The 121,888-nt window shown below is 44.6% G+C and overlaps 2 protein-coding genes across 5 annotated transcripts; one reads left to right on the top strand and one right to left on the bottom strand.

Moving 5' to 3' along the window:
• Positions 1-34,784: 34,784 nt before the first annotated feature.
• On the top strand, positions 34,785-76,719 carry MMD (monocyte to macrophage differentiation associated). 4 transcript variants are annotated; one of them, XM_019290737.3, is made up of 8 exons: positions 34,785-35,174; positions 65,489-65,570; positions 68,834-68,878; positions 71,859-72,019; positions 72,731-72,805; positions 73,213-73,314; positions 73,701-73,770; positions 74,514-76,719. In XM_019290737.3, exons 1-8 carry the CDS (start codon positions 35,134-35,136, stop codon positions 74,712-74,714), a joined length of 777 nt encoding a protein of 258 aa, XP_019146282.1. In that variant the 5' UTR covers positions 34,785-35,133; the 3' UTR covers positions 74,715-76,719. The 4 variants fall into 4 exon arrangements, with proteins under 4 accessions (XP_019146282.1, XP_039418197.1, XP_039418198.1 ...); XM_039562262.1 differs by lacking the exon at positions 34,785-35,174 and adding an exon at positions 59,292-59,408; XM_039562263.1 differs by lacking the exon at positions 68,834-68,878 and having other exon boundaries at positions 34,791-35,174.
• A 7,927-nt stretch (positions 76,720-84,646) lies between these two features.
• HLF (HLF transcription factor, PAR bZIP family member) lies at positions 84,647-121,192 on the bottom strand. The gene is made up of 4 exons (XM_039562182.1): positions 120,920-121,192; positions 119,367-119,702; positions 91,721-91,941; positions 84,647-88,824 (listed from the first exon to the last, which is right to left on the bottom strand). Exons 1-4 carry the CDS (start codon positions 121,023-121,025, stop codon positions 88,609-88,611), a joined length of 879 nt encoding a protein of 292 aa, XP_039418116.1. The 5' UTR covers positions 121,026-121,192; the 3' UTR covers positions 84,647-88,608.
• Positions 121,193-121,888: the final 696 nt, after the last annotated feature.

Raw genomic sequence — 121,888 nt, 5'->3', positions numbered from 1 at the left:
TGTACCCTGTAATACAAGCAGCTTCAGATGGAAAAACTAAAAATCCCACCAAAAGTCCAACAGAGGATTTTCAGAAGGGTTCTCATGTTAGAAAAAGGAGAGGGAACTGTTCAGGCTTCAGGCTGGTAGAAATCCTTTATTTGTCAAAAGAATAAGAGAAGCTGTTGCTCCCTTTTGAGAGTCCTCTGTACCTGGTGACTGCTGCAGGCTCAAAGCTTCCCCTGCTACTGTACTTGCATCACTGCCCCATAACAGCTCACCTAGGGTGGGGGTTTGGTCCCAGCAGCTCTCAGCTGGGAGCAGATTTCCTCAGTCCTCCCCATATCTGTGTGGCTTTCAGAAAACTTCATTTGAATGGGCATCTTCTCCCAAGGAACAAGCACTGCTTTGCTTCTGTTGGCCCTTCTTCTTGGAGGAATGGTGTTAAAAATGTACTTTTTCTGTTCAGAAAGATTTTTCCTTCTTCCTTCCTCTCTCAGCCTCCCATGTGATGCCCTGAATGCAGCAGTGCATGCTTGGCATGTAGTGCCTGGTCTTCAAATCCTTAATGCACTGGGCAGTCAAATTCCTATGGGATGCAGCATTCATGCTGAGTTTTGCACCTGGAAGATGTGGAAGACAATTGAAAATCAAACCCAGTAAGGGGAAAGTGTCTGTGCTCCCTGCTGTGCCACCCATATATGATGAGATGATTTCTTGGCAGCTCCTGTGTCCCCAGGGATGCCTTCCACAGCTTCCTCGGGAACAAAACAAAGATCTGGGGACCAAAACCAGAACTGAGGTCAGAGCTGTTTCTGCCTACAGCAAACATGGGCCATGGGGTCTCCAGGAACTCAGACTTTCCTGCTGGGCAGGCTCCTGTGTGAAGGGAGTGGCCAAGGCCATGGTGTGTGTGACTCCTGACCCTGGTACCTGCAGGTACCCTGGTACCTGTGCTGCTGCCACACTTCAGCAAAGTGGCTTTAACCTGTGATCTGGGTGACTTTTACTGTCTAGATTGGGGAGTAGGTGCTATATATTCTTGTCTCTTGAGGTATTACCGTCTCCTGGGGCAGGTATGTCCCCTCTTAATGTCTGTGCTCACATCCAGAGCCTCGAACTTTCTCGCTTGCCTCCCCCAGCCCCTCCAGAGTCCAGCCTGCTTCTATATAATAAATAAATCTGTTTTCTTTTGCCTTGAAAGGAAAAGGGCTGAGGGCTTCCTAAACCAAATTGGGTAAATTGTTTATTGTGTGAATTTCAATAAGGGTTTTGAAAAGGAAGTGGTCTGTAAGCCCTGATAAACATTGTGCAGTAGATAGCAGTGGGGAAGGGTTGTGGTTCCATCTGGATGTACACACAGCCCTGGCCCTCTCCTGAGTCTGTGAGAACAATGAATTATATATATCATGTGCTACAGGGCTGGCTCCTGGGCTGCTGACATCAAATCCCACAGCCACTGGTACCAGTGGCTGTTGGGGATGGGTTCTGGGCTGGCAGAACCTGTGTCTGACCTGGGACAAGGATGGCACTTCTGTTGGTCAGGGAATACACTCAGTGGTGCTGTGGCTGGCTCTCCACCAGACTCCTTAACTGTGTGAAAAAAGGTGAGCATTGAATGGGGAATAAATACAGCCAAATATTGCCACTCCAGTCCAAGTTGGGTGTGCATTTCTTGCCCTGTTGCCTGTGTAGGCTCCCTCCTCACACAGCCACAGGAGATTTGGGGTCTTGGCTCACAGCTGACAAATCCTGAACACAATTTTTTTTTTTTTTTTTTTTGGCCTGGCCAAGAACTATTTACATAATTATGTGCTTGAAGAGTTCAGTTTCAAATAAAGACATGATTTCAGATATAAACACGCATTACCTTCAGAGCATTAAAAACTCCCACAAAGTAAATTTCTAACTCTAATAGCTCGAGTTACTGTGTGTTTAGAGAATTAAAATTTAGCGGAGGCAAGATGGAACAAGTGAGGTTACAGCAGGAAAAGTTCAATATTAAAATTACATATAAAAAAATGTTTTCAACAAAAGATTGCCCTTTTTTTGTCTTGTTAAGAATGATCATGGTACTTAGCCTAGTGGTTATATTCTAGGACTTGTAGATGTTTATTTCAGCAATTGGTTTTCTACCAAAATTATTTGTATCTCATTAAAATGTAGGTAATCCCTTGCTTTAACTAGTATCTTAAAAGGAAAAAAAACAACACTGAAACAAAAAAAAACCCAAAACTGGAACTGGTGTGGCCAGAGCAGAATCTCTTTTGGAAGATACATGAGAACCTCATAGGATGTTGACTTGTATTGGCTCTGAAGTCCTTTATGCAATAGTTTCACTCTTGTATTGAAAATTATACATCATCTGTATTCCAGGGGTTTTTTCCAAGCATTTCTGGAAATCCCTGGATATTGGCCAAGTTCTCTTGACAGATGAAGAGAAAATATTTGGTGTGCTAAGATCTTGCTGGGATGGCTTAAACCATTAAGTGCTTGTTCCTGTTAACCCATATTAAAGTACTGCCCTTCACTGTGTGCAGCCCCACTAATTCTGGTGATAAAGAATGAGCAGAAATTACTTCTGTGAGTAAAGCTGGAGTTGGGCACAAGGAGTGCTTTTAGAGGAGGCTGAAGGTGTGTCTGATGCAGCTGCAGAGGGTCACAGTGCGGATCACAATGAGCTAATAGGAAGCTCTGTAGTTTCTCTTGGTCCACATGAGAAGTGTTTTTTTAGGAGTGTCCTCTCCAGAGCTGAGGAGCTGCGGAGGCAGAACGCTTAACTTGCATTTTGAGATAGAGCTACAGCTCTCCTGGGGTAGGGGTGGGAGCACTGCAATCAAGACTCCTGCCCTCAGCGTGATAGGAGAGGTGGAGGGGAAATGATTTTCCGAGTCACTCCTAGGAGCTCTGTATTTCCATGTGAGAAAGGCAGGCTTGGCAGATCATGCTGCCAGAACATGGGCTGGAATAGAAACCCCTCCTTAGCCTGTTTTGCAGACAGGAGGTACTGGGTGGCTGCAGGAGTTGCTTCAGGGTATGACATTTTCTGCTTCATAAACCCAGTGTTCTGAGGCTGCATTTGTGTATCAGGACACTTCAGTGGAACCCCACAGAAGCAGTTATAGTCCAGAGATGGGGCAGCACAAGAACCCAGCCAACACAGTGAGCAATACCCTGGTAAATGTGAGCATGAACGTCCTCTTGTTCAAGGAGCTCACAGGAAAGGTTGGAAAGGTTGGGGAGGAGGTTTTACTGTCACAAATATACTCATGTAAAAACAGGACTGAGAGACTGAACAACTTACTGGGATCAAAGGAAATTATGGCAAAGTGGTGGTTTCCATGTCACCTGAGTCCCAGCCCAGCACCGTGGCCATGAGGCAGCAGTAGAAGAGAGCAAAGCTCTGCCACCTCCCTCCCGCTCCCTGAACGCTGCCAGAATCACGTCCTAAACCCCGAGGGGTGGCTGCAAGCCCCGGACAGTGTTTGTTGTTGGGTTGCTACTGGAGTCTGTGGTCTAAGGGAGTTTCTCAGGCATGTTGGTGAGTCATCTGATACAGGAGGAGCCTGAGACAGGAGCTCCACGTTGCCCCCTTGCCCAGCAGCCGATCCTGGCCAGTGGCTGCTATTTAAATCTACAGCAGAAGTGTCAATGTATCTGTGACATTTTTTTCAAGATGGCTGAGGAGACCAGGAGCTGACAAATGATTCTTCCACTTCTCTTGGCTAATTTTGGATTAGCTGCATTTACAAACAGGTGTGGACACATCCACAGGTCCCAAAATTCGTCAGTGTGTCTCTTTAGCGTTTCCAACACCCAAACCTGGGGAGGACAGAGCATTGAGCTCAGGTGTGTTGGTGTTCCATCCTTTGCACACCTATCATTGGGTGTGTTTTTTTGGCTGATCTTTAGAAGGAAGCAAAGCACCTTCTGCCCTTTGTTGCTGGTGTGAACTGTGGATTTTGCTCAGTTTTGGCCTGGTGCTTTATGTGGAGGTGCCAAATCTACCCTGGGTTTGACCCAGCAGGGAATTGTGATGGCCACAGCAACACAGCTCCCAGGAGAGCCTGTGGGGACAGAGGAAATGACCCTTGATACAGCCTGTGTCGAGTTAGGGGGAAGCTTGGTATGGTGAAATGAATTTTACCATGATGAGGCATGTCCAGGAGCAGGGAATCTTCTGGTACAGACTCACAAGAGCCTGTTGCTCCCTATTTGCTGCCAGGAGAGAGGAGGCCAGCACCCACTGAGAGGTTGGATGCCCCATCAGATGAAGACTGAGAGGCTTTGCCCCAAAATGGAGCAGGAGCAGAACAGTGCTTAGGGACATTTAGCTGCTCCCTCAGCCCTCTGCTGAGGTGTGTGTGGAAGATGCCATATCTGCAGCACTTTCTGAGAGCCAGTTTATCTCTGAGGCATTTCCAAAGAAAGTACTTGATTTCCCCAGCTTTGTGCTGGCACAACTTCTGTGGAAGGGAAAATTAAAAACAAACAGAGCTCCTTTTCAGAGGGCTTGGTGCAGACCACAGCAGTGTCCTATGCTGCTCACATGGCTGTCACTGCTGATAGGGACCAGGCAGCACTTACTGAATGGTTGCAATTTAACTTGGTTTTTTTGCCGCACTAACTCTCTGCTAGTCCTTTCAGTCCATACCTACTTGAGGGAAGAGGCAGTCAGGCTTCTTGGATATCCCTGAACCTCATCTCAAATCACTGAGAAGAAACATCATTTCCTCAGGGCCAACCAGTCTGATGATATTTCATCTTTTATCATGATTCCCATGGACCCACTTTTTTCCTTATTTTTCAAGATTTTAATTTTAAGTCCCTATGGATCCACAGCACCCCCAGCCTCTGCAGGTTTGTGAGCCCTTTCTCATCAGGGTAGGAGATGGCATCTCTCCCCCAGCATCCTCGCTGGGCTCCTGGTGCTCTTCTGTCCCTCAGCACACAGCATGAATTCAGTCCCTGAGTGAATGTCACCAATATAAATGGCAGGGAAATGATCTGTCAGTGGTTTTTCTAAAGAAATGTAATCTGCAAAATGAGACACTGTGAGGATGCAAATAGAGGGTTTATGCTCGACAGCTCGTGGTGCTGAAGAATGTCTGTTAGTCTGACTTCCGGCAGTTTTACCTCAGCTGTACAGATGTGTTTGGTGTAAGGTGAAAAGTACAAAATACTTTGCAATCAGCTCTATCCTCAAGTACAGATTTAATGTTAAAGGTGAGGATGTCAATAAGAATTCAGAATTTTGGGGAGAATACAATGCCTTTGACTAGCTTGTTTTCTATTCTCCTTTACTGGGTATTGATTGAAGGAGTCTGAAGAAAAGCAGTGCCTTAAATCAACATGCTGTCAAGTAACAACACTATGAGAACAGAGCTCCTCAGAGCTGCTGCAGGCCTGAGCTGCCCTGGGAACTGTACAAGCCTAAGAAGTCAAAAGTATTGACCTGAATAAGAATGAGACCATTTTTGGCAGCTGAAATTTAATGTGGAGCCTGGATAAAAGACCTTCCAGTTCACTGGGCGTAAATGTGAATAACTCGCTGTTTCTTGGCTGAAATCACGGTGTTAAGAGCAGGCAGCAGCATTACACAGCACACTTTTCAGTGCTGATTTCAATTTCGATACAGTCCCAGTGGGACTATAGAAAACTCTGCCCCATTATGTTTCAGAACAATGGGATCACTGCAAAAGAAAGACACCAAGAGTGAATGTGCCAAACTGACTGCTTTCCAACCTCAGCTTGAGCAAAAACATTCAGGAGCAAACATCCACAGAACTTGAGGTGGGCAGAACCAATATTCAGATCTGTGTGGTGTGACTTTTTTTTGGCCTTTCTCGATGTTTGTAACCTAATTTTTGCAAGGATGACACATCACTTTCTGGTCTTCTGAAATGCCACATCTGCCAGAGCCCTGAGCTGCTGTGTGAGCACTGAGTATCTGCAGCACACTGGGGAGGTGTTGTGGGCTGGGATACTGATCCATCAGGTCCTGTCTGCAGTCATGGTCACTGCTGTGAAGGTATAAATTGGCTTTTAACGATATTTGGATGAAGATGTGCATTTATATGCCTATCTCCATGGACTCTTTCTGTGCCCTGACTTCCAATAGCTGAAGAGTCACTAAATGGTAGCCTTGTGATTAAAAGTCAGATTCCTCTTCCTGTATCCATTTTCAAAGAAGTTAACAGTGAACAAACAGGACATTATAGGAAAATGTTCAAAAACTCTTTCTAATCTGTGAGTTGATCCAGTTGTTGCCACACTGTCACCTTGGGGTGAGTCACCAGGGGCAGTGGCCCCTGGGACAGGTACTTACAGTCTCTGACAGCAAGAGAGAAACCAATGGGAAAGATGTAAAAGCTTTCTGAGTACATGCCATCCTCACTGGACAGTATCAGGAAGATTATAAATGCTTTGGAGGGGTAAAGCACCAGGGAGGAAGAACTATTTAAACAGGGCAACGTTGGCACAAGAACAAATTAGTATAGACGGGCCATAAATATTCTTGGTGAAATATTCTTGGAAGAAGGTCTGTCTAGCCATCAGAGAGTATTCTTTCATTCAAGGACTGTGGGAAAGAAACTGTTTACTAGGTTTATATGAACAATTACATGTCTGCAGTGCCGAGGACCCCTTCCTGAGCTGTGCTCCTATTTCAAAGGATAAAGGCAGATTTTTGCCAGTTAATTTTTATAAAGAACCCCCTGTGCAGTTCCTTGAAATCTCAAGTGATAGTAATTCCAGCTTTGGACAAAAGTCTTTAGGTTTCCAATGACTTTTTGAGTCTATTCAGAAGAACTGAGAGCAGCAGCCAGAGAGTGATGTACAGCACATCTAGCAGAGTTCACTGGCACCATTCTGCACTTTGCTTTTCCAGTGCTAAAACCAGCAAGTCATTGGAAACTGGAATTTGCAAAGAAAACCATATCAATAGATAATAAATTGTGGAGAGAAGGTAGTAAATCTCTCATGTCTCATCTTTATAAACCAAATTATTAAATCCTCATCAGAGGGCAGCATGGGTGGTTAATACTCAGAGCTGGTATGGCTCTTGGTTTTTTGAAATGTGAGGTTTCATCCTGCAACAGGACACAACTCACAGGTGTGTCCGTGTACTCCTGTTGTACTGGAATGACTCCAAGGAGGCACACAAGAAACAGCTGTCTCTGCTTGCTATTCTCTTCTCCTCAGTGTTTGCAGTAGCTTCTTCCCTCAGCATCATCCAGGAGCTCCTTTCCTCACAGGAAAACCAAACTCAGCAGACACATCTCAGAAGTTCATGACTATCTCTAGGTCACCCTGTGCTTCACATCCTCCTAGTTCAGGTGCAGGGACATGTCCACATCTCCCTGTGGACTAGCCACTTTCTTTCCTGGCTCTTTGCAACCCACAATTAACTTCCAGGTTTTTGGCAGAGTAGTTGCTAAAGGTTCCCTCTGTGCCTTGCCGTGACTGCCCAGATAACAGTCCAGACATGGCTTGCACTTGTTTTTTCCTCAAAAGATTCCTTTGGACTTAGGCTAGAACAGGCCAGGACTTTGACAAAACTAGCCTTTCATGAGGAGGGGAAAAGTTTTCCACTTGCTGTAGCTGAACTTCTGTGCAGGAAAATGCTGTTTCCAACTAAACTTTCACTGTAGCTCTTTCTGGACAAAATTAAAGTTCACGTCAGGCCAGTTCTTTTGTTTCCTTTCCTCAAGATGTTTGGCTCCTTTGAACCCTTTGTTGCACCGTAGAGGCACAACTGTGCCTGTGGATCTCTCCTTCAGTCTGCTCTCAGCTGCTTTTTCCCTTTCTTTGGCTGGCAGTTCTCACTCCTCTCATTGGGATGAGCTTCCCTTCATCTTAAATTTTCTTCATACTCTAATTCTTCTAATCTCAGCTTTAGGAAGTACCTGCTTTAAGACAGGGTGAACAAATGGTCTGGAACAGAGGATGTGGAAACTAAAAGGTTGTGAGGTGTCTCAGTTTGAAAGACAGGTGTCTGCCAAGGAAGGCAGGAGCCTCCCTTGAAATGAAAAATGCAACCCCCTTCCCTCCGAATTATTATAATTTTGAGATTAAGGGGCTTCCAGGCAAAGATATGGGAAATAGGAATAACAGTTCCTTACTATTATATATCTATATGGGTATAACCAGTCAAACAAACAGCAATAACCATGGCAGTAACAGCAAACAATCACAAACCCAGTCCCAGCCTTTCGGCTGTCAGGCCCTTTCCCCTCGGGTGCAGTTCCGCTCGCAGCCGGCAGGGGCGCTGGCGGCTCCCAGTGAGCAGGGCAGGTGCGATGGTTCCCCCGCGGCTGCAGGGGCGCTCCGGAGCGAGCTCGGGGAGCACGCGGCTCTGGTGCCCTGGGATCCCGGGGAGGGATGGAACAAAGGCTTCACAAACGCCTGGGCAGCTGATCCCGGTGTCCGGCCGGACCCTCGGGAACAGCAGGCTGGAACAGCAGGGGCGAGCACAAATCCCGGGTGGCAGATGAGATGTATCGAACTGCGGAGCTGCAGTGGGAACCCCGGGATGTCTCAGCAGGCAGGACGTGCGGGGCCACAGTGTAGCGAAGGCTCGAAGCAGCAACAGGGGCAGGGCGGCCACAGCCCAGCTCCCAGCGGGGCAGGGAAAGGCGGGCTTGGGAATCCCGGGGTTTCTCCCTGAGGCACCCGAGCAGATGGTGAACAGGGCCCTCTTTTAGTAAGGTGGGGTGTTAGGGTCCCGGTGCAACAGCCGCTCCAGTGAGCAGGCTCCACTCACTGTAGAAGGAAGGCAGTTGAAAGCAGAAGCCCGCAGCAGACGAAATCCCTCCACAACGATGGATGGCAGCCTCTCGCAGCCTCTCTCTCCATCCCAATGCCAAGAACAACAGCCCACGAGCCCAGGTGAAAGAGAGTAGCCCCTGGACCCCTCCTTCTATGGCTAGGTCTTTTGTTTCTCCCAAACACCCAGCAATTTGTTGCCCCAGCAACACATATGGGAAAAATTCCTCAAGAGAAAAAAGAAAACAGAAGGGGAACTCCCAAAACCCCGACTTAGGTAAAATCATTGATTGCAGACTTCCACCCCAAATACCTCTCTGCTCCATCCTAAACAACTGAGGTTCAGTAGGTTTTCTTTCTCTTTATCTCAGTAACATATTTGAAATTCCTATTAAAGTTTATAATTTCTCTGAATGTACTCTAGCAGCATAACTATATCAATGTCACACAACTATCTAAATGAATAATATCAGAAGTACACAAAGAATTGTAAACAGTCAGGTATAAATTAACTTAAGCAGTCTCTGCTCCAGAGAACTGAACATACAAACCATTGCAAGCATTTAGGAAGGCTAATACATCGGAAGATATTTTGGTGTGCCTTTACAATCAGATTTCTTCCCACAATGTAACCGATTTTACTTCAACTCCTGTCTCTTTGTATAATTTCTTGTAATGATAAATGACCCAGCCTTGGAGATGTTTATAGTTCTCTGTTCACTGAGGGTGGAACAGATGGCAGTGCTCACATCTTCCAGTTGTTCTGAAAATGCTGTTACTGGCCATGGGGATATGTTGTCAGGAGGTGATCTGTGCTAATAAATATTTGTAGGAGCCCCTGAGATGGATTTTAACAAATTTTTGTAGCCAGGTTCCCTCTCCCTCTCTCCTTTTATTTTCTTGTTTCTTTTTAAAGTTTTTTTTCCGAATGTGCTGAAAGAATAGACAAAAAAGCACTATATGAGCTATAAGCACACAAGGAAATGAGCCAGAAAGTGATAGGGTAAGTCTGAGTTATTAAAATCAGATCATACCCTGAAGGAGATTACAGCAAGATGAGCCAGCATAAATATATGCTATTCTTCTGTCATATGTCTTTGTTACCCTGGGTGGCCTGCAGTCAACTAACGGGGCAAGAGGAGAGAAGTAGAATAGATGAGTGTTACAGGACCCTAATCCAGCTGGTTGGAATCCAGTTCTTATTAACCAACTAATTTATATTCCTTCTCTGAACCAGAGGTTGATGTTAGTCTGCTGTAATATCTGGAGGAACAACTATAATTCTGTGTTCTACTGAATTCAAGTCCCACTGCTATCAGCTCCTTCTCCTCCTCTCTTGTTGAATGGTCCTAATCCCCTAAATAACAAATGGAGCCTTTCAGTGAAACAAGACTGCCTAGTGATAAGAAAAGCCATGCTAAATTAAATGCAAATCTTGCACAGCCAGTATATTTTATGGATTTTCAGACCTTGATCCCTGGCTAACCTATAAAGGAAGGCTTACAAGGGTTTTGGAGGAAGACACACAATGCTGGAAGACATTAATATATTGGCCACGAGTACAGAGAGTGTTATCTCTTAAGATGTAGAGCCAAATTCTGGTTTTCATTAAACTGGTGAAAATATGGAAAACACTGCTTGCAGTGCCATCACTCAAGATTTGCTATTGATGTAATAAGAAACAGAATTGGTTCAAACATTAAACTATCAGCCCACACGGAGTTAAGCTCTATTGTCAGTCTGAGTTTAGGAAGTTGATTTTTGCTTGGGGCAAAAATAAGGGCTGAACATGAGCTCCTCTGTGTTAAAAATCCCAAAGACATTGCCCCTAATGTGACACCTTTTAGCATCCTGTGGGAAGCATGGCCCCAGGAGGTTTGCTCCAGCACAGGCATAAACCAGGGATGCATCATCCTCTGCAAGGTTGTGTTCAGCAGCAGCTCAAGGCCAGGCTCTGTGGAATGGCACCACTCATCTGGGGATGGCTGCCAGACCTTCTCTGGGAGGGACGTGTTGCTTGTCCCACGGTAGCTCAAATTCAGGAGGGACTTCTCAGTTCAGGGGATTTAAGAGTTTGATGCCTGAGAGCAGCCTGGGGTGAGCATGTCCTGCAAGGGGGTTTAGATGCTGACACAAACCAGGGCTAAAAGGGAGCAAAGTCTGGCTTCCCAGAGGGGGGAAATGCCCTGCAAATGGGGGTATTTTATCTCAGCTTGTAAGTGCTGTGTGGGATGGGGCTGGGAGCTGCAGCGTGCAGGGCACTTGAAAGTACAGGAAATTACAGCTGTGATAAGAGGTGAAGGCTTGTTTTATCCTCTGTTGCGAATGCCCACATGTTGGCACCACAGCCTCCTGTTTGAATCCTGGCAGATCTGGGAAAAGCTGTTTTAATGAGCCCAGTGAAGGCTGGGAGTTTGGGGCCACAACAAGCCTCATGCACAAGGTGCAGCTCTGTTCTCCCAGGGAATTTTCCCTGCTGCTGCCAGCACTGATGGCTGGCTCTAGATAGCAGCAGGATAGTGGGCAAGTGGAGGCTCTGCACTCATCCTGTGGCTGTAAAAATAAACAAACACATAGGGCTGGGGGAGAAGCCTCCAAAAACTTCGCTCCCTTGTTTTGCTTTGCCTATTGCAAATCTAAACACAATATTTTCTCATTCTTGGGCCCATATGAATTTCTGACAGTACAATTGGGGGCCGGAGCACATTGTCTGGAGGAGCTTACCAAGGAAATCGAGAGTTTGGTCAGCAATTGTAAATATCCTCCCCTAATCGAGTTTGTTTGTTCTGCAGCGCCCGCCGGCGTCACGCACTGTGGGACACCCTGGCACCAGGTTACTGGTGGGAAAGATCCGCTGCTCAGATAAGGATGGGAATAAACTCCACCCACAGAAATGCCACAGAAAAATCCCTGATTTATCCATTAATTGCTTTAGGGGGTGGTGAGTGTGAGTACAACAATGGGGTATTGACAATAATGTGCCTCGTTGGCAGGAAAAGGGCTTTCCCCTTGCTCTGAGGCTTTAATGTGCTTGTTCTTGGAATTATGAAATGTTTGCAAATCCTGTCCTGGCTCAGGGATGCAGAATGAAAGACAAGTACCCAGCAAAGAAAGCAAATGTTGGGATGACTGTTTCCTCCTTGGAATGAAGCAAAAGGCTTTTCTTGCCGTGAAATGCACCCAGCAGCACAGGCTGGGAGTCTGTTTGTCATGGAGTCAGTCACCAGGGATTATTTAGGGGGTTTTAACATTCTTTTTGTGACCTGCTTCTTATTTGTGATTCACAGTGCAGATAGCACCCTGGGTACTCAGCATATAGAAAGAAATCAGTTTGTGGGAGAAGAATCGTTTTCAAAACCCAGACATTTTCTAAAAGATTGCACATAAAGAGTAGCAGAAACTGAGTTTCAGACAGCAAGGGCTGTGCGGAGAGTGGGTCTGGCTGCTCCCCCTTGGGGTGCCAAGGGAATGGAGAAACAGTTGGGAACACCTGAGACACAGTGGCTGCTGGGGCTCAAACAAGAACAAGTGCTAAAAAAATTGCCTGAGCGCCTTTTAAGTCTTTTGAGACATGTTCCTCAGCCACAGGGATTTCACTCCATTCTGTGCACACACACTGACATGATGCTGTACACTGTCTGCTGCAGAGGCTGGGAAACTGGGGTATGGTTCAAGATGACAAAGATCCCAAAGGATCAAAATCCTCAGCAATGGCCAGGGCTTGGGATATAAGTGATTGTGGGCCAGTTAGTGATGTGTTGCTGAAATCCAGGCTGAGTGCCCCTCCCTGGACATTCCCAGCAGCACCTCCCGCTTGTGCTGGCAACATGGGATTGCTTTGCCTGTGGGAGAAAAGGAGCTTTTTTCTGTGCACTTTGTCTTCAGGTGCTTGTGAAAGATGTGGATGCTGCAGGGCAGGGCATGCCAGGGGACACTGGCAGCCAGCAAGGAGTCACCTGGCCCCACACATGGCCAACCCATGGTAACAAACCCCTCTGTAAAGGGTTTTCTTCCCAAAATCCTGTACAAACAGTGTCCACTCTGATGAATACATAAACAAATAAAACTCAGCTTCAGTGGAGTTACTAGGGAGGAACTAGATATGATGCACCACAAGAAATATCCTTGGGGCTCTTGGAGCTAGTGCTGTGCCATCCCTTTGGGCCCATCTGGGTGCTCGTGCTTCCAGGGAAAGGATCTCAGGGCTTTGCATTAAGTCTGAAATGGCTTTTAAAGAGACTTTCTCTGTTTCACTGTCGAGCAGAAGACAAACTTTTCAGTGCTACAGAAGTTGCCCTTTGCATGCAGTGGGCATCGGGCTGAAGTTCAGTGCTAAGTCACACTGCTTCCACAGCCAGGCCAAGAAAAAATTGTGCTCAAGAGAAGTTTACCAATTGGGAGCTTAATTTCAATATATGTTTCCTTGCTAATGAGTCAGAGTTTCAAGTCCGTTCCCTATTACATAGCATGAACCTAGAAAGCACACCAGATGCTGCTCTCCATTAAATCAGGTTATGCTGTGAAAGTGAAGTTGTTCCAAATGGGCCAAATTTATATAATTGAGAGCAGAATAGGGCCTGGCAGCTGAGCTGGCAGCAACTGGCTGCCAGGAACAAGGAGACTGTGAGCAACTGGCTGGGTGTTTTACCCTGGACCACTGGAAATGTTCTGCACCTGGTGCACAAGGGGACCGGAAGGTACTTCAGTCCTCAGGTTCATTTAAAGCCCTCATGTGAGACTTTGGTATGATGTTATGGACATGCGCTTGATCCCAAAGCAGAGATGGGAACCTATGGAAGTGGAGTTGCAGAAGGTCCTGTAGCCGTTGCCATGGGTGGGACTGGCTGGTGAGTTTGCTGTGCCATTGAACGCTGGGAGCTCAGAGAGCAAACATGGAGATACCTGAGCTCTCAAAACCTGCAGCATCCACAGGGTGGGCAGAGATGGAGGACAGAGCCTGCTCCGCTCCCTGTAGCACTGGTGGGACTCTCTCATGAACAGCAGGAAATAGATGCTGATGTAGATCTGATACCATGGTGCTGTGCTGAGAGCAGATAGCTGAGGGCTGGGGGAGAAGAGGCTGGGCACACTGTGTATCCACGGTTCCAAAGACAGGGCTCTATTGTTCTGTGCTGTGCAGAGGCTGTTCCCTGGAGGATATCCTGTCTGGACGACCCAGTGCCAGTGTGCTCTATGGCTGTGGAGGGGCTGGATGGTCAGCCTGCAAAGAACTCAATAATGCCTTGTAAAAGCAGTGATTGATCTGCAGGGCTGCAGTGAGTGAGCAATGTCTGAGATTTTGCCCCTCTTACTGGATTTTTATCAGTGTGCCCATTATCCCTCTCATTGGGACATCCCTACAGGCTGCCAGGCACTCATGGTGCCAGTGTCAGTGTTTATCCCCAGTGTCTCCTGTGGGGAACGCAGCCACAGAGGGAAGCACCCAACTGCAGCAGCGTGAGGAAACCCAGCCCAGGGTCTCCCTGTGTTCTGGTGCAATTTGGAAAATGCTCTGGGAAGAGCTGTTTATTCCAATGGACTGACTTGTGAATACCCTAGCTCTGATTTACCTAGTCTGCCTTGCTGGATATGAAAACAACCAAGAACATTTAATCTATCATTTAAGCTAAATAACACACCCAGTTGTTTTGGACATGGAATTCGCCGAAGACAGGATGGCTTTGCTTCTGCTGGCTGCTTCCAACAGTGGTTTCAAGGATGTGCTCTGCTGTGAGCCAACATTGTCCTCAGAGAGAGCAGCTGGTGAGACTCTGGGCAATTTGAGCTCCTTGCTGATCCTCTAACTCATCCCTTTGATTCTGGTGCTGCCATTTGCACCAGCAGAGCTGTGCATGAAAGGATCTGGGTGCTCCCAGTTTGGAGGGGATGGCTGGGAGGGGATGGGACAGGAACAGGCCCTTGTGGAGTAGCAGCAACCAGTCTCTTCCCATCAGCTCTCTGTAAACACAGACAAAAGTTTCTCATGCATCTTTTTCCAGTGAAAATTACAGATTTGCAGACATCAGGATGTTTTCTGAGCCTATGTTGTATTTTGCTGAAGCTTTTGTTTAGATTTTTAGGTTTTCCTCTAAAAATAACTTCAATGTCCTCTTCTAACATTCTCAAAATTAGGGTGGTGCCCCATCTTAGAACAGAGGTGGAAATAGTTTCAGCATTTCCTCCAAATGAGAAATAAACTTAAAAAAAAGGAAAAATGGAGACCTCAAAAATGTGAAAAAAAAATTTGGATTTTTGAGCTATGTTTTCAGTCAATCAAAAATAAAATTTCAATCTTGCCTCTTCTTTTCAAGTGGAGGTGATGAAACTGCCAGGATGGAGCTGCTGTGGCTGTTGGTCCCATCGATGCCTCTGGGATGGGGAAGAGAGGGATGAGCCCTTCCATTTGCAGTTTAAGCCTCATCTTATGAGCCAGGTCATCAGGACAGGGCACAGTCCATTGCTCCATCCCAACTGGCAGCTGTAGAGCTGCAGCCTGCAGGGATTTAGCTTGGACAAAGGGCAGCAATTTATCTGCCTTTCCTCACCTTCCCAAGTCAGTTGTCATTAAACCCAAGTGACCTGAGCCTGCTCTGTGAGCTGGACTCTGGTTCCTGAGCACCGCCAGGGCAGTTGGAGAGGATCTGTTGTATTTACAGTTATAAATCACAGCCCAGAGCTGAGCTGCCGCACCAGAACTTTCCCTGTGGCTCCTTCCCTCTCCCATCCAGAAAAACAGATGGTCACGGTCCTCCCCTGCGCCTGCAGAGCCACATCACAAATTACACGGGGGTGTGAGTGGGGAAGTCAGGCTTGTTCAGCTTCCAGATTTTACGAGAATCATCAAGAATTCAGCTTAGACTTTCCACAGAAGGGGAAAAAATCCATTATTTGCTGCAGTTTGGCAAAAGTGAGAGGGGAATGGGCACACAGGCCAGGGCTGTGATCTTCCCCTGGGGCTGCAGCAGCAAGGATGTTGCTCCCACAGAAGTTTTAAAAGAAATGGCTTGTTTCAACACTTCATTTGGCTTCAAGTTCCTTTGGAATTGGCTTCTCTGGCTTTTAATGAGCTGAGAAGACTTGAGGTCTTCTTCACCCAGGCTTGATATTCACCAGAAGCTCAGATCTTATTTGTTATAAGTGTCCATGGACAAACTAAAGACATGAACAAGGCAAGAATTTAAGTTCCCTGTTGGGGAGTTTGATGGTGCAGAGCTGGAGGTCCCACAGGGGACAATGCTTGGGACGGGCTGCTGCTGTGGTCTGAGGAGCAAGGGGACATGTGGGGCTCACCTCCTTCCACCTGGCATGGACAGGGTACCACAGGTCTCAGGACTGTGATGAGGTTGCTGCAAGTGCTGACTCATTTGGCAGCTGGACACAGCCCGTGAGTCACCGTGAGTCACATCCGCTGCATCTTGGGGTGCATCACTGCTCGTGGAGTCTTTGATGTGAGCTATATGTATGATTCCTTGGAAACAGCTTCCCCTAATTAAATCAAAGGAAAAGCATCACTGCACTTCAGAGCCTCAGTTAGCAGGAAAAGCAGACTCCCAGCATAAGAATATCAATGCATTTCTGGAGAGACACAGCAAGCTCCGCTTCATGAAACCAGACCTTTCCAAATGGGACTGAGTGTGGGAAGTGACAGGAGAAAACCCATCCCAAAAATTACCTCAGTATAGCTTAGAGATGACCAGAGAGGAGCAGCCAAGCTCAGCTTCTTCTCATGCAGCAGCTCCTCAGGGCACGACTGCCACAGCCAGAGGTGTGATCAGGGAGGGTAACCTGGGACCTGTGCTCTGTCCCAGGGGCCATTGAAGGCGTTCATCAAAATGCCAGGGCTTCCAATTGGCTTTTGAAGAGATTGCAGACAAGTAAATATGCTAATTCACTAATTCAGCACTTAAGCACATACTTGAAGCTAGACAGCTTTTTAAGTGCCTTTATGAGTGGGAGCCAAGACAACGAGGGAACACAGTAGATCAGATCATTCTTCCCTGGCCTAAAATCAGCAGTGACTTCAGCACGTCCAAGACAACAGCCATCTTCAAATTCCTGCTCTTCCTTCCCCTCCCATGTGAGCCAGGGAGCCAGAGCCACCAAATTCGCTGCACTTGTCACTTCCATGCTGGTGCTAGTGGCACCTTCCTGCCAGCCTGACTCTGTCACCCTACTTTTATCCATGCTATTGAATGAATGCATTCATGAATACAAAAAGGAGGGAGTGCCACATCTCAGTGAGAAGACGAAAAGAACATTTTCCTTTTGGATATTTAATTAGCAATTATTAATTTCATTAAGAAGATCCTGCACTTCTTCTCTCTCAGGCTCTTGACTCAGTGATTTTTTGTTTTGGGTGATGGTTTATTTTGCACAGCAGCTGCTGGGAAGCAGCAAAGCTGTAAACCCTGCCATAAATCCAGACTGTCAGTCCATGGTGCCCAGTTGTGAAAACGGGAAAAAACCCCAATTCATATGCTGTCTGCTTCATTGGCTCCACTTTCCTTCACTTGAGGCAATTTCCTTTTGCGGTTGAGTGAAGCCTTCCAGAGAGATGGTTGCTGCAAGAGGAGCTGTGCATTAACTGAGATCAGCTCAGATCCTGACACTTTGCGTATTACAGGGTATTGCTTTTAGTACCTTTTTAATCAGGGAGGAAAAGTCCATTTTACTGGCAAAGGCTAATTGGTCTCCAAAAAACACACACCAGGTGATAGTGAATTATCTCCTCCAGCCCATGTGTCAGACCATGCCACAGCTGATTTCTGAAGAGGAGTTTCTTTGGGATGGAGGTCTTGATAAAGGATTTTCTTCAGAAAGGGAATCCAGAATTCCCTTTTAGCTTCTTGTCCGTAGGTCATGTGTTGATTTTGCATGGCCTGGTTTTTGGTAGTGGGGGTGCCACAGAGGTGGCTTCTGTGAGAAGCTGCTGGAAGTTTCCACCATGTCCGGCAGAGCCAATCTCTGATGGCTCTGAAGATGGACATGATGCTGGCCAAACCTGGGCCAGTGAGAGAGGTTGGTAACACCTCTGTGATGACATATTTAAGAAGAAAATCAAAACAAAGTGAACACAGTTTTTTCCTAGTCAGAGAAGAGGAGGAGGTGAGAACATGTGAGGGAAACACCATGGTGACACCAAGGTCAGTGAAGAAGGAGGGGGAGGAGGTGCTCCAGGCACCGGAGCTGAGATGCCCCTGCAGCCCCTGGGGATCCCCGGGGGATGCAGAGATCCACCCGCAGCCCCTGGGGATCCCCGGGGGATGCAGAGATCCACCCGCAGCCCTGGGGATCCATAGGGGGATGCAGAGATCCACCCGCAGCCCCTGGGGATCCATAGGGGGATGCAGAGATCCACCCGCAGCCCTGGGGATCCATAGGGGGATGCAGAGATCCACCCGCAGCCCCTGGGGATCCATAGGGGGATGCAGAGATCCACCCGCAGCCCTGGGGATCCCCGGGGGATGCAGAGATCCACCCGCAGCCCTGGGGATCCATAGGGGGATGCAGAGATCCACCCGCAGCCCCTGGGGATCCATAGGGGGATGCAGAGATCCACCCGCAGCCCTGGGGATCCATAGGGGGATGCAGAGATCCACCCGCAGCCCTGGGGATCCCCGGGGGATGCAGAGATCCACCCGCAGCCCTGGGGATCCATAGGGGGATGCAGAGATCCACCCGCAGCCCTGGGGATCCCCGGGGGATGCAGAGATCCACCCGCAGACCTGGGGATCCATAGGGGGATGCAGAGATCCACCCGCAGCCCCTGGGGATCCATAGGGGGATGCAGAGATCCACCCGCAGCCCTGGGGATCCATAGGGGGATGCAGAGATCCACCCGCAGCCCTGGGGATCCCCGGGGGATGCAGAGATCCACCCGCAGCCCCTGGGGATCCATAGGGGGATGCAGAGATCCACCCGCAGCCCTGGGGATCCATAGGGGGATGCAGAGATCCACCCGCAGCCCTGCGGGAGGTGCCCGTGCCGGAGCGGGTGGGTGCCTGCAGGAGGCTGGGATCCAGGGCAGTCCCGGTGCAGAGAGGGCCCTGCTCCCAGGCTGGAGCAGCCTGGCCTTGGAGCGCTGCACCCTGTGGCAGACAGAGCCCGGCGCAGCAGTTTTGGGGGGCTGTGTGCCCGAGGGAGGGGCTCACGCTGCAGCAGGGGCGGTGGGGCTGCTGCTCCTGAGAGCGGACCCACGCCGGGGAAGTTCAGGAGAGCTGTCTCCCGTGGGAGGGAGCCCACGGCCTCACAGGGGAAGATTCCTCTCCCGGAGCAGCGAAGGAAATCTCGGTGATGGACTGAGCAAACCCCCGTGCCCTGTCCCCCTGCGCTGTCGGGGGGAAGGAGGGAGGGGCTGGGGGGAAAAGGTGTTTTTGAGGGGTTATTTTATTTCTCAGTATCCTCCTCTGATTCTGTTAGCAATAAATTCACTTTGTACCTCTAAGCTGAACCTGTTTTGCCCTTGGAGTGTTTTCTCCCGGTCCTTATCTCAACTCATGAAGCCTTCGTTAATTATTTCTCTCCTCTGCCCAGCTGTGGCAGGGGAGGGCGAGTGAGTGACTTTCGTGGGTGCGTGGCATTTGTCCAGCGTCAAACCACGACAAATCCATACACAGCAAGTACTGACAAGATGCATCAGTCCTTTTACCCTCCCTGGGGAGAAGTGCTGGTGGAAAAGTCATGTGTAGGCAGGCAGGAGGTGGGAAAGCCTGGACAGTTCAGGGTCCAGGCATCTTCCAAGCATGGTTGCAACCCTCAGGCGTGGAATGTGGGGCTGAAAGTGGGGTTGAAGAAGTGTCTCTAAAAAGCTGCTTGCCCCATGTCAGCTTTGGTGTGTGCTCCCAAGAGCCCAGACAGTCTTTTGCCACTCCTGTTGCAACAGATGAGCAAACAAAAAAACCACAACATAAAGTGTTTGGTGAGCAAGAGAAGTAGAACAATTCATTGCCAGTAAGTAAAGGAAAATAAAATTAAATGGGCTTAAGGAGAAAAACAACCCTCCACATGCTTCTTCCAGAGAGACAGAGATGTCGTAGGACACTGTGGCATGTGAGTCCTGCCAGAGCTGGTGTGGGTTGTGTGGCTGTCTCCTGGCTGGCTGTAAAAGTCACTTCCAATATGTCTGTCTGTGAGGATGGGTATATTAAAGCAGGGAAGACAGCCTCATCCCATTCTCAGCCCTGATTCAAATGAAAATGATGTTATTTCCTACTCTGCTGGAATCCCTCTCATTGCCACTGGTAAAATACTCTTAACTGTTGATGCTCAGGCTGTATCTTGTGTGTGAATCTGGGAACTCAGAGGAGCCCCTCCATCTACCTTGGGGCTGAGAGGGGCCCTACCTGCTGTTTTTATCAGATTGCAATTACATGAACATCTTGATGGCTGGATTTAGGAATTCCTGCTAATAAAAGTGTGGTGATGTTAATGGGCTGGTGGCTGGGAGATGGGGTCTGATTTACTGTATACTTCCCACTTCTTTTTGCATGTTCTGGGAAAATAACCCCAGGCTGGTGGTGCTGTGGGGCAGTCACTGCTGACATGGGCAGTGCTGCAGGGACATCATGTTTTGTCCTGTGTCCCTTGAAGGGGAGGGCTCGTCCTTCATGAGCATCTCTTCATCCTCTGGCCACCCCAGGCAGGAGGAAGATTTCCTTTGCAATGAGATGGTCTGAGAAGCAGATGTGACTTTCAAAAACATAATCAACACCTGAGACTCAACCTACACATGGATATTGTTTGGGATTACAGCAGGGTCTGTGCTTGAGGCAGGGCAGCTGGACTGGATTTTGTCCTGGGTTCAGGAGAACCCTGGACCCACTTTGATTAAATCCACTGAACCTTGTTGCAGGATCAATGTCAAAGTGAAACACGAGCAAGTCTGAGGTTGCCATGCTAACAGCCACCGTCATCTGCTCAAGGACAAATGTTTGGCCACAGAATACATAATTTTTATGTGTGTGCATGGAATTACTGAAAACAAACCATCCATTTTTCTTTTTTAACATTTCCAAATGTTTTTGCTGCCTAATCTGCTGCAAAGTGCTGGTGCTGCAAGTTTGGTCTCTCCTGGGTTAAAAGGAATGAGTGCCTTGCACAGGCTTTCGTACTCTCCTTCACTCAGTTTTTGGTTGTTGAGTTCAGCATTTTTGGTGTATGCATTTTAAAGGGTGATTCACTCATTTTTGCTCAGGGCAAGCTCAGTTTCAGCCAGGAGCAGGCCAAGGAGGATATGAGTACGGTTTTGCAAAACCTCTTCTGTGACTTGTAATTTGCTAATCCAAACCCAGAACTAAAGGGTGGCTGGGGTCCAGCTTCCAATTTATCTAAAATGATTGAAAAACAAAGCTGAGGTTTGGGAATGTGGATCTTCTTTTAACCCCTTCTTGCTCCAGCATTTTATCTTCTCTTTGCAAAAAGAATGAGCAGGAGACTTTCTAAATGAGCATCAAACACCAAAAAACTTTTGATGGCACCTTTTTGATGACATGCCCGTTTCCTGATGATTTATTCCAGCTGGCTTCACTCTCGCAGAGCTCAGGGAGGTTTAACTTCTGAGGGGTCTCAGCCTAGAGCAGAGTTGCATCCAGAGCAATGCGGGGTTGCTGGGTCTGTGGTGCTGGTACTGCTTTTTTTGCCCAAGGAAGAGCCTGGGCTGTCTCAGGGGACAGGAGGGAGCACTCCTAATCCAAGCCCTGCAGCCTCTCCCCAGCCCAGCCCAGCCCTGCCCCTGATAAACACAGGATGTAATTGGGCAAAGGCACATTGTCCTGTTTTATGCCTGGGAAACAAGGCTGAGAGGCAGGAACAGAGTGCCCAAGGGGTCATGGCAGAGCCAAATCCCCAATTCAGGCTTTCTGGCTCTTTTTTTGGTCTCAGGGCCGCAGTTTGGAGGGGTTGGAAGGGAAGACTGTGATTTCATCCCTGTCCAGTGGTAGGGGAGCAGCACTGTATCCTTCACACTCCCACACCGGCGGCGAAGCACAATATGATCCTTCTGGCTGTTTTCCCCTTCTCTCCTGGGCACACTCCTGCTGAGCAGAGCCCTCCGTGAGCTCATCCCTGTGGTGGGGAGCAGCTCAAACAAAAGGTTTCGTGTCAGAGGGTTTTATTTCAACTTCAGTATTTCAGCTTTCTGAGAGCCTCCCAAACACAGAGCTGCAGTGTCTGCGAGGGAGCAGGAATTGAACATCTGGTAAAGGTTAGGGTCAAACGTATAAATGGGGGAAGCACAGAACATTTCATTAAAATACTCAATCTGTGACGTCAATTAAACTGATCAAGCCCTTCTGCCTTGCAGTTAGGGAACCATTAACTTTATCCAGTGGAGAGTGTTTATATGGAAAATATGAGGCCAGGAAGTCTCTCCTGATTGTGATATTGAGGCTATCAAAGGAGCTCGCTCTCCCTTTTTTATTTTTAATCTCTACATGTTGCTTTTCCACCCTGTTACGGTAACAGCAGCCTCTTGCCTGGCCCCTGTGGGGTGACATTCACCATCTCCTCGCCAGCCAAGCTGCTGTTGTTGCCTTCGGCTTCTCCTGGCCTTAGATGTCACAGGAACCTGTGGAGCCACTCTCCGTTGTCCCGTTTTGCACAGAGCTGTGCGAGGCAGCTTCCTACCACACGTGAACAGCTTGGCCACTGTCCAAAGTACACTTGGAAGTATTAAGATTAGGTTTAGGAGTGTAATAAAAAAATAGCTTCCATGGGAACAAAATTTCTGTTCTTGCAGTTGTTTAAAATGCAGGACACTATGTCTGCATGGGCATAAAATGTCAGGGATCTATGTATGACACCCCAATGTGCTCACACAACACTTGGAGTTGTGGGGTTTGCGTGTATAAAATGGAAGAGTTTATGTTTTTCTCCAGTAATTCTGGTTCATTCAAAGCTTGTTCAGTTCCTGCCAGGCAAGTGGAAATCTTGATTTCTGTGCTCCAGGAATGAAAAGAAGCTGCCATTGAATTACTTCATGACAGTGTCTGGTTCTTGGAAATCTGACCAAGAGTAAAACTGGCAGCATTTGTTATGTGCCCAGGGAAACCTGCCCCTCTCAGCTCCTCAACATTGCCCTGCAGCCCTGCTGTGCTGTGGATTGGGCTGTCCTGGTACCCTGCAGTCAGGCTGGGATTTAACCCTCACAGGGACTGAGTTCAGTCACCCATCCAGTTCATGGCTGTGGTAGGAACTGAGCTTCTCTGTTCTGGATCCATCCATTTGAGTTTTTGATCTTCTTTTAGCCAGTCCCTTATGTCCTCCTTGTTTCTTCTGACGGCTGCCAATCAGGAAGGAGATTTTATCCCTTGTCTTAAATCCTGGGTATTTATTTCCGTTGCTGAAGTCTGTTCCTGAAATTCTCTTTCCTTACAGAGATAGTCAGATCTCACCCACCTCACACACCTTGGCAATGCTAGTAATGGGTCTAGTCAGCCTTGGATTTCTTGCAGAAAAGCCTCCAAATCAAACTCTTCCTCATTGGAGAAGGGGTCTCCCTGCAAGTGGTTTTTTTTTCTTCTTTCTTCTTTTTAAGCTTGAAAGAGCTTTTGTTTAACTTCTGAGCAAGCCCTTTGCTTTCTCTGACCTGATCTCAGGAAAACCAGCTGGGAAAACACAAGGGCTGTAAAAGCTGCAAAACAGCAAAAGTATGGACAAAACCATGAGAAAAAAATGGGTTTCTTGCCATGCAGCTGGGTGGTCCACTTGGAGCCTGGGGATTGAGCTGAGTCTTGTGAAACTTTACACACCTCTGAGCACAAATATCTTCTCTGCAGGATCAGGCACCTAATTTACCTCCTGTTACACCCCAAGATTTTTCTAAAGCCATATGGTGCTGCTTTAAAACTCTGCCCTTTGTGAAGCTGAAGGACAAATACTGGAGGAGGGATACCAGTGTCCACCTGAGCCATGACAATTGGTGTCTTAGGAAATTTGAGCATTGGATCTGAAAAACACACTTTGGTGTGAATCGAGCCCAAAAGGATGGCTTTGTTCTGTCAGTCCCTGATGGCAGCACCTGTGAACATAGCCATGGAAGACTCAGGGCTGTAACACCCTTTAAATCCTTGCACTTCCAGACACACTCACACAAGTGAGCCATTCCCTTCCTCCCTGAGGAACCGTCTATGTCTGCTGTGGAGTTTCTTGTACACACCTTTGTGCTCCAGGGTCAGGGAGTCAGGACTGCTGTTAGGCCTGGAATAACACACATGGGTCACTCTAGACCTCTGTGTGTCTTCCTTGAAACATCAAGGGCAGATGGGAAGCTCCTCTCCCATCACTGCAGCATGAACATCCATTTGACAGGGCAAGACACAAACCTCATTTTCAAAAACAAGTATGTGAAGTTCTTGAGGTTGTGATCTGGGATGGGTCAGCCAATGTGCTGTTTAAAAAGCATTACGGTATTCAAAATGAAATCATTTTTCTCCTTTGAATCACAGCAGTCAACTGAAGTGCTTCCAGACCAGAGCCAACTGTTTGTAATTGGATATTTAATTTGTTTTATGTAGTTTAGCACTGAGTCTCCATGTTGTCTGAGCAAGAAAAACCAAAATAAATTTTAAAATCTTTCAAAGTCAAAAGGATTTGCCAAGCCTGAGAATATTATTTTGTACTCTAATTAGCTGATTTGTCAGAATAAGAATGAAAACAACTCATGGCTGCACTCGGTTTATTGAGGTGCTGCCCAAACCAGGACAGTGCTGATGGTGGGGTTCACACTGGTGACTGTCAGGAGGCTCAGCCATCACTGCCCAGATGTAGCCCTCCTGTGAACTGAAGTGTGGGCAGTGAAGAGGAGGTTGGCATGGCCCGGTCTCATATGACACAAAGCTTTCTTTTTTTTGTGGGTTGCAGCTGCTGGGCTGCGGGAAAATGTCACTGGCTCACAGCCAGAGATGGCACAGTGCTGACAGTCTGACCAGAACACCTCTGTCCCAAGGGATTATCAATCATCTGAGCATAATTGTGACCAAGAACTGCTGAACATTTGACAAAACACAGGTTTGTTATATTAAACTGAAAATAGATGTCCCTTTACAGTGAGGCACTCAGCCCAAGAGCATAAATTCTTGTATCACCCTCCTTCTTCACAGGGTGATGCAAATGGTGGATTAAAGCTTAAACTTTTAAAATTTTCTCTTTGGCCACTTTTGCTGCATGAAGGTTGCTGAGCAACTTCTAAAAGTTCTCAGAATATCATGTATTTGTGTCAATTTTGCTTCTGATTTGTCTCCAGTGAATGACCCAAGGTACAGTTAAATGCTTACCAGATAGGTAATTACTTACCTGAAAGCATATGAAGTAATTTTATTCCCATGTGCATCAAGTTGGACATCTGCTTGGAGACTGGCAAACCAGAACCTCAGCAATCACGTGGAGACAGGAAACCTGTGATTTTTCAGCAAATCGTTTAAAACTCTAAGCAGTGCCTGCTTTCATAACAGAACTGTATTTTGGCAAGAGTTCACACAGGTCTGTAGAGCATCTTAGGGGTTTTGGCCAGCTGGGCTTAGCTCAGTTCACCTTGTGCTTGTGAACATTTTCATGGGCACCTTCACACCATCCTGCCTTCCCCTTCAGCTCCGGGCTTTTTGGATACACTGGACTTGAGTTCAGCTGAGATTTTGCTCAGAGAGGTTGAAATACATGGAATGCGTTGACAAGAACAGAGAGAAACCAGGATGCTGAGACAAGTAATAACGAGATGTCTAATAAATGATATCAAAACTTGACTGAAGCTAAGCCTGCAGTGATACACACAGAGCCAGCAGACAGATGGGAACCACAGAGGAAGCCAAGAGGCAACAATGAAGAGATGATAAGACAGTGGCCAGGAAAGAACAATGCAAAAATGATTTGGACTAAGTTTACATCAGAAAACTCTGTCTGGTGCCAGGAGAGAAACCTGAGGAACATGGCAGGACTGACTGCAGTGCAACCACTGGGTCTAGACAAGAGGGAGAGCCCAAGTGTCAGAAGGAGGAAATCAGAGGCCTAAATGTCTCAACAGCAGGGAAACATAGTTCCTTCTTTGTCAGAGAGGAAAAGCTCCCAGGAAAGCCCCTTGCTGCAGACTGGAGTCCTGCTGCTGTCTGAGGGAATACGAAGCAACTGGCAGGTGTGGAAGAAGCAGAGACAAAACAAAAAATCCTGGTGGTAAACAGAGTGGAAGTGGGTGAGGCAGGATTCTGTTTGGAGTGACATCAATTATTTATGACTGTTTGTACCCCATATCTTGTATCTCAAAAGGAAGGCAGAGGCTTGGTCCTCAGGGGCCGGTTATCCACGCCCGAGAGCGGCAGGGCTTCCGTGACAGGGACCATGTCCCTGGGATGGAGCTGGAGCCAGGATGACCCCGTGCAGGGACAGGGATGGCAGCTCGGGGTGCTGGGATAGGGACAGTCTGCTGTCACATCCAACCTTTCCCTGTGGGCAAATGAACCAACTCGCAGAAATGTGTGTTGCTGTGAAGGAGGGAGAACAGAGGTGACAGTGAGGATTAGGTTTGAGCATAGTGGGGATGGAGCAGTTCAAGGAGTCCATGTCCATCCAACAAAACACTTTGGGATGTGCCCACTTTGGCATCAAACAAGTCCTGCTGCCTTGACTAAGGGTTAGGTATAAGCTTTTTCTGTATTTCTGAATTAAGCCAATGCTGTAAAAACTTTGTGAACTTGAAATCAGGGAGAGCAAAGCCAGTCTTGCTCTATTTTTCATATTTGTTCCGAGGGGCTTGTTGGCAAAATTGTGTTCTGTACTCTTACAAAAGAAATCTGGGACAGAATTATTTGAATAGAGAGCTATAAGTGATAAAATCTGTTTACACCACGACATCTCCAGCCAAATGATTGACGTATATATTTCTGTCCTTCCATTGATGTAACTTTTCAATTTCCTGTTGATGTCTAAGCTTGATTTATTTTTCCATTTATTTGGGTTTTACAAAGAGCACTAAAGAGCTTGGCACTTGGGGCTCTTTTTTTTTTGCAGTTCAACCCTCTTAGTCCTCGATCCCTTCATTGTTTCTGCAAACAATGAAAAAGAGAGATGGAAAGAACAGCTGTGAACAGCTGGTTTGCTCACCAGGTGTCTGACTGGTATTCAAGTATCCTCTTTTGAGGGAGGCCTGTATTCTCTGAAAACAAAACAAAAAAATTAATTCAGAGTTCACTTTATTTGCTGCCTTCACACATGATGTGACACAGATTTGCAGATCTGAAAGAAGCCTGAAAAAGCAAAACAAACAAGAAAAGCTGCTCCAGGAAATCTCAGGGTTTTTTCTCTCTGGTTGCACCCCAGCTGAATCGAGCAAAGAACTCTGCAGGGCCTCTTTAGGCAGTTCCTGCCAAGTTAATTTTAGAGACTCCTTTCTCTTCTCATCATCTAACTCCCCTCTGCCTCCCTCACCCAACATCATATTCAAAGCAGCGGTCAGGAGCCAGGCCTGGAGACCTCTGGTTTTGAGGAAATGACTCCTATGATTTATTCTGCCAGCAAACCTGCTCACTTGGGCAAGACCCACTATCCATTCCCAGCTCACAGAAGTCCTCTGGTTCCTAGAAAAGCAGCTACATGTTGCCAGTCATCCCAAGGTAGCAGAGTCTTGAATGCAAATTGAGAAAAAGCAGACTGAATTCAGGAGCAAAACTGATTTATTGCCCACAGATTGGTAACACGATCACAGCAGCGCTCCAACATGCCCCAGGAATAGTGATGTAGTCCTGACATCCTGCCCCACGGAGGTTTATTCAAGGCAAACAGAGAGAGGCAAACACACACATATCACCCTGAGGGAGGACACACAGATTTACTGGCAAACAGAACCAGGGACTCTTCAGCAGCTCTGTCTGCAATGGCAGAAATTGGTGAGTAGCACTGCCCAAAACTGGAGTCTTCAGTTCCCCTCTTGCTCCTGGGTACAGCAGCTTCTCCTGGATGTCTGTAGCCTCTGACTTTTTGGGAGGGTGCCAGCACCTATTTTTCCTCTTACAGGCCACAGCTGTGTTGGTGGGGAGGTCACCCAGCAACACCCCAGATCTGGTCACACCAAGTGCTTCTTGCTACCACACCAGCTGAGCCAGACCAGAAAAATCTTCATTTACTAGGAATGAGGAGAGAAAGAGTCTAACTCTTAATCTTCACAAGCAATAAAACAAGAAGCTGTAGCTCTTGCTTTGTGATTTCTCAGATTAAATGCTTTGCTACCTACAATAATAATTTGATTTCTGGCAGTGACAATTAGTTCATAGCCCCCGTTCAGCTAAACACACACACCTGAGCAGAACACTGTGTGCACCTAAACCCATCCCAGCTCAGCAAAGCACTGTCAGCATGGACTTCAGGGCCAGGGAAAGAAGGGAAGTGAATCCTTAAAGTTATTTGTGCAGCACCAAGTCAGAGCAATAGAAAGGATAGGTTAGTTTATATGGAGCAATTTTGAATTTGATAGAAAACTCAGATGGGGTAAGCAAAAGGAGTTTAACTGAATTTGGTGCAAGTATAGCTATATCACTAATTTTATATCTGCATCATCTTGATTAACTCTTGAGTTATGGGACAGAAGACAAATCAGGTAAGCAGCCCAGCTACAGCATAACTGAAACCCATTTGAGTCAGCTTTACCCATTCCAGGACACCTGCATTCAATATCAAGAATGTAATGTTTTTTCCTCCTGTTTTTAAGTTATTTCACCATTAATAATGAGAAGGAATCCACAATTTCATGGATAAGGACAAGCAGACTGACTAAATATCTCACAGCGCATCAAAATAGATTTGCCACAGTTTGGGGTAACTGAGCTTTCCTTGGAAAGTTACTTAGAGATGAAAAATAAGGATATTTCCTTCTTCCAGGTATTAATCTTCTATTGCTTTTCACCCTGCAGAGTAGCACTGACTGAAGTTCACCCATGATCTGTTGATATCAGCCCCGTACTGTTGATAAAGTTATAAGGATTTATCTGACATGAAGATTCAGACCACTGTTCTGAATCAAGTAATGAGTTTTATCTTTCACATCAAATTTGTCTTTCTGGTTAACAAAAAAAAAGTCAGTTAAATGTTAAGCTATTTTATATGAGCATTCAACATCATTTCAGTTACATCCTACTGGAGATCATGGAGAGGATTCCTGCCTGACTGTCACACCTTGTGACCCTACTGGTGTGGGTCAAACCTCTAATCCATCCTCTGTCATGCAGCATCCTGAACTCATGCACACACTCCAAATTAAAATTGAGGGGTTTTTTGCCTGCAAAGTCCTTATCCAAAGCAAAAATATCATGGGCCAAAATCAGCTCCTTTAGGGGTTTGCTCCTTGTAGTATTGAACAGAGCCAGTTCTGGTGGCAGCAGAGCCCTCCAGAAGGGAGCTGGGATAGAAGCAAACACCAGCACCCCATTCTGCTTGATACATCTCAGCTGGGCAGGGGTTTGAGGGACACATCTCACCTGGAGCCTGAGACAAAGAAAAAGCAATCAGGGAAATAGCTGATCAGTGTCTGCCACCTCATGGCAACTGCTTTAATTTTCTTGAGGATCAGATCCTCTCCAGCTGAGACTTTTCTAGTAAGTTAATGTGTGATAAAGGAAATTGGATATAAGTTCATATGTTTCCCTGCTGGGTATTAGGGGTTGTAAGTGGGAAGTGTTTTCATGGATGTGATAGCAATGGTGTCTGAGCTTCTGGGGAGAGGAGTAGAGATCTGCAGGCAAGGTTTGTGAGCTTAATCTGATAAGACCTAGTCTTTGTTTTGAGCTTCTTTTATTCGGGATACGCTTAACCTCGAGTGCCAGCTGTCTCGCTCACCTCTGTAGGACTATTCATAGTCTCAGACACTTCCCTGACTGATGTGTGTGGGGGGTTGGGGTTCCAGGAGGGCACTGAGTACAAATAACTAATCAAACCCATTCTGTATCCTAAGAGCTGTTTTCTAGTTTACCTTTTAATTTTCGTTCTTGAATTTCTATTCCTTTCTCAAAAGCAGCATTTTCACAGCTGTTTTCTGCTGCTGTAGAGACGAAACTCAGAACAAATGCACCTGTAAAGCAGGAAAGAGTTTAACCGCTGTGGTAACACTTTCCGAGGGCGAGCATCGTGTGAGCCATGAGCAGCGACCGCGGGAACTCCTGCCACTCTCTCCGGGTGCTGGCAAAGGCTTGACACCCTTGACCAGAAGAGGTTAAAAAGCAGAGGTTTCCTTTTTGACAGGCGCTGCTGGATCTCGCAGCGGGGTCAGCCCGCGGCTCCCCGGGGCCGCCTGCCGGGCCCGGCTCCCTCCGGGATGCTCCATAAGGAAAGCAACAGCTCCTACGTGTGGCCGGCCGGGATCAGACCTGGGAAACGCTGTGGTAGCTTAAAAAACCCGAGCTGGAAGAGGCCTGCAGGGAAAAACACCAAACCCAGATGTAAGTCGCGCTGTCACCTTGTACATTTTGGGTTCTGTGAGTTCAGGTCTCTGGTGCTGCCGGCTTCTGTCTGTGCCTCACCTCCCGTTATTTTTTGTGGTGCTGGTGAATTCCAGCTCCAGCTCACCAAAGTTCTCAGATCTATTGCATTATTCTTGCACTTGGGAAATACATAGGCAATAGGAGACTAGGAGGAGTAGGGGAAGGGGTCAGGCCCTTCCATACCCTGGCAGAGCTTGTGCTAAGGGAAGGCACGACCTCAAAAGCCATAAGCTACATACACACTCGTGTATGGCCCCTCTCAAACACCATGCACTGTTCAAACAGGCATTTGGGCACCCCAGAGGGGCTCAGTGGCTGTGGTTCTGCCCTTGGTGTCCGCACATGAGCGTGTAACACATCTGCTTTCCCTGGATTTGCTCTGGGCACTCGGTTTGGACTGTAGGTACTGGAGTAACTATGGCTCCTGATCATACCAGGTTTTTCCCTGTGGTCCCGAAATATCTGCAATTTCCTTCTTAAATTGACTTGTATGAGGAAGGCAATGGGCTGAGGTAGCTGCCTGCAACCTCTAAGTGTTCGCCTTCCCTGTCCTGGGCAGCAGGGACATGGCAGGATAAGGTGTTATGCTGCTGTTGTCCTTGCTGACACTCCGTCTCAGCCTGTTCCCTCTTCTGTTGGAATATGCTGGTATTGCTGTGGTCCCTATTCCTCTCTCACTGCAGCTGCATTGAAATGATCTCTTTCTGTGGAGTTGTTTTTAGAGATGACACCATGGTTAAGCCAATCAGGCCTGGCAGCGATGGCTGTCCCTCGGTTCAGCTCCAAGGTGCAGCCAGCTGGAATGGGGTCAACCATGCCAGTGCTTCCCACAGCACACGAGGCTCTGCTGACACCTCAGGCTTCAGCTGGGGAGCACCAGGAAGGGAAATGATCTTGGCTTCCATGTGTCTGAGTCCTGTAGAGCCTGAATATTTTGCTCTGTGCATCTGTCTGATGCCTCATTTGCTGGGTCACCCTTCTGAGCTGCTGCCTTGGGTCTGCCAGACAATAATGTCCTGTGAGCAGCCCTAACCTGCTCTGAAGGAGGTGGCGCAGCAGGGACTTCGTGTGAACTCCTGTATGGGGTGAGACAATGTAGTTTCTTGCAGACTGATTTCTCTTCTTTGGCAGCTGCCTTCAGTTCCTTTGCAACTTCTGCTGTTGCTGCTCTCAGAACAGAGCTTTTATAGCTCCCTCCTACCAGAACCCTTTTTTTAAAATCTTTTTTTCTTTCTGATTGTAGGGAGGTTCTTTGCTGTTTCACTAACATCTGAACTTTTATACTGAGAAATTCACTGTGCAATGTCTTCAAGCAAAAATACAGAAAATACCTAGTTCTCTCTTGCATGCATCTTTTTCCCTTGTCTCTCATCCCAGCTGAGCTGGGTGTTTGCAGAAGAAAAGATGCATTCTGTCCAGAAGTGTCTATAAACTGAGGTGGACAAAATAAGAGGAAAAAAACTGAAGGAAGGACTGACTGCACCAATGGCAGCTGCTTGCCTTGGATCTCCAACCCGGGGCTTTTGCCCTTGGAAGGCTTTTTGTCAAACATTAAACAATGTTTTACAAACATTACTTTTGTATACTGGAAAAAATAAATAAATAACGTGGTCCGGCTAATCCCCTTTGAGATGTTAGAGGGAGGTTTTGTGCAACCCACCATCCCTGCACCCTGGCACAGCTGGTGTCAGAGCTGGTCTGGCCTTTGAAGCAACTGTAGCACAGATGATTTTTGGAGATCCAAGGAAAATGTGTCTTCCAGGTGCTGTCTCACCAGTCACTGCAGAGCCTGCTTGAGGCAGCGCTTTGCCCTGACAACCTCCTGCCTCTGGTTGCCTGGGGAAGCACACACACAATATTCTGAGCTTTTTCCCAATCCTACAAAGCTCCGAACACTCTGTGTCTTGGGAAATGTGTTCCTGCTCCCTGCAGAGCCAGGGCAGCTCTCAGTACTCCATCAGTGCACGTGCAAACAGGAATTTGAGCAACTTTTCTATAGAAAAGGGGTGCAGGCACGAACAGCCTGAGGAGGGTGAGATGCCAAAGGCTGGTGAGGGATGGTCAGTGATGGAGTTGAGGTTGCTGGATGGGTAGGAGGGAGCAGTGCTGGGCAGGGGAGGACTCCAGGACACTGATCCTGGGAGCAGGGCCAGCCTGTTGGTGTGAGGCTCCTCTATAAAAAGCTCCAGTCTGTGTGCAGATGAGGTTCCTGTAGTGCTTCTTCTCCTGCAACAGGGCTTCTGGCAGATGGGATTAGACCCTGGCAATCCTTGGGCACAGGAATATCAAATGGTGAACATCTGTGATTTGCCCTGGACATGGGCTGAGAGGAGGAAATAAATGGTATTGCAGCAAAATCCCTTCCAGGACTTCAGTTTTCAGCACACTGACTTGGACTAAGGCTGCTGGGAGCTGCTCAGGCTGAAGGACAGGAATCCTGGTAATACAAGCGTAAGTATGAGATTTTGCTGCAAACTAGGCCCTGGGAGGAGGGTTCTTGAAAGTATAATCTATTTTCTCCCTTAAGAGCATGTTTTGAGATGCTGTGAAGATGTAGAAACAAGGAGTCTTTTTTCTCTCCAGGAGAGCACGTCTGAAGCAACACAGGAGGTGCTGTGGCAACGTAGTACCAGATTTTACATTTTGAAAAGTCCCTCTAAAAGCTGGCATGATGCCTATCTAAATTAAACACTTTATGGCATGTATCTCCCTGCTGCAATGTTAGACTAATCTGAAACAAAGCTATTCATGTGGAGGACCTTGGAGGAGACAATTCAGGTTTGGAAATCCCATAAACTTTTTTTTTTTCTTAGCACAGTGCTAAGTTCAGAACCCAGTCTGCCATTTGAGGACCAGTTTAAAAGACTTAATGTAAAATCCCATCTCTGTCTCAGCATGGAAACTATATAATATTTATTACTCTGATATTGATCTTTTGTAGCACAACATGATTGAAATTTAAGGCCATGAACCCTATTGCCCTTCAAATGTGCTGGTGCTTCTGAGAATTTTGGAGGGATTTCCAGAAGACTTTCAGTTTCCCAACAAGCACTGAAACTAAATCCCAGCTCCCATCACCCCATTGCTTTGGAAGGGAAGTGCGTAATTAAGGGCTTGTCTTGAAAAAAGAATCTCAGCCTCATCTAAACCCCATTTGACAGCCAAATGCTGTGCTTCAGACAGAGCATGTGGTGTGTGACAGGCACAGAAGAGCAGGGACACACAAATGTGCATTCCAGGTGCCGTGGGGTTCCCTCCTGCTGCCAAACGTGCCACTGGCAGTGCCAGCCTTAGGATTACTCCTGACACAAACTTCTCCTCAGCTAAAGAGCTGTGAGGGCAGCTGGTGGGTGGGGGACGCAGCTGATGTTGACCTTAAAACGAGTGGCATGTGTTGTGTTGAGGTCGAGGTGGCAGGATACCCCCATGACATATTTCTTACAGCTTAGACGCGCCAGATCGGATTCCTGTTGACACGTAAAGCCCTTTTCCGCAGCTCTGGCAGTGCTAAGAGCTGGGACAGCCTAATCTCTTCCTAAGAGCCTCCTGTGCAGTAACCAAAACCCTGGGGTTTTGCATGGAGAGGTGAGTGTGCTGATGTAGGGTCTGTGGTGCTCCTTGGCACCATCCCCTGTGCTTTGTGTCTGCCTCCCTGGTGTCCTGGACACATCTGTCTTCAAGCAACCAGGGTGGTCTCTCTCCAAGCACTGTGTGGGTGACACGTGGCAGCTCTGTGTGTCCCTACTCCCTCATCAGCTTCAGAGATGTAGGTCTGGAAGGTGCAAAAGGCACTTGAAGAGTGTGTGCTCAGGAGCCTGGCCCTGCTGCCAGGCAGGGCACAGCAAATGTCACCCTCTTTTCAGCAAACAGAGGCTCCACTCAGGAAAAAGAAATTAGCAGTGCCCAGGCTACAGAAGCGCTGCAGTTTTGTTGTACCTTCTCACACGTGGGAGATTCAAATAAGACAGAGCAGCCTGTGGGAAGCAGGATCCTACAGAGGAATTTGTGCAAGGACTCGCTGGGCAATGTGTGACAGCAGTGTGATGTGTCCTTGTAATCCTGATAGGGACCTGGGCAATAAACATCTTTAATTCACTTTAAAACACTTCTGTAGCACTAGCCCAGGGCAGAAAGGTCTTAATCAAAATCAGGATCAGGCTTGTGAGATTTTGAGAAAAGTTACCTTGCGAATGACTTTCTAATTATTTCTGTATTCATTTACTAATTGCACAGCTCAGTTTTTTTCAGCCCACGAGTCCAAATCCACCTGAGGAAGGGAGGCTCTGCAAAATGCCTTTAGAGAAAACCCAGTTTGCTACCTGCCCACCAAGGAAAGAGATGGTCCCTGGGCAAGGGGGATGTTTTCCTGTCAATATAGCAATCAAATTTAGCTTCTGCCACTGTAGGCAATGCGGCATTAAAAGAAAGAGCTTAAGTTATTAAACTGAGCTGCTTTAATCGTCCCGTTCGGGGAAATCCATTGCTACAGGAGACCTGGGGATTAGTGTATTTTTACCGCAAAGCCAATACATCTATTCTGATCAGTTAGCACTTGCTCATTCGTGCATATGAAACTTCATTCTCTGGGTTTGCACTCACTAGTATGGGACCAAATGGAGTTTTATTTGGAGATTGACCCTGTTACCTTGAATCTCATCATTCTGGTAGCTAGCTATGTTATTTTGCTTCTGGTTTTCCTGATCTCCTGCGTGCTCTATGACTGCAGAGGGAAGGATCCCAGCAAGGAATATGCTCCTGAGGTCCCTGCAGACACCCAGCCCCCGATCCGGCTGGTGGTGATGCAGCAGAGCGCTCCTGGTACTCGCTGGGCAAAGGGGCTCATCTCTGCCTATGAGAACCCTGCTGATCTGCCTGGGAAAAGGACTACAGTTGTGTGAGGGACCCTGTCTGGAGCTCCAGTTCCTGCCTCTCTGCTATGTTTACTCCCCGTTTGCAGAAGGATAATGTGATCCCCAGGTAAGTTTAGACGCTGATTTATTTGATGTGGTGCCATCATTCTGGGGGTCATTTGATGTTGAGCTGTGCTCTGCATTGATATGAGCTCGCAGTTCTGTCTGCCAGCCATAAAGAGACTAATTTCCATTCCTGCTGCTGCCTCGCAGGCCACTGGCAGCCGGCAGCAGTGACGCTGTTATCCACTCAGGCACTGATGAGGGGCCTTGGTTTAATCTCGAGTTGTGCCTGGTGCAGTTATTTTGTCAGGGACACAGTGTTGTCCAGGGCATCCTACCCCAGTGGGCTGAGCTATGCTGCCCCACAGCCTTGGCACATCTTCCTCAGTCATGCAAATGACCTTGGGAGGCTGTTCCCACCTCCCTAGGGAGAAAAGAAACACTAAAGATTTTCAAAGGATAGATAATGCCTTTCAGATAGAAGCCAGCTGCTGCTCCCATCAGAATTTAATACTTTCCATGTTGTCTGCGAGCTCCCCTGAGGGCAGTGCCAAGCCTGTCTTGGCACTTATTTTCTGTAGGTAGAACGCAAGCTCTGCTCTTATGGGGCAGAGCACCCCTTTCCCTGCACAGATCCCCTGACAGGATACAATATGCTTCCTGGGAAAGCTGGGTACAATGCCTCCTGCCCAAAGGAAAGCAGGAACTGAGGTGAATTTGCCAGTAACGTGAAACATGTGAGTCACCACAATCCACTAGAACAGGAATTTCTGACCCCACGTCCTGGATTTCAGCGTCCATCTCCACGTGTCTGACCCTGCCTCTCACCCTGAGCCTTCCTTCAGCTGTATCATGTTCCTGCTGGGCCACAGGAAGGCTGTATTGTATCTCCAGTAAATTTAATGCTATCTGCATCAGGTTCTGCTGTTCCCATAATTTCAGAGCTATAAAGCTATAGGCCTTTTTGGTTAGCAAGTTTCTTCTGCATCTTGCTGGTTTTCTTCCTCCGAGTGCTCAATGGGATGTTTAACACCAGGTTATTTTGTCCCTCTAAATAGTGCTCAAGTTCCTATATGTGATATTATTTAAGTTGGACTTTAGCTGGTTATTAAGGGAAAATTAGCACTGGACCCAGACTGTTGCAGGTGCCTGTCCCATAGGCTATTTTACATCATGGTCATGTGAAGTTCCACAGAGTCCTACAGAAAGCTTTAGTAAATACTGTGAGATTTATTACCTGTGTCAGGATGACTCACTGGATGCAGTGGTCCTAATGCCTTCAGGACGGGTATTTTAAATACTTCCAGAAATAAACTGCAGTGAATTCAAAGCACAGTTGAACAAAGCTGTTGGCTGGATTGCGTGGTTTGTACTCCAGCTGGGTAGGAACAGTCTGCCTGTGCTACAGCCCCAGATGTGCTAGTTTATGAATCAGCCACAGAGCATCCTGGCACTGGCAAAGAAATCTTGAGAGTAACTTTTTATTTAACTGTACTTTAAGAAAAGGAGCCAAAATGGTTAGTGGTTTTTCTTTTGGTTTCTAAACTCTTGTGAGTGAACTCAGGGTTTTTTTCCGAGCTATCCTTTGCACCCTGGGAGTTATGAATATGCCTGGTTTGGGAAGGAAGCCTGAATTGGAAGGAAGGTTCCTGATGGGTGGGTGCTGGAGTAAAACCCTTGATGTGATGAAACTGGTAAATCAGAAGTTGGCACCATGATCCTCTTCCATGTATCATGTTGAAATAACTATGTTTAATGTCTTCTTTTGGTTATTTAGCACTGAAAAAGTGCAGTTAGTTGTAGCTGCTCTGGCAAGATGTAGCAGTGACTGAGCTGCTCATATGTTATGGCTGCTGTCACCCACTCAGGCTGGGTTATCTCTCCTTGGGCTCTCCCATCTGCATTCCCTTCAGCCTGTAAGGTCTTTAAAGTTTTTTGTGTGTTCATGTATCGTTTAACATCCTAGGAGCCTTCTTGGTGGTACGGGATCCCTGGCATTAAAGAACAGGAATAATAACCTTTGTTAATAAGACCTTGGGGGGGGGACTAAAAAGAGCTCAAAAATATCACAAAGAGCATGTCACAGCTCGTGTCACACCAAATGCCACAGTGCCAGCAGAGAAGCTGTGGTTCTTTGCTGAAGGTCATGCAAATAATGTAACGACACCGTGTCACGTCACCATATCGTTGCCACTGTGTTTGTTTCTGTATGTAAAACAGACTTGCAAGGCTGTGTTAATAAATACTTTTAGATAGCTGAAATTCTCCAGATACGTAGTTTTGTGTGCATGAACCACAGATCCCTGGCTCCTTGAAGGTCAATGGCAAAGCTGCTGATTTTGGCAGGGTAAGTTTTCTTGCTTAAGCTTTAGAAGTTGTGCCAGGGGAGGCTGCAGGCACAGGAGCAGTTTCCCTTGTTCACTCATGAAGAAGTTTATCAGTTGTGATAGTTGGTGGACTCTGCTCCAAAATGTGGAGGTAAAAGCAGCAAACGATACTTTCCTTCTGATAGCAGGAAGGTAAATGGAGGTTAAATCCTTTCTGGAAAATGAGAAACTAAAGTGCAGGGGGACTTTTCCTTCCCAAGAGGAATAAAATGGCTTTCTCAGCTTTGTCTATACTAAACCAATATTGGAATATTGTTTATACTAGACCAGGATTGGAGTATTATTATTGGAGAGAGCCCTTGAGTATGCACTGAGAATTCCAAGTAATCAAGTACTTGTGAGTGAAATTACTGCTTTGGGGAGGTCTATGCTGCCACAATTTACCTAATGGCTGTGTCAAGATTAATGCATGCAAATGGGCTTTTATCAGGCCAAGCTTGCCAGAAATCAGCCTTGAAGCTGTGTTCCTTTGAGTGCTTGCAGTCCTCTGCCACGCCATTTGCATCGTTGTGAAAAAACAGGGAGGAATACTCCCACAGCAGCTTTGTTGTTTCCCTAAGCTGTGTGTAAGATGTGAATCCCTTGCTGGAACTCATACGGTACAAAACATCCTGAACCAGGCTTTGCTGCTATCTATCCCAAACTGAGCCATGCAGAGGAGCCCCACAGAGACTGAGCTATCCCTTTGGGACACCTGCAGCATCTCCCAAGCTCCATCCCACATGGGGAATCACCAGGATGTGGCTGTGGGGATCCATGGATTCCAGGGAAAGAGCTGTCATGCAGCTCTTTGCACATCCTCTGAATGTGACTCTTCCATCCCTGTTCAGTCGAGGATGGGTTTGTGTAATCCTACCCGTGCCCATGGAGACATGTGCTTTGCCCAGAGGATTAGGCAGGATTTTCAGGCCAGGATATCCAGCACAGAAATACTGTCCTGCAGCAGGTGCCCTTTGCAAATGAGTGAGATGTGGGTAAAATTGTATTAACATTTATCCAGAAACAATATGAGTTAAAGGACGTTGGATGGACTGACAGAGATTTAGGAAATATGCTCTGTTCCCAGTTCTGCCCTTGGCTTATGGGGCATCCTTGGACAGCTCCTGTCCCCTCTGTGCTTTGCTCCACGTGTCTCTGGTTAATTTTCTCTGCTCTTCTGCCCCCTGCACTGAGATTTCTCTCTTAGTCATTTATGCCATTCATAAGGGGGTTATTATTACAAAACTGGCACACAGGGGCTGCACTTGAATTTCAGTCCATGGACTAACCCCAGTAGGATCAAAGAGAACAAAATAAAATATTCTCCCGCAAACAACGCCTGGAGCAGGTGGATCAGAGAAGTCGATGAACAAGCCACAATAAATCTGGGCAAACCCTGGGCACAGCCTTGCAACACCTGCTTTGGGTGAGCTGTGCTCACCATGGAACTCAGGGGTGCTGGGAGGATTTATTGCTGTTCTGCAGGAAGCAGGAATTCAGTCTGCACTGGCTCACTTACAGTTGGCTTAGTGCCCTTTTAAAGTCACAAATTACTGCTTCTGTAAAGGCTTTATTAAAGAGTTTTACAGAAACAACAGGAAAAAAGATTTCTAGATTTCTCCAATATTAATTCAAGTCAAGCATGTCATTAAATTCACTGAAAATCCATCTTTCTTGTGAGGCTATTCCACTGTAAACATACTGTCTAAGCCTTCAGATTTCTTTTTCAAATCCCTAATAAGCCACTACATATGAGTAGAGGATTAGTCCAGACAGACTAACCAATATTTGCCAGGGAGAATTCCTTCCCCATGCAGTGATTGTTTTGAATTTGAAAAGGGGTTAATCTTGTCTCATTTTTTTTATCAGCACATTATTTCATCCTCTGATGAGGATGTACTGAGTATAGAAGCACAGTGACATGTCCAAGTCAAAACCCTTGGCTGTAAGAAGAACTTAAGAATGATTTTTGCTGCCTAGAACTGTATCACCTTGAGTTATCAGTCATTCAGCTTGTGTGATGTTGGTGCTTTGGCAGGAATGCCAAGAAGTAAGAATTGCTATTGGGAGTTTAATTGGAAATACTGTTCTTCCAGCCATGAGCCAATGCTGCTTTGGGGAGCCCTACAGCCCAGTTGTTGTCTTTTAGACAGATCAAACCCCACAAGCCCAAGTCTCTTGAGCTACCTGTGTACCTTTTATATGGCAAAGCACTGACCTGGGTCTCCTGGCCCTGCTCCAGCCCAAATGACTTTGTGGCTCTCCCAAGTGCTTGACTCCCTGTGTGGGATCTGTTCTGTCAGGTGGGCTCCAGGGGTTGAAACTGAATCCATGTGTCCTGCTGGGGTCCCTGAGTGGCTCCTGGATGAAATGACAGCTGGAGCCTCAGCAAGGATATGCATGTGGGGAGGATGGGGGGCATAGGGGTACGTGTGCTGGCGTCTCCTGGTGACTGCTGCCCAGGAGGAAAGCAGGTGGACTCGTGGGGCAGCTGTCAGAGCTCTGAGGTGAAGGTCTGGCTCTTCATGCTTGAGTGATGGAAAGCTAAATTAATTGTTTATAAATAAATTGCTCTGACATCCACAGCAGAAAGCTATCTGACTTAACAAGAGAAAATCATAGCAGAATGATAAAAAACAGGAAATTGGAACAGCTGCCTGCTCAAGCTTCTGTTCTGCTCCTGCTTTAGTTTCCTTACTTCCTCCTCCTCACGTATGCTGGTTTCCTTGGAGACACAGCTCCTTGGTTTTCCTGTCTAACACCGACAGTGTTTGACAATAATGTTTCAAAGAGGCATTTCCACCCTAATGTGACAAATCAGGAGCAGTTTTTGGAGGCAGATCCTTGTCACAAGGCATCCAAATCCAGCATCTGATGGCTCAGCCCCGGCTGCGGATGGGTCAGTCTCATCCCAGATCTGCAGCAGATGCTCTGTGTGGGCAATGAAGTTGTGCCCTAGTTTCTCCATCTGTTAATGTCAGTAATAATTGTTACACAAGTGGGGTGTAGGGTTGATTTAATTAGTATTTATGAAGGAACATGAGATCCTTTCACGGGTGGTGCTGTGGAGAAATTGTTAATTATGAATGATTATATATTTGTGTCTCTTCCTGAATGCCTAGAAGACTTGGACATATTGTTTAAGCACTCTCATTTTGCACTCCTTCAGTATTGAAGCTGATTGCACCCATGGTATAGCTCTTTATTACTCTAAAAATACCCTGAATTTAACTGCTATTGACTTCTGCATGAGCAAGGAATATAGGCTTAGCATCCACCTTTATTTGTAAAAATTATATTGCCTAAATAATCAATATGTTATCACTTCATTAGGTAATATTTTTCATGTTCTATTTTTATCTCAGCCACTTCTTTCATGTAAAATAAACGTACAAATTCAGGCCAATTCTAGGGCTAAACCTTTCAAGAAAGAGGAGGGGAGGCAGGGATTGGGCATATCCACCTTTACCTTTTTCAAATGATAAACCCTCTGAAATTCTGAGGGATTAATGGGAGTTGCCTTAAGTTTATTGCTGGAAACTGGACACACATAAAAGGAACATAGTGAGCATAAAAGGTGTATTGAAAAAATCCATGAGTAGCAGCAGATGATTAAATGTCTGCAGGTGCCCTGTCCATTTGGTACAGCCACTGCACCTCATACCCTTCCCAACAACAACCAAAAAAAGACAATACTTGATGGAGGCATATTAGTAGTGCTTATTACAGGTGATTTCTTTCCCATTCTCTGCATTTCTCCTCTCTCAGGAGCATCTTAATCACAGATTTGACATAAGTCACGCACTTGTTTCCTCAAAAAGAGGAAACCTACTTGTTTTCCTTCCAAAAGAAGAGCAGACAGCAGCAGCCTGGGCTTGCTGGAGGACAAACACTCCACCTGTCCTGAGCTTGAAGGACATGTCCCTTAGTGAGACAGAATCTACCCAGATTTCAGCTGTCCCCTGCGGGGAGCAGTGCAGGGCTGTGGTTTGCTCTCTGCAGGGCTCACTGCAACGCTTCCTTTAAATCATTTCTCATCAGCCACCAGCAGCTCTGCAATTTCCAGCCCTCTAGGCAAAGCCGGCAGGTCACCAGGGCAGGGGAGGTGTTATGAGCCCAGGGACACTGGAGGGAAAGAAAAGCTTTTTACTGAGATGGGAATGGTATTTTATCACTTTTCAGGGTGTTTTAGACCAGGTTTACACTGGAACCAGAGGGGTTTGATAATGGGTGGGTGTTTTTATTTCTAGCAAAAATTCTGATGCTGACATGATTACACCAGCAAAAATTAATTTGACAATAAGCCTTATTTTCCTTGCTGAAGTGATGTGTACTAACTTGGCAGATAATCTCATTAATTAATTGAAGCATTATTTACAGTTAATGGAGAGAGACAGCTTGTTAGGGACACGCCATCCAGTCTTTTCTAGTGCAGACAAGGCTCTGTAAAGCTGCATTTTTATTTATATACATATGCTGGATTGAAAATTGGAGCATTGCTTGTAAAGCCAAGTGTTCTATCCCTGGAGAAATGAATAGAAGGCAAATCTTTGGCATCAGGAGGCTCCGTGTTTGTTTTGGGAAGGAGAGCTGGCAGGGATCCCGATGCTAACTCTGAACATCTGAGGAAAAGGCTGCTGGAAAGAATTATGTTGTGACGCAGACAGAGGAAAGCCAGGAAATTTGAAGCCAGGACAGAGACTCCTACCTTAACTCGTTCTGGCATGGAAAGAATCATTGTGAAGTATTAACACCACATCCTTGGGATGCATATTTACAAAACATGCTGGTGTTTTGAGTTCCCTGGCAGGAGGGAGGTTTTCACCAATTCTTGGTGGTAGAGAGTAGAGAACTGCTGGGACAGGTGGGAGTGCTAAGCCATGGCTGGAGGAGAAGATAGGGCTCATCATTGCCACATCGTGTGTTTTTGTAACTGCCTTGGCAGGGTTATTGGGCCTGGGAGGGGACATGCTGCTCCCCATTATTGCCTCTGGAGACCTGAAGGGACAAAGGGCCCTTTTCTTTTTCCCCTCCAACCAACTCTGTATGCCATCAGATCCCGAGGCTCCCCTCCTCTTGGGAATTTGTGTTCTCGGTATTACAAAAGTCCATCTGTTTGTTGGGGTGACAGTTAAACTGCCATTGGGAGAGTGTAAGATATTATCATGGGCTGGTAATGGGAAACTGGTTTGCAGATGGACTTGCTGCTCTTCCCCTTTTGCAAACAGAAAATGCTTTGCCTTCTTCAGTTGCTGAAGGTGAATGTGTGGTTTTATTTTGTTGCCTGTTTGCTCTTCATGTGCAGTGAAAGAGAGGATGCCCCAACCTGGGGTAGAGCTCCCAGGGGAGAGGGCAGTCATGTTTGAGGCAAGAAGGCAAAGAAAAGTCCCCTCACCAGTAGGGAGGTGGGTGAACTGTGCTGTTAAAACTTCCCCAAGGGTGGCCAAAGCCTGGCCCACAGGGCAGAACTTCAAAGCACGGTCATACTGTAGGGCCGCCTTTTCCTATTTCATTTAACAGCTGCTAGGGAGGAGATGACCATGTTTTCTCTGTGCCCTCTCTGCTGGGAAGCATTCAGGGTGATCTGGAGTCACAGATGTTACAGAAGCTGGATCATTTCCTTTTTTGTTATTTCAGCAGAAGAAGCCAAGGCATACTTACTGGATGAAATGGATGAAGGCAAAAGGCTTAAGCCCAGGCTGTGCTCTCATCACACGAGGGTGAAGCACCTCTCTTTGTTTCTACACATAGCAAAATCTTGCCCTTACCTGGACTGGAGCAGGTCCAGCCTTTTGCTATGAGTTCTTTCCAGGCAGGTGTGCAGCAGCACTCACCTGCCTGCAGTGCGCAGGGCACCCTTAGATGTCCAGGTACTTCCTATCCTGTGCAGACAGCTGGAAGTGAAGGCTAGGTCTCAGCAGCCCCCTGCCCATCCTCAGAGGCCAGTTCCCCCAGAATGAGCACCAGGACCTGGCTGGATGGCAGGAATGCACATCCCTGAGCAGGACCAGGCGAGATGTGTGTTACCAGTGTGTAATAGTGCTGTGAGTGTGGGCAGCTCCTGTCACTGCATCTTGTCAGTGCAGAGCTTGAGAGCATCCTCTTGGGACAGAAGCATCTTGCCACTCTCGTTGGATTGAAGTACCACCCTGCCAGATTAGCTCTACTCCTGCAAGGTACCAACTTTTCTGTCCTAGCAGATAAACCTCTGCTGGCCAGATCACGGCATCGCACACTCCCAGTATAACCTGCCAGCAGGCACCAAGGGCTCAGATCAGCTCTGAGTTCAAAGGGGCACTTTGGGCTTAGCACTCACAGTGAGCCTGATCATGACTTCATCCTGGGAGTGCAAGTGCCCCAGATGACCAGAGCAGGGCAAGTCTGCAGAGAGAGAACTGGGTTTGTAGGTGCAGCCCTGGCTGCTGGCACAGCGCAGGCTCCTCTTGCATGTGGTGCAGTCAGAAAATGCTTTAATGTTTGGATTTTAAAAAATGAAACCATCATAATGCATGTCTCCTAATAAAAGATAATACAGAATGCAATAATTAACCAACCCTATCAGCTTCCCTGGTTGTTAGCCCCATATTAATGTATAATGCATGCATACAGCTCCACACGCTGAGACCTGTCTTTGTGCACATAATTACAGGTTCTTGCATAAAGGCTGCAGGTGCTTCTATTTTAACCCTGTATTACAGTGCCTTAAATTCAATACAGAAGTCACCCCAGCTTCATTCTCATTCTTCACCTCATCTTGGGTCACCCCTTTTCTCCAGAAGCTCAAGGGACAGGGCAGATAATTTGACATTGACAAGCAACTGCTGCCCTAAGTATCAACTTTCCAAAAAGCACATTCTGGGATACAGGTACAGCACATGACATGCACTTGCTGTCTGCCCACAAACCATTGGTCTTTCCGTGCTCCAGTTTTTGGATTTGCAGGGCCCAGATTCTGTTGCTCAGGAGTGGGGTGTGACCCTGGACCAGGTCTGAAGCCCATGTGCTGTGCTCTGTTCTCCCTGTCCCTGCTGCAGGCAGGAGGTTACTCAAGGTAATTGAACAGGATTTCAGTGGAAATACCCAGAGGTGACACGAGTGCAACTGCAGTGCAGGAGAGGGGCCCAAATTTGCATGGGTACAACCACGATTTCCATTTGGCTGCCACACTTCAGAGCCTCTGTCAAGCCACAGTTTGGCTGCTGGATGTGCTGCCCCAGCTTTCTGCTATCCCTCCCTGCTTTCAGATCCAGCTGCTCTCTTACTGTTGGTTTTCATACTCATTTTGTCACTCTTTGTACAACATGACCACTAATTGGTGCAGCTAATTAACTGTTAAAAGACAGTGTCTTGGTCTTCAGATCCAACCTATGGATCAGAAAGGCTTTCCTGAGAGACAAAGGCAGCTACAGCTCTGAACACCCTAAACTCATGTCATTAGAGCTGCACCTGGGAGACTCAGCTCCTCACTTTGTTTTCCCTTTGAGGGCCTCGAGCAATGTTTTTTTCTTAGTCAGAAGTTGGATGCCTTGTAGTGGACAGATGGCATTTTTCAAGTGAAGGTGGGATGAATAAAATCAAATATTTGTTTCCATTTGAACAAAAGTAATTTGTCTAATCAGACTGTCTTCCTCTGGCGTCTATCCATGGAAATACAAACCACAAAGTAGCAAGCAACAGCTCTGGATTTGACACTGGAGTCCCTCCCTAAGAAACTGAGTGTCCTGTTCAGTACAGATCTCACTGGGTTCCCAGGGCTTCCTTTCTTTGAGGTTTGGTGCAACAGCAAAAACTGCTGCTTTGTTTCTTTTGAAGATGTTATGAACATTCTCTGAGTAACTCTGCATCTTCAGAACTGGGGTTCTATGAATGTACCCCCACAAAACCTCCTGTGCAGAGGGAATGTGTAACACCACTGATACAGCAGCTCTGGCTGCTGTGTGCCCAGCCAGGGCCAGCTGCTGGTAACCAGACCCTTGTTTTGTCAGCCCAGGATCCCATTTCAGGCAGACCTGTACACAAGCTATAAATCATCAGGTCTTTTCTTTCACTTCCTTTTGCATATAAGGTAATGGCAGTCCTACTTTCCTGTGACAGTGCAGTAATTTATAATTTGACAGTGGTTTAATGAAAGTCCTGCTGATCTTCTCCCTGGAATTTGAGAATAGACATTACAAAGAAGTCCTTCCTTGACCTTTCCCTGATGGCCACTCCTGGAAATTAGAGTGTCTTCATTTTAATGAGCTCAGAGGATTGGGGAGTTGCAAGAAAAGAAAAATCGACTTCAAAAATACCTAACCTCCTCTTGTGAATATGTCAGGACATGTTTTTAGATGCAGAGCTCTTACCTGAACAGGCTTGTTCTCTCCTCATTCTGTGGCTTCTCCAGCTGAGCTCTTTCTTGGCTCCAGCCTGTGCTTTATGATGCAAGGCCATGTTGACTTTGCATGAGGTTTGTTGCGACATATGGGGAAGATTTGTGAATCAGCCTAGCCTTTGCTCCCCTCTCTGTCACTTCTGCAGTCCAGTCTAGGTGGCAAACCAAGTGTGACCTGCCTCTGTGTGTGTATATAAATACATACAAACACACACAGAGAATATAAGAACAATTCTATTCTTATAGAATATATAATGATATAAGATGCAATATAAAAACATCTCTGCAAGGCTTCCGGGAGCTGTGTCTAACCTGGCAGGGCCAGCCTAGAAATGAAGTGGAAGAAAATGAAGTAAATAGAAACGACTGAGAATGGAATGAGATCAGGAGATGCTGGGTTTGGGGCTCTCCTCTGCTGGATTCCCTCCCTGTGGGTCCCCTTCTTGGCCATATGGGTCTGAACTGTGCTCAGTGCAGGTTTGAAATTTGGGTGATGTGGAGACAGAGCCCAGCAGCTGCAGTGCTCACCCTGGATGGGACAGGACTTCTGCCTCAGAGCCAGAGTGATGCTGCTCTAGGAGTGATGGTACCCACAGTTGTAGGAGTTTGTAAATGAAAATAAAATATTTGTCAGAAGTTGATAAAACTCAGCTGGATTTTTTTGATTTTTACCAAAAAGCTTCAAAACTGGCCAGGCATCTTGTTATCTTTCAGGGTATTGAAAAATCTCCTTATTTTACCCTTTTTGTTGGGTGAGATGATTTCTTCAGGAACTAGTGTTACGGTGTCAAACAGACTTCAAGCCCAAGCTCATGGCTGTGGAATTGTTCCTCTTTTCCCAACCTGAGTGCCTCATTAGAAATTCAGTCTGCTTTCACAGCCAAAGGAGAGGGTTGGGTACCTCCAGAGGAAATTCAGATCTCAGGTGGATTTTGTTCCCTCTGAGGTGACAAGACACTTCATTTGGGTTCAGTGAGAAAAACACTGGTTTGGTCTCTGCTGTGCATTTTGGGTTTCTGGTCCTGGAGGTGGTGGAAGCACAGCTGTGGAAGATCCTCTGCAGCTCCATGCCTTAGAACAAGTTTTCTGTGTGAAAAATTAGAATTTGTCTAGGTTTGAAAGCTGTATAAATAATAGTGGTTTTTTAGTACTATACCAGTGCTATCTTGCATGCATATTTATTTAGTAGTAAGACTGAAAGCTTGGAAGAGAACTGTGTTTGCAAAGGGCAGTGATGGCAAAGGTTTCCTTCTCGTGTCCGTGTGCAGCACATAATGGAAGCAGATATATAATGGAAAATATGTAGGAAAGGTAATTTATTCTATCAATGTCAAATACCCACACAAACCAGTCTGGCTCTATATTTATATTTACAGAGTTCATTAGCACAAAATAAAAAATAAACCATAGTGAACATAAAATAAACCACGCTGGAATATGGGATGAGTGTCACCAAGGCTGTTCTTGCTGCTGCTTCAGTGCATTTATCCAACACTAGTGCTGAGCACTCCCAAACCAGCACTGAACAGTTTGGCTTCGAGGTGAGTCAAGGAGGAAAAGACAGGGGTTGTTGGTTGTGAAATCGGGGTAAAATCCGGAGCAGCAATACATAAACATGGCATGGTTACATGAAGGATGAATATGCAAATACAAAATACCCTCAGGCCTTAAATCACAAGAGTCTTGCAGTGATGCTGCCCCGGGCCAGGATTGCTCTGCAGGGCAGGGCCTGCCATCAGCCAAGGGCTTCTTTGATTAAGGATGCCTTTAGCCTACGTGGGTTTTAGCCCATTTTTAATAACAAAAAAGATGAGTTCCACTGCCTCACCTGCAGGACAACAGAAGACAGAAGCAGAAGACTTCTTCAATGCTGCCTCAAGTCCCAGTGTAAGAAAAGCGTTTGCAATTTCCTTGATCCCATTAAAAAGTGTTTGCTATAGCTGATGGTTTCTCACTGTGGCCTCTCTAGGGAGCTGGGTGGTATTTTTCCAAGTGGAATGGTTAGTGGATACCAGCTTTGCCACTACAAAAATGAGGAAAATATCTGTAGTTTTTGCAGTCAGGTAAATACTGAGCCTGAGCACAGTCATGCCCGAGTAGGGACCTGGTGCTGTGTTCACCTGGCTGTGGCACAGTACAAATTAGACATGCCTCGTCTCCCCAGGGATTTTAGAGCTATGGAGCTGAGGCACATTACTTATTCTGCCATCAAAACAAACCTTTCTTCTGCGCTGAGGACAAAGCCGCTGCTCGGAGCTGGACTCAGAGCTGGAATAACAGGGGCTGTGTGAGGTCAGGGTGGAGGTGAGCTGGCAGAGCTCCCCAGGCAGGCATGCAGAGTGCCTGCCCACATTCCCATGGGCTTAGCTCAGGCTGTGGCCCCTGCTAGCATACCCATTTTTGACAACAAATACAAGCAGCTTTGCCACCTCCTCTGTATGGTTGTTGACAGAAGGATGGGCATTGTCCCATTCCCCTCCAAGCTGGGAACGGTGCAGAAATTTCCACCTGGAGTAGACACACCTTCATGATGCAGTTCTCCATCCCTCCTCCAGCAAACCCTTGCTGCAGTGGGTAAATTGAGACCAAAGCAGAGACTCTGAGCTGCTTGGCTTGGGTTTTCACATTTCAGGGTAAAAAGCAGGATTTGGAATGTAAAGCTGTGCAGCTAACCAGCTGAAATAAAGGGCCAGAGAGCAGCCCTGGCTGCACTGGAGTCACAGCTCCCAAGAGAGGCTGAGGATCTGCCCTCCAAGCCAGGCAGAATAGCTGGGTCATTCTTGCCAGGCCATGTTCAGTGTGGAGGGCAGGACTGCTTTTGGAGGCAGCCCCATTCATCACCCACAGCAAAATCTAATGAACAGCCAACCTTTTTTGGCAGCTTTTTATTGCAGGGAGGGCAGAGGGTTTATGTGAACTGGATTTGTGAAGGCAGTTGTACAAATATTTGTTCTCTGCTCCATAGCAGCAAAGGGATGAGTACAAACAACATCCCCATTTAAGGTCCCACTCACTTGTTACAAAAGATTGACCCAATTTTGGTTGTGTTATGGGCCTCCAGCTTGGTTTCCAGGTTGTATAAGGTGTAGCTCAGCCCCTCTCCATAGCCTGGGACAGAGGCAAAGTCATGACAGAGCAATGCTGCAAGGATGGAAATCCTCCTGCACAGGGGATTTGGCCAGGAAAGTGGCTGTAAAAAGCACACCTTTGGGATCTCCAGTCACTGCTACAATTCCATCTATACCTCAAGTTATCTCAAGCGTCCATCTGCTCCCTGGGAAGGCGGGATCAAGCCACAAGCATCCAGGTGATTATTTACTCAGTGAGCCAGTTCCCTCCTGCAGGCACTGCATCAGGTGATTTGTTCTTACTGTAGGAAAGAAAATTCTAAAGACAAAAAAGTTCACAGGGAAGTTTTAGCATGTGGATTCAGTGCACAGGTTAGATTAGGGCTGCTCTGTAAATGACCCAGGATCAGATCAGATTATCAAGACTGCAGTGTGTAAGACCTCTCCCTCCCACCTTGGATTAAACCCTATGCCACATATCGAAAAATGAAATATTGAATAGCTGCTCCCAAAGTGAACATAGTCCATTCAGTTTTGTGATTTTTCCCACAGGAAAATATTGCTTGATTATGGCATTAAATAGTGTGCAATATTAGACAGATACAGACAGGCTAATACAGAATTGACTTGAATTTTGGTGCTCCTTAAGGTCTTTGATTTTGCAACTTCAGTACTACGCTTTTATAGGTGGAGAGATTTTGTGCTTTAAAGTGTTTATGTTTAAACCCCTCCTCATGCAGTGGAGAACAGGTCTCTGCTGTGACCATAGAAAAACTGTGAGAAAAAGAGCAGTTTGAGCAAACTACCTTGGATGATTCCAAAACCATTTAGCCTTGATTCCCTTTAGGGATCTCATACTGCACTTTTATCATCACTGTAATTTGATATTAATATTTTTTAAATGAAGTGCAAGAACATTTCGGCAGTTGCTTTTGGTAGGTTCCCCATCAACATCCACTTAACTGGAGACAGAAAGAGTCAAGCACACATTTAATTATGGAGATGTTTGCATGACAGTATAAAATCTCAATTGATAAAGAAACATTTTTAATATGAATAATCAGCAGACTTAAAAGTCTTGGTCATCTTTAAATAGCAATATATTGATGACTAAAAGCAGCACTAATGTGTCGTGCACTATACAGCCTGTAGGTAGTTTAACAACCATTTATTTTAACCTTTCATGTTGCAGGAATGCAAGTAGGGGTCTTCCCTCAGTTTGTGTGGGATTAATGTTGCCATCCAAAAGTTGGGCCTCTGCCCCCCAAAACTCCAGAACAAAAGGGAAGAAATTAATTCCTCTAGAGTATCACCTCTCCTCTGCTAAGGGGCATCTTTCCTCCAAGGATGCATTCTCCTTTTTGTTGCTAAGGGCACCAAGGAGCTTTTTAAATCGTTAATGTTAGTGCAAATGTACCCAGCACAACTCTACTGCCAAAATATGGGAATTTGGACTTCCACAGAAAAACTGAAAATGCCTTCATAAATTTTGGATAGAGACTTTTGTCATTTTGACTAAACCTCCACAGAGGTTTTTCCAGTGCCAGGTTGCTAATAGCTTTGGGGTTGTTTTCTAGAATTTAAGTAAAATGCTATTACAAGACTCCTGTGAAGTTCCAAAGAATTGGAGGTAGTTCAGAAACCACCATTCCTATTTATATCAGACGTGAGGCTGTTTGAAATGAGCCTTGGGCAGTTGGTGGGAGCAGGACAGGGCACAGCTGCCCAGTGGGGTCAGCCGAGGGCAGATGTCTCCATGGTGGTTTGTTTGGGACACGAAGAGCACAGTGCCCTCTCCATCCCCACTCTCACACCAGGGTTGTATCTTGCCCTGTAATTTATAAAATTGATCCTGCTAAAACCAAACAGAAAGGAGGAGAGTGGTGTGACCTCAGGAAGAACAGTCTGAGCACAGCACAGCAATTCCTGGGCTTTGATCCGCTGCCAGCGCCGTGGCCCCAACACTGGGGAAGCTACCAAGGAAGCAGAGTTTGAAAGCATAGCCTTCCTCCAAGGCTCTGGGTTCTGTTCCCAAAAATGTGGCCTTGCAATTTAGCACCCACAAGGTACAGATAAGAAGGTCGTAATGCCCAGCGCAGCAGAACCAGGTTAGGCCCCGGTGAGGATTCCTGCTCCCTTCTGTGGGTAACCAGAAGCAGCTCAGAAGTGACAGCCCCAGGGAAGGACCAGTTTCTGGAAAGACATGATCTGTGCCCACAAACATCTCTATTTCAGCTCTTCATCAGGGGCATTGTCTGTTTATTTCTTGATTTTGTTCAACCAGCCTCTCCTTATAAGTATTGCTACTGAGCCTCAAGACCCAGGAATCTGAAGGACAGGAATTTGCTGTCTGAGGATCCAATCTTAGAAACAGGTTGAGGGACTCCTGTGCCCCTCTGGATTGTTGTTTACTCACTCGCTGTCCAACTGGCTCCGAAAAATTTCCCAAGTATTAGGGTTTTTTTTCCCCTTTAGTCCTTCCAGCAATGATGTGATGGGTCAGAGTCTCATTTATGTGAGTCCAATCCCTCAGTTATATCACTGGAATGCTGTAGACTTTCATCTACTACAGCAGAAAGAGAAGTCAGGTCAGAGTCTGTCTGAAAACTTATCCCTTCCATTGAAGATAACACAGTTTATAACTCTAACTAAGGACAGACAGAATTACATGGATGAGGGATGTAAGGCCTCACAAAGTCTGCCAATAGCAGTAACACTTGTTTTGCAATCACTCTGTTTGGAGCAGAGCAGACAAATTTGCACTGGAATCAAACTTCTTGATATCTCTGTCTCTTGCAAGTCATCTGACCTCTCAGCAACTTGGGCTGGTCATCAGCGACTGAATGATATATCCCAAGAGTTTCCTGTTGTTCAGAAGGGATGTGGTGAAACTCCCTTTACTCTTTAGAACACCATAACCAAGAAACAGAACATTTGGACTTTTGTCCTTGAATCACAGAAGTTACTTCTGCAGAAACACTGCAAAAACAGTCTCTAAACTTATCAGGGGAATTGCAAGTTAGACAATCACTCAGATCCTCTTGTCCCTGCCAGACACTCTGCTCCTTCTTCCCAAGGCTAACAAGCATTATTCAGATTGAGAGATATAGTAGGGAAAGTGTGTCTGATGTTTGTTGGGCTCTATTAAAGAACATGTTCATTTTGCTTCTGAATTATATTTGTGAACATTTGTGAGCAATAGAGAAAAATGGATTCATATTTTGTTAAGCCTGTTTACAAAACCTACAAGGCCTGAGACAATGCTATACATTGGAGTACAGATGTTTTCTCCCTTTCCAAATGTATTTAGGAAACCTAAAACAAATAAAACTAAGAGGCTGTCAGCTAGCTGGCAGGAAGGGCAGGGTGAGTTCATGGGCTCTGTGCAGCCCCTGTCAGTGAGGCCAAGCTCCTGTGCAGACGATGCTTTATGACCTGCACAGGGCAGTCAGGCACCTCCTCAGTTTCACTGACTTACACTCACCTTGATCTTTCTCTCCTGTATTTGTTTTTTTGGGTTTTTTTAAACTATTAAGAAAATTAAGTACCATTTTAAGCTAAGTGAGAGACTATCCAACCAGAGTAAAATTTCAACAATTTAACAACTGAGAATAAATCAGTTTTTCTTTTGCTAAATATGTTTAAAATCTCTAAGCAGTCCAAATGGGACGTAGGAATCATTTCTTCTCAGATGACAAATGACAGGCTAAATTCCACCCACTCTGTTCACTTTGGCCTGACCTAAGGCTGATAGGAAACAATGAACGTCTTTCTGTTAACTTAAATGGATTTTGTGTCAGCCCCATTAAGTAACAGCTTATTTCCCTTCATTGATTGTGATGTCAAAGATGAAGAATTAAGAGTGATTATGGATGGCAGACACGTTTGCAGAGCAAAACCCAGTGATGGGGAGAAGAAAGGAGGGGAAAAGATTTTATGTGTCAATGTTATAAACATCAATTAAAGATGGTCCACTGTGGACAGGGATTCAAACACAGAACTGCTTTATCCTGGCTTTGGTATAAGGGAGAACATTTTTCATTTACTTCTGAAAAGGGAAGAATTTGGGGATATATTAAAATATTGGGTCCAAAGAGAAATAATTTGGTTCTGCATGGGTAACACATTGCTAAAAAGATCTTCAAAAACCTTCGTTTTTGAGTGCTAAAATCCAGCATCTGAGAGAGGGAAACAATGGTCTTTTTTTTCCCCAAGGGTTGGGTACAGCTTTTCTTTTCAGGCCACAATAACGAGACAGCTGGAGGATGGGGTGAGAGACCTCATCTCTTAGGATCTAATGACACTGAGAATATATACTGTTATAATACAGTAGAGTAATTCTTTATTCTCTGTTGTAGACTTCCTAAAGGCAGGCTACAACACAGATCTTCATGACTCTTATCCCTTTGGTTTAAGAAAGTGAGCTGTGATTTTTCAGGTGTTCTCCAGTCTGAAGCTGAAGTCAATGGCAGCTGCTTAGCTCCTGAGTCAGGTTGTCCTGATTTGGCCTTTCATATGAAATTCTCTTTATGAGTGAATTTTACATTTAATAACTCCCTCTTTGCCTGTCAGCCAAAACTCCATACTGATTTCTGCTAGAGGAACTGATAGATGTTCCAAGGGCTATGGGCCACCATCATTTTTATGGTACAATTACTAAATGCCAAACCCTTGTGACATTTTTTACTTCTAAAAGAGCCTTGAAATCTGGCACCTTTATGACTAAAGCTTCCTAAAGGAAGCACAACAGAATCGATATCTGAAAGCAGGATACTTCTGCATTTTTGAAGTAAAAGTTCTCTGCAGTCATTAACAGACTTGATTCATCTGATGACTCAGAATTTGTGCAGCTGGTCCAAGGCCATTTCAGAGACTGAAAAGTGCTGCTTTTCTCTCCTTCTCTAAAGAAGTGATCTTTTCTCGGTTACATGAAGCACCTCCTGCCCTCGTGTCAGCTTCTTCATTTAAGGAGAAGGTTATATTCAGAACAAGCAACAGCAAGGAATTTGATTGAAAAGATGAATTAATATAAAATTTGACCTTCATTGGTTTTCCCAATATGCATTTTGAAATCTTTGAAATGTCCTTTTGTTTACTGGAAATGCAGTACATGGCAGGACTATTGTGATACACAGGCCAAATGACTGTGAAATGATGTTTCTCCATGATTTTACTGTAGTTAAACTTCATGAGTCACATAGATAATCATATTACAATTTCATATTTGTCTCATGTTTTCAGGAGCTTCATGCTTACTGATTTGAAGCTCCTGAATCAGATACATCCTCTTTACATTTTGGTTCAAGTTTTTTAAACAATCAGAGCTTACATTTTCTATGACACATTTAGATTCTATTTTCATTATAAAATTCCAGTCTCATGCCAGATTTTAATTGTTAATAATTCAACCATTGCTTTTGAAGGGGTTCAATGGCTCAATTCACTGATGATTTAAATAGTCAATTTTCAATCATCACTGTCTTCTGGGAGTTCATAGCTGTGCTATTCCTTTCCATTAATTGCTGTCATAGTAAAGATTCCTATTGACTGGAAGTACTTCGATGTTATTCCCCATGGTAAATGTTTATTATCCTCACAAACTCTTGTGGGTTTGTGGGACATGAAAAATACACTTTCCTCAGAAATAGTGACAAAAGAGAAACCTTCAGCAGAATTTGACGTTTCACTATCCAGACTAATGTAATCTAATACAAGGCCCATCCCTCTAAATCCCTTGTTTCACTTGCAGGAAGTCTTTCTATGATGTGAGTAGCAATGCTGTAATCCCATTTAAGGTTTAGTGCTGGCAGCAAGACCTGGGACATCAGGTAAATGTTTATGTTTCAACATTTCTACTGTAAGTGGCTGTCTATGCCAAGGAGCCAGCCCTTCTTAGATACCTGTGTCACCCTGGAAAAGTTGTCCAAGCCAGAACTAATTCCATTAGTGTTTGGAAAGCTATTTATAAGCCTGCCTTCATTGGGACGACCTTATTAATTAGATTGGGGGAAGGCTGAGGGACAGAAACATGCTCATTTCACAAGACCATTGACATGCATTTCAGTAAGTGATGATTCTCCTTCACACTATGCTCAAAAAGACTGTCAAATAAAGCAGAAATCTGGGTCAGTTTGCAGCAAGAAAAAAAAAGCTATATCCATGCTGTCTGCAGGGCCCAAAGCATAACTTTTTACAGGATACTTCTGCTGCCACATGTCCTTGAACATGCTAACAAAGCCCAAACCCTTTGTTCTCGAAATCCAAGAAAAGAACTTTACCACTAAATCTTCTAAATCAAACCTTAATGAAATCACCACCTTCCTCCATTATTGTGCACACCCCTAAGACAGGAAGGCTAAATCCACATACTCTGTTTCTTATGAAGTCAAAAGAAAGCAGAAGGGTACTCTTCTCCCCCTTATTTACCCCACATGCTTGATTTTCTCTCCGGTGTAGACTGGGAGTGGAGAGGAGTTTCACCTGCCAAACTTGTTTCCTGTGCCTCACTAAGGCCTGTGCTGCTCTGCTCCCTCCCCACTGCATTTAATTGGCTCCCTGAGCTGTGGTGTTCTGCTCTGCTGCCTCTGAAGCCAGCCCATCACCACTGCCAGCTCCAAAAAGTGAGTACCTGGGAGCATGAGCAGTGTCTTATCACTAATACATCCGTTTTGGCAACTGTGGAGCTGCTTCTCTGTTATCTGTTTAACAAATCAGGGGACTGGTTATTGTGCAGGCTTATAATAAGAACTCATCTGTGCCAAGCAGCCAAAAGAAATTCAGCTTTTGTGCAAGATTTTTACTTTTATCAATGTAACCTCCTGACAGAATCTCATTCACTGCTGGCATCCCAAGTGGCAATTAAATTTTTCATCTTGGGTGGGGAAAAGGAAGCTTTCAGCAAATCCTGCCTATTCCTGGATTTGTGCAACCCAAGACAATTTTGCAATGCAGAGAAAACTACAGACCCCACTTCTGTGTCCCTCTTTGCATAATCCTATACGGGTATTTAATGTCTCATTCAGAAATTACATATGTCTTTACGTGACAATTTAATGCTCATCAATAGTCCAGGAGTACGAACTCCTCCACCTCTAGACAAGTAGACAGTGCTCGTGAAGGGCTGGCAGGAGACTGTACATGGGTAAAATTTGACTTAAAAATAATAAGGGCAAACCACACAGCTCATGTACTCCTGACTGTCAAGAATTGTAATTAGTAACAGATTTGCTATGCAAACACCTATGAGGTACCAAATGGGTGTCCGTTGGGTATCAGACTGGGATTGCCTGGTTCATTTTGGAAACCCATTTTACAAATACCTTACAGAACTAATGTCTCTTTCCCGCATGAAAAAATAATAGGTTAAATGTCTTATTAATCGGTCCTTGGCTGTTCATGTTCAGTACACTGCTCCTTCCAAGCACACTACATGACTGTGCCCCACAGCAGGGATGCATTCAGTAAGAAAAGTTCTTTCACCCTTCTTGTAATCCCAGCTCTTTTATTGAAATACTTTTCTGGCTGAGTGCATGATGACATATTTCTAGTCTTAAGAACATTTTTAATCAAAACTATTTCAGGTATTTGAAGGTTCTGTTTTTTCTTACTTTGTAAATAAGAGTAATCAAACTAACAAGGTTTTTGCTTCCTTAATCTTGTATGCTGAATGCCAATTTTTAGGATTTAGACTTAATGGTTCCTTGGTCCATAATAAGGGGTTTCTTTTACTGTGATTTTAAGGCACTCTGATTCATTCAATCATCAAAAGCAATTACAGAGATGAGTTCAACAAGAGTCACTGGTACTAAAAATGTTATTGGTCAGGACTGCTCTAACAATACCTGTGTAATTTAGTGCTCTCCTTAATAGACACAGACTTCCAGTAAAAAAATCTTCCAGTTTCCTCACTACTGTTGTGATGGTTAGGGTCTTCTTAACCTAGTTCCACTCAGTCAAGCTTCATGATATGAATGTTCTTATTTTCATTCAAAGTAAACCAGTTTGAACAGTGATTTTTTTTTTTTAACTGTATCTTGAATCTGTATATCTGATGCTCCAGCAACAGGAAGTTACACTGGTTTGAGATCTATGTCCACAGAACAAAGGTGGAACAGCAGGCTTTGAGAACTGTGTGGAGAAAAACTCTGACACACTTGTGAGTAGAGTCTACATCAAATGTCCAAGGCAGCAGGGAAGGAAATGAAAACAGCAGTGGCTTGGGAGAAGGCTGAAGAAAGAGTCAGAGAGGAGCAGAGGGAATGAGAGGAGATGGAGACAAGATGCAACACCTCTGTGTGCACCTCTGAAGGTATCAGCACACTCATTTTACAGGAGTCAGTCCAGCTTTTTGCCAGAACCACAAAGCAGGCAGCCTTCCGGTCATGGTGTCCACATCACATGTTCCTGAACATTTCTACAACCTTAAAGTGCAAATTACTGGGTGAGTTGCAGAGGAATGCAAGGATGGGTGTGTGGTACTGAGCAGGAAGGCAGCTGCATCACCACAAGCCCTACCTCAAAATAAAGCCAGGATATTGGAATACTGCTGGCACTTCAGCTGTTGAAATACAGCTGTGTGCAGGTCCGGGCTCTTCTGCAGGGTCCTCAAACTTTGCTCCTTTTGGATTAACAGATAACATAGGCAATATGAAACTTTATTACCAGTGACACTGGTTAAATCAGATGGCAGATTGTACCAACATATTAACAGTGACACCTCACTGAGATTAATGGGAATATTTATCAGGGAACTAGCTTGGCTGTGCATTTCAGGAGCTCTCCTTTCCACCATCAAGCTCCACCCTCCTCTTTCAGAGAAGCTGAGCAGCTAACTGTCTGCAGAAGTCTTCTGGCCCAGCCTCAGCTATCCTAGCAGCAAGCAAGCCCCTGCTGGAAAACAAAACCTGCAATTTGTATCAGAAGAGCTTATTCTTTATTAGAACTACAGAAACTGAGGGGCAAGTCTTGCCATGGCAGTTTACAAAACTGTTACCACCTAATCCTTTGCTCACTGCTGGCACAGGGGAAGAGTTGGTAAATGGGACTGAGAGCTATGAACAGTCAGATTGAGCCTGACATGCAGCCATGCCATGATGCTCACACTTCCCTGTGCTGCCTGTGCCGGAGGTGGTTGCCTGGCAGAGGTGACACGTTTAGCTTGGGAGATGACTTACAAACCTATCTGTCTCAGTCCTACCATGAAAGATGTTGACACTGGGTATGGGTTATTTGTGTAAACCCGTGGTTTGCTTTGGTGTGCCTCTACTAATGGCTTTTGTTGAGGGCTAGAACACTTCAAGACAAGATATTAGAAAAACAGCATGAATAAAACTTAATATTCTCCTAATTCATTTGTGCTATACAAGGCAACACTACGTTCACCTTACAGAAATATGCTTGACATGGTCCCTTCATTTAGTGAAATAGCCTTTGCTTGGCAAAGCTTGGTTTGAGTAGGTAAGACTAGGGCATAGCGACGGGGGAATTCGGCCAGCCAGGTTATCACAAGCACTCTGGCCACTGTGACCTCGATCTGGAGCGGAGTTAATGATCCCATGTGCAGCTTTACGTGACAGCAAAGCCACAGCGCTCTGCTCTGCTCTCCTGTGCCACGCCGGGACGGACCCCATGGGCAGGTGGGTGAAGTCACCCGGATCAGTCTGTGCCGAATCCCTTGTGGAAAGGCTCCGACAGCTCCCAGACCGGGAAGAAGAGGCGTCTTGCCACCGCCAAGCCCTCCTCTCCGATGAACGAGCTGAGACAATGGCAATTGAACCACTGTCCCCAACAGCCCCCCGGCGCTGCTCCATCGCCCTGCGAGGCTGCGGGACGAACTGCAACCAGGCCCTGGGCACGGCCAGCCCCGGCACCGCCGCGGCTGCTGCTACTGCCACTGCTTCCCCGGCATCCCGGCTCAGCCGGGCCGGCCTCGGGACCCAGGCCGCGGCTCCCGCTCCCATCCCGGCGCTGCCCCCCCAGCCCCATTCCCTGTTCCTATCCCGGCGCTGCCCCCCAGCCCCATTCCCTGTTCCCATCCCGCCGCTGCCCCCCCAGCCCCATTCCCTGTTCCCATCCCGCCGCTGCCCCCCCAGCCCCACTCCCCATCCCGGCGCTGCCCCCCAGCCCCATCTCCCGCTGCCCCGGCCGCGTTCCCCGGTGCCATCGCGGCGCTGCCGCCCGGCCCCCTCTCGCAGGCGGTGATGCCGCGGGAGCCCGCGCCGGGCCGGCTCCTCCCGCTCTCGGCGGCGGGGCCGGGCCGCGGTGGGCGGGCCGGGGCGGGGGCTGCGCGGAGCCAGGGCCGGTTAAAGCGGCCGCCGCCCGCCCCGCTCCGCGCTCAGCCCGCCCGGCGCCCGCCGTCCTGCGCGCCGCGGCAGCTCGCTCGCCAATGCGGGCCCGGAGCCCAGCCCGAGCCGCCCCCGGAGCCGCCCGCAGCCCCCCGGCCCGACCCCCCGCCCCGGACCCATGCGGCGGCTCCGGGAGCGGTTCCGGAGGTAAGCTTGCCGCGTCCCCCGGCCGGAATGGGATCCCCCTTCCTGCCCGAGCTGCTCCCCGCGGGATGGGACCCCTGGGCGGGGTGAGGGATGGGTGGGGGAGCCGAGGTTTTCTCGCTGCTGCCGGGCGGGGAGGGCAGCGGGGTCCCAAGGGGTGCGAGTGGGGGGAGGGGGGTGGTGAGGAGGGTCTGCGTGGCTTTTGTTTGTGTATTTGTTTATTCATCGCCGCCGGTAAATGGGTGAAGGTTCGCGCATCCGGCCGTGTGTCGCAGCCGCGCATCGCAGCGCTCCCGCGGGGCCCGACCTGTGGCTCCTGGGCCGGGCTGGGTCAGCACCCGCCGGCTCCGTGTGCCCCCGCGGGGCGATGGAGCTCCTTGTTCTGCTGCCTCCGACGGCGCATTGAATATCATGGAATCACGGAATGGTCTGGGTTGGAAGCGCCCTAAAGCTTGTCTCATTCCACCCCCTGCCATGGGCAGGAACACCTTGCACTATCCCAGGTTTCTCCAAGCCTTGTCCAACCTGGCCCTGGACCCTTCCAGGGATGAGGCAGCCACGAGTTCTCTGTGACAGGGCCTCTGCACCCTTACACGGAGCAATTTCTTCCTAGTATCCAATGCAAATCTATGCTTTTTCAACTTAAAAATCAACCCTCGTTCAGCTTAAGATGCTGCTCATGTTCATGGGGGGGTCGATTGGCTAACTGCAATCGTGATTCTTGGATAAATATCTGTGGGCTTTTGGTTTTTCACTGCCCAAAGTCCAGATGCCAGGCCGATAACTTGATGGACAGCCTGTCCCTGGGTGAGGCCGGTTTCACCGTGGCTTCCCTGACCAGGTACCTGCCATAGGGCTGCCCTGCTCTCCTTTCATCAACTTACTCAAGAAACTATAATCTAAGTATTAAACGGGAAATAAAACTGAAACAGAAAAATATGAATGCAGTCAGATGTGGTTTCTGTGCTAGCTCACACCTCGGTTGGTTGGTCCCTTGCCTCTGAGCTCAGATGTGCTGCAGCACCTGGGGTGACTTGTGATTGCTGCCCACTCTTTGCTTGAATTGCTGCCTTTTGTACTTGCCAGAAGGCTGGGGAGGTCAGTGGGATGCACAGACACTTTTTTCCATGACCCAATCTATGTATGATACCAGAGTTGTTTGTGGATTCTCAGAGTATTGCAGGTTTCCTTTTATCTTTAGTATCGTGCTGTAAGTACATGAACCTTCACACAGCGTGTGATTTCACTGATATTTCCAAATAAGGGAACTGCTTCTGTGCTGATCTGAATTATTTCTGTGCCTCAGATGCTCAGTGATAGTAAAGATTATGTGAACAGTTACAAACCACAGCTAGATACTGTCAAATCCAGGAAGGAAGGTAGCTAATGTAGAGGAATATGGATCTACTTTTATTTGAATGAATTTGTAAAGAGGAAATATCAGCCAATTTGGTTAAAGCAAGGAAGCTTTCTATAAATACTTTCGTTTCTCTTCAAAATCTAATCTAAATGGTCGTCAGGAAAATGTAGTGCAAATCTGTTTTGACCTGCTTGTAATTTTTTGTTTTTCCTCTCGAAAACAAGGAGTCTAGATAACATCCTAGGTACCGAAGCATATATTTAAATAATGAAGCAATTTTTAACCCCATTTGATGTATGCTACTGCCAGTTTTGTGGAGTTACACCCGCCTTGTTGCAGTTTCTCATACACTGTTATTTGTGGTTTATTAGGTCTAAATGGCTTCTCCTGCTGCTGGAAAGCGCAAAGAAAGAAAGACACAAGAAGGGGGAATGTGCTTTTAAGCTGGTAAAAGGAAGTATGAAGTCTTTTGAGCTGAATAAAGGAAATATACTTCCTGAAAAGACTAAAAAAAATCCAGATCTTTGTGGCCATTATCAGTGCTTGCTGTTTTTACTGACATTTTGCTTCATGCTTAAAGCAATAATTCATTCAGCAGATGGAAACCATCAATAAGGCGAGATTTTATTTCCCTTTTGCAGTTTGGGGTCTAAGCTTGCTGTGATGCCAGACACATGCCATACAGATATGTGCAATAGATTTGGGATTTTGTAGTTTATTTTTTCTAAGCTGGCTTTGCATGCAAAGACAAAACATTAAGAACTCTTGGATTTTCCTTCTGCTTTGTCTCCCAAATACTGTCTTCTCTTAATTCTGGAGTCTCTGGGAAACATACAGCATCTGCTCCTTGGAAATGAATAGGAGCTTGAGATTAGAGTCTGTCACAAAGGATGGATCAGTCTCTATGCTAAATATTTAAAATATTTGGAGTATTTCAAGATGAAAGATCACGTAGTGTGAAGGGAGGGGTATGAGTTTCTTCCCTCTTGTTTTAAATTGTCATATGTCTCTCTCAATATCTCTTTTCTGCTTATATTAGGAATGTGTTCATCAAAAGTTGTTTGCTTGCTGTGAAACTCTGAATCTTGGACTTCCTTGAGCAGATCCTGAGCATTGAGAATTTAAATTGTGAAAAGGAACTCACAGCTCAGTTCAGTGCAAAAGGATTCTGCTCTCCTGGCTGGCTGCAAGCAGTTCTTAGTCTCTTAATTTCAGAATTTTCATATTCTGGTATTGAGGGCATTAATGTTTTATCTTAGATATCTTGGATTGTCAGTATCTTAAATGGAGAATTATTTTTGCATCCTTGTGATATCCTCTGATTAAATGACTCTGGTTTCACCAGATCTGCTATTAAAGAATGCATTAGAGATTTGCTAGAGAATCAAAAGGCTTCAATTAAAGACATTTCCTGTAAACTGTAGTCCAGTTCAGTGGGACTTTGTCAGACTGTCCTGCATTTGATAATAACCTTAATGTCTGTGTTATAGAGAGCCTTTGTTTAGGAGTAAACAGCATCTGAATGTTCTTTATTGAGCTTCCACTTTTAGGAAGGTGAGATGATAATTCCCACAATTATCTTTTCCAGAAGAGGCAAACATGACCTGTAGATAGGAGGAAGAACAGTGTCCCTGTGTTGCAGTATTCATGAGGCAGGAAACAAGAAGCATCCATTGTTGGTGATGGCATGGGGTTTATTTGTTTATTTATTTATCTTTAAGAAAGAGGAGAGCTGGTTTTGCTTCTAGAATGTAAGTCTGCAAGCACATTCTTTTGCCTTTGTGTTGCAATGTCATACGTGTCCATAACTGCAGGAGTATATGACTGACTTTAACAGTATGTGTCAAAATAATTTTCCTGGTTTTGATGAGCACATCAGTAATATCACAGAGCAGCTATTTTCAAAATTCACATCTGTTTCTTAAGACATTAAACCTGAACTGTCAAGCTGGAAATGAAACCAGCTCGAGAGAAGCACTGGCTGGAATTATTGCCCTTCCAACCAGTGATCCTCCCTCTGAAGTTGTTCCTGATAACGTTTATAAATAGTTAATTATCAAAAGGCACAGGGGAATAACTGAAACTTTGCTTTACTAAGAGCATTGCCTGTGATTAGTGCAGAGGAAATGTTCTCCAGCATTTGGCATCAGGGTCTGCAGCCTGTTGCAGGTGATCCCTTCCAGAAAAGAGAGGTGCAGATCCATCAAATGTACAGCAAAGTTGTTGCTGGGATGTTGTGAGACCCATTTCTGCAAGGCAGAGGTAAAGCTGAACTCTTCCCCTCCTGCCAAAACACACTGGTGGTGTTGGTGTTATTGGTATAAACATGGATGTGAAGGGGATGGATGAGGTGTTGCTAATGCTGGAGTTCTGCTGGAGCTGTGGTGCTTTGAATTGTTCTGTGCTGCCACAAACAAAACAGGGAAAAAAACCCAACTCAGTATGCAGGTAACAGAGCAAGGATAGATTTGTTATTTTGTGTTCTGTTCTGTGGCTAATAACTGTCTTTAAATTAGTGAGAGGAAGAGGTCCTATTTCTAAAGTGTTTGTTCATAGTTCTAAAATCTAACATTACCCCTAGATCCAATGTGATTGCTTTAGAAAGATGCCGTGTATTTTCTACTAAAAAAAAAAAAAAGGAAAAAAAGATTAAAAGTAGTCTAATGTTGGATAATAGAAGATCACATTGGGAGGCTTCAATTATTTATAGATTTTTATACGATAATAGTATCTTATATAGAAATTTGGAACAACAGGAATTATAAAGCTACTACAGAGTGTAAGCTTATTCCTTTTGGTTCTTCAGGTTTGAGTTTGTGTGATTTTCTTTTTTATTTTTTTACTTCTTGTGAGACTTCCAAGGTACCACCACAGAGAAATGTAATGATATTCTAAATGTGATAAGTGCAGAGTTTCCCATGACTTTGAATTTAGGGAGTTGGACAAGGGCAGTCCAAGCCTGGCCACTCGCTGAGCCAACAGATGCTTTTATTTTTAAACATTTTCCTAACTTGGAAGCAGAACTGAGCAAACTGAATGTTCCATCTTTAGAGGATGCAGAGATGGTGTTCAGCAGCTGTTGAAGACCTACAAGCCCTGGGGAAAAAAAAAAAATCCAAATATCCCGCGAGCCTTTGTGATGACAGTGTCATTGTCTTCTTGGAGAGAAGAGCAAGGTGCCATTTGTCGCTGACAAAAGAATTGCTATTTTTAACCCTATCTTAACTCCTGGAGGGTTATTAATTTGCTAACAACCATTTATGCTCACTGTCTGTGAATTAAATCCACATTTTTCTTAGCCTTTGTATTAGTAACAATTGAAACTGTTTCTTGAAATTGCCACAGTTTGGGGAGGGGTCATGACACTGTGTTATTTTCCCAATGCTGCTACATTTTCATGTATCAGTTTAGGAAAAAATTGTTTAAAAGTCACTTAATAAATCAGACAAGAAAACCACGTGAAATATCCCAGAAATCTGGAACGGCTTATGCCAACCGTAAGATTTGGATTGGATTTTTTTAGTTGTTTGTTTGTTTTTCCCTGGTTTGAGGTCTGCCAATATTTTATGGATGTCATAAAAATAGGACTCGTTTTGACTTAAACCACTGGGGACATGGGGAAGGACCAAAGTTTGTCTAACAAGCTTTTTGTATAAATCTAGGTAACAAAGCTGCTCTCAGTTCTGAGCATACAGACATGTTCTGTATTGCTTGTGAAGCTGTTCCTGGCTTCTTGGATACCTGACTAATTGTCAGGGCATAGTTTTAGAATAGTCTGGAGTAAACTGGAATTATTGGTGAAAGATAATCACTTTTATAGGACTGTCAGCAGTGCTGGGATAACAGACTGGAGCTGGAGAAGTTCACAGCTTTCCTCTGACTGTTGCATATAGGTGTGTGCTGTCTTTCACAGCTGTTCCTATACAGATTTAAATTATTGGGTTTCACAGAAACAACTCAAGTGTTTGGGTTTTTTAATATACTTAAATGAAACATTTGTATTGGCAAGTTCTTCCAAAACTTTCTCAGGTTTCATCATATTCTGTTTGGCTTGCATGGACTGTGTTTCATGTGATTGATGGTTGTTAGAATGTTTGAAAATTCTTAGAGAAAAAGGTGGAATATCTATGGCAAACCTCTTGAAATGCTTCCTCTTTGGAATTGACCATTAGAGTCTCCTTTCATCATCCCTGTGTAGTTTGGATCTTGGTAAAAGATACAAGATTGGAAAAAATGAGCCACTTCAGGCTCCAAACACAAATATTGCTTGCTATAAGAGTCAAAAAGTCAGTGTTCATCTGTTTCAAACTGGAATATTGCTGCAATTTTAAGAACTTCTGAAAAGAAGAGTAACCCATGACAGCTATGATGAACTCCATATTTCAAGAGTAATTTGAGTTCTTGCTATGCATTTAAATAGGAAATAGTTCATTCTTCATCTGACCAAACCATCAGAAAAGGGGGAGTGTGACTGCTCTGTGTGAAGTCTTGGTTAAAGATAACCATCCCCTGCACCAGGCAGTCCCAGGAATTTATTTAACATGTGCTTCTGGTAAGAGGCTTTACTTGGGAGAGCTTGCAATTTCAATCACAGTTACTTTGAACATGTCTGTACTTATAATTCTTAACACTACTAGGTTGGAGGTATTCCTTCATTTCCTTCATGACACTCAGAGAGATGTTTTAGTAAGTTTCCTAAAAGTACTTCTTAATTATTCAACAGGTTCATGAACCACCCAGCTCCAGCCAACAGCCGCTACAAACCCACTTGCTATGAACATGCTGCTAACTGTTACACACATGCAGTAAGTACACTTCTGGCTTCTTTTCCTTTTTTTTTTTTTTTACCAGATGTTTCAGTAAATTTTTGTGGGTTTGCATTGCTAAATGCTTACCTTTGCCTCACTTTGTTCATATCTACAACCTCTCTGGTTTTGTGCATATAAGCTTTAGCTATAACATTCCAGAAAAATAGATGTTTGGTGATGTTCTGAATCTCTTGGAGCTCCAGATACTTCATAAGATTCCTTTTCACCAATGTTACAGGTCATTAACTTGATATTTTCCCTCTGTTCCAGTCAAAGGATGCCTGCAGTAAAGGGGTATAGGCCACTACTAGTTAGCCTGCAAGGTGGATTTCCCAGGTCTGTGCTGACATAATACTGTGCAAATTGTATACTGGAAGTACAAGAAAGATTTATCCATGTAAGAAATGGGAAGGCTTCATCAGACTGTCTGTGGGTATGAGCTACAGGAGCTGGAGTGGTTTAGTTCAAGAAATCTGCTATTTTGCAAGAGGCCCCGATGATGCTGACAGCCCTGTTGAAATTCCGAGTCTGCCCTTATTTTCGTAATGTAACGACTTATTCTAGATTTGAGTATATGGTATTCACATAAAGAATAACAAAAGCAGTCCTCTTTGATTTGTTTTTTTCTTTTAGTAATTAGGAAGTTTAATTTGCTGTCTGGCACTTTGAAAAGGACTTAAAAATGTGATTTTTTGCTTTTTAAGATAGCATTTGCCCTTTTATAAAAGCAGCTTGTGCTTCTCCTCAGTCTCTCTACTCCAAACATCTGAAGTATGTTTGACTATGTCCTCAGTCTCTTATCTCCAGTGTGTCTGAGTGAGCTGTAGATATGAAAGCTCAAAGCACTGCTCAGGACTCTTCAGTTCTAGAAGGAGCTCTGTTCTTAAGGATCCCTTGTGTGTACTTCATAAATAACCAACAGACAGCTCCATGGTGCTGGTAAAAACAGAATCACCTTGGTTTTGCATTTAGAAAAGTTGACTGAAGCTTCTGTGTTCTTAAGCCAAGGGTCTCATGTACAGCATTATGTAAATATATGCTTATTTGCCTAGGGAATGAAGCAACATTCTGTTAGTTAGCACAAATATGTAGTTTATCTCATAATCCTTGTGCAAACCTTGTTTGCTCTGGCCAAAAAGTTAGATTTCAAAATATCTGGCAGAAGTTGGTGTGCTCATTAGCAATTTCAGCTTTCACCTAGTTGAAAACCAGGCATGTTTTACTCCTGCCTGTCAGCAGGAGGTGACAGTCAAGATGGATCAGTGTTTTCTGGTAGGCTGTAGTTTGTGGTGGAGTTGTCTAATTACTTTCTGAGTAATTACTTTTGAGCAGTCAAACTACCTGCTAAAACCTACCATGAACTGTTAAAATAGATATGCAATAACTTTTGATCAATATTTGAAGTCCTGAAATGGGAGTCTAGGCTGGGAAAGCACAGAAAAAGATGGGGGGGATGTTTTCATCTCCTTTGTGTTGCAGACTTACTAAATGTGAGATGGTCAAATGCCTGAGTCTTTGCTGCTAGATTACAGTGCCAGTTTTCAATTAGACATTGATGATTCTACAGAACAGAGTTCAACAATGGTTTTCCAATATATTTTTATTCCAAACCTTTATTTGTAATTCAGGAAGCAGTCAACTTCTACTTTGAGTGTGGCTGTACTTCTCAGTAGGTATCCCATCTGGTTTTGGACTTAAAAATACGCAGGAATCAGTTTAGGCAGCTGCTTAATAAAAAAAACAAATAACAAAAAAGCAAGGATAAAGGAGGGTATAGAATCCCCGGCACAACTTTTTGGTACAATACTTAGAAGGTAACTTTGTGTGGCATCATAAGGTATCTTCAAATTTCTAACTTGTAAGGCTATTTTAAATGTCTTGCTTTTTTTTTTTTTTTTTTTTCTGGCTTTAAATGAAGCACTGACTTGTGTTCAGACACTGTGAGAGAGGAATGGCAGCAACGTAGTTGAAAACAGACAGAAAAAACTGTTCTCTGTGTTTAGAGGAACAGGAAGGAAACAGTGCATGAGAAATGCAGGGGTTGTAAGAATTGGAGGGGAAAGATGGCTCTTTTATCATGAAGCTTTCTAGTGTGTGTAAGGTTTATCAGACAAAAGATAGACCCTGCTGTGTTAAAACCTCAGAATTTAGATATGGCTTGCTTTATACTGCTCTAAATGTTTCTTCCAACTGCCTTAAAAGGAGTAACTATTCCTAAAATGAATTATAGTCTGTATTCCAGGCTGGGTTTTTGAAGTGCATGGAAAAACAGAAGGAGTATAAATATTTTTAAAATGAGACTTAGAGCATTTAGAAGGCCATTTGAGCATGGAAGAAGGGGTCATCAGAATTTCAGAAGGGCTCTCCCGATGAAAATGTCTGACAGTGGGAATAGAGCAGTTTCTCTGCTCTGTGTGTTGCACAGCCCAAGTTGCTTGTGGGCCTCCCACTCCATGTTACTGGTCTCCTAAAATTAGGGGAAAATTGAAAAGTAGGGAGAGATGGTGACAGGAGTGCACTCCTGGAGCAGGCAGCTGGAGATGGTTCCCTCTAAGTGTCACATTTTTGGCAGGGGGTGGTGTTTGGCAGCTTTACTGATCTTTCTGTTGCCTTCCTTTCCAAAAAGGAAGTGCGTGCACCACCTTTGTGCCCTTGGTGTTTCCCTCCCAGTGAGAGGCTCGTGAGACTGCAGCAGTAACACCACGCTCTGCTGCAGTGGCTCGTGCATCAAAGGGCATTGTTGCTGCCTGCATGATGTGCAAGGAAAGTAACTTCATTTTCCATGAATGTTATATACAAAAGCAAAACTTCCAACACATTTTTAAAGCTCTCTGTGGCAGAGATTGTCTAGAGAATTATGGAAAGAATACAGGTAAAATACAGTGGAACAGTGCCCTAAGCAACACAGACAGGTGGAAGGTACTGGATATTTTGCTGTAAGTTGGTAACCAGAGTGTAATTTCCCTGAATTGACCCTGATCAGGTTCACAGCTTATTGTGTCAGCCTCCTTCCTTGTGCCTTAAGGCTCTTTGCTCATTGTGACAGCAGAGTTTGTGGTAGTTGGTTTCCCAAAATACATCACACGGGGGATTGTGCTGAAATCTGTTCTGAAAGATTCCTATCTATAGCTGTAAAAAACCGTATTTTAGTCCTTTATCTTCCTCCTTATTACAAAGAGCTTTTCACTTCATTCTCTCATTTTGTTCTGGCATTTCTCTAGAAAGCTTAGGAAACTGTTGCCTTCTCTCTTGTTCTGCAGATCTCTCTTCCAGCCCCACTTCTGATGCAGCCAGGATTAATCAAGGTACTAAAATTAGTAAATTGGCACATCACAGTTCTGGGTTTGCTCACAGTACATTAAGTTACTGGGTTTGATGATACTCACTTGGAAGACTTGCACTCCATGATGAAATAAGCAAAGATTTTGTGACTTGTAGCTGGAGTTTTTTTTCAAGGAATATTGGCAACTAAGAAATGCTTTGTCATGCTGTAAAATGACACAGCCCAATCCCACTCATTCTGTTAGTTCTGATTCCCTTACTGCTTTTTTGGTAAATTCATCTCCTTTTAAAGGGCTGATTGATGGCTTTTCCATTCTGAAAACTGGAGATTAAAATGCAATTCTTGTGTAAGTGATTTTTTTCAAATGAACATGGGGAAGTCTGCCTTTTTTTATTAACTAAAATTTTGTATTTCTTTTGTAAGATGGGTAGAGCCCATTGTACCATATGTTACCTGTTACGGCATCTAAAGAACTTTTATCCAGTTGGCTGGAACAGCAGGGTATAATTTCTGGATTTTGTATTTCATCTAGCTATTTTTGACCAAAAAAAGGAGTAATAAAACATCTCTTGTTTTGTCGGACTGTTCCCATGGTGCCTGTCAGGCACAGAGGGGAAAGTGTTTCCAAAAAGAGCACTTAGAAAAAACAATCAGTCCTTCTTATGGAATACAGTGCTGTTGCCTGTGAGAGGTAGAATTGTTCTTTAAAACCAGGACAAAGCAAAAAAGGGATTAAGGTCTTCATTCATGTGCTGTACTCTTGATTCTGAAGGTGCAAAGAGAGACGTGGTAAGAGAATTGCATCTTTGTTTCAACTGTATTATTTTATACACAATAATTACTGGAAAAAGTGGTTGACACTGAACTTTGTGTTGGTCCATTTGAGCATCCCATGTCACAACTTAGCTTGTGAAATATTTGAGGAGATTAGTAAAAAGCTGGTGTGTCTGTGTAAGAAAGGCAGGTTATTCTGTGTAATATCTAACTCTTGTTTCCAAAGAGGGCTCCTTTCCTATAAAATGGTCTCTGTCAGAGGCCCTGAGCAGCTCATGCCTGGGCTGTTGTAGAGAATTAGTAGGATTTTAGTATTTTACCTGGTATTTATGAGTACTTAATCTCTCTGAAACCTTTTAGTTCTCTGTCAAGTTTAGTCAAAACTGAAATTTGCACGGAAAATGGGGAAGGAAACCGAGGAATGCGAATACGGTGGGACTGCACAGCTTAGGGCCATGGCTACAGCACCGTTTCTGGAGCTGAGTATCCTGTCCCCTGCAAAAACTAATGAAACAGCTGTCACATCTCATCAGTTCCTGGCTGTCCCAGGGGCTTCAGCCACACTTCATTCACACTGTGTGTCATGTGTGGAAAACAAGAGTGACTGATCTCCTGAGGAGTGACACATTTCAACCTTCCCTGAATTTGGGGACTATCCAGGATGTGTGCATGGAAACTTAGGGTTGGTGATAAATGAGAAGCCAGGCTGGCAGACTATTTCTGGCCTTAAAGTGCACGATGTCAACTTCCATCGTTTCGTTACAAAGCTCAGGAAGTGTTTTCACCTCTAGTCCCAGTGCTGTGAATGTATCAATGCCATACTTTTCATTTCCACGGCTCTGCAGCTTTCGGAATATACTAAATTTTGCAAAACATTAGGAAATTTAATAGTAATGAAGCTACAGCTGATGTACTTCAAAGCCAGAAGGAAAAGCCACTTGTTTTTTGTTGTTATTCTCTGGCTCAACCAGCTTCTTCTCAGATCCATTCAGTTTGCTCTGCATCCTGTGCACTGAGCAGAACCTCGATTTCCTCTGGTCTGTAATTAGATAAAGGACAGACAGGTCAGTCTAGACTAGAACTTTGCAGTCTGAGCTATCAAACCTGTAATGCAAAGTGGCCAGATTTGTTTAAATATTGCTTGTTCCTGGCTTTATTGTTTAACATATGAGACTTGGGTTAAATTACCAAGAATTTAACCTAAGAAGCTCATTTGCAATTCAAGGGAACAAATTAACATCTTAAGACATGCTGTAGGGCCTGGAAGGGAATTTGTGCGGTCTTTGTAACTTAGAAGGCTGACAAAGATTGGCCTTGATAGTGGAAGGAGATGGGTAGAAATGTCTGAGTTAGTGAGCTCTCTTCTTCAAATACTTGTTGGGCATAGGGTGTTTTTTAGGGGTTTTAGGGTTGTTTTGTCCTTCTCCCCCATTTTCTTTCTGCCTTTTCCTGAAGGAGATAGAGGTACATCGTGTATTTTATTCTGGAAGGGAGTGTAGTTTTAAATGTATGTGAAGCCTGCAGCCACTTCTTAGATGCTTCATGCAAGCATGGTAATTCCATCATGATGTTTGAAGAAGGCCTGTTTTGGAAGAAATGAATTAAATGTGTGTCTTGGGGTGATGTCCAAACCGGCACAATATGCTTGAGAGGGAGGTGGGAAGGAAAACAGAGTCGGATACACTGCATTAGAAGAATATCTTTGTGCATTAAAAATCTATTCATGAGAGAAGTTTGTGGCTAATTTATTTATGATAGCTTAAACCCAAGTTCTGCAAAACTATTGCTTAGTACTTGCAACAGGACTTTGCTAAATGCTTAAGTTTTTTCGTTTGGGCTTCAAGTTTATTTTGGTCTGTCCTGTGCTCTGTGTCTGTGCACAAGAGGTGGCTTAAATCCAAGCCTAGAGTAAGATCAACATAGTTTTAAAACATGAGGCAGAATATGAAAATAAAATCACTGCTAGTACTTGTAAAATTAGACAAAAGAATTTGCTGTCATGGCTAGAGGAGTCAGTAACCTTCCCTGGCACCATGGGGGGAGAAATTTAGAAAAACCAGATCTAAACTATACCTGAGACATTGTTGAATTTTTGGTGTGCTGATGTGTCAACTTAAAATTAAATGGCTAAACTTTCTCTGGCTGGGGCCAAGCTCTCTCTGCCTGCTGGTGCTGCTCTGTGGGTGGCAACACGGCAAAGACCTGACAATGGCCTTTTGTTTTCCCAGTTCCTCATTGTTCCTGCCATCGTGGGCAGTGCCCTCCTCCACCGGCTCTCCGATGACCGCTGGGAGAAGATAACAGCATGGATGTATGGGGTGGGGCTCTGTGCCCTCTTCATCGTCTCCACCGTGTTCCACATCGTTTCCTGGAAAAAGAGTCACTTAAGGTAGCAGTAGAAAATGCTTCACTTTCTTGTGATGTTTCCCCATTGTGTTTCTCAGTCAAAACCAATTTTACAGGAGGTTGGAGTGGTACTTTCTACTGAATCACCCTTGATTTTTTTGGAAGTAATAGTGAGCCAAGCTCACGTACCAGTGAATTCGAAGTTCTGCTGTTTTGTAGGCCCTAGTGGCTCTTAATCCAAAAGCAGAAGGGGAAAAACATAATGTAAGTGGTTGATGGATAATAGCCCATTGCAGAAATGAAGACACTCTCTGGGACTATGGCATGCTCAAATGCTTTGAGGAACACAGCTTTTGCCAAGAGAATACAGTGCCCAGCCAATGAGCAGGAAACCTCCTTGCGAGCAAATAGCAAAACTGTCGTGATTTATTTTTTATTTTATATTTTTGGTCCCATGTAAGACCCTTAAATAAATTCTGGGCCACAAATTGGGTTTAGTCAGTGGTCGCTAAATCGTAACAGTGTCTGGATTAGGTAGAGTTGATGTGACAGGGATGCAAGGTAGGTGGAGAAGGGGAGAGAACTGGAGAAGTGTTCAGCTCTTATGTGTCTCAGGTCCTCCACATGGTTTTAAGAGGCATGGAGCTGATGATGTTTTCCCCAAAGTGATTCCAAAGCACATCAGGAAAATGAGGTGATGCAAAATTCTTTCCAAAATATGTCATGGTGACCTGTTCTGTCTCAATCTCCCTAGGACAATGGAGCATTGCTTTCACATGTGTGACAGAATGATGATCTACGTCTTCATTGCAGCATCCTATGCACCATGGTAAGAAATGGGAAGCACAGCTGCAGAATCAAAGCTTTTCCAAAGTAAACAATTTGTCATTGCAGTTTTCCAAAATCTGTAGATGCCTTCTTGGATGCAATTGACCACATTCTGTGTTGTGACAGACACTGCAATGTCATCGCCTGGGCCTTGCTGAACAGAAAGTGATGCTAGAAAACATCAGAAAGCAGTTTATTTACATTCCACATACCTCAGTTCATGCTTTCCACCCATCAATGCAAACACCTTCTGCTTCTCTGTGGCTAGAATGTCCCAGTGTTTGTTCCCCCATCATTCTGTAGTTTAGCCTCTGAGTAATTATTTGTTTTTATCAGTCCCTACTGCTTTTGTGTCAGTGTGGTCCGTTCACTCATCACTACTCTCTCTTGGAATCTTTGTGCCTCCAGGTTAAATCTCCGTGAGCTGGGACCTCTGGCGTCTCACATGCGATGGTTTATCTGGCTGATGGCTGCTGGAGGAACCCTTTATGTATTTCTCTACCATGAAAAGTAAGAATTATTCTTTGCATTTAACTTTAGACTGAAAATTATCCTCAGGGAACAAGACCAAACTTTCTTTGTTTTGGAGATGAGCTACCAAGGTTCTCATCGAGTAAGAAAGTTTAAGTTATCTCAGAGTTTTATTCTCACTGGTACTTATTGCAAATGAGGGCATCCAGGCAGTATTTAGAGAAGGTACTGCCTGCAACTCTACAATGCAGAAATCAACACAAGTTTTAATTTTGTCATAGAACACTGGTTACCTATCTGCATGAAAGGCTTTTTGACTAATGACCTCATACCAACACATAATTTAAAATACTCTTTTTTACTATTGAAGGAAATGTTCATCCTTTTGTACACCTCCTTAAATGACTCAAATTGTTCCTTTTTAGGTATAAGATCGTTGAACTCTTTTTCTATTTAGCGATGGGATTTTCTCCTGCTCTGGTAGTGACATCCATGGTAAGGAATGTGACTATTAACAGTGCAAACAAACAAAACGTGCCTTTTATAACCAGCTTCAATTCCAGTGCAACTCTTTCTTCTGCAGAGATGTTCATTTTAGTACACTGTAATTGTAAATGTTCTCTGCAGAACAACCAAATACAACCAGTTATAGTTTGGATTTATAGTTTACATTTCAGTGAAACGCTGCCTTGTTCTGTTCAATCTGGGCTGCATTGTGTAGATAAAGAGAGCTTGGGTTTCTTGGTGCATCTGAAAAGCATTCTACTCCAAACTTATTTATAGTTATACATTTTAAATAGTGTTGATTAACCCTCTCTGCTGCTAATATAAACCTGACACATTTTCAAGTTAATGCCTTAACTGGCTGTATCAAAGTCTTGCTGGGAGTTTCATGCAGCTGGGAGAAGCTGCATTAAACTCACACTTTCACAGAGTAACGTGGGGTTTTTTGTCTCTGTCTGCTCTGCTGATGAAGCAAACCATCAAACTTGTTTTAGTTCTTGAGTTATCCCAGTATAACTTCTCTAGTGCTATGGGGCCATAGTATATAAACACATTATTGTGCATTTCACAGTGAAATATAAATACACTGCATTTCTCACTGTCCCACCCAAGATATTCTGAGCTGTTGCAGCCAGCTCCCTTTGCTTGGGGGAGAAGAGCACTTTGTATTTTGTCCATAAATGCACTTTGCCCCCTTTACACCCTGCCCCTGACCTGTCCTTGTTCCCTGGCAGAGCAACACCGAAGGACTGCAGGAGGTGGCCTGGGGAGGTTTGATCTATTGCCTGGGCGTGGTGTTCTTCAAGAGTGACGGAGTGATCCCCTTTGCCCACGCCATCTGGCACGTCTTCGTGGCCACAGCAGCTGCTGTCCATTACTATGCCATTTGGAAGTACCTTTACAGAAGTCCTGCAGACATCATTCGTCACTTATGAGATTATGTATATCTCTATACATCTGTATCTATAGATATATAGATATATATAAAGAAGTAATCGGCACTTGGCCTCTGTAACAGTATTATTTGACTTAAGGAATTTGGGGGAATTGGAAAAATTGCACAGCAAAACTGCACTGACTTTGGTAGTTCTGTGAACACAATTACTGTGAACTGATGTTTGTGTCCTGCCATTGCTCATCACATGGCAAGTGCTGTAAATAACCAAGATACTGTACTGCAGTAACCAAGAGTCCATTCCACATTAGCAGAACTGGCTACCTGATGTTTACAAACAAATTTTGTATCCTAGTTTAATTTTACAATTTTTAACTACGTGAATTTTTCTAAATTAGGGATTCAAATGGTGAAGTCAGTGCAATAGTGGAAATGTAATTCTCTTGACCTGAAATTGGTTTCTATCACCTTTCCACGAGTCATTTCTTAAACATGAATCAGAGACAGCTAATCTACTTTTACCACCCATTATCTTGGTATAATGTGACTTTTATAGAAAATTTTTGTGTTTTTTGTAAACTTTAAAAGTACATTTATTGAAGACACACAACTGTCATCTATGCAGCTACTAATGTTGCAAAATCTTGCAAGAAATGGTTACATTCCACACCCGGTCCTGAGGAGAGAACATCGTACCTTTCCCAAAGGTTGTGTTGGAGGTGTAATTGTAATAACCACTTTTACAAACTAAAACCTGAATGTGATTCTGCTGAGTTCTAACATGGCAGCATTCTGCTCATTTGCAGTACCATGAACCAGACCTTAGGTTGGCTTTATTTGTGGTGAAGAGCTGTAAAAGGAATAGCTGAGGTGATTTTTCTCCTCCAGGTTTCCAGTTGTACCCGTGCTGCCCAGGGTGAGGGTTTGTGTGAGGAATACCCTCCATCCAAGCCAGGGTCACTCATTTCCCCAGACCATGTACACACATGTGACATTGAGGCTTGGGTTTCCAAAGGGACTTAAACTGACTGGTCCCACCAGCTTTTGGTGGGGTGGTTCTGCTAGGAAATCCTGGTGGGAGCAGCAGGCAAGCATTGCTGAGCACCTGGAGCTCAGGGTTCTTCACAAGCACAGCCTGGCAGGGTGCAGAGCTTGGAGAACTTGACAGTTCATCCTGGGACTTCACACAGAGTCCAACTGGTCTGTGTTGCTGTCTGTCTGTACAGGAAATCCAGCTGTGGTAGCAAGTCATGAGTGTAGAACATGTACTTTAATGACCAGTGTAGAAGAGTCATTGTAATCCTGTCTGTCCAATAATTGTATCCTGTCCCACTATGTAATGAATGTCTTATATTAAGATTGACTTTATCCTTTTTCTAATTTACTCAGTTTTTCATGTCAGTATTTAAGAACAAAACCAAAATGCGTTGCCTTTTTCAGATTTTGTTCTGGATATTGCCTGTCTACAAACAAAAAATAGCAGGATAGGGATGTTTTAAAGGTCCTGCTTCGCTCAGATTTGCCAGAGGGTTGCAAGTTTTAGAATATTTACATTTGTATAGGGAATTTACCAGAGGAAAAAACTTTAAATTCAAGACATTGAAGAATTGCTGTGTGGTGGTAGCAGGTGATCAGAGAAGTGGCAGCACCACAGCAAACTAATGAACTGCCACAAAAGAGAGCAAAGGGAACAGCTGGGCAGGTGATTCTGCTACCACAGTCTCGCACATGTGGATGCCTCAGTTTTTTAACGTGTCTATTTTAATATTTTCCACTTTTTGTGGGTCCATGTATTTTGTTGAAATGCAGTACTGTTAAAACCACTAAAATACCTTTAAAGGTTTTCTGTAGTCAAAAGTGAAACTATTGCTTGAATATATTTGCTTTAATTTTAAGTTAATTTTTCATGGCATTTGCTTTTTGGAGTGTTTGAAATGGTTTTTAAAAAATTTCAATTCGCCAAAAATATTTTGAATTACTGTATTCTAGTCAATATGATATTGAATGTACTAGACTAACAATAAACATTTGGTGCAATTTGGAAACTCTTGTATTCTTTGTGGTGTTTTTTTCCCCTCCATCACCTGGGCAGGGCCATCAGGGAGTGACACTGTGGCTACTCCTGACAAAAGGGAACCCGAGTTGAAGCTGAGAACCCTCATGCCTGCTCAGCCAATGCTTTAAAAATAGTAGGAAAGACTGCAATCCAAAACATTCCGTTGGGAAAAAATATATTTCTGTCTAAATTTTGGTCTGTTTAGAACTTGCTTTTCCCTTTTTGCTGTTCTGGATCAATTTTCTTATACTATTATATGTTGCGATTTTTTTTTTCAGCTTAGAACATTGAAAAATACATAATTTTGCTCCTATCACTACAGGAGTATCATTGCATAAAATATAGACAAGCTGAAATAAAAATGTGTTTGTCTGAAAAACAAGCATATCAATTAGTCTTTTCTTTTTTCCCTTCCATCTAATTACAGCTCTTGAGGCTGATTCCTCTCAGCAGTAAGGATAGTGCTTTTTCTAGTACTGTTTGCTGCAGTACAGAGATGGGATTTCATGGTCTTCCTGAGGCAAATGTTTTTAAAAGCACTTGCTTTTGTATTTTCTATGCCTCTAGGTTTTAGAAGTGCAACAAGTAGGCTGAGTCTAAATGAAACAGTGATAGCAAATATTTCAGTTTTACAGATGGAACTTTCCAGAAGATGTCTGGGATGCTGCAGGTAGTTTGAATATTGGATAGACTCTTAGGTCATGTTTTTATAACACAATATCCTGTGCATCAAAAAGTAATTCTATTAAACGAAGGGCTTCATTTAAGGATCTATCTTAGAGTGCTCTTGTTTGAATTGTATTTGTTTAAATTAAACAGTATTCATTTTTCTTCCTGTTACCAAAAAAAGGTCTAAAAGCAGGCTGCTGTTCCAATCCTATGCTCCACATTCCTCTTAATTATTTGTGATTATGGTAAGAAATTGTGTTGCCATCTCCCAGTTCTAGGTAAGGAAGTGGGAGGCTTGAGTGGCCTTGTGGGTCCCTTCCAACTCAGGATATTCTATAAAATGCACATTGTTGGGGCTGGAATGAGCAAGCTAAAGAGAAGATACTAAAATTTTTCATAGTTCTTTTTTTCTCGCTTAAGTACCCCTCCTGCTCAGAACATCTACACAATTCTTTACTTGGGTCTGGTGTGTTTAGCCACGAGATGTCCCTGAAGGCCAAGCCTATCATGGTCACATCATGTGCTTGACTGAATGTTTTCTCTGTGCTTTGCTATTTTTAAAAAGCGCAGGATGTTGGGCTCTGCTGCTGATTGCTTTCACCCATCAATAGGTGCCATAAGGTTAAAGCTAAAAATAGTTGACAAAAGAGTGATCGGGATGGCACAGCAGAGCTGGCTCCAGGGTGTGGGTGCTTTCTGCCTTCCTTTCTCAGCCTGTGCCTTGGACCACTGTGCTCCAACAGCCAGAGGCTGCTCCTCCATCCTGCTGTGTTTCAGTCATCATTTGTCTGAATAAAAACACCAACCACTGTCACAGGGAAGGGAATGGACATAAGATACCTGAGATGTTCTCTAGTGGCAATTTGGAAGTGTTGGGATGCCTTTAACTTGGCATTCCCAGCACTGCTCAAGCGGCATAAGCAGCAGTGCTGTGGTAACTGTCCCTGGGGCTGAACATCCCCAGGCTGCTCAGCCTCGGGGTTGGTGTGAGCTTTGCAGCCTGCCTGGAGAATTCAGCAGGGAGCACCTGTCCCAGGTGCCGGCTGAACACACAGACAAGTTCCACTCACCAGTCCAAACCCCAAGGGAAAGCAGGCCTCTCTTGATAAAGGAGTTTTCAGATTCCTGTTTGGGTAGTGTTTGGTGGATGGTGTTTTGTTATTGAGCTGGGGGTCTGTCACTGGATTGTTTCCACCCTAGGCATCCTCCTCCTGTCTGTGGTGAGCAGTGAGGGTGGCAGTGCTAGTTCCCTTGGCAGAACCAGGGTGCTTGCTCCTAAGGATAAGCTGAGGAACCAAAATACTGTTGCTAAAGGCTGGCAGAGAGGCCAGTTTTATAACAGAAGTTACATCATTGGCTAATGAAGCTCATGTGCTCTCAGAGGGATCTGTTCAGATGTCTCTGTTGCTTAGCAGCCCCAGCCCTGCTGGCATGGATTTGAGTGCCCAAATCCTTCAGGTGGCTTTGCAAATCTCCCTTAAATTTTCACAGAGAGGTGAAAAGCTGTTGGTAGAGACTGACTGAATGAGTGGCTTTAGCTCCAGCAGGCACCTCCTCACTGTCTGGTGGGTGCTGGTGGCTTCCAGGGATGGCGCAGAGGTGTGACCAGATGTGGCTCCTGTGACACAGCCAGCCAGCAACTGAGCCATTCTCCAACAGGACATTCAGAGCAGCCCACAGGATGTTTGGATGGAGAGCTGTAGTTATTCTGGATGTTGAAACACTGAAACCCAACCCAGACCACCTACTGAACATGGGGAACCTGTGGCACTTTTGGCTTCAGCCAGCAAGGATTTAGTAGCGAAGGATTGAACATTGTTGCTGTGGGAACTCAACTGCCTTCTGATCAAAACCCATGAACATGGGAAGCTCAGGATTGGTCTAGGAGGGGAATATGGATTTTATTTTTTTAATATATGTCTTAATATATGAATATATTTGAACGGAAATGGCTTTTGTCTTGAAGCTGATGGTGGTTCTGAGCAGCTTAATCAGCCTTCTGCTAAAACACTGAAAATAAAGATTGAAGGGACTGTGAGATATTTTTAGCCCCTCCTCTGCCTGCAGGCAGGATGGACTGCCTGTCAGTCCTGACAGAATTGTTCTAAAAAGCCTCTAATAATGGGGATTTCACAGTCCTCCCAGGCAGTTTATTTCAATATTTCACCTTCTGCCCTCTTGATTTTTATTTTTTTTCCTGCTGCCCAAGCACAGTTTTCTTTGCTGTACTTTAAGCCTGTTACTCCTTGTCCTGTCTGCAGCAGCTCAGATAAGAGCCCTTCCAGGCAGTTTTTCTGTAGCTGGAGACTGTCACTTCTTCCCTTGCTTTCTTCTCCCCCAGATTTAAACAAACTCAGTCCCGTCAATCTTGCTTCCCTTCCACCTTGACAGAGCCAGCAGGGTGTTCCAGACTCCAGACAGTTTTCCCAGCTGATGTTGTGACACAGGGACATGAGAAATTAGTGACAGTGCAGAAGAAAGGGAGAGGTGGAAGCAGGAGCTGTAATCCTGTGTTTCAGGAGAAGGACATCAAGCAAGAAAATTACCCCAAAACCAGCACACACAGCATTCCAGGAAGGCAGCTTTTCCTTCTTCTTAGAACTCTTTGTTCTGGTTATTGGTTTGTTTTATTGTTGATGCATGATTAGCTTTTTGGTTTTTTTGGATGATGGTGGGTTTTCTTGTTTGTTTGGTGGGTTTGAGATTTTTTTTTAACTAATTCTCTTTTTCTTTACTTTCTGGACTTTTAAAAATTACTATTATTTTTTAGTATTTTAATGCAATCTCCCACCTGTCTCCAGTGCTGCTTTTGCTTCACAGCAGCATCTTCAGGACAAGTCCCTTCTATCCCAGCTGGAATGTGCTGTGCACCTCACCAGACACACATTTGCTTCCCTCCAGCCCCAAAGCACTCCACAGACAGTAAAGAACCTCTCATTGTCCTGACCTGCTGGGGGACTTTTCCCCATTGAACCTTCTCCTCTCCAGCAGCATCCTTTGACTCAGCCCTGGGGGGCTTTGCCTTTGTGATTCCATTTTGCTGCTGATTCCTCCAGCCCCATCCAACAGGGCAGGGCAGGGGGGAAAGGGCAGGGGAAGGCCCGAGGGGCTGCAAAACTGGGGCAGGGAAATAGGTTCCTTCCCTTCGTGGACTCTCCTGCTCATGCCATGCTTCCTCCAGGGCCACTGGGACCTCGGTACTGGGCAGCCAGTTCATCTGCAAGGTGGGGCTGGGGCTCAGACTCAGCTGAGCAGGGGGCTGTGTCTTTTCCCAGGGGTGATATTTCTGTCTCGAGGCTGCAGAGGTGGAGACGGAAAAAAAATACGTTAGAGGAATTAGGTTGCTGGCCCAAAGTCCTGGTTACAATAAATCACGTCTGGCTGGTTTCATCCATCCCAGGTGAAACCTGGCTGTTGGCTGCTGTCTGCAGGTGGGGCTAATTCTCACATTTCAGTTAAAATTGGGTCTGCGAATGTGAAAAACGATTGAGCATCATTCTTTTAAGTCCCAGTATGTTTCACACTTCCAGACAGCAGCTGGAGCACCTTGGGCACCCCGGCACTTGCAGCCCCCCGATGTCTCACACGGGGCTGGGCAGAGCCGTGGCACGGGTGGGGTGGCACTGCCTTTGTCCCCTGACCACCGGTGACTTGGATCTTCACGGGGTCTCACCTGCAGCGGCTGCACCAAGGCAGAAGCACCCGAGGGAGGATAAAGGGGATATTAAAGAGGAAAAGCTGGCGGTGTTTCGGAGCAGATCCCAGCGCTCGGGAGCCACTCATGGCTCTTGCGTGACCTCTTGTGTCAGCTGGGAAAGGCTCTCGGCATTCCCACCACGCAGCTCTCCCACTTCCCCACCCACATTTGCATTTAGGGAATGATTACATGTTAAAAAAACCCCACCAAAACAATACGCTGCGGAAACGCACCGGTCATAGTCACAATGACAAATCCTATTTATTCCGCTTAAATGCAATATTAAGGATTCGTTTTTTCGTCGTCCAGACTTGGCCATGGGTACGGCTGTGTCTTTCTTTTGCTCCGGAATAATTTTTTTTTAAGCAGCTGGGCAAGAGTGATAGAGGATTTAAAGCATCTCAAAGATTCTTAAATTCTCACAGATTTCATGAAAATTGGGACTTGGGTAAAAGAAGTTAAAAAGGAGCAGCAAACCCAGCCCTAAGGCGACCTCGGATGCTCCAGAGCTGCCGGAGCCGGGGCTGTGTCCACCCAAGGAAACACCTCGGGACCGGACTTTTCCAGTCCTTTTTTATTATTATTTTTAAATCACGGATTTTCTGGGATCGTTTCATCCATGAATGACCCCAGGAATGTTAAATCCACCAAATTTATCCTGAAGTCAAAGCAGGTGGATTAATAGGGGAGCGCTAGGACCCCAAAGTGGCAAACGCCCTGTAAAGCTACTCCAAAATGTGCTCTTGGCTCCCATAAAGATGCGTTTGGGGTGTCTCCTGGCTTGCAGTGGAGAGAAGATGGTTTATTTTAAATAGTTACCTATTATAGTTATGCTACTAACTGCGCTATATTAATAAAGCTTCTTAAATAGTCTCTGCACATGTAAAGGTGTACTACTAAATACCTCATCATATGTGAAAATCCTGTCATACAGTGCATATAAAAAAGAAAACATCTCCAAATGCATGTTTTATGTATTATTGTTCTATACTTTATATATATATATAATAATCAAAAGGCTGCAAAAAGCACACCCAGAGGCAGTCAAGGAGGGTTTGTGTGTTTCTGCACTATAACGAATACATTTTGTACATAATAAATAACATAGATAGCAAATACAATCTTTGTAGCCATAAAATGTGTATACAAAAAGCTTTAAATCCACATTAATGAAGAAAATGCTGTTGAGTTGGCAGTGTGAAATGTAATTATTAAATGTCTCTAGTTGTGGGCATGTAAAGATAAATGTACAGAAACATCTAGACAGGGGTGATGTGTGTATTAGAAGAAACACATGTTGTGTCCCATATAACATTTTTTACTATTCATAATAATATAATATATTTTATATATTTTTGAAAAAAATACAAAAAATATAAATTTAGCCTTTAAAAATAAAATTAAAATATAATTTTTTAACCTTTAAACTACGTTGTTTTATACATGTGTCTCTGCATAAAAATACATCCATTTTTCTTAAACCTATTTTTCTATCCTGTGTACATGGAAACCTCTGCGAAAGAAATATGTGTGTGTACAGGGGCGGGGAGCACAAGAGCCACAGGGAGTATTTCTGGGTTATTAAACCACATTTTTGGTGCACAATATATACTACATATATTTATACTCAGATATTTACATGTGAGTGATGACAATTTTTAGATGCATCTTCATATAAAAATACTAGAAACCTTATTAATTCTGTTCCATATGCTATATGGAAATAAAATTATTAAATTTCTGTCTGACTAGACAGTGAGAGGGAGTGTGCACGTGTGTGTGCATGTACATACATGTGTCTGTGCATAATATAGAAAGTGTAGTAAAAACAGACCCTTATAGCAATAAAACACATAATTAGAAATATAAAAATATTAATCTAGATTATTAAATTCTGCTAAGTATGCTGTTTGAAAATATAATTGAATTTATATGTGTATACAACAGTATATGACACTACATATATATATACACATATCTATGTTTAGTGTATATATACATATATAGCTATATATATTTATATATATATATAAACCACACACACTCTCTCTCTGTGTATATATATATAAATATATACACACACAGTTTATAGACACCCAGAGCTATATAGGCACACAGGTGAGTGTGGAAATGTACTTATATATGGGTATATTAAGACAACTCTTGTGCATAATTCAGGGCATGTATCATAAAAGCACCTTTCTAACAATAAAATATTTTTCATGTGTTTTAAAAATGTTTATTCAAGTAGTAAATTCTGGCAGGCTATATGAAATACAGTTATTAAACCTGTAAATATATAAAACATATAGAGGGAGTGAGCTACAAGGATGTGTGTGCCCACACTGTGTTTGTGCATTACAGCAATCATAGTTTGTGCATAACATATATGGCAAAACCAGACCTTTATAACAATAAAATATATATGTATTTAAAAAAAAGAGATTTTAAAAAAGGTTTATTAATAAAATAAGTGCTGTTAAATATGCTCTATGAGAGCATAATTAGCCAAGGTATAGCTCTACGGATACACAGAGATGTATGTGCTTGTGCAGATGCACGTGTGTGTGGTTATTAGACCAAATACACTTTCTGTCTCATTAAAAACCTTTGTATTAATAAAGTTATTTATATATTTATAACAGTGTATAAAAATAGGAAGCTAAAAGCAATTATGATAAATATGGTATATGAAAATGCAATTTTAATTTATATATTTATATACACACATATCTTTAATATGTGTATTAAAATATATGAATTTATATTATAGCTATATATTTAAAACTAATGAAAGCATGCACACACACAGAAGGTTGAGTCAATGTGTTATTAAAACACATTTTGTGCGTAATATATACTATATATATTAAAATGCAGACTTTTATAGATACGTGGGCCTATGTATCATGCCCTGTACCCAGTGATGTATATAGGTACACATGTACACATTTAATAACTTGTATACAGGAAGAGTTAGTGCTGAGTTACAGTTTTTCTCTCCCAGGCTTATTCTTTAGATAAGCTATTTACACAAACTAGATACCTAAAAGCCTGTAGTATGCGTTATCTATCATGTGGTCTGTATAAAATATTAGCTATAATGGAGAGTAAAATTAATGAGTTATGTTGTATACTACAATAAAAAGTACTCCTTGATATGCAGCATTTTTATGAATTAACTGTATGAATTTACAGCAAATACATTATCATATCTCATGATATATAAAGTCTATAATATATATATGTAAATGATGCTTCCACTGTACCACTTTATTACTTACATATATATATTTTTAAAAAATAAAATATTTTTGTTAAAATAGTAAATAGCACTAATTATAGTATAATTTGAATTATTTAATCTCATGAAAATGCACATTTGCTGTGGTTATACCCAACCCTGGTGGCAGCTGGGAGGGTTGGGGGACATTTTCCCACCCCCCAAATTAGCTGGGATCCATCCCCTGGTGGGACAGACCAGAGGACGGGGGAGAAAAATTCCCTCCCAAAAGCCCCATGCCCTGATACACTAAAACAAGCACACAGCTGAGAGAAGAAAAATTTAAAAGTTTATTAAACATTAAGAATAACAGACAAAAAAAAAGATTTGGGCTGAACAGCATACAGGATGCAAACCATTTCTTGTCATACAGAGAATTTGATCTATTTGTTAAACTTGTATTTAATGCTGCCTTGTGGTGTTGCCAGAAATACGATGGTTGATCACATGTAAGTTTTAATATAATTCCTTTTTCTTCACATAAAAAAGTCAACAAAATAAAAATAAACTGCACATCTCTATTGTAAAATTACATGCAAAAATAATTTTAAAGCAATAATTGGGGGTATTACAAACCCACAGAGGCAAGATATTCAAATGGGAGGGGTCTGAGCCGATCCCATCCCTGGTGCTCGCTCCAGCCCCTTCCCTGCATTCTGAATTTCTTGCTTTTGTGGATTCAAGTCAGAACTTATTTCCACGGTGCTTGGTTTAGTGACTTCAGCACCACTCAAAACAGAAAAAGAAATACCCCCCTGCCTCCTCTGCCACGGGCTTTCCCATGGAGAGCCCCAAGGTGCTCAGATGCACAAATCCATCTCCAGTCTCACTGATTTGTAGAGGGCATTCTTTTGTAAAAAGAAAAAATCCACTTCTAAGTTTCAGCAAAAAACGAAAGAGAAGACAAGCATTTTACCAATGCTTATAGTGTAATAGAGGTCAGTGAATTATTTAGATAAGCTATTAATTATTCTGCAAATATATATTTCTCTATTTTTATAAAATTACAATTTTTTATACCTACAAGCTCCTTCATGAGCAACAAAGCCATCAGAGGTGTGATGAGCCCAGCTGAGCTGTCCTTGGGAACTGAAAATGAGCTGAACTTTCATTTATTTATTTTCACTGTTATTTCAGGGAGACAACCCGGATAGCAAACCTGGAGATTTTCCAAGTTTTAAGCCCACATATTTTCCCCTTTTTTTTCCTGTTGTTTTTTTCTTTCCAGGTGAGCTTTTCAGAGCAGCCAGAGTACCTAAGTCCCACAGTAAGCAGGGAGTGCCTAAGTCCCACAGGCTCCTCAGAAAGTCCTCACCCCAAAAGATACGCTGCAGCCTGTGGCATTCCCAGTCCCAGGATGGGACGAGGAGGCACCAGAGCAGCTCTGGGACTGCTGGACGAGGTAGAGCCTGGAAACCTCTGTGCTCCTCTGTGGCCATGCCTCAATAAACCTGGGATATCCAGTCTACAACCAGTTGCCACCCCTTCCCTGCCCCAAGAAACAGAAGAATTCTTTTTTTTTTTTCCAAGCTGCTGTTTGCATGTTACGTGAAGTTTTGTGGTCACAATCCACCCTAGCAGTGGCACCACTGACCTCCCTCTGCTCTTGGGTCACCCCAAAAACCCCCCTGGTGGGGGCGATTAGAGACTGCTGCAATTTGCTGCGCTGCTGTTAAAGGCGCGTCCAGAGCGGGCGAACGCTGCCACGGCTCCTCGCAGAGGGAAAACCAGGGGTGCTCCCAAGCGGCTGCAGCAGAGGCCCCGAGTGTGCCACACCCTCCTGTCTCCTCCAGTGCCTTCTGCTGACCTTTAGGGAATAACTCACTGCACTTTAAACCTTGCTGTAGCACATGGAAACTCGATTTGCTGAACAAATGATCCGCAGGCAAGTACTGCACGTTATGGAACACCAAAAAACCAGGTATGTTTGTGGAAAAATACTGGAGAAATGCCATCCATGCAGGGGTGTTTTTAATGCTGACCAAAATGCTGAGTTCTCTGCAGCCATCTCCTGAAGCATGAGTAATGATTTAATGGAATGAACAACCTTTTTATTTGAAAATAATGTCAGAACACTTATACAACTGTGAGCAAGACATGTAGCACCGTATTTTCCTCACATGTTACTAACTGTATGCAGTACACACAGCTGTGTACAGGATCTGAGCTGTTCATAAAAAAAAAAAAATCAGCTGGAAACAGATTCTAGCAGCAGCAGCAGATTGGAAATGACTATGAGTGGTTTTGTGTTATATATTATTTTTCTGCCATTACAAAATATTGTATTGTCCAATCAATAGTTGACTAAAATCCATGTTGTGCTTTGTCCCTGTTAACCAGTTTCTTTATGTGTTTTTGATGGAAAATAATAAAGTATCTCTTTTTCAGTAATATGGAACACCCTGGAAAACCATATTACTTCCATAAAAATTTAATTTAAAGCACAGAACATGCCAGTGTGCCAGGCTTAAAATATTAAGGATTTAAAAAAAGAGAAGAAAACAACAACCAGCAAACCCCTAATCATTTCCTTTCTATACAATAATGGAGAATATATATCTTTGCTATATATTTTAAACATGGAATAGCTTTTCCTTTTTGCTATATATATGTCTTTCAAAATACATTGTCAGTATTTGTACTTGAAAAATACTGTACAAAACGAACATACTATAATTATTCTGTATAAACTTTATACATTTTATAGTATCTATCCTTTTGGTCTAGAGTAAACACTTTGATTGATTGGATTAACCACAGTATATGACAACACCATCCCCTTCTGAAATACACCAGTGTCTCTTACATTCATTTTTCAGAAGTCCACTTTATATTAGAACATACATGTTCAAAAGCAGAGAGTTTAAAACAATAAAGTTCAGAACCATCAGTTCATGTCACACTCAAAACAACAATCACTAGGAAAAAATGGGCTTTGCAAACCAGTGACTTCTTCTAACTGAATAAAAGTGATTTTTTAAAACAGCAAGGTATAATCCACAGAAAATATATTACAAAACATGGGGAAAAACCAACTGAATTTACGTATTTATTCAACTTTTAATCACAAAATGGAGTAACTAACTGAAAACAGAAAAGCCCCTTTGATTTTGACATCAGATCTGATTAGACACTATTTAATTTTGTTCTCCTTTTCAACTAATGATCCTGCTCCTTACACATGCGCTCCCCCACGGCAGGGACACGGTCAGCATGCTCACGGGAACATGTCTGGGACTTTTTGGAACTCCTTGTTAAAGACATTGAGACTCCTTTTGGGTAGGGAACCATCCCACGTCCACTGGGAACATCCGGGCAGCATGCACGCAGGATTATTGCTTCAGGTACAGGCAGTGCAAGGTACACACTCTGTGCTCTACCAACAACTCCTACCTACCTACCTGGGGTCCGTGGAGAGAAAAGGAACCTTAGTAGCTACAGAGAAGCCATTATGGGATCTATCATGAGTATAGCTAAACTCAGTCTAACAGCACTTTTAAATCTGAAGACAATTATCACCAAAACTTAAAAATACAACGAAAGCGATCTATAAATTAATAGTTCTGCAGTGTAGTACTAAATTATTATTTGTGCACTTTATTAGCATGTTAACTTTTCTGATTAGACAGACTTAAAACCATAGCTTGTTACTCTCAAAAAAACCTGAAATCTACTTTTTTTTTTCTTTTTTCTTTTTTTTTTTTCCTTTTTTTTGTAATTTATGCTGGGATCTTTCCAAGTAAATCAGAAAGATGGAACTGATTACAAGAACATAAAACCCCTACTCTGAAGCAGCACTGAAGGAAAAAAAAAGATAATAAAAAGCTTACTATGGTGGTTCTCAACAGTCCAGGTAAAAATGTGGCACCCTTTGAAGAGGGCTGATAAAAATGGGAAGTGCTGAGATGCGCACGCACACCCACACCCACGCACATGCACACCCATGGACACAGACCTGGGCACACACGTGTGCACACACACACACACGCAGGGACACGTACACGCAAACACAAAGGAAAAAAACAACAAAAAAACCAACATTAAGTCAGTTTTGTTTCTGCTTCTGGTAAAGTGCTGAAGACAGAAAGGTTGGTTTGGGTGTGGTGCTATCAAACAGGAAACACATTGTCCATCTAGTCAAATGCCAACCCGCGACAAAGGAAAAAAAAGAAAAAAAAAAGAAGAAAAAAGAAAAAAACCCAAAACACCCCACTTCCCCCGCCTCGGATTTACAGGGGGCCGTGCCGAGCTTCGTACTTGGCCAGGACGTTCTTGCACTTGCCCAGCTCTTTCCGCAGGTCGGCCACCTCCTGGCGCAGGGCTGAGTTCTCCTTCTCCAGGAAGGAGGCACGGATGGCGATCTGGTTCTCCTTCAGCCGCCGCGCGTCCCGCGAGCGCTTCGCTGCCATGTTGTTCTTTCTGCGCCTGGCCCAATATTTGTCGTCCTGCTCGTGAGACACAGAGAGAGGTGAACAAAGGCGTTAGGTTTTGGTAAATCCAGAGCTGTGCACTGGGAGCTGCTCCCAGGAGCCGCCTCCAGACTGCGGGTGGCTCCAGTGTCACCCCATGGCACGGCGGCACTGGAGTTACAGCTTTGCATGGCACAATCCACCCTGGCAGCGCAGATGCCCTCACATGTTTCTGTCAAAATGTTTACACTAACTCCCTCATCCTCCTGACAGGGAATTCCTCCAAGGAAAAGTGAAGCAATGTTCCGGAGGTACAATCCATCTCCCATCTAGGCTGACCTAGTTAGCACATCCTCCTTGGCGTGCCATGACTCACCCTGCACAGTGGCTGGAGCAGCACTAATTACCTCTGGCCCTGCTCAGCACTGCCAGCCAACACCTGGTTTACTCTCTGTGTTGCTATCACCCATTTCACTTACTGTTCCACTCTTTCTTAATGTTCAAAGCACTCTACAGAACCCCAAAATGTTCCTGTCTGCATTACTAAGTCACTGCAAGAGGATTCCTTGGCACAGTGATGATGGCTGCTCTGGGATCCACCACAGGGATTAATGCAATAGGCTTTGACTGTGGAAAAAAAAGCATTGGTCAGAAATAGGTCCACTACCCCTGAGATTCCATAAGCTAACATATTCCCAAAGTGTTATCCCTGAAGACTTGCCTCTAGATCACCTCACTGCATTGGTGTATCAAAGACTCGAAGTAACTACTGAATTTCACCTGATTTTTCCACTCTTCCAATGAAGTGGCCTTCAGCAAAACGGCAGCTTTGATGTTGCTTTGTAACTGTATTAAGTTCTAGAACTTTGGAACAACTCAGGAAATACAAAGTGGGCAGAATCTCTCGTGAAAAGTGAAATTCTGTCCCCTGTGGAGTAAGAGTGATGCAGCCACTCAACCCTCAAACTGCCTGGCCAAGTCACAGAGCTCAAATTTCCTCTTTCTTCATCTTAACATGCTTCCATTTCCCTGTGCAGCTCCCAAGGACTAGCACAGGGCAGGAGACCCAGCTGCTCCTATGCTGCACTGAGCAAACACCCACCACTCCTGGGTCCTTCAGCTGGCTGAATCCTGCTGCTCTGCACTTTCTGCTGCTGCACAAGGCAAATCAGGAGCCAAACAACTTCTGGCAGGAGGGCTCTTGAACTGCTTTCTACCAGTTTGGCTCAACAAAGTGTGCAGGAATGCTGATCTGGAGCCAGCATTATCTCTAAATGGCTCTTCACCTGTACTTAGATGCGACCCTGCAAAATCCTCCAAAAAAACAAGTGTGCAGCAAAAAGCTATGACCCAAATCTTGTTTATAATTTCCCATCTCATTCCACTCCATAAAAATCAGCTTTAAGCAATTTATTAGTGTGCCACCTAGGCTTCATCCCTCTTTATTTTAACAAATTGCTATGGCAAATCCCTTAATCCAGGCCTGAAAGAGGTAAGGCTGGCATTTCCAAATCACATGCAGCCCAGAGACGATTGACTGGTCTAATCTGCTTACCCTCCCCCAGAACCCAGAGGCTGCTCCACATGCCAGGGCAGGAGCAGCACTTGGGTCAAGTGTTCTGCAGTGAGTCAAGGGCAAGCGATGGGATGATCCCCAGGGAATGAGAGACCCTGAACTCCTGCTTCACTCCTGTGCTGCACTGCTGGGTTCAACCTCTGGCCAACAGGACCTTTGCCAAAAGCCTGCTTTGATGAATAAGGGTACCTGGGAGATGTGACAAAGGGAGAAATGGCACCGAGGAGCAAACTCCAGCCATTCCTGTAGCAAACACCTCTCCCTTGGGCACTGCAGCCCAACAGGCCATCACAGGCAGTAAAACTTGCCCAGGCAAGCAGTAAGGTGCAGGCAAACCTTTGCAAAGGAAAGCTGAGTGACAGCAACCTGAACACTACTGGAATTGTGATTTCTGTGCTTTTAACTTGTACCACAGCATGCTTAGGGATAAAAATAGCTTCTTTCTCTAATGCTATCAATCTGGTGCAAACACATGGTATCCTAGGCTCCCTGCACGTGCAGCCAGGGATTCCCACTGACTCCAACAGGCTCTCAGGCTGTGTCTTGGGGGCAGTAGCAACAGCAGAATGTAATTCTGCCCTGACTGCCTCTAATAAAAGAGATCCTCTCTTGGAAAGCACATACCAGGAAAACAACTGTGCAAGTAATGTTCAGAGTGTTTGATAACCTGGATCAGTTGATCAATTTTCCTACTATCTTCATGCACTTTGCTCTTCCCTTCTCAGAAGCAGTGAGTGGCACGGACTCTTTCTTTTAAAATATCGATGTAGTATTGTACTTTACATATTGTATTAAAACACTTCTCAGCAGAAAAATCTGTTTTCTTCTGTTTTCCTACCACTTGTCTAGATTCTTTCACCTGTATTATTGAATATATATTAGTGAAATACAGTTTTTACTATAGTGTTCTCATTCATTATTAAACACAGAGCTACAGGAACTTCCAAACAAGACACAATATACTTCAGTCTGTCATCATCAGGGTCCTCCATTCTCCCTGAAGGATTCACAGCCTGTGCTGAATAGACAGAGGATGAAGAAAAAGGAAACATGATCAGGCTGTTTCATAAGTGGGAAATATGGGACAAAGCAAGCTTGTCCAAGGTCAAACAGGAAGTTTCTGGCATACAAAGGAAATGAATATTGAGCTCATGAATTTCAACTGTTGCATAACTAATAAGGGACATCCTTCCTTCAGTCTCATTCAGAACCCTGAACAGTTTTATTCTATGGCAAAGTCAGATTTAGATTGAAAGATTTACCTTACATGACAAAACACATTAATACTCCAAACCTGTACCTCAGTGAGGAACTAGAGACCCTATAGCAATCACCTCGTCACCCGTTCCAAATTACCTTCAGGTCATCTGGGATGAAGACTTTGCGAGCTTTCTTAATCATGGGCTGGGGTTTCAGCTCTTCTTCTGAGAACTTGCGCTTGCGAGGATCAAACATTTCCTGGCCAGGAATGCTGGACAGAGCAAGATCTGCAGGGTCAGGTTCATAGCCAACAGGAACTTGGATAGTCTCAGGATCAATAGGGCTCGGTGTGTTCCGGTTTGCTGGCAAGATCTGACCTACAGAAATACAGGATAAATACAGCTGGGTTAGAAAAAATATGTTAATTGTATCAAAAGACATGGATTTTAGAAGATCTCTACATACTTTACAAGTAGTAATTGTTTCAGCTTTCCCTTCAGATTTGGTATCTACTCTTGCTAAATATTAGATTGTCCATTCTGCAAGGCATATATTCTGATCCAGACATGCTCATGGCCTTTATATTCAGAATCTGTTCCTAATTCTGGTTGCTAATGTTGGATTCCCACGTAGCATCACTGAATCCAACATTGAGTTGCACTGACTGTAGGCAGAAGATACGTTGCTCCAACCTGTGCCACTTCATTAGGATCCCATCCTCAGGAACAGATCGTAAGTACTGTCATTTAGTTCAGATTTATCAGCACACTGTAACTCCTCCCAGTTATACATTTGAGGGTGTGTTTATTTTACAATCAAACAACGTACTGTACTTGCCATGGATAGCATCTCATGGAAGTGTACTTTCAGCTGTGTTGAAGTACTCCAAGGACACTGCTATTTATTCTCCATGAAATCCTACCAGGGATATTCTAAAAGACAGTGAAGGAAACCAGCAACATGAAAGGCTACAACGATTCCTTAAAGATGCTCTGCAGAAATGAAGAAGACACTTATCAATGCTGCATTTCTCTTTTATGGTATATAAAATCTAATGAAAAGGAGCATATCCCCAGAAAATGAGTGATATCGCTCCCATTTTTCTTTTTTTTTTGATTTTAGATACAGCCTTCAAGATCCTACAGCACCAGTTCGGGCACCATTCCCACTAAAAATCCAATTTAAAATCTCAACCAAAGGTTCCAAAAATAGGATCCTGAAGTCAGCTGCCTAAACATGGACTATCCCCGGGGGCAGAATTTTCAGAAGTTTTCACATGCCTCAGAAGTAGAAGCCTCACAGACTTCAGAGGGAGGACTTCTGATTGAAACAGATATTCTTTTATAATTTTGGCTATTTGCTAATTCAACCTTAGCGATCTGATGGCTTTCATGATAACTACAAAAACATCCTGTGGCTGCGTAATATTTCCTTACTTGTGCCCACATCTGCAATATTTAGGGTGTAAAACAGTAAACATTATATGTCGTTTCTAATTCCAGGCCAGCATTAACAATGCAGGTTTTATTTTAATAATACGGGAACCACACAGAAAATGCGCTGGGGGAATTGCACTGCGCAGGGCTTCCTAAGGGAGAGCTTTTGTACCTCCTATTTTAGAGCTGATAAAATCAGCTTCCAGGAAAGGCTGGTGAGGGCCGGGGAGAGGAGAAAAGGAGGATCAAAGTTATCAAAATATAGATGTGGCTGCAGGAGAGGAGCGAGAGGAAAGGATGCTGCTGCACGCATTGTGCCACTGCGGAGCGCTGCCGCCCCTGGCTCGGGACGCGCTGCTGGAAACGTGGCGCTTCCCGCTGTCCCCCGTTAATCCAGCCGGGAACTGGCGGTGCCAGCGGCTTCTCCCCGCTCTCGGGGCCAGGAGCGTGGCCTTTCCAGCTGTCCCCCGTTAATACAGCCGGGAGCGGCGGCGGCAGCGGCATTTCCCCTGCCTGCCGCGGGTGGTGGGTGCGCGCTCCCAGCGCAGCGCTCCGGGATAACCGGGACAGCCGGGGGGAGGCTCGGCCCGCACGGCTGCGGCTGCGGGGCGGCTTCTCACAAGCCTCGGCCCTCCTGGAGACGGCGGCGTGCGGGTCTGAGTCACCTCCCTGCCCCGGTGGCACCTCCCGACAAGGGACGCGCACCCCGGCAGCCCCGCCGTCCGCGGGGGCCGATCCCTCGCTGATGGACGGATGGGCCCCACGACCTCGTTTAAAGCACGAAACACAGGAAAAGCTCCTTGGGTGAGTGCCTGTTCCGGAGCGGCCAGGTATTCCTTACTGCAGACAAATACACATATGTATGCACCTACAAATGGTGCACATTCTGTAGTACAGATAAAAATTAAGCAAGACACGAGCTCTGAGTACTTTTATAGTATTTCTGGTGAGCCTGCAGGGTGCTTCTGAAAGTCAAATGGATTGTCAAATCTGGTCCAGGTGAGAGCCTGTATTTAAATATTGCTGAAGTTCTTGATACACAGTATCAGTTTGCGTATTACCATTTATCTGTAATGTGCCATATTACACAATTACATGAGATCTGTAGTCACTGGCCTCAAGAAATTTTACAATATCCCTCTGAAAAAAGGGCAAAAATGCTCCTTTTAAACATGGGAAATCGAGGCATCGCATCTTAGCAATGCAACAGCAAAATAAAGAGGGATGCACCTCCACAGGGATCTGGGACAAGACATGGCAGTCAAGGTCCTGCCTTGCTCCCTCCATGCACACGTTTCCTCTCCCCTGCTCTAGGAAGTTCTCACGACTACAGACCTGGCCCTTCAGTAAACACAAGATGTTCCAGTGCCAGTGAGAAGCTCGTTCAAGGGAAATGCTGTTCACTAAAGCCTGAACAAACCATGTGTCTAAACACTGTCACTAGGAGCCCCAAGAGTAGACATCCTACACCCACATGGCACACACACCTCTGCCAGTCTCTGTTCTGTCATGCTCCTGAAAATGATCAGCAACTCCATCAAGACCAACAGAGTTAACAAGGGTATCTCAAGCCCCAGGCAGAAAAACCAGTAATGCTTGGTCCAGCATTTTATGCTGGGCAACTCCTAGCGCCCAGGATCTTTTTATTTATTCTATCAAGTTTTGCCAATAGTGCAAGCCAGGAACCTGTCTTTGTTAGTTTGCTGGCCAGTGGCCATGACATCTCTGTGGTGCTGGAACTTGTCGTAATCCAAGATGACAGCGTGGGCTGTGCTGGCCTTGGCTCTGCTGTCACTGCAGGAGTGCAGAGCATGGCCTTGTGTTACATCGCTCCCCGGGCTCCTCTCTCCGGGTGTGCATGGCACTTTCGCTCTGCATCCTCCTGCCAAATTTGTTCGGGGTGTTATTTTTATGCACTAAATTCCTCGCAATCAGAGGTAGGTCAAATAAGCACAGCAATTTGAATGTCATGTGCCCAGCAGCCAACTAATCCTTGCATCACCAAGCTTCCCAGCTGTCACAACAGCCACAGAAAGGGCTGCTCAGAGGCTCTGATGCACAAGCAATCAGCCAAGGAGGAAGCCTACTCTGCAAGGTAAGGCCCCTCAGTGCCCAGCATCAGGAGCCAGATGCCTTTGCCAGGCTCTGCATCATTTAAACACTGTGCTCACAATGGCAGCCAAATTTTCACAACAGTGAAGTGGCTGGACTGTTTAATGTGCTTAAGCTTTGTTCTCAATGGGGGCTGATGACTGCCAAGTGTTTTGGAAAGAACTTAGCCCCTCTATTTAAGTTGCTGAAATGAGAACTCTTGAGCATTAAACTCTTTTGGAAATCCAGCTGCAGAGCTCCACGGTGGTGGTGGCGGTGGAAGCAAGCCGGGAACAATTGTTAATGGAAACTTCCCCTCATACCACCCTAGTGATGTGTCTCAACCATGGCCTGGAGAGACCACAACTATGTCAACACTGGCCTTTTGTCTGGAGCCTTTCCCACTTGTAGAGCTGCACTCAAGCAAGAAGGAGTATGCCAGGACAGACACAGCTCCAGGTGTCTCCTGGCAAAGGGACCAGCAGGTTTTGACAACCCCAGCAGTTCTGCTGCCCTAACATCTTGCCTTTGCTAATGCTTTTGGTGTTGCTATGGCAGATATTAGCATGGTGGAAAATTTTCCAGAAAAAAGGACTCGAAAGAAAGTTAGCTGTTCTAATCCTTTCAGTCGTCGTCCTCCTCCGTCTCCTCCTGGCAGAGACTGCCAGTGAGGAAGTCCAATGTAATGGTAATATTTTCAGTGTGGTTCCTTTTTCAGAGAGAAATGGACTGAGGCCATTCACTTGTGTCATCTAGGTCACCAAATGGCTGGTAAAAAAAAATAGCAGCTTTTAATTGCCTGCAATAATTAAAATTCACAATTCAAAAGTATAGCAGCATTTTTGTATACCTACAAAAACCCAAACGCTGATCTGGTATCATGGGGAGTTCAATCACCATATCCTGACTCTTAATTTCCCCTTTTTGAAACATCCCACCTACCAGCTGTGCCCAGGAGAGTGAAGACGGAAATAACCTCTTCAGCTGCACCACTGCTTGGCAGACTTCTTATCTGTACTGTGAGAAATCCCTGGTAAATTATGTGGAATGCAATTCTGAATCATTCAACTCCCATAGAACTGTGTCTGATTTTCAGAAAATCTCCCTTCTCACAGCCCTTCTACACTCTTCATCAGCTCAACAGCCAGCTGGAGAACAGCGACAAGAGGAAGAAAAGGGAGTGAAAATGTTCTAATCAAAATATTTTTCCCTATTTTTTACACACATTGGAGGGAAATAAAAGAGGAGTTTCTTACTCAATTTATTAGCAGCCCAGAGATAAGATATGTTTGCTAATCATTTTTCTTTATACAAACTGAAGGTACTTTGTGTGTGTCAGTCAGGCTCTGTAAGTGCAGTGGTTAAACTGACAGATAATCCTCACCCAGAGCTGCTCCAGAGCTCTCCCTGTATGTTTTCCAAGCCGTCTATCCCCTTGGCAGCTGGCCAGCTATTTGGGATAGTTCCCTTGCTCTAAATCACAGCCTGTCCTGGACTAATCTGTCATCCATCTCTGCATTAACTGCTTCAGCCTCCAGGAGAAGTTCTCTCACTGCAGAACACACAGCAAGAGCACAGGGATTGAGACAGGCAAAAACCCCCATGAGTAGCAAAGTAAAAGGGATATTCTGGAGGTCAAGGTTTATCTACGGACAGCATCTTGTCACTTCCTCACAATATTCTAAGCAACCTTTTATCTATCCTATCTTATTCTATGTAATTTCCCTGCTATTAAGACTGTAGTGTCTTCCAGAAACTAAACCATTTAGGTGAATAGGACTAAAGCCATACACTGGAAGGACAAACCCAACCACTCTCTCTGCCTTGGGGTGAAGAAGACGCTTCACCTCTGGGTGTGTTTATGCAACCAGTTGTTATAGGAGCTTTATTTTCTTCCCAAGCAACAGGAGATCTGTGTATCTTGACCAGGGCTCCAACCCGGCAGAGACATTCCTCTACTCCTTACCTTACACAAACTTGATTCTGCTGAACATGGGGTGACTGCAAACACTCACCACAGAAAGAAGGATCTCAACCCAATGCAACCACAACATAATTTGCTGCTTTTAACACACACTAAAACACTGACACACTAAAGTGTTTTTAAAATCTGTACTTTTTAAAGATATCAGCATTGTTTACAAACCTTGTGCACTTAATTATGAAAGAATTGTCATTTCCCCTCTCAGCATTGCGTGCCTCCTGCTCCAGACCTCTACAGTATTATTTCAGGCAGGACTGGTAGTCTTATTAATATAATCTGACACTTCCCGTTAGAGGATGCTGTCTTCAGTTCCTTCAGCCTTTGCCAGATTTCAACCATTCTGTTTGTGTTTCTTGTGCGCCAGCTGTGTTTCTGCCAAAATGGTTCTACAGTTTCCCGAAAAAGGTCCCGCAAAAAATACTTTGTTTTGAACCTGTTAAAAATTTCTGGCAAACTTTTCAATGCAGTGTGCTAGTGGCCTGTGCACTGGAAGAGATGGCAGCTCCTGGGTCAGTGTTACTTCAGAGAATCACAGAATAGTTTAGATTGGAAAAGCCCTCTAAGATCATGGAATCCAAGCATTAACCCAGCACTGCCAACTCCACATGAAACCATGTCTTCAGTGCGACATCTGCATGTTTCTTAAAAACCTCCAGAGCTGTGATGCAACCACTTCCCTGGGCAGCGTGTTCCAACTGTGGACGAGTTGGAGGAGAAGGGGACAATTTCATTAACTGATTAGGACTCAAATCTGAGAAGGTGGTAAGGAGGTGAGGAAGGCGAGGATGACAGACTGGCAGCCAAAGATGAGAGGGAGAGAGCCTGGAAGGGGAAGGCTGTTCCAGCAAAGGTTGTGATGAATGCATTAGGTTGAAGAGCACCGTCAAAGGCAACAGGGCAGGAGAGTAACTGTGCTGATGGTACAAACACAGCTCCAGATTCCCAAGTGCCACAGATTCTCTTCAACAAACAATACAGTGGCAAAGCTCCCTGTCCTCCTTCAGCTCCTTACTGTGAGGTGTCATCCTCTACTCACTCCCAGCAGCAGGACAGTGTGGTGTGCAGTCAGGTCCATTTCTACTCATTTCCAATGTGCCTGTTGTAAGAGTGGCACATGAGAAAGCCTAGCTTTTCAATTTGTTTTTAAAATTAAATGCAAGAGCTGTGTAAGAAGCACAGTCATGGTTGCAACAACCTTCAAAGTTCCAATCCCATACTATCTTACTCGGATTCTTTCCTCCTTGAGGAGACACTTGTTTCACCCATTTTGATTTATCCAAATAAACCCATATAATATTTGCCATAAATTATTCCAACCTCCTGTAGAGAAACAATTTCAGGAGTTCCATCCAGCACTGACAACTACTGTATCTGTATGCTTCAGAAACAAGATTCCCATGCAAGAAGGGGCAACACTTCTCTTTGCAGATGAAGAAGTACAGATATTTTAAATCAAAACACCATTCTCTCAGGCTAGCAAATGTTGTACGCATTGGCTGCATTTCAAATTCTCTCATGGGCTTCTGCAGGTGTGGGACACAGGTGAGAGCCACCCAAGGTGTCACACTGGGCTTCTCACAGAAAGGGAAGCAAACACATGGTGTGACACATCCACAAAATCAAATTAACTGTTCAGAATTCTGCTGAAACTTTATGCAAAGTCCAGTCTCTCCAGACAAAATCCTTCGGTCCTTCCTGCCAGATTTTCCCTTCTCCTCCTGCTGTTCCCTGCATCCTCTCACATCTGCAGTAAATGAGGTCAAGATCCAAGATCCTACAGACAACCACTTCCTTCCTGAAACAGCCCTGATTCAGCCCAGAGCTGGTCTGAGCTCCACAGGCAAAATGGGAAAAGGGGAAAGAGAGGATAAAATGTAACTAAAGCCTGCATTTCCAAGGGACAGGGCTTGCTATCCGAGGCTGCACACATGGCCTTCGGTTGTGTCTCGGTTTGAGACAAATTAGGTGGAAAGATCTGAGATGAACGTATCCTCTAATAGAAGGCAGGTTTCAGCAGCCCCTCCCCTACCCAGGTTCGGAAAGAATTTTCTGGGAAAAAAGTGAAAAAAAAGCTGTTTATTTAACAAGCAGGGTGCACACAACCATGAGAGAAAAAAAAAGAATAATGTTAGATAATAAACCTTCTTGTTGTGGAGAAAACCTGGTAGATTCAGAGTCCTTTCTGTAGGTGTGGCTCTGCTCTCTCTGGAGCTGGGGTGCAGCGTGGGCCCCTCCAGGCCGTGGTGTGAGGCCTCCCGGTGATGGTGTTCCAGAGCGGAGGAAAGCTGAACAGCTCAGGAGAAGAAGAAAAAGCCAGCCAGCAAACTTTCTTGCCTCAGCTAGCAGGCTAGCTAAAAAGCAAAGAATTTTAACTCTGTGTCTCTCTCCTGAGAAACAGAGCTGAGAGCTGGCTAAAAGCAGGACGGTGCTCCCTCGGCTCTGCAGCAGTGAGAGCGTGGGGAGTGTGTGAGTCCTTGAACACAAACTGCTCTGAAGAATTCACTCGGCTTCCTCCCTCCCCCCCGCCACTTTCTCTCGGACCCAGCTTAAAGACACACAATTCATGTCTGGCATAGAGCAGGCGATAGGGGATACAGCATCGTGAAGTCACCCCAAGACAGGTTGTGTGTTTGCAGATCTTTGAGGGCTTCACTTGCAACTCCTGCCTGTGGTTAACTTGGAGTGAATGGAATACCCTTTGCCTGCTGGCCCAGTAACGTTCTGCCCTTCAAAAGCAATAAACAAAGAGGAGGCACCAGCAGGTAAAATCTTCCACTACATCTCCTGGACTTAAGACTCATCTCTTCTCTAAGATCCATACTCTGAAAGCCCTTCCTTGACTTTAGCCTGTGTGAAGGCAGCACTTGCGAGCTCAACAAGGCCTCATCTCTGAAAACAACCAGGAAATCCAATTTTTATTCCCTACCAAACTACCTGTGCAAGATGCCTGACAGTAGTTGTTCCTGCTCTGAACAATTCCCTTGCAGAAAGGCTATATGGAGGAAGAGAGGGTTTGATTCTGCTCCCAGGACACTGAACAGGGATTTAAAAATTCTTGAAAAGCATGAAATCCACAGCATTCCTAAATGCTTTTCTGATTTTTCTGTAGGATGCTGATCAGCCAAGATGGAATTCAGTGGGGACGGGGTCTGAAGAAGAGCTGCAGGGAAGAACGTTCACACTGGTATTTAATTTTAATTTACACTTGGCTTAGAAGCATGTTTCAGTTCAAGATGCTTATATTCTCTGGTACACTGGAGCTTCTTGACATCCTTTGGCATATTTTCATTACTTGGCAATTCACATACAGCAAGATTCCTCAGAAAGTACAGTAATTCTTTTCTTAAAGGGAAGGTTCCAGAGAAGCATCAGAATTAATCTGCTCTGAAGGAAACAAAAACATCCACTTTCCTTTCCTTGGACAATTATGTACCAAGCTTTAATAAACCAGTAGATTTTAGATAGAGCCCCTGGTTTAGGTAACAGCCTCATATAGCACAGTCACAGAATCACTGAGTTTGGAAAAGGCCCCCAAGATCATTGAGTCCAAGCTGTGCCCAATCCCCACCTCATCACCAGCTCAAAGCACTGAGTGCCACATCCAGGCCTTCCTTGGACACCTCCAGGGATGGGGACTCCAAACCTCCCTGGGCAGCCCCTTCCAATGCTAAACCACCCATTCATTGAAAAAATTCTTCTGGCATCCAACATGAACCTCCCCTGGTGCAGCTTGAGGCTGTTTCTTCTTGCCCTGTCCCTTGTTCCCTGGGAGACGCTCACCTCTACAACCTCACCACCCATAAATGTGCCCTCATGTGGAATTCTGCTCAAAACAAAGACAACACTTGTCCTCAAGATGTGTCTGTGCCACTGCCAATGTGCTTTTCAACACTCCAGACCAAGTCAGTCCCTCTCCCATTGTTCTGTTTATTTGTCTATCTAGGACAGCACGCTCTCAGTAAACAGGTCTTGCAAAGAGCCCTCCTGTAATCCTGACAGCATATGCCACCCATGACTCATGGATCTATTACCCAGTTCTGGTACCCAAGCCCTGCTGGCCTGGGTGTGTTATCAAAACACAGTCAAGGGAGATTTCAACTGGCATGGAAGAGCCACGTGAAACAGGTCCATTTCCTCTGCCTCCCAATCAGCAGCTAATGGGGAGCCCGAGAGACAGACAACAGATGCTATCAGCAGCACTGGAATACATCCCTGAAGGAAAAGAGGTCACTGGGCAGAGTTACAGGAACTTGCAAATCTCCTCTTCTCTTTTGATCTCCTCTGTGCACACAAATCTGAACTGTTGCAGTCACTTTTTACTCTTTTTCCTTTTTTTTCCATTTTTTTCCATTTTACATTTCACTAAAATGAAGCACACTTTTTATGTGACAATTTATAGATGGTGATTTGTATAAAATAATCACGTTTTAAGAATTAGAGCTGCCAGAATGGGAACACACTGTTCCCATAACCTAAGCAAGGCTGAGTACATTTTATTTTCTCTCTGCCCTCAATTAGGATCCTCTAATATGTTTTGGAAAAAAAACTCCAAACAAACAGCAAAACCCAAAAAATTATACTCGGGTTGTTACAGCCCAATAACTGCAGAGGTCTAACTTGCTTTGATATACTAGCTTTATTCCCAAGGAGCACACATAAAGCGTGTGTGGTTGTAGCTTTTTCTCTATTGATGCATTTATCTCCATTTATAAACCATACAGATGCATCAGGCCTGGGTAGCCTGAAAAAGGGGGCCAGAGGAAGGAAGGGAACACGTCACCACTTAGGGAAAATTCCAAGAGAAAAGGCTGTTGAATATGGACATTACCCCTGTGTCTGTAACTACTTCTTTACAGCTGCTGCATAAAGGAGGTTTTGGTGGCATGTCAGACACAAGCAAAATCAGGTAACTTCAAAAAGCAAGCCAAATTAAAAGATACTACAGCACTGAACACTGGGCACTGGTAAATTCACTTCTAAATGTGAGGGAGTCACTGAGTACCAGAAAATGGCAAGAAACTGCTTTGCTGAGGAGCCTCCAAACCCAAACTAATGCCTCCAGAGACTTCTGTGGCTCACAACAGCACTCACATGGACCAGACAGAGCAACATGGACCAAAACCTTCAGGTTTATCTTTTAAAGACAGAGGCACTGAAAAAGGTTGGTGATGGAATATCTTTTGAAGAAATCCTGGAATTCTAATATTTATATTACTACTTGTGACCTCCTCTGCAAACTGCCCACAGCCCTGAACTAGGCCTCTGGACACACTACTATGCATGTTCTCAATGCAACAGGCATGCTGAATCTGTGAAGATAGTGAATGATGTCAAAAACGAAATTAAAATGCCCCAAGACACAGAAATCAAACCTCCCTCCATTTATTGAGCAGTGCATTTACTCTGATGCCTTCAGGAGGCATGTCAGCAAAAGGGATCAGAAAAAGTTGACTCCATATGAGACTGCCCTTTCTTCTAAACACTCTTCCCCCAATCCACAAGTAATAAAGATTTTTAAAGATTTACTCTTGCTATCACACACAGCATGGCCTCCACTGCCAATTAATGACAAAAACCATCAATATATTAAGTCAATATATTTTTAAAATATCAATATATTAAAAATAATATATTTTAATGTAACCTTGAGGCCAATATGCACTGGCAAATCATTGATCAATTCACTGCATATGGGAGCTTTTAAACATGGGAGTTGGCATTTTATAGATGCAGAGGTATGGAGCACCACTAGTTTGGGTTTATTTGGGAGGGGGGAAAGTGCCCGTATTCCTGACACCTTCTGTGTCTAAACTACTTAACAATTCATATTAAACACACCAGGCCTTTACAAACTGAGTCCCACAGAAGTAAACTGACTGCTTGGCTTCTGTTTTACACTGGTGGTCATCCCATTCTCTGCAGAGACAGCACAGGCCTTACAGTATTCTGTTGTCCGGGGCTTTTGAGAGGATTTGGGGGGAGGACAGGACAGGACAGGACAGGACAAAATCCTTCATCTCCCTCTTATTCCCAGGTCACCTGCAGAATTCCCACCGTGTGCCCCTGCTCAGCGCAGGATGGGATCTGCAGGAGTTGGCCATGTGGAAAAAGGTGATTATTCTGTGCCCACATGGAAGGAGAAGCACTGGAGAGCTCGAAAGCACTGCAGGCTGAGGGCAGCAGCAATTCATAGGCTTGGAAAATTATGTGGGCTTTACCTTTTACACTCCTGTTAACTCTGATTTTCATGAAGTAGGTGGTGTTGCTACAGCAACTGTCGTATCACATCATTTCTGCTGTCTCTATCACAGGGATCATCTTATTTTATCTTAAACTCAGATATGCAGCTTTTTTTCATCTATTCTAAAGCCCTCTGTATTTTGGATATGAAAAAATTATACAAAATAGAGCTGTGTCATATAAATGGTATTTCTTAAAAATGTAGCAAAGCTTACAGAACATTTTTATTTGTTCTCCTTTTACAAATGCAGAAGGAATAAAGAAAATGGCACTGGCAGATTTATGGTATTCCAGATTTTCAGAAATAAATTAAGAGCTAGTCTCACAATAAAGATGTTTCATACCTCTTTTAATGTGTTCTCTCTACAGAAGCTAAGCCTGTGTTCCTGTGCACATCAGCAGAAGTAACTCATCTATTCACAGGTGAAAACATTTTCCTTCCTCATGCCCAGGCTATTTATGCACCTGCATTCCACACAACTCACACCCAGCTCAGATGCTCTTGCCCACCCACAACACAACCCCAGCCCTCACCTGCCTTATCTGCAGCCTGGAAGAAGCACCTACTGAAGCAGAAGTCCCAACCCACCCTTACCTGGTTCAGAGGGTTTGTCCAAGCTGCCAGGGATGAGGTGGTCACCCAGTTTTGCAGTTGCCTTGCTCAGTAACCCCAGAATTTGGCTCTACCTCTTTGGCCTCCATTTTGCTGCCTGGAAAAGGTCTTTGTGGGTTCAGTGCACAAGCAAAACTCAATAAAATCCTGATGATGGAAAGGTTCTGTTCAACTTTTGTTATTAACAAGCATTCCAATGCGTGCACTCACAAATCTTCCTTTTAAAAATATAAAAAGCAATGTTGAACAGTAGTAAATATTCAGTTACACCCTTGGGCTACTCAGGAAATGTACGAAAAGCCCTACCTACAGAAAAAGGTTATTTCACAGACCACTCAGCCAGCACAGCTCAGACATCCAGATTAAGCTCTGCCGCAGCCTAAGTTGATGAGTATTTTGATCTGCTTCTTCCTGAGCATTTCCAGCCACTTCCAAAACAATCAGTGCAGTCACCAAATCACACTTCAGTGCTCCAGACAGGTCCTGGGCAGATGGAAATCTGCCAGTGTGGATCCAACCTGTGGGCAAGGACTGTATCTCGTGCACCTGGTTAATGGACATGTACAGAATTAAGACATTAAATGGCCCTTTGGTTCCTTCAATTGCTTTGCAAACTTCATTTCAGTGCCCCCAGTACCTGACAGTTGTTCTTTACCTAATTTCCCATAAAACTGAGTTTTGTGCAGTCCTGCTGTGCACATCTGCCCGGCCCCCTCCCAAAAGCTTGGGAAATTGTTGGCCAATTTCCAACAAATTTGGCAGCAAGGCATCCACATGTGGTACCAACAAGCTTTGTGAAAACAACCTAAATGAAGGAAGCTCTTCCCTCCCTGGCTGCAGGAGCCTTGTAACACATCAGAGAACCCACAGGGTTGTGCTGCTCATGGAGCCAATTCCTTGGGCAGGAGGTAGGAAGGAAAAAAAATATTCACCAAGTCACTGCTTGTTAATGGCAGTCAGGAAAGCCAATTAATCCTCTTGTTCTCTACTGGAATTGAGAATATCTCTTCACTTTATCCTACCCACTCATTTACTATTTTCAGTAATCATGATCAAAATGATTTGTTTTACAACTACACTGTCACTTGACAATCCCTCTGAATTCCAAGCAGACACATCTGGTATTGATAGCCAGCAAGAAGTCATGCACATGGGCTGTCTTAAAAATCAATGTAGAAGACAGTCAGATGTGGACAACCCAGCTGTCTGCTATCATCTGAGCATTTATTTATTCTTATAATATATACTGAAAACCAGAACTCTACTAGAAAGAGCTTATTTTATATTATCCCCAGCACTTACTATGCAAGCAATTTAAGTCTTCCAACCAAGACACAGTGGAGTGTTTGGGAATCAACAAATTTGCTCTGGCAGCGATGAAACATTCATTATTGGCTTTGAAGTAGGGAGGGGTTTGGTTGGAGGGGGGAATCTCTTATTTTCTTAAGATTTGTTAAAATGCGGACAAAAAGCTGGTGGAGGGACACTAGATAGGACTCAGCGAAGAATCAGAATGCTGTAGATTTATGCTGGAAGCTGCCTGTCTGTCCCACCTGAGGGATGAAATCCTGGTGTGATTTTACTGTGCAAGGTCAGAGATCCCCTCTGCCCCTCTCGCCCCTGACTCTCCCTGCTGCTGTTGCCATGTTACACACCCTCAAGTACTCAGGCTTGGGGAAGAACGAGTTAAACTTTGCAAAGAAAAAAACACAAGCAAGAGAAACACCTTTCCTCTTTCTGCTTAACTGGATAATTGGTGAGCAGGAACCTGCTTGATGAGTTTCAGCAGCTCCTCGAGATCAGTCAGGGCTGTTTCTGAGAGCAGCTCAAGCTGCCAACTGGATAAACACCAACAGGGTGCCCCTTGCTAAGGCTTTTGATAACTAAAAATTTCCAGAAGGCAATGAAGCAGTTTGTATGCCAAAGATCCATCCAAACCCAGTGAGAGCAGGGAGCTGAAAAGGGAGAATATTTTATAGATGTTATATACATAAAGCTGTCTTACAGTCAGAATAAATAGATGATTTTAAAAGAAAAAAGAAAGTCTAAATAATTTTTATTGCAGTGGAGAGAGTGCAACAGTAAAATTCAAATGAATGAATTAACAGGTTCTGTCCTAAGAATTTAAGGGGCCAAGAAAATTCTAGTCCTGCTCTGTACAATCCTCTGGGCTTATTACTTGATACCATTTATCCATAATGCAAAGGTTTTATTCAAGTACTTAGTGCTTTTGAGTCCAGCTGGCTGAAATAAAAGTACACAAAGATTGATTTTCACGTAAGGATTATCTTGTCCTACCTGTATCAGATGTGTGTGCAAGCACCTGAGTTAAAAAAAGGCAAAACCAAACAGAACCAAACCCTGGTAAAATCTTGCAGTAATTTCAAACCTGTCCCAGCTGTACAATCACCAAAGCAGCCCCTATGGCAATCACTGTCCATATTATCATCTTCATTTCTATTTATTCACATCACTGTTTCAATTAACACTACAACTGGCAAATAGGCATTTAGATATGCTGGGCTTTAAGATCAAGACCCAAAGCTCTCCCTTGCTGAAGCTCTTGCTGAAGTACTTGCTGAAGCAGTTGACTCCAGATGAGAGCCTGGGCTTTCTCCCAGGTTCCCTCCTCTCTAAGGATGCAGGGAAGATTAAGAGGAAGCAAAAACATATTTATATCCTAAACAACAACATAAAGATTTGGGGAAAAGTATTTCAGCTTTGCCAGTGTTGATCTGTTCAGACATACCTCAAAGATTTTGATAAAGTAAACAAAACCCCACAACTCAAGGCTCAATACCATCCATCTAAACCAAACCAACCAAACCCCTCCACACACACTGGAAGTGCAATGTCCCTTTGGAAGATGACAGGAACTGTCCATCAGACATTGCCCCTTGCCCTCATGTTTTGTACCCCTTCCCCAAGCATGATGTCTTTTTGTACTGCTTTTTCATACAAGTGTGCCCTTGGAGATGTTGGGGTTTCAAACCCAGAGCCAACTTTCCTAAACACGCTGTATTTTGAAAAGCCCATTTTTGTTTCACAGAGAAATACAGGAGTTTGCATCATAAAGCCTTTATCCCCCCCAAACTCAAAGCCTCCCATACAGTTAAAAATCAAATCCAGCTTTATTTTCCTGCATGAGTCAGGCTGCATGCAAACAGCTTCTGAGGACGGCAACTTGGGGTGGAGAACTGAAGGAAGAAATCCAGAGAAAAGAAATTCTTCTAACAGCACACTCCTATTTCCACAAGACATTTGCGAATATTTTCATTTTAAAGCTAGAGGAAAGCCACCCCCTTCCACCCCAAAAGAAGTTTTAAATATTATAAAGACACACAAGGACACACTTTATTATTTTAACAATTACTGCTATTTTCAGGGCTCCAGCACAGTTACTTCCTTCCATAATTGGACTTCAATCAAACCCTAGTAAAGCTTTTGATCTTGGAAAGAGTAACAACACAGCTCTGTTATCAGCACAGAGGGGGCAAAGAGTAGGACATCCAGCATTTTTCAGTAAAGGAAAGTTAATTGCTTTGACTTATATTTATCAAAGGTCACAGCTACAAGTTCTGAGCGCACACACATAACGGTGTACACTGAGAAATCTCATACAGACTGGACAAAGTGTTGGGATTATACTATCTGTGTGCATTAAAAAAAAAAAAAAGAAAAAAAAGAAGAAAATGCAGCAAAACAATGCTAGATTACTATCCAAATATACCCCAGTGGATGTCCTGCCAAAGAGCAAATATGTGGCTGTAAGCTCCAAACTGAAATAAAAGCTTGGCCAGCAGCCCAGAGCTTCACTGTATTTTGCTCAGCCAACCATAATCTGGCAGAACAGAGTGAACACATTTGCAGCCACGTGATGGAGAAGCCTGTCGGGCCAAGCTCATTTCCTTGTGTTGGTTAAATGTGATCTTCAGACTGTACACACCAGCAGCTTGGGAAAACGTGAGAAAGTGGGAAACAACCAGCCACGGGCTGGAAACTGAAGGGCAGCAGAAAAAATTACTTGAGGCGTTTGCTTAAAGGTTTGGGTTGCCAGTGGTGGATTTTAATGAGGTGTTAACTGGGCTCTCAGGGCTGAGCACCCGGCGTTCAGCTGGGTCTCCACTAGAGTTACACACCACCAGCTCCTGCAAGGATGCAGATCCTGAGAGAACCCGGTTTGGAAAAGGCACTGGAAATTCATCGTTGGATAGGAGTGAGAGCTACTCATCAGTGTTTCAAAAACGTGAAATGCTGAGTGATTTTGAAGTCCACACTGAGGAGACTCAGAGGTGCTCAGGCCTGCCAGGATGTGGCCCAGGATGGATGGTGCACATCCCCCAGGGTTCAGACTGCAGACACCCCTTGAACAGCCACTGCTGAACACAGAGAAACATCTATGAAGTGAGATAGAACCTGGCCAAAGGATTCAACCTGAGAAATATGAGGGATAACACCTGCCCCCATGTCAGGTATTATATTTTGATAGTAGTGATAATAATGTTTTTAAATAACTGACTTAGGAAGAGACAAACGGCATCCCTGGCCAGCATCAGACCTGCACATGATCCCTGAGAGCAGGTTACACGTGGATGCAGAAAGAAAAGCTCCCAAACACAAGACCTCAGAAGTACATCCCTGCTGCAGATAAGAGCAACTTGGCTGAAGCAGTCACCAGAGTACATAAGAAAAGTGAGATTTGTTTATTTTCTAACAGGAATAAATTGATAAACCAGACACGTGCAGCACCTGGTGGAATCAGAGACGCACACGAGTTGACAATTACACCTCCAGCTCTTTCCTTCTCCTTGGCTAATGACTCCTTTTCACGTGTCCAGAACAGCTTTCAGACAGAGACTACCACAATTTTCAACAATGACATCAACCATGTCGCACTGAGAAAATTGAGCAGATAAGAGACACTGGAAAAGTGTTTCTTAAACCTGGTGATGAGCACGGTCGAACTGAAAGAACAGCCTTTCTGAGGGCAGCCACGTGATTATGGATGCACCAACATCAGGCCTTGGAGCCTGGACAATCCATGCCCTGATTTTTTAAGTGCCAAGGCACCAACAGGCAAGGTGTTTCAAGCAGACACCCAAACCACAGCTGTCCAACATGTGTTACTCAAGGCTTGTGGTTTAAACTCCTCAGAAGGCAGATATGCAGGTTAACTTTAAATATGCTGCACTCTTCCCTAATTCTCTCATGTAAGTATAGAGTTCAGTGATGCAGGTGTTCACAAGGTCAGCTTCCTGCTCCATTTTACTCAGTTGGTGTTGCTCTCAAAAAATGTTCTACCACTCCAGAAACACCTTCAGCTGGTGAGCAAGCACTGTGGCTTTTTTTCCCTTTTTGAGTTGGTAGAGTAAGACACAGTAACAACACACGGCTGAGGAGCATGACAGAATCTAGATATGCAATTTATTAACCTGCTCTGTTATTTACGCTCTTCTCTTCCAAGAAAAACAACCTTCACTACAGGGAGGGACAGAACTCCTCAGTTTTCAGTGTACAGCTCTTGATACAGAGGCCAGGCCCTTAGACAGCTGGTGACAAAGGCCATGCTGTGGTCAGTCCCTCACAACCAAGCTGCTTGGGTAGCTCAGGTCCCTGGGAAAGTTTGGAAAACCAGAGTAGGAATTAAACAACAGTGCCCCAAGGTATTTGTAGTTTCACTTCCCAAAGTCTTCACACTCTTTATTAATCAGAGCAGTGATCACCCAGCTGGACAGGGCTGAGATTGTGGCCACCTTTCTTTAGTACTCCACCCTCACCCAGCAATAAGCAGAGAGAACTGGGCTGTTTCACAGGGCAAGCCCAGTGTATAAAAAGGATATCCCAAACCAAATTATCTCAGGATGAATGGAGCACCAAAAACAAAACAAAAACAAAAAACCAAAACCATTGAGCAAACATACACTCCTGTGAAAATTTTACTTTGACATTGATATGCTGCTGTGGTATACTTCAAACAACAGTGAGCTCAGCACTTGCAGTTATTTCAGATCTGTATCTGCTTTTTCACTCTTCGAAAGCTAAGGTGAAGGCAATGTTTATGCACATTAAAAAAAAAAAAAGGCAGACAGAAAAAATTGTAGCATTTCCCAATAAACTTTCTCCAACTTAATCCTGAGGAAGCAGGAAGAGACTCGAGTGTCTTTTCAAGCAGTTTTTTTCTTTTTTAGAAACATTTAATATTGCATATGCCACAGCCAAACCAAACAGGTTCTTGGACCTCAGGTAAGTGTTACCTTATCAGAAATGGTACTAAAATGTCTTCATGCTGTGCTGGAAACAAAATGTAGGGACACAAAGAGGTTCTCTCAGGTTTGTAAATGCCCTACAAGTACGTGTTGGGGAGAGGGAGCAGGGGAGTCTACCCAGCAGCACTGCATTACACCAAGAGCCGGTTGTGTCACTACAGCTCTGTCCCGACACACCCATATTTTACAGCACACAATGTACTGTACAATCCACAATGCCAAGAAACTCAACATATCTAATCTGGCAGAAAAACAAAGTAATATCAGGTTAATCCAATTCTTAAATTGCACAACTTTGAAAAGCCAATAGGAAAACAAATCTTTCCCCTCATTTGTGCTCCCCCATCCCTCCTTCCAGCACACATACCCTGCCATGACCCACTTTTTCTCTTTGATCCCTCAACATTTTTAGCCCACTCTCACTCTCCCCTGTTCCCCTCTGACTCCTGACCTCGCTGCAGCCCAGACCCCGGTGGCAGGGTGAAAAATTTCCCAGATTAGAGCAAGCCAGCTCCGTGTGCAGGGCGGGATGAGTGGTGGGATGTGCGCACAAGGTCACTTGAACGCCCGCCTGCATGTGACGCTGCAATAACTGTAATAAGAGCCACAAATCTGAAGTTAGATCACTGCAAGGTAGCTTCAAACCAGGCAGCAGAGCTAGGGTGACTCTGCTGCAAAAGAAGAAAAGGATACAGCAAGGATGCATAAAAGTTGAGGAAATTTTTCAGTAAAATAACTGTGCTTGGCTTTGGAGAGGACCAAGACCATTCCACTGCGTGGGATAAAAACTTTCAAGATCTTGCTTACAAACCTTACAGCTAATTTTCTAAATTCTCTTTTTAAATGAAACACCAGAGTCTCATCTAATCACAGAACCTGAGAAGCTGAGGAGTTCCAAGGAAGAAGAATGGTGGAAAAAGTTTGACTCCCCTCCCTCCAACACACACTAAACCAATTAAATTTGGTTTCTTGCAGATTCTTTTCTCAAAGTGAATTGGCATCTCATGGTGTCTAAAAGGGTGTCAGCTTTTCTAGAAGCATTTCACACAGATCAGGCATTTTAAAGGTCTAATGTACATTTTCTGATGTAGAAAATGCACATTTGCATTACTCTTCCTGCTCAGCAACACATTCCCATCCTATATCCACTCATACATCCACTCATTTATTTTCAGAAAATTTTAGAACTGTAATTAATTCTTCAAAATCACAACTTTCTTGCTACATTTGGTTAAAATCAGCCAATATAATCAAAAACCAGCAAGCAGGAACAGGCAAGAGGCCATACACCTGGCATGACCAGATTTGGTTTGTTTTCATAGAAAAACTGGAACAAAAAAATACCCCGATGCTCATCTCTCACAGCAAGCAAGAGCTGCAGGAGTTACATGCCCAGAAGGGCCAGTGCCCCACCGAGGGGCTGCAGCTGCAGGGGCTGCAGATGCCACCAACATCCGTATTTCCACTATGCAGTACAAAGAGAGGCAGCGGTTGAGGGCTGATTGCTGCAGGGCCCTTCAAATTCAGTTTAACCCTCTCTGCTTTGATGAGGAACAGAATCTGGGTTTGAGTGCTTAGTTCCTACTTACTAAGCAGTACTAAGCCAAGAACACAGCTGGTTTTTTTAAGCAGACATCTTGCTGGAATAAGACTCATTTTGAAATGTTGCAATGGTGAGTTTGTAAAAATGACTGAATTGTTTTAAGTCATCTCCTCTGCTTCAGCGCAAGCCTTGAGCCTGTGCTTTATGTTCTGCAGCCTTGTGCAATGTGCTCTTCTACAAGAAGGTTTAGTGCTGTTATTTCAATAATCTTGCTGTCCTAAAAATACTGATTGCTCCATTAAATGCATTTCTGCAGTATTTTGTGCTTTGAAGTTTCACATTATTGTTCCTTCATTTCTTATCAAATGCAATTTACAGTTTCCTTCCTCTCCACATTTAATTTCTGTTGGTGTGCTTTCACCTGTCCCATGATTGCTGAGTGACCAGGTCACCTCAAAGACACCAATGTCCATATAGACATTAAGTAAGCAGGGAGGCCTTGCAAGTGTTTTAAATAAAACTTAAGATCCAATCACTGCCACACAAATTAATTGATCTTGCTGTGGACAGAGAACCCTGTTCATTCATTTGTTTATTAAATTCAGGAGAACCAACCAGTTCTGTAATGAATTACTTAATCTTTGACCTATTGTCCATAGCCATGTTCCAGAACAAAGAATTTACAGCAAGCTGAGCTCCCTCAGGCTAATTGGAAAAGAATGCTTTTTTTTTTTTAAACCATTCTCCATCTTCAACAAATCTTTGCCAAACTCTGTATTTTTGCTTCTCTGCTTATACACCTACATATTTAAGGATGACATTTGGTGACAGGTGAGTTATTGCTCCAGTTCACTGTAGCTTCTGCTCGTAGGAAACACAACTGTGGTTCCTGCTTTGTGTAGTAATCTACATTTGTGTTCCAGCTAACAAGAAGCTGAGTTTTCTAGAACCCTAATGCAATTTGGAGTTTTTTATTTTCTCCTACAACAGCCATATACCAAAACAAAGAGCTCCAAGATGCTCAGTGCCTGTTTTCATTAAATTGCAAGTAATATGAACAAGAGAATAATGCCAGTGGGATGAAGAGCTAGAGCTGTTTCTCAAAGTTGAGCAGAGAACCCTGAAGCAAGAGCTTGCCACATCAGACAAGCTAAGCAATGGTGTTAGAGGGTGCACAACAAAAATCTGGGCCAAACTTAGCCCTGGCATAACTTAGTTGAGAGAATGGGACAGGAGAAGCAGAACTGTATCACAGCTTTAAGCGTGTCAGAAATGTGAGAGGCTGAACAATATTTTGCATTTGTTTAAAACTTGATGGATAGCACCTCAGTCATGCAAAGCTGAAGTGCTGTGAAGAGCACCAGAATAAAAGAAAAAAAAAAAAAGAAAAAAGAAAAGAAATGTTGCGACACATGCTGCCTTACCCACCTGTGTTAGCTCTCCACACTGCAGCTCTCAAGCTCTCAGGACAAAATTCAGCTTTTTGATAGAGAGCTTCTTTATCAACATTTGTTTGTTTTAAAAAAAAATGAGTATACAAGCTACAAAAAACGTGTTTGTCATACATTCATTTTGACACAGTTGTGGATTTTACACTCATTTTCAACACCAAGTGATTATGTATAACTTAGTCCATTAAGTGGAATAGATTCGAAGTTTAAGTAAATGCTTTTTTTCAGAGCTTTCATTATCTGCTTAAGGTAGAAGAGATCAACCCACAGCTTTTCTTGAAATAACTTCGCTGAAATATTTTTTTCTGATCGCCAGTCTTCAGTGAAATTCAGACAAAATATTGAAAATATATTTTGTTATGAAAGGAAGACTTTACTAAAGGAAAAAAAAAAGGAAACCTATGCTCACGTTTTGTGTGATAAAACTAAACAGCTCCACAGTGTACTGCCAGGCAACCAAACTTCTGATTTCATAACGCACTAAAGTCCTAATGGTGACCTGATGGTGACTAAGTCCTTTCATCCTGTAAAAACCTCCACTGGCCACTGAGAGCTGCTACCCCCCTTAAAAAAAAAATTCCAGAAAGATGAATGACAAGAGAGTGAATGGTGACATTTTGCTGCTCCACCTGGGAGGTGACGGAGAGCAGTCAACAAGCTGCCTACCTGCTGAGCAATACAGAAATCAGGGAGACCACATGAGGAGCAAAGTACTTATTGCTGAGATTAATTGGCAGAATCTGGCCACTGCAGCTTCCACAATTGCCAATTTGCTCTCATAAAAATATGTAGAGATTGAACAATTTAATGCAGCTTCATCTAATCAGATAATATCAGTGTCTTTGTATACATCTCCTGATGAGGTCTTCTCTCTTCACTATAATGTACTGTTTTATGAAAGACTTCAGGGTGTACTCGCTCCTTAAATCAAATCACTGCACTGAGAACCATTCAATCACTCTGCAATGCACTTTGAGATGGGAAGCAAAGCTCTGAAAAATACATTGTACTTTTCTAAGTAACTGTAACAAGCTTGACACTCAAGACATCCTTGAAATGTCTTTAAGAGGACAAAAAAAATCCCAGCCAAATCCTAGGTGTTCCCTGTATGTGCCCTCTTCCTAAGTCTGGATAGCCCTTCCTTGCACAAGGAGCTCTCCCTGTATGGAATGCACTATGAGACCTGGAGAGTCGGGCCAGGGATATTTAAAAATACAGCCTAACACCCGAGATTATTGCATGCTGTTTACTGTTTGAACTCTGAACTAACTTCAAGTTCTTTCACGCAGTCAAGCAATTATTTAACCAATAATCAACATTTAACTGTGAATATTAAAATTAGCTCTCTTGAAGGAGACACAGTGTTCTTGCTTCCAGCCTTAACAAGCCTGTGCGTTCAGCACTTTTTTCCCCCCCGTTATCATGTGACAGGCTATTTTTAATATTTGCCTGAATATATTTTGCATCTCCCTTTGATCCAGAAAGCAGTTTTGCGAGGCTTGCCCGCAGAGTGCACTTCCTTGGCAGCGGCAGTGCAGGGCGCAGCTTTTCCGTCTCAGTGCAATTTGGGCCCTTGCTGGCAGAGGCAGGAGCGGAGCTGGGCTGAGCTTGGCTGCACAGGGCAGGGACACGTGCCTGGAGCACATGGTCCTGCAGGCACCCGGAGCCTCACGTGAGGCTCAATGTGAAGAGCAGCTCCTGGTACCAGCCTTGGGATGGTGGAGCTGGTCATTCCCATCGTCACGTGGGAGACCAAAGGTCAGGAAATTCCCAGCTCCCTCCTGGGTGCTGCAGGTAGAGAGCCCTTGGCCTCTGAGAGAGAAGGGGCTCGTGCAACACCCAGGGACTGCTTGTAAACAATGATTAAAGCTTAGGAGAGGATTCCACACACAAGCTGGCAGCCGGGAATGCTGCCCTTCACTCTGCCAAGCAGTGCTGGAGGAGGAGGAGGAGGAGGTCAAGTTAAGAAATGCAGGGGAAGGAAGGCTGCAATACAGGGAGTGCTGCACACACACCCTTTGGGGGCTGCCCCGGCACCAAGCCATCCCGGGATGAGGCTGCATGGAACAAGAACAAGCCTCTCCCAGCTGGCTGCCATGCCTATCACAAACAAGAGCTCAAAAAAACGCTGAAACCCACCCAATGGTAGCTGGTGTCAGTCACTGCAGCTCAGTGCCTGTGTAAGAAGCCAGAGGTAATGGATACTGCACTCTAGATGGAATATCTGGTATAATCAAATAAACCACAGCATTTCATAAAAATCTTTGTGTTCTTTGGGGGGGGGGGGGGGTGGGAGGTGTAAGTGTGCTTCACATGGAAATAATTCTCAGTTTTTTTATTAATGTGCCTCTAATTTTACTTTTTTTAGGGAAGACTTGCAGATATTGCACACAGGTATATTTCTGCAGTGGATTACAAAGCTTGTTTTTCTTTTTTCTTCTTTCCTTAAATAAACTTTGGCAAGTAGTCTAAGGCACCCAGCCATGCAGGCAACACAGACAGAAAACCACCACCAGAGAACACAAAGAAGGAGGGAGTTCTCTCAGAGCCCCCAACAGCCCTGTCCTCCTTTGAAGCAAGGCAGAAACAACACCTGGTTATCACTGTGCCAGAAGCATCCCTGTGACACAGCTCCACATCCAAGGCTTTGGTGGGAAACGGAAAATTCCGATCTAAACCACGAAATCCCAAAAACCTTCTAGTTTGGATTCTCCATCAGGTCTAGCTGATGATTCTCTAATTCACACCTTTCAAACCCTTTACAGTACCCTGCCAAAATCACCTCCATCAGGGATACACAGGGAAAAGAGCCAGGTAAAAAGCAACAACCAACTAGTTACCTACAAAGCATGTACCCTCCATTTACATACAAACAGCTAAAAATTACTCCAGATTTCCTTAAGGACTCTGCATTTAAATGGAGATTGACATTCCACCAAAAGATTACATGAGGTGTGCAATAGATGAAGAACCACAAAAGTGTGTTTGCAGTAATGGGTTACTTTAAAAGCTTCAAAAAAATCTGAAAACCTTTTTCTGAGGAGACCGCAGATTTCAACCAACCTACCGGCATCCAATACAAAGACAAAACAGAAGTTTTAAATGCATCTGCACATGACAATGAATGTTGGTGTGCAATGCTAAAATAAATCAAAATACTATTTTTTATTAACAAAATCAGCACTGTGAAAGATAAATACATGGTTTCACTCTTGCAAGTCATTACCCTGTGTCCCTCATCAAAACAAAACCAGAAATTCCTGTAACTACATTCCCTGAACAGAAATATATGAGAAGTAGGTGCTTGCTTTGTTCTTTGCAGATGATAAACTGGTGAGCCTGAACATCTTTTCATTGACCAGACAATCTGAGCTGGAAATACAGAATTAAGTTATATTCATACAGATCCTTTTTGTTGCCATTATGTTTTTAGCAGGGGGAAGGAAATCAGTGAGGATTTTGGTAATGTCATGTTCACAGTCAGGGTCAGCACAGCTTTGCTGAGCCTGATGACACTCAGGGAACGCCAGTGCAGATCTCCTGATCTCTTCCAGAGATGGCACAAAACACGTTTGGGCAACACCACTCACTCCCACGGACAGATAAGGCTTGTGCTGGAACACATGCACAAAATTAAATCTCCTCATGCTGCTCTCCCACGGACCATCCCCGGGGCTGAGGGGTGTGGGGCACCACATCCCTAAGTCACAGAGTCACAGCTGGGGCTCCATGTGCAGGGGGAATGTCCCCCACCCCGGACAGGGCACAGCCAGGGTGGGAGTTGTGACCACCTGCACGTGAGCCCTGGTGCCAAACTTGCACAGCCATTTAAAGACGAACAGCAGCAGCACAGGACTGGACCCTTCCTCCAGCCCCATGCACTCAAACAGGCTCCCATTGCAAGGCAAAATTCAGAAAACACACCAATGAAATATTTTTAGAATGACTATCACCTGAAACATTCAATTTTCCTGAAAGTAGTAAGATCACATTAATTTGTATTGAAATTGTAGACTTCCTACTACTTGTTCTTTGCTTTATTACAGTAACACAAATCACAATACTATGCATACTGGAATGATAGCTCACACCAATTAAAAAACCTTTCTTTATGTGACAATAAAAAAATCTATTTTAAATGTCTTAAGCTATATTAACCAACAGGCTCCACTACAATGACTTTAACATTTACCTCCCTTTTTCAAAGCAGCACATTTGCCTTGGCACTTCTATGACAACTCTTAAATGCTCATTTTTACTTTTACTAAATTTTAGAAAAAATATATACTGTTATATTCTCAAACTTGCTCAAACACTAAACTGTGAGATGGTCTTCTCTTCAGTACTGACTGTCAAAGAAATATTTTCACATGACAGCATGTAAAAATTTCAACGACCTGATGATAAACCAGACTACTGTTAATTAAGTCACAGTTCCTATCTGTAATGGGGGACAAGAATATATTATTTAAGTAGTGAAATGAGCTCCCTTTTAAAAAAAAAACCAAAAAACACATTAAACAAAAAAATTCTGTTCTTGTTAAGGCAAGATGGTGTTGGGAAAAATACCTGCAAATTTAGATGTTTTATCCTACCTCAAGAGACATAACATCCTTTACAACAGTAAAAAAGTGCACACTGAGATAAGTTTGTAACCCTGAGCTGCAAAGGGCTCAGGAAAAACTGAAAAAAAAATCGATGAGTCGAAAAGTCAAACAGACAGCTGATTACAAATAAATTCTGACAGGTGATCATTAAAAGCCTGGCTCACTACCAGGCTCCTCTGAAAAAAAAGAGACTGCGGACAGATTATCTGCTTTTAATTTTATGTGTGCACAGGTGACAGAAAACGGTGTAGCACATATGCACTATTTTTAAAGCTGGCTCAGAAAAAGCAAGGGGTCATGTTCTGCTCTTGCCTACTCCAAATATATTTTAACTTTGGACACCCTTATAAGTTATCAGTTAACCATGAAAAGCCTTGAAACTGAAACACAAAGCAAAGTCAAATCCACACAAAGTAAAATTAAGTAAACGAAATCCATGACTAAACACACACTTCTGATGGGGGGGCCAAGGAGTCTGTTGGTGGGTTTGAGGAGCTTTGGGGGATGTTTTATTTCTTTTTAACGAGACAGGAATGTTGCAGACTTGTAAGACATTTCTATTTCATCCTGCTCCACAACTTTTGCCCCTCTATTTATTTATTTTGCCTCCTTATCAGATGATTCTGACAATGACTTCACACGCTGAGCATGGCAAATGATCAAGCAGAAGGGAGAGGAGTGGTTTCCTGCTGCCAAGAGCACACTTTGCTCTAGCACATCTCATGTGAGCAGAGGAGCACAATAAATAAGTCACTCTCTGTATTTTTTTTTTTTTTAAGGAAAAAGGCAAAGCTCCACGTTTCCCAAACTTCAATGTTGACGCTTTTCCACTGCCCATGATCTCAGCCATGCTGGTGTCAAGCCAGAGCAGTTACTCTGGATTCGGACTGGTGTCTCTAAAGGGATGATCTCAAGTGCTAATAAACTAATAGAAGACTTCCATAGACATCAGACGGGCTGGAATTGCGCATTACAACCAGGCCTTGGACTCCATGGTGTTTTCTTAAGCTTAAGGTGACTGCAGATGCAAGTTATAAACTCAGGTCAGAGTTACGCTCAGTTTATGCCAATTTAAACACGATTATAATGTCGTTCCAAAACACAGATCCCATGGCAAATTTTAGCTCAGTAGAGAGTAAGATTATGGCCAAAATTTCAAGTAAGAAGCATTAACCTTTAACTCCAGAGTAACTGCCCACTCCTGTGTTCTCACATCAAATATGGGCTGAAGGAATATTCTCTTTCACAGTCCTTTTCCCTTCTCATTTAACACTGTGGCATCTATGCCATTCTGTCTGTGGTCTTTTTACTTGCTAACAGCTAAGATTACTAACTAAGATAGCCAAGTTTCCTTGGAATTCCCAGAGCTTTCCTTAGATAATTTAAACCAAAATCCTGGTGGAGCAGGTTAGCTATAACTGGAGCTACTGTTTTTATTTGCTGGAGTGTGAGTGACAGCAATCCTCTGGGCTCTAAACTGCCTGTCAGCTGCACAGGCAGAAGCAGTGATTTACAGTGGGGAGGAGGGGCTCACGCCAAATTCCAGAGGGAAGTTCTAAGGGGTGATTTACCTGGTCTGACTGGGCTCTGCATGCAGTTCTGCGACACCATGCCTGGATGGACTGAAGTAGAAGCCCTGCTGCTGAGGTCCATGACAGAAGGTGATGCTGAGGTAGCTTGCTGGAGACCTGACTGGTGTGGGCTAGGCTCATGCTGGTTTGGGCTGGGTGGAATGCCATTTTCTGAGAGGAATTCTTCCAGGTCCATGTATTCCAACTGGAAAGTGTCTCCATCGTATGGCAGTGTCTTGTCCCATAATGTTGGACCCAAGAAAGCTGACTGAGGGACTGTGGTACTGGTGCTGTCATCATCTAACTTCTTCTCTTTGTCTTTTTCTTTACCGAATGCTTAAACAAAAACACATAACAAACACGTAAGAGCTCAGTAATTAAAACACTAGCTACTACTATTTCCAGTATTTCTGCTGTACTCTCAGGTGTAAGAAAGGAATATTCCCTTCAAAAAGTAACTCCTTTGACTCACTCTACTTGGAAGAGAATCGAGGGGTCATGTCACTGAGCACCTTTGCTGGATACAACCACATTTTTGAGATTGCCCTCTGTTTTGAGTTAACAATTCCACTCCATGCACAGCTTTGAATGTCAGCTTCAATAAGTAATCAACAGACTTAAAAGTGAACACTCAAGTATTCCAGCAAACTGAAAGCTATTCAAATATTCTGTTGAAAAGGAACAGTCTTAGCCTAAAATCCCTGGGATCTGTTAACCTGTAATTCTTCTAAATTAAGGTCCCAATCCTGCTAGACCTTGCACAAGCAAAGTAGTCCTCAAATTCCACACTTCTAAACGTTACTAACACACAGTTAGTAACTGACAGCATACAGCTTTGATGTGCACAAGAAGCAACAAAATATTCAAATGTAGACGCAAAGAAAAAGTTAAACTGAGGCTTCCTCATTTCTACAGCCTCCAGTGATTTCAGTGCACGTTTTATAAGGGAAACGCCTGATTTCTCTGCAAGATCTGCAAGAATCTGAACTCATAAAGCTTCCTGTCAGCTACCAAGCCTTTGCAGCATTTTATTTTTAACCTCATACAACAGCCCCGGTGAAATCCTGCGAGTCGCTTGGCAGTGGAACTCGGAAAAACGAGGAGACAGGAACTGCCCGACCTTCCCTTGGTTTCTGCTTTTCGTGCGCGCTGGATCCGTTCGCCATAGCCGGTGCGCGTATTCCCGGGCTCCCGCCGCTTCCCGGGGAAACCGCAACTTTCTCCCATTGAACCGGGGGACGCGGTTTGTTGTGGGGCTGGGATGGGGATGAGGATCCCGGCCCCCTTTACCCGGGGCACGAAGCGCCCTTGGCGTCCATTCCCCAGGACCGGCGATGGGAACACCGAGCGCGTCCCGTTACATCGGGCCGGGGCGGCCGCCGCTCCCCGCAGAGCGCGCCGAGCGAGCCGTCCCGGGGCTCCATCGCCGGGGGAGAACCCGGGGGAGTGGGAGGGGGGGCGGCGGAGGTAAGGGAAAAGGGGAAAGCGATGCCGCGGACCCCAAGTGACGGCGGGACCGGGGCACGCTGCGAGGGGTCCCGTGGAAGCCTCACCGTCTTCGTGAGCGAGCGGCAGCTTGAGCGGGTTTTCCAGCAGGGACTTCAGCACGCCGTAGGTGGGCGGCAGGAACGGGGGGTTCAGCGGGAGCGGCCGCGCCATGGTCGGTGGGGGCTGCCAGCGGCGGCAGGGAGGGGGCCCGGGGGGGCAGCTGCGCGGCGAGCGGTTCCTTCTCCCTTGCTGTGGCCGCTGTCGCGGCGCGGGTGAGCCGGGCGCAGGGCCGGGCCAAGCGCCGGTGGCGAGGGGCGCTGGGGCCGCGGGACAGGGCGCGGACCGGGCGCGGGTCGGGCCCCTCCGCCGCGCAGCTGCTCCGCCGCCGCCGCTCCCGCCGCCCGCTCTGCGCCGCTCTGCGCCCGCCCGCCCCGCGCCCACGTGCAGCCGCCGCTGCCGCTGACGTCACGCCCGGTAACGGCCCCGCCATTGGCGCGACGGCCACACCCCTCCCCGGGAGCGGCCACGCCCCCCCGTGCGCCCCGCCCCGGCACGCGCGCGGCCGGTACTGGGGGGAACCCCGGGACAACCCCCCGAGCCCCCCGCGGGGCCGGAGCGTCTCCCCGGTAACCGGGAGGAATGTGTTAAGGAGATGTTAATGAGCCTGAACGTTTGACCCCGCTCGGGGCGTTCGAGTGTGGCGGTTCCCCCGGGGCAGCGGGACCCGGCGCTGCCGCGGTGTGAGGGGTCCCGGCTGCGGGGGTCCCACCCGTGTCTAAGGGAACAGGCTGTAGGGTACGCGAGCGTTTCCCACGGAGCTCCCTCTGCCTCTCTGCCGGGTGTCACCCCACGGTGACAGCGCTGTCACCACCGCGAGTGGGGTTCGTTCTCACCATCTCACAGAATCCTTCGGGCTGGAAAGGACCTCTGGAGATCACCCAGTCCAACTCCCCTGCCCAGGCAGGGTCACCCGGAGCAGGTGGCACAGGAACGTGTCCAGGTGGGTTTGGAACGTCTCCAGAGAGGGAGACTCC

This window comes from Corvus cornix, chromosome 18 (assembly GCF_000738735.6).
Source record: "Corvus cornix cornix isolate S_Up_H32 chromosome 18, ASM73873v5, whole genome shotgun sequence".
In the NCBI taxonomy this organism is placed as follows: Eukaryota; Metazoa; Chordata; class Aves; order Passeriformes; family Corvidae; genus Corvus; species Corvus cornix.
This window is presented reverse-complemented; position numbering and strand designations above follow the sequence as displayed.

Excerpts from the sequence above, each read along its gene's own strand:
- HLF (XM_039562182.1), bottom strand. The coding sequence starts at position 121,025 with ATGGCGCGGCCGCTCCCGCTGAACCCCCCGTTCCTGCCGCCCACCTAC. Across the intron at positions 119,703-120,919 it reads GCCGCTCGCTCACGAAGACG|CATTCGGTAAAGAAAAAGAC; the intron begins GTGAGGCTTCCA and ends TTTTTGTTTAAG. Across the intron at positions 91,942-119,366 it reads GCAGAGCCCAGTCAGACCAG|GTCAGATCTTGCCAGCAAAC; the intron begins GTAAATCACCCC and ends GTATTTCTGTAG.
- MMD (XM_019290737.3), top strand. The coding sequence starts at position 35,134 with ATGTTTACTCCCCGTTTGCAGAAGGATAATGTGATCCCCAG. Across the intron at positions 65,571-68,833 it reads CTAACTGTTACACACATGCA|ATCTCTCTTCCAGCCCCACT; the intron begins GTAAGTACACTT and ends CTTGTTCTGCAG. Across the intron at positions 73,771-74,513 it reads CTCTGGTAGTGACATCCATG|AGCAACACCGAAGGACTGCA; the intron begins GTAAGGAATGTG and ends GTTCCCTGGCAG.